Raw genomic sequence first — 144,179 nt, forward strand, 5'->3', positions numbered from 1 at the left:
CTCAGCCAGAAATCACCATGTGTATTATCAGACCCCACTATATATATTGGTCAATTAAAATGCAAATGGAGGCTATTTTTCCTGATGAACATACTTCAGACATGAATAAAACTCATGAATAACTGATTAATGGTGAAAAATGATACATGGGTTTTAAAGGCATGGTTAGATAAGTTAATCAGTCAGATTGGGAGCAGGAAAAGGAATAAATGGCTATATAATTATAAGATGCTGTGTGGACTATACAAGGGCAAAACATCTCCTTAGGGGAATTTGGTCCACAGGGCTATTCCTAGGAAGTATTGAGGCACACATAATCACATTATATGCTTCTTCCTCTTCCTAACTATCAGTTTAGTCCAGCTGAAATCTAGTTAAACAAATTTCAGTCTCCCTTGAGGAAAAACCAAGGCCACAAAAAGGTAGAGTGGGGGGACAGTTTCCTCGCCTGCTTTAGAAATGTGGTGGGAGCGTGCAGAGTAAGTATATATACCAATCAAATAAGCCATAATCAATGAAGAGAAGAGGTGGGAAAAAATGGAATGAACTTCTTTCTTTCCTCCTGCCCATCTCCAACACTGAGCCCCTTGAAGACAGAGGATGGATGGTATCTATGGTCTAGGGAGGGCTCCCAACATGAAGTCAGGATACTGCAAACTGTAGGGGATTCCCTGGTGGTTCAGTGGTTAGGACTCTGCTGCTTTCACTGTCTCGAGACTGATCCCTGGTCAGGCAACTAAGATCCCACAAGCTTCGGGGCGTGGCAAAAAAGAAAGAAAGAAACTGTAAACTGTGGCCAGCTCTCAGTTAAAATTGAGACGTCAGAGTTCTGGAAGTTACAGATTTCAGGGAGGAAGAGATAAGTTATCTGTTATGCAAAAATAATAGACATATTTTGACTATAAACAATGGTGTAAGGGGACTTCCCTGGTGGTTCAATAGTTAAGACATAACTGTCCAATACAGGGGCTGTGGATTCAATCCCTGGTCAGAGAGCTAAGATCCCGTATGCCACATGACCAAAAAAAAAAAAAAAAAAAAATCAAAACACAACACAAACAATATTGTAACAAACTCAATAAAGTATTCTTTTAAAATGGTGAACATCAAAAAAAGACTTAAAAAAATATGATGCAAAAAAATCATCTCCAAGATGTATGCATCCACCAATGTGTGAAATGTACTAGTCCTCTTGGCTTCTCAGTGTTGTCTCCAAATCCGCCTTCTTTTCTCTAGCACTCTGGTGTCAGACGCAGCAGCAGTGAGAGCCCTTATCTGGGGCGGCCACTGTGACCCCAGGCTTACTTCCCCCACTTTCTGTCTCATTCACAGCCCACAGGATTCAGAACCTAGAACCAGTTCCCATTTCCCCAGTACTCTTCTCCATAAGAATTAATTTTGCTCTAACCTGTGACTCTCTGAGACAGAGGTCAAGTCTATTATATGGAAATTTTGTTCTGAATAAAAAACTGGAAGGTAACAATTTGTCTTATAATTTTGACATGGTGGTGGTTCAGTCACTAAGTCATGTCTGACCCTCACAACCCCGTGGACTGTAGCCCACCAGGCTTCTCTGTCCATGGGATTTTCCGGGCAAGAATACTGGAGTGGGTTGCCATTTCCTCCTCCAGGGGAATCTTCCTGTTCCAGACTCAGGTATCGAACCCGTGTCACCTGCATGGCAGGCAGATTTTTTAACTTGCAGGCAGAGTCTTTATGACCTGAGCCACCAGGGAAGCCCCAATTTTTATACACGTGTGTGTTAGTCTCTCAGTCGTATCCGACTCTTTGTGACCCCACAAACTGCGGCCCGCGAGGCTCCTCTGTCCATGGAATTTTCCAGGCAAGAATACTGGAGTGGGTTGCCGTCCCCTTCTCCAGGGACTCTTGTGGAGCCCAGGGATCAAACGCAGGTCTTCCACATTGTGGGCAGATTCTTAACCGTCTGAGCTACCAGGGGATCCCAGAAGTCATAATAAGAGTTAAGAATTGAGAGAGTAGCATCTTCCCGACCTGGATCTTCTCAACCCAGGGACTGAACCTGCATCTCCCACACTGTAGGCAGATTCTTTACCATCTGAGCCACCAGGGAAGCCCCACTTTTGATATACTGATCTCCAATTTTCGGGTTTGGGAAATAAGCTGATATTTAAACAGTCTTAGATTTATGTAAATAAAATTGACTTCCTTCCCGTTGGTAGAGAAAATGTTAAAAGAACAATTCAAAGAAAAGCCAAAGTCTAAAAAAAGCAAAGCTCTGTCAGTGGTGAAGAGCTGTAATAAATCACAGGTGACTACAGTGGGATCACGGTTTATCACACTTGGTTCTAAAACTTGAAGAGTAAAATCAGATTTATATAACATAGGCCACGTAACTGACATTTTCCCCTAATGAGTTTATCTTTTTTACTAGTTGAAAAAGAATCTGTCTTATTAAAAACTTGAGATAGCTTTTACCTGAGATGAACTTCTATGACAGTAGCTTCTCTGATATAGTCTTCTCTAAGCAGTAGGGTGGAGAAGGCAATGGCGCCCCACTCCAGCACTCTTGCCTGGAAAGTCCCACGGACGGAGGAGCCTGGTAGGCTGCAGTCCATGGGGTCGCTGATAGTCAGACACGACTGAGCAACTTCACTTTCACTTTTCACTGTCATGCATTGGAGAAGGAAATGGCAACCCACTCCAGTGTTCTTGCCTGGAGAATCCCAGGGACAGGGGAGCCTGGTGGGCTGCCCTCTATGGGGTCACACAGAGTCGGACACGACGGAAGCGACTTAGCAGCAGTAGCAGCAGCAAGCAGTAGGGCAGACTGACATGTTATGGCCAAGAGAAGATTTGCAGGCACAGAGACCTCACCACGATTCTTTTAGAATCAAGATTTTGTGCCAACATATTAGTAGATTTTGCTTTTGTCCTACTTTAACAAATGGTCCCTAAAGTCTTTGCTTATTTTTTCACACCAATGCTATTATTCCTCAGAATACCCTTCTCATCTCATCATCATAGAAAATGTTAGTCGCTCAGTCATGCCTGACTCTCTGTAACTCCACAAACTGTAGCCCACCAGTCGCCTCTGTCCAGAAATACTCCAGGCTAGAATACTGGAGTGGGTAGCCATCCCCTTTTCTGAGGGATCTTCCCAACCCAAGGATCAAACTCACATCTCCTGTGTTGCAGGAGAATTCATTACTGCCTGAGCCACCAGGGAAGGCTTATCATCACAGGTTTCACACAAATGAACCATTTATTTATTTCATGGCCTTCCAATATAATTCCCTGAAATCCATGATTCAATGAAGGGGGCTGTATTTTTGAATATCAGGCACTAAAATATTGACTTGACAGTAATGACTTTCATTTTTTTCTAGTAAACAAATTTGAATGTATGTAGATATGTCAATGCCACTCTCTCAGTTCATCCCGCCCTCTCCTTCCCCCGCAGTGTCCACAAGTACATTCTCCATGCCTGCACAAGATGTGGCTTTTAAAAAGAAATAAACAAATAAATAAAAAATAAAATAAGTGTGAAAGCAGAAAGCTTTTGATACCATATGAATACCTTGCTTCTCACCAACCTTTCTCTTCCTAGTTTTAGTGTCCATTGATTATCCTGACTGGAGGCAGTGATTTCAATCACAGTTAGTGAAGTGCTGACTTGCTAATTCCATCAATCCTTTTACATCTATGGGCTTCCCTGGGTGGCTCAGACTGTAAAGAATCTGCCTGCAATGCGGGAGATCCGGGTTTGATACCCAAGTCCCTCGGTCAGGAAGATACCCAGGAGAGGGGAATGGCTACCCACTCCTGTATTCCTTGCCTGGAGAATTCCATGGACAGAAGAGCCAGGCGGATAACAGTCCATGGGGTCACAGAGTCGGACATGACTGAGCGACTAACACTTCTTCATGTGTAATAAGCTAATGTTGATCTGCAGGAAGAGCTTTTCCGCTTCTGTAAGGAGAATCATCAGTGTTTTCCCTTTGGACGAGACAGGAGTCTAATCCTTGTTTTCCTGGCCATCCTTCAAATGCTGTAAAGCCACGATTTTATATTCTCTAGCCTTCTTGTCTCCCAATTCAACACCCCTATTTCTTTAGCTGTTTCCCAGATCACATGCTTCTGTAATTCCTTTACCATTTTTGTTGCTTTCTTTTGAAGAGGCTCCAATTTGCACACAGAAATTGTAATTCCCAAGTGGGATCTGATTGAGTGGATTGAAACAATTGTCTTCTTCACTCTGGATATTATAGTGCCAGTAATATAGCCCAAGGTCAAGGTAGCTTTGCCGAGGTCATATCATATGGCTGATTCATGTATTCACTACAATTTCTGAGTTAAATTTCCTCCAACCCACACTTGTTCAAAAAAAACTTTTAAAGACCAAGGATTATGAATTTATTGGATTAAATTCTACTTTTGTAAGTTCAACCCAATTGTCCAGGTCATTCTATTCAGTTTTTTATACAAGCTGTAAATTAAAGGGCTCTTTAGCTAAATCACTAATAAACTCGATCAGCAAAGGGCCAAAGACCAAGTTTGCCCTTGATGATAATCATTAATCTAGAGCTCCTTCCAGCAATATGTCTTTGCCTCCAGCCAGCATTTCTCTGTTGATCCTCAAAGACATTATGTGAGAGAACTTGTCAAATGCTTTGCTCAAGTCCAGAAACCCTGGGTCTATAGCATGCCCCTTAATTTCCCCTTTAGTCACGCTGCCTAAAAAAGAAATAAGGTTGGTGCAGCATGACTTGATTTTAGTGAAACCACGCCATAGCCTTATGATCCTGGCTTTTTTTCCCAAAGAGTTCACAAACTGCTGGATATCAACAACTCATTCATCAGTGTAACAAAAGATCCTTTTAAAAACTAAACACACTTAGAATTATCTTGAAATTCAGATAAAATATTAAGTTGTAATGCTTGATTATTTAGAATTTTCTAAATTTCTACTGTGCTCTAACCACAGAAGAAATTTGCAACAGCATCAAAATATAATAAATGGCAAGAAGTGTATGATTAATGTCAAAAGAAAGCTTTTCACATATGTTTTTGATGCACTATATTAAGTTTAATTTATTTTTAAGAAGTTTTCATTATTTTCAAGGATTTGCAATTTTCCAAGGAAAAAAAATGTTAAAGGTGGTTCTAGACTCTAAATCTGCTTTTAAAATTTTCACATCATACTTTCTAACATGGTCTGTGCAGCCTTGTTGAGGAACATTTCTACATTACTAGCTTTATGTAATATCTAATAGGCCCATAAATCTATCTAAAAGAAAGAGAAGTAATCAGTTAACAGGGTCCAACCAAAGGGATCAATCAGTAATTTCATGACAGACAATTCTGCAAATAGATTGGCCTCTACTAAGGCTTAGCATGGCAGTTATATTCTGGAGTAGAAAGCCATGCAGGAGAGTTGAGGTAACTTACTTCATAACATTAAAATATGGGTGAGAAAAAGTCCAGTGATTCTTTTTGTATAGACTTAGAACACTAAAGACTTGTTTCTGGCAATAAAATTTCCTAGACTTAAACCTCCATCTTTGTCTTTGAACTCATGTAGGAAAATCAATCTGAACAGCATCATCCAAAATTTCTCTTGTAACTTAGTGCTGCGGAAGCCAACAGAGTGAGGGGTCTGGTCAAAATTCCAGACATGTAAATATGCTCACACTGATGCACTGGAATTCTTGTTCTGTTTATCTTAATATGTTAAGAAAGTTAAAGAGCTAGCACCCACGAGTAAGGTGCTGGGGATTGAAAGTGAATATATAACTTTAATGTGAACTAGAATGCTAGGCATCTAATCCAAGAAAAATAATATGCTTAATATTATCACACTATGTGAAAGGATCATTTCAATGTTACAAATTACAAAATATTGAAATCACCTTAAAGTGAAAAGTGAAGTTGCTCAGTCTTGTCCAACTCTTTGCGACCCCATGGACTGTAGCCCACCAGGCTCCGCTATCCATGGAATTTCCTAGGCAAAAGTACTGGAGTGGGTTGCCATTTCCTTCTCCAGGGGATCTTCCCGACTCAGGGATCGAACCCAGGTCTCCCGCATTGCGGGCAGACGCTTTACTGTCTGAGCCACCCTTAGATCAATGTAAAAGGAATTTTTAAAAAATCAATCTTATTTAAAAGAAGATAATTTAATTACTCTGTTTTCCTGAAAAGGAAAGTAGCACTTTAATTTATCTATTGGAATTCCACCAGGAATTCTGGATCTAAGATTACATGGTCATTTTCTTTTGTTGAAATATTAATTTTTTCTTTTTTTCCCAAATGTCCAATAATTGCTCCATTAAGCAAGGAATGAAATGCATAGGGCAAATGTCCCTTCCTTTCTCTAGACATTGAAAACAGAAATTGGCTGCTTCTTTTCCAGTGACTTTTTAAAATCTAGGTAATGACTATTTTGGATATCACTGTTGATCATGCTAGTCTATATTTTAAAGAATTATGGAATATATATCACACAAATAAAATCAATTTGCTAGTGGTAAATTATACAAAATATATTTCACTATGGAAAGTTTAATATTAATTTCAGATGCCATTGCTATGAATTTATTTCTCGCTCCTTCCTTCAGCCCATCCAAACAAACTCCATGTTAATTACAAACTTCGTTCTTGCTCAGAACTGACCATGCTTCTCATCTCTGTAGTGAGTAGCCCAGGAGTATAAAATTAGTGTATTAGAGCACTGGCCAGGTTCTGTGCCAATGACTTTTAAAGCAGACATCTTTTAACTAAAATGAACACTGTGCCAATATATCTATTGGATTTAGAGAATGATTTTCAAAATTAGAAGAAAGTCTTGACTAAGTTTCTGTGATGGTCTGCCATCACTCAAGTGCAGCATCCTCTTCAGACTGATGAGCTCCACTGTGGATGGTATTTAACTAACTACGATAATGCATGTCCTTATTAATATGAATGTTCTTACTTACCTCTCAAGATGGAGTTCACATAGTAACAAAAAAATGGTTACATTAAATAATATTTTTCAGACTGGTGCATATAAAAAGATATTTAAAGTATAACTTTTTCCAAATGATGATTGTGCTATACTTAGGTAACCTCACAAATTAATAAGCTAAGATTCAGGTTTTGCTCACTCACTTTCCTTCATAAAATAAACAAAAAATCTTATGATTCTTAGGTATGTTTATCATATTTATTACACTTATCTTTGAAAAAATGAATTTTTCCCTTTTCTAATATAAAAACATTTGGGTACAATCCACAACATCACATAATCCATAAAAGCAAAGATGTTCATAAAAAAAATACTGACCTAATTTGTTCTGAATATTATTACCTAACATATCACCTTTTTTTAAAATCAGATGTGGATATCGGACAATGAATAAACTATGCATCTGAGTCCTAACTTTGAAGGATAAATTTCAAAGTAAGAAAAAAAATAGGAATGTAGCCACATCTAGGATTTATTTTTAAGTACACTAATTAGCATCCTTTGTTTCTTATGCCCACAAAGGGCATGAGTGACATAATAATGAGTTTCAAATATGCGGAATATGAAAAATGTTTCTGTGATTGCAAAGGATGTCACAATCAGAAATGTGTTCACATGGATGGATTTTTACTGGTCCAATAATAGAAAGTCTTTACCTTCCACTGGTAAAATAATGAATGAAAGGATGCTGCTTACTAGTTTAAGAAAAGAATAAATAACACCCATTTTCTGACCAAATTAGACATCCATGTGGTGCTAGTGGTAAAGAATTCTTCTGCCAAGGCAGGAGACACAAGAGATGCAGATCCAATCCCTGGGTGGGGAAGATCTCTGGAGGAGGAAACCAGTATTCTTGCCTGGAAAATTCCATGAACAGAGGAGCCTGGCGGGCTGCAGCCATGGTGTCGCAAGAATCAGACAAGGCTGAGCGAATAAACCACCACTATGGTGTAATACATTAGTACTTCTGACCAATTAAGGCACCCATAAACAAAAGAGAAACAGGATGAGAAAGAGTGGGATTAACACAGCTAAGTGAAGTGCACAGAACATTTCAAATTTATAAGTTAATGATTTTTAAAATATTTTTTAAAAACCTAATAACTATCATACAACAGTTTGAGAAAAATGAAAAATAGCTAATTTGAATTTTAATGTCCAAATCTTAGCTTCTGTGAGGATGTTAATGGCCTCAAATCAGGCATCCAGACTGATGCTAATTACTTAATTATGTACTCAAAGAGAATACAGTCTCACAGTGCTATTTCTAAGATATCTTAGAAGGTAATGAGTCTCTGAAATGAGTTGAAATGGCATTAATGAAGAAGAGAGATAAAAATATAACAAAAGGATTTGAACAACTAATGTACCTATGGGAAGATAATAGTAGTGTCACTATGTGAGGGATTTAGCAGAGACACAGAACCACTATATATATATATATATATATATATATTCTTTATTATTCAAATATGGTTATGTTATGAAGATTGACCTCCCACAATCCTAGCAACTGGTTAGGCAGTGCTTGACCTTCTGTCTACAGGGCCAGGGGCAGAAAGGGAAGAAGGTGAAGGGTTGGAGGGCAGGAAAGGGAACTAATTGGGTGCATGAACTTGAGCTGGAGCCCACAGAGACACACGGGGACCTGGCACTTTTCATCTTAGAGCTAAACACACACCCCTGGTCCAGGTACCACAAAAGTGAAAAGCAAGATGTGGGGGTGATGGAGCAGCTGCTGACACCCACGAGGTGGGCTGGAAGGTATGCAACACCAGGAGTGGACTGCCCCGTAGGCCTCTCCACCGATCTCCCAGGCATACAAGTAATGTAACTGCGACTTCACTTCCCCTTTTCAAATGTCTTTGTGGGCAGCCCTAACCAGAAATACACAGGGAAGAGAATTCCGGGAACTGCTGGTTAGTCTTAGCCAAGTTAGCATATTGCCAGGCCACCAGAGGATGCTTAGAGATTATCCAGAAATGAAATGACAGCATTTCTAAGATGTATGCTCCAGTAAAACCCCTCCAAACTAGAAAGCTGAACTGCAGCCGCTTGGACACTCTGTCAGTAAGAGGTGCTGTCTCACTCAGAGTTCTGGCAAAACAGAAGGCAGACCCAAAGGGCTTCACCAAAGAAGGCTTAAGGAAGGAAAAGTAGCTCCAATACTGTGGCCACCTGATGCGAAGAGCTGACTCATTGGAAGAGCCCCTGATGCTGAGAAAGATCGAAGGCAAGAGGAGAAGGGGGCGACAGAGGATGAGATGGCTGGATGGCATCACTTACTCAACAGACATGCGTTTGAGCAAGCTCCGGGAGACGGTGACGGACAGGGAAGCCTGGCGTGCTGCAGTCCATGGGGTCACAAAGAATTGGAAACGACTGAGCAACTTGAGCACCACACCAAGGAAGAGTACACAGCGTGGTGAGCATGGGTAAGGACTGATGCCAGAGAGTGACACCTGGGAATTGGCAAGAGTGGGAAGTCCATTACCAATCAAAATGGCGAGGAGAGGCAACAACTCCTGTGAACCAGGGAGAGGTGGCTGAGAGGCGTGTCTAGAAGACCTAGAACCGAGGAAGGCAGCCTTGGCAAGGACAGACCCGGGGAACAAGCTCCCAAATTCCCTCTACTCTGGGTCTCTACTCACATCATCTTTCCTAACGTTGCTGGACCTACTTGGACACCAGTGAGCCCATAGAGGGCAGCCTCCTAGAACACAGCACAGACAGGAGAAGCTGCAGCGTGGATTTTAGCCGAAAACAACCTATACCAAAATAGCCCCCTTACATAAGCAAATGTGTGCGTGCTAAGTCACTTCACTCATGTCTGAGTCTGTGCGACGCCATGGACTGTAGCCTGCCAGGCTCTTCTGTCCGTGGGATTCTCCAGGCAAGAATACTGGAGGTGGTTGCTATTTCCTACTCCAGGGGATCTTCCCAACCCAAGAATTGAACCCATGTCTCTTATATCTACCTGCATTGGCAGGCGGGTTCTTTACCACTAGTGCCACCTGGGAAGCCCCTCATAAGCAACATCTGTACCTGTATAGATAGTTGCTTATCCCTGGCGGCTCAGATGGTAAAGCATATGCCCTTAATGTGGGAGACCCAGGTTCCATCCCTGGGTTGGGAAGATCCCCTGGAGAAGGAAACAGCAACCCACTCCAGTATTCTTGCCTGGAAAATTCCATGGACAGAGGAACCTGGTAGGCTACAGTCCATGGAGTCTCAAAGAGTTGGACGTGACTGAGCAACTTCACTTTCTTTTCATTCTTGTCCCACTGAAGTTACAAATCAGTAACAGAATTGTGTAAATTTTACTAAGGTTGACAAATGTCTCAGAAATACTATTTAGAAGATACTTGTTCCTAAGGGTCTGTCTCTCTGCTATATTGGTGTGTTTTAATTTGCTGTTTGATGCCATGCTCCCTCGGTCCCCAGGACACTCACAGAGCTAGTGCAGACCCTCACAGATGCCCCTACCCCCGACTTGGTGTGTGTGCAGGTCATCAACGGTTGGGTCCCCACTCCCTCTCTGCGCCTCCGGCCCCCTTGCATCAAACCATCATGCCTTGCCTGCATTGCCTGGAAGCAGGGGCAATGTCTCTCCCGCCCCTGGGCCGGCTGCCCCCTCCCAAAGGCCAAGACTGTTACAACTTCCTCTGAGGGATGCTCTAGGGAGCTGGAAGGAAGAGGGCAAGAGCCTACTCCTGTGTGTCATCCACGAAGAACCAAGGGGCAGCCAGCCCTGGGCGAGCCACGCCCCACGCCAGGATGTGCTGCGCATGCGCTTCAGGCCCCAGTTCCCGCCTGCATCGCCGCGCGTGTGGACCTCAGGCAGAGACCAAGCCGGTGAACCAGGGGCCGTGGGGCCAGGCTCACGGAGCAAGTGACTTAGAACCTGACTGGGAGACAGTGGGAGCTGGAGTACGTGTGAGCTGAGACTCCAAGCCCTAGAGCACGCTTCACTCAAAAAACTCAAATGCTAAAGGAAAGTCACTCTAAATTCCACGACAGAGACTTAACCGATAGTTGTGGGACCTTCTGACTTGGATGCCAAGCAGCAGCGCTGGCCCCGAGCCCATGAAGCGAGCCCAGAATGGCCTTTACAGTAGTTTTTTTTTTTTTTAAGAAATTCTCTCAAGGACTTTAACCACAGTGCAAATGAAGCCAGTTTCCTGAACCGATCCCTAGTGGCTGGAACATCTCGCAAATTGTCTTGAAATGAGGCATCTTTGTTGAGTGATTCAGACCTTGAGATAAAGATTTTTTTGTTCTTTTTTTTTCTTAATTTAGTGATGGGGTTTTCTATTTATTAATTATTCATTGATCGATGCTTTCTTAGAATGTGGCTATATTCTCAGTAACAAGACATCTTTAATACTGACATGGATGAGGAAAATTTTATCTTGAGAGAAACTAAGGCTTCAAGGTAGCTTTGATAAACAGCTGAAAGCATTTTACAGAGTTACAGTTTCAATTTTCAGTTAAAAAAAAGCAACAACACTATTCTGCTTCTTTCTGAATGTTAAAAATTTGAATTTTTATTCTGACACTGATAAAGAGCATTACTACTCTTGGACAAACATTTGACTCTTTTTTACAAACACTAAAAATAGGAAATCCTATGCGAACATTTCTGCAACCTACCTGAGTTTCTCAAAACTAAGCTATTGGTATCAATTAATTTTATTAGAACTGAATGTCCATTTCAATGTGTCTATTTCCACTGATTTGATGATCTGAAAGGAATTGTCAAATTTTTTTCTTTCTGTTCTTGGATATGATATTTAATTAAGAAATTAACAAGAAAGCTCTGGCCTTGCCTTATAAAGTATGAATTTGAATAAAATAATTTTAGTTTTTTCCTTCCTTTCTTGTAGTAATTACTTAGGAAACACTTCATTCTTGTAACAGTCTTGAATTACAAGATGGAATTAAATATTATATATATATTAGGTAAATGATTTAAAAGCCTCTGATGCAGGAAACTAAAAGGTATAAATAAGATTAGAGAGGAAATTGCCTTTTGGATTCTTCTATTCAATAGTTTAAAATAAACCAACATTAAAATTCAACCAAAATATTTTGAAACAATGAGTCATTCTAAACGGGCAGCATTCATGTTAAAATGTTTAACCGGAGTATTTCTGAAATTTAGGTGTTATTTAAACCTGCATGGGTATTTCTTCATTTTTACTGTAAGGATTATCAACTCCTCTTTCAAAATAACAAGGGCCACTCAAGGGTGTAAAACCAGCAAGAACCTTAGGAAATACAAAGAGAATTTATGTCATCCCACAGAAAATGTCTGAATTTTGTGTTGCTCTATACACGTTTTAGTTGGTAAAACTTTTTGCCCTGTTAGAGCACGACTTTAAACTCTGGGACTTCCATTGCCTGTCAGAATGACGGAGCAGAGGCAAAATTAAAGGGTGTTTTCGGCCTCCCCTCCGGAAGGCCCTGGGACAACCTGTGGGCAAGTGTAGGAAGAATCTTGAATTCAGATCTATCCTTGTGGGCTTTCTCAAACTTCCCTGTGTGTGTCTGGCCTACCCCCAACCTGTCCAAAAGTTAAGCCGACTTCTCTGCACTGGCCGGAAATAAAGACTTAAATACACTCCAGCCATTTGTCGGGAATCAAGTGTTTATACTTCTGCCTCTCAAGCTTAGCAGTGACTGAGCTGAGGCGTGTTTCTGTGGCGGTGACCTGTCAGGGCTCCAGCGAGTCCTCTGAAAAGGAACAGCTAAGTGCTGGGACTGCTATTGTTTGCTCCCCATCCCAGGAGAATTGTTTTCAAACAAAACTGAACCTGAAAATAGTCAGTGACAGAAGGAAGTCTGAATCACACTGATGTTTCCTTAATAGCTCCCCAGGTCTTCTGCTGCTTTCTCTTTTCAAGTTAAATCCTGGAGGTGCCAGATTTTTCCTGAGTTTACGCACACTCAGCAGTTATTTTAAAGGGCGAATCTGTAAGACTGTTACTGAAGATCTGGGTCCCAATTATTCATCGACTATTTTTAACTGGCGTTAGTTTGTTACTGTACTAAAGTACGCACTATGTGCTAATGAAAATGTAATAGTCAAATCGGTATTTATTGCTAGACATTTCCTTAGTTCCTTGCATAATGAAGAATTCTTTGCAAAGTGCTATTCTTAAGGGAGTGTAAGGCCTTTTCTACTTCTGGGTTTCATTTGAAGTCACACTTTTTCATGAGGACCACCACAGGGTAAGAAAAGGAGAGAGGAAAGAAGTGTCTAGGTGGCTGACTCAGCATTTACCGAGTTGTGATCATTATTAACTCTACTTTCTACTGTGATCAACATTAACTCTACTTTCAAGTTATTCCCAAAGCCGCTGGAGCAAAAGTTTTAGCAATAAGATGACGCTGAAAACTGGTCTGCCTCTCCCCACTTTGTTTCATATAATTATTGCATCATTTCTTCCCTGCAAAACATGGTTACCACAGGCACAGCAAGGGGTTAATCTTGACGTCAAGAGTGAAGAGAAAATAGGGAGAGAGATTAGAAAAGAATGAGGTGAGGGTGTGGGGGTCTTTTTGGTGGTGGTGGGGTGTTGGTTGGTTTTTTAATGGGAACAAGGAAGCAGTTTCTATATTTTGAAATTTCACAAGTGGATGTTGAATGTTATTTTCTTAATATGTTTATATTTCATTGGGTTATTTAAATTAAACATTCAGTCTATCACAAATCAAATTTTATAATCTAGGCTCATATGAATGGAGATGGGAGGTTAATCAGGGTAAAAGAAATATATTCCCTCCTTCCCCCCCACCCCACACACAAAGGTAATGAAAAGAGCATAGAAAAATCTTTATTATAGGAACTTCCCTGGTGGTCCAGTGGTTAAAACTCCACACTTTTAACACAAGGGGTGTGAGTTTGATCTCTGGTCAGAGAACTAAGATCCGACCCCCCCAATCATATCCTTATTATAAAACATTCAATCAAGCATTGTCAGCTTCTGAGTACATTCAAATACTTGCAAAGCCTTGATGATTAAAACAAAAATCAGCTACTTTTCTCTAAAGTTTATTTAAAATTCTGAAAACAATCATATAATACAAAGTGTCATTGGGATACCCAGATAGCTCTTGGCTACTTAGAAATCCTGTTCATCCCCAGACTGCACATCACACTTCTGTTTCAGTGGCAGAGAAGCAGTATGTGATGATTAAGGCGGGGTATGAACCCTAGTATCTGTTTCTTTGGGTCAAGAATTCAGAAACAGCTTAGCTGTGTGATTCTGGTTTAGGGTCTCAGGAAGTTGCAGTCAAGGCGTGGGCTGCCGTCATTCCAAGGCTTGTCTGCGGCTCGGGTTCCCAGTAACCTTCACTGTGTGGTGTGGGTTTTGGGTGTGGGCCTCTGTTCCCGTCCACGTGGGCTTCTTCCTCCCAAGCTGCATGAGTCCCCTCACAAGATGGGGGTGGTTTAGCAAGAACCCCCGTGCCCTTCATGCCTCCTCCTAATAATTTTCCGTGTACTGACTCCCTTCACCCTGCTCACTGGCTATAAATCGCTGACTGTCTTTACTGTTCCCAGAGTTAAGCCCAACCACTTTGCCCTACTGCTGTAGACTTGACACCTATCAAAATAAAGCCCTCCTTACCGTTTTAACAAGTGTCAGAGAACAGTAAGTCCCCTACACACAAACCTTCATGTTTCAAACTTGCAAAGATGCACACGTGTTCACATGTCCAATCACATCAGTTAGTTCAGGTGTCCGGCGCACAAGGTCATATGCGTGTGTTCTCTGTAAGTGGGTGAGCTTCGTGTAACCTACTGTACGGTGCTGTATAGACTACAGTAGTGTACAGGATCTTTATTTCCAGCCCAGGATATCCAGAAGCAAGCATAAAAGCAGCGGCGGTATAGCTGGTATGCTTAGTTGCTCTATTGTGTCTGACTCTTTGTGACACCGTGGACCAGAGCCCGACAGGTTCCTCTGTCTACTGGATTCTCCAGGCAAGATACTGGAGTGGGTAGCCATGCCCTCCTCCAGGGGATCTTCCCAACCCAGAGATCAAGCCCAGTTCTCCCGCACATTGCAGTCTGATTCTTTACTGACTGAGCCACCAGGGAAATAGTACTGATACTACTGTACTTTTCAAGGTACCACACTCTAAGATTAAAAATGTTTTATTTTTGGCATTTTTTATGTACTACTTTCTGTGAAAAGTCTTATAAACTTATTACAGTACAATGCTATATAGCAAATTGTGTTAGTTGGGTACGTAGGCTAACTTTGTTGGACTTATGAACAAAGTGGACTTACAAAGGCACTCTCAGAATGTTTGTACGCAGGGGACTTACTGTATTTCTTCTTTAGCACCCTTTTAGGACAGAAAGAAGTCCTCTGTGCATTTCCTGCCTCCAGCTCGCATCTCTATTTCTCTGTGCTCAGATGCTCAGTCCTGTCCGACTCTTTGCAATTCCATGGACGGTATAGCCTGACAGTCTCCTCTGTCCATTTCCTGCCTCCAGCTCGCATCTCTATTTCTCTGTGCTCAGATGCTCAGTCCTGTCCGACTCTTTGCAATTCCATGGACGGTATAGCCTGCCAGTCTCCTCTGTCCATGGGATTTTTTCAGGCAAGAATCCTGCCTGGAATGCTCCAGGCATTACTGGAGTGGGTTACCATTTCATTTTCCAAGAGATCTTCCCAATCCAGGGATCGAACCCGGGTCTCCTGCATTTCCGGTGGATTCTTTACCAACTGAGCCAGCGGGGATGCCCACAAAGCCCAAGGGCGTCGCTTGCCTTGCTCAGGGGTGTGGGCCGGTCCCCTCTTTCTCTGCTGGGGGAGGGCAGCTCTAGTTGGGCTATCTTCTCAGCATTTTCCTGTCCTACAGCAGGTCCGCCAAGGGCTTAGGTCCAGAGCTCTGGTTTTCTTGAAGCTTTCCCTTACATGGTTTCAAATGGGGAGGGGACAACCCCTTCTCTCCCTCACTGGAGCCTCCTCAGAGGAGCACAGAGCCTCCTCTGCACCCTGAAGCTATGCAGATTGGCTAATTCAGCTAAAACAGGTTTTGAAGTCACTCCTTTTGCGATTAGATTAGCACTTAACATCAATGGTACTTAACACCTATGATTCCCAGTCTCCACCAAAACTCAAGGCCAGGGGGACATTCAAATGAATCCTGTTGGAAAGTCACTCACAGGAAATTCTATGGCAGGTGTTGTTTCAAAGAGAGTGCCTTTTGATCTCAAGTTCTCTGTCAGTCACTAACATGTGACTCAGGATGGAAAATGTATGCATGCCAATTTCAGGTGTGTTCATTATTGTTATATGACAAGACATTTGAATGACCAATATTTCTTCTTGCTCTCGGAGAAATCTCACACCTTTTAAATGTCTGTGGTTCATTAAAAAGAGCAAAATGAATTTCATATAAACTATAGGTGAATGGGGAAACATATCAAAAGTTAAAAATGATGCAAAAATCAAATAACAATGTGATAGTAATATTTAGGTTACAGAATATAAACAACTGATGATAAAAGTGATATTGCTTCTAGGGAGAAATTTGTACTTTAATGACACCAAATATAATGGAACAATGCTCTAATAGAAAATTTTAATCCATCCATAGAAAGTACAGTCTATTTTCTCTTTGTTTACGGATCATTAGGTCTTCCGATGCGTTAAAATTATGAACATTGGTAGCAGTTTACTTTTCTATAAAATGCTGATCCTGCTTTGGATTTCTAGGTTTTGAGTTCAGTGCATTATCTTGCTGTAAAGAAGAGTTCTTTAACAAATGGGATTCTCTTGTACAGAAGTGGCTGGACCTAGAGTCTGTCATACAGAGGGAAGTAGTCAGAAAGAGAAAAATAACACATATACGTGGAATCTAGAAAAATGAAGAATAAATAGGAAACAGGCTATAAGGGACTGTCACCATGTAGGGACGATAATTTGAGGAAGTGCCACCTTTCTGAGCAAACAAATCGGTTCCCACATACCTCTTGCCAGGTCTTAAAAACCCTCAGATCCCATCATTTGGGAGGTAGGCAACATTCCTTTACAGTCAACATATCCCCACTGAGCAGAATCCACGTACTGATTGAAATAGCCCAGGAAAATGATTCAGTTCAGTTCAGTCGCTCAGTTGTGTCCGGCTCTTTGCAACCCCATGGACTGCAGCACTTCCTCTTAATAATTGCCAACTGAAAAAAATTGTACAAGCTAGGAGTTGAGAATTATCTTTTATTCAGTGGCTTTCTGAGGACAATAGCCTGAGCTTCAGCCTCTTGGAGAACTCTGAGGAACTGCTCCAAAGAGTTAAAGGAGTAAGGATATACTGAAGCTTTGCAGGTAAAGGACCCACCTGTCAATGCAGGAGACATATGAGATGCAGGTTTGATTCCCGGGTCAGGAAGATCCCCTGTAGAAGGAATTGGCAACCCCCTCCAGTATTCTTGCCTGGGAAATCCCATGGACAGAGGAGCCTGGCAAGCTATAGTTCATGGAGTCACAAAGAGTTGGGCACGATTGAACACATGTGTGCGCATGCGCGCACACACACACATTCCCCCCCCCACACACACACAAGGATATACAGCAGTTTTTGCTCCAAATATGTAGTTGAACATCAAAAACCTAGTGCTAATCACACCAAAACATCCAGGCATCCCAAGATAATGATTTTAGTGCCTTTCCATGTATGGGAAGATGCATGTGTTTGGCTTCATGGAGATGATTCCTTTGATAAGCATCTTAACTATCTAGTGGCAGTATCTTGTTTTTTCATCTTGAATTCCCCTCAGGGTGCACCTTCAGAGCTGTGCCTGTGGCTGAAGGCTTGACAGTGGGCAACTTGTTGGACGTTTACTGACGTGGCAGGCAATATTTTTGGGGGTCCACATAATTATGCTCTGGATCAGGTACCTGTCACTTCCCGAAGGACAAACTAGCCACTCTTCTATCTTAAAGTGGATCTTTAGAAGGGTTTTGAAAACTCATTTATCATCAGGCTATTCTCAAATAGATGGAGAGAGGAATGAAATATTCAAGTTTATTTATCAAAGATTTCCTGAGTCCCTACTGTGTGAACATTTTTCACTGTAGGTACTAATAGCATAATAGATGAGTAAGACAACATATCTGCACTCAAAAGGAGAAGAGAGAATTGCTACAATTCAGGGCAGAGTATAGGATGTGCTGTAAAATCCCGCGTGGGCTTTCTCGATAGCATGATGTCTTTTCTGATGGGGTGGATCTGAGCCTTGACAGATGATGAGTAAGGTTTTCAATGTATAGAAGTAATCAGAGGGTGTGTTGTTGGCGGGGTGGCGGTGCGCTGAGATGGAAGAACATTCTAGGCGAAGAGAAAAGCCCAGGGCGGGACTGCTTGCAGATGGAGCTACCCGTCTTGGCCGGGCAAAGTGTAATATGAGGAAACAGTGGACGGGGTGGGGGTGGAGGGGGCGCTGGAGAAGTGGGTTGGGTCCAACTCTCTCTTTGAATGCCAAGTAACTGAGTCACTCTTCTGTGCTTTATGGAGAAGGCAGGGTGAACACAGAATTTATTTCCCAAACAGGAACAACTTCGGGATGAAAGGCGCACCATTCACGTTTTTGCCAGACCGATAGTTATAACCTGGTGCCGTCCTGGGCAAACTGGGGCGTTCGGTGACTCTAGTAACTAGGAAGCTCTACAAGGCGAAGCTTTGCCTGGGAGGCGACTGCAGTGATTTCATTCCCGAGAACAGGCCCTCAGGGTGGAAGGGGCAGGGGTGGAGGGGTGGGCAGGCCTAGGACCAGTGCATTGGGTCCCTGCAGCTGTCACAACAAAGCACCACAAACTGCGTTGTTATTATTTAATTGCTCAGTCATGTCCGCCTCTTTTTGCAAACCCATGGACTGTAGCCCGCCAGGCTCCTCTGTCCATGCGATTCTCCAGGCAAGAATACTGGAGTGGGTTGCGATTTTCTTCTCCAGGGGATCTTCCCAGCCTAGGGTTTGAACCTGAGTCTCCTGCATTGCAGGCGGATTCTTTACCACTGAGCCACTGGGTAAGCTCCACAAACCGGGTGCTTCACCACCACAGAAGTACTTCCTCTCCTGGTCCTGGAGGATAGCAGCAGAAAATCAGGCTGCCTGTAGGGTCATGCTCTCCCTGAAGCTGTAGGGGAGGATCCTTCCTTGCCTGTTCCAGCTCCAGGTGTAGGCCACAGTCTTGGTTGTCCTTGGCTTGTGGGCACATCGCTGCCATCTCTGCCTTCTGGGGATTCTTCCTGAGAGTCTCTGCATGTCTCTGTGTCTCTTTTCCTCTTATGAAGTCAATAATCAAATGGGATGAATGGCCCACCTACTCCAGTATGACCACGTACCAACTCAATGACATCTGCGAAGACCCCATTCTCAAACAAGTTCACACTCAGAGGTTCCGAGAAGGACATGAATCTTTGGGGACACTCTTCCATCCCATACCGATCAGGGAACTTTGCATGAGTGGAGGACCTCTCATGATCTTCAAAGACAAGAAGGTGGAGGTAGCAGAATGGCAGTGGGAAGCAAGAGGGATGTAGAAAGTGTGCAGCATTGCTTACTTGGGCCAATTTCCCCCAGGACTTTTAGCACCAAGGATGGACTTGCAATGTCAGGATGAGTTTGTAAGGCTATCCACCATGTCCCATCCTGCTTCTACCCAGTTTTGTCCAGTCCAAGGTCCGTATTTTTCCTCTTCTGGAGGAAAGAAGATCTTTAATACTAGAAATCAAGCCAGAGGTGAAATTGGGAGATGGCAGTTGAAGTCATGACTCAGCTACTTTTAAGTCTGTCACTTGGGCAAGTCGTATGATTTCTCAGAATCTCTTTCCTCCTCCATACTATGAGGATGCTGACCATGGTCTGGAAGGTTCTTTCTGGTTCTCCAAGCTGTGACGTCAGGACGAAGAGGCAGAACTGAGCTCCTTCCAATAGACCCTTTGCCAGGACTGTCTTTTAGCAAGTGTGTCTTTCAGACAGGGGCTTCCTCAACGGATGGCTCAGTGGTAAAGAAACGCCTGCAATTCAGGAAACACAGGAGACACAGGTTCAATCCCTGGGTCAGGAAGATCCCCTGGAGGAGGAAATGACAACCCACTACAGTATTTTAGCCTGAAAAACCCCATGGCAGTCCATGGGGTCTCAAAGAGTTGGACATGACTGAGCACATCTATCAGACAGTGCTGACTAAAGCCAAAATGTTGGAATTCAGCCAAACATGGAGACTTTATTAAAAAAAATTTTTTTTAGTAATTAGTGTGTTATTTCTTATCTACAGCACTATTTCTATTTTTTAATTTTTTTATTGGAGGATAATTGCTGTACAATATTGTGTTAGTATCTGCTATACAATGAAATGAATCAGCTATATGTTTACATATATCCCCTCTCTTGGGCCTCCCTCCCACCCCCTTCCATCCCACCTCTCTCGGTCATCACAAAGCACCAAGCTGAACTCCCTGTGTGACACAACAGCTTGCCATCAGCTATCTATTTAATATATGTCAGTACTATTCTCTCAACTGGTCCTACCTTCTCCTTCCCCTATGGCGTCCTCATGTCGGTTCTCCATGTCTGCATCTCTATTCCTGCCCTGCAAATAGGTTCACCAGTACCATTTTTTTAGATTAGCATGGAGACTTTAGTGTATTTATCCACCGGGGTATCTCTACCCTAAAGTTATTGTTGTATTATTCATGCTGTTACCACTGTTATTTTATTTTAGTGGTTAAAAGCTCATATTTTGGAGTCAGAGAGACCTAAGTCTGGATTCCAACTCTGCCTCCTAGCAGGGTGTGACTTGGAAAAGTTACTTACTACTTATAACCAAGAAGGCACAGTTTTGTCACCTGTAATGTGAGGATGATGATAATACAGATCTTACAAATTGATTGTTAAAATAAAGTAGATAATATATGCCCCCAAATATTTGCATACTTTGCTTGTAAAATACACATTACTTAGTAATAGCAATCATTATGGATCAGGTACTGAGTTAAACATTTTTGAGCACTATCTCAAGCAATCACCACAACTGTTTAATATGAGTCAAGAAGATCCCCTGGAGGAGGAAATGGCAACCCACTCCAACACTCTTGCCTGGAGACTCCCATGGACAGAGGAGCCTGGGCTACAGTCCGTGGGGTCTCAAAGACTCGGAAATGAACTGATTTAATGGAGTTAATACAAAAATATAAAAACTGCCCCCGCCATTCTCACCCCCCTTCTTGTAAGAAATTGAGGTGACAACTGAGAAGCTTGGTTGAGCTCACACATCTGCAGGAATCGTCAAGGCTGAGCTCCACACCAGCTCTGCCAGACTCAGAAGCCAGGGTCTTGATCCTGTCTCCTGGAGGAGCAGCCAGCCCACTGCTAGCTTTGTGCTTATTGGCCCTGCTCCCTGGCCTCCAACTGCTGGCCTTCTTCGGACTGGAAACACCAGTCCAATTTCCAGCCTGTCCCGCGCCTTCTCCTTCTGAACGGGCTTCTGAACCACAAGAGGGGTGGTTGAAAAGTTTGTTTCATCTCTGTTGTTGTTGCTCAGTGGCTTAGTCCTGTCTGAGTCTTTGCGACCCCACGGACTGCAGCACGCCAGGCTTCCTGTCCTTCATTCTCTCTCAGGGTTTGTGCAAACTCATGTCCATTGAGTCAGTGATGCCATCCAACCATCTCAACCTCTGTCTTGTTTCATCTCTAATTACTACTTACTATTTTCACTACTCTGACAGGTCTATTTCAGTCAACATTCACTGTGATTGGATATTTGAGAACAGAGTTGCATTTAAATCAGATTAATAATAGGAGTTTATTTTTACTTATTTTTCCGCCTCCCTCCAGGCATGCGGGCTATTAGTTCGCAGATCAGGGATGGTATCTGCACTTATTGCAATGGAAGCAGGGAGTCTTAACCAGTGGACCACCAGGGAAGATCCTGTAGGAGTTTAATAACAAATTCAAATAAGAACTAAAGATGATAAAGGTCTGGTGAATCACAGGTAACAGATGACATCAGCCTTATATATATACTATTCAGTCATACAAACCAGCTGAATCACCTGACAATGCAATTTTTAAATTATTAATCTAGACTTGGTGTTTAGAATTATATATCCAACATTCATAAGAATTAAGATCAATTACTTGAACTTTTAAAAAACTAACAGCTTTACTGAGGTATAACTCAGATATACATTCACTTTGTTAAAACTTGAAGACTTTTCTCCCCTAGCCTTGTTTCCTTTTTAAAGGCTCCATGCTATTCAAGAAATACAACTTTCAAAGCCAACACTAATTCTCAAGTTAGATTTTAATGATACTTATCTTTAACCACTTTTCTTCGGATGAAAAGAGAAATAAAAAAATGTTTCTGTAGCTTCTCGTTGACAAAAGTCCAATTTGCTGTTAATTCTATATTCAGGTAGCAAAGAATCAAGGGGGTTTGGTTTCCAAAAAGTAAGTCAAGTTACCAACACTCAACTTGACATCACACTGCCTTGGAACTCGGCGGCACAAACAATAAACTATTCCTGCATTAAAAAAAAAAAAAAAAACCATGCATAAAAAAAAAACCCCACTAACAAGGACTAAAGGGAAAAGCAGATGGGCTGAAACAAGGAGTAAGTTTTTCTTTTAATCAGCACATCTCACGGTTAAGCTAGAGAAAGGTGTGGGAAGGGCCCGGCTCGGGCGCGCGCGCTCCGCCACTCCGTCCCGCTGCCCGCGGAGGCCGGGTGGTCCCGGCCACCGCGCCAGGTGAGCGGACCCCGACCTCAGGGCACGAGGCCGGGGCCGGCGCCCGAGGGCCGAGGACATGGTCCTTCCCGCGTCTGCCCGGCCGCCGCGGAGGCGAGGCTGCAAAGGCGGCGGCAGGCGGGCAGGCGCGCAGGGGCCGGGGGCGCCGGAGGGCGGGTGCGGGCTCCCGGACCCCGGCGCGCACCGGCCCCGGCCCCGCCCCGCCCCGCCGGCCCGCCCCCCGCGCCGACGCCCGCCTGCGCCGCGGGCCGAGAGGTGGGCGCGGGGCGGCCCGCTCGGCTCCTCGGCGGCGGCTCCGCTCGGGCCGGCGGCCGGCGCGCCGCTCCTGGAGGAGGCGGCGAGGCGGGAGGAAGAGGAGGAGGAAGGCGGCGGGAGGCGGAGTTGCGGGCGAGCAGGGCCGAGCGCGGCAGTCGCGCCGGCGCGGGGCGAGGACGCGGAGCGGCCGCCGCCGGGTGAGCGTCTGCGGCGCGGGGCCGGGCCGCCCGCCCGCTCCCCTCGGGCGCCGGGGGCGCCGCCGTTCAGCGGGCCGGCGCGGGGCGGCTCCGGCGCGGGCGGGCCGGGGAGCGGCCATGGCCTCGGCGGGTCCGCGGGCGGGCGCCGGGCGGGCGCCGGGCCGGCGAGGAGCGGCGTCCGGGAAGCCGGGCCGGGGCGCCGGGCCGGGGAGGCCCGAGGCCTGCTTCCGCCGCGCGCGCCGGCCCGACCCCGGGGCCTCCGGCCCTTCGCCGCGCGCGCCGGGCCCGGGCCGTCGCCTTTGTTGCCCGCAGCCCGGCGGGGAGAGGCCGGGGCTCGGCGAGGCCTGGGGCGGCGGCGCGGGGCCTGCGTGCTCGGACCCCGGGGCCGGCGGCCGGCGGGCGCGCACGGGAGGCCCGGGCCGCGGCGGGGCCGGGACCCCGGTGGGCTCCGCGCGGGGACGCGCTGTCAGACCCTCGTGGCCGTGGGGACTGGGGGACGTGAGCCCGCCCCTGGGGCCGGGCCGGGCCGCGGCGTTCGGTTCGCTTGGGGACACCTTGGTGCCTCCCTTCTGGGTCGCATCTATTGACATTTCTCCTGGGGCAGGTCCCGGCCCAGAACTTGGAACGTGTGCGGTCGTCTGCAGGCCAACTTCACGTTTAGTCGGCGTGTGGAATTCGGGGTTCCCAGCCCCACTTTTTGGAACTCAGGGCCAGGTGGGAATATGGGGGCAGACCTCAGGCTTTCGGTAGTGAAATATAATAATGCTGGGTTCAGTTCCACGAATGTTTTCTTGAAACGTCTGCCCTGGAAAAGGCGACCTGCCACTTTTCCTGTGGATGAGGATGGAGAACGTAGTAATCATAGTTACGATGTGGATGAGACACAAAACGTTGCCCAAATACGTTCTTCATGGACGGCGGTCCTTGGCCACACACATGTCTGTCATCAAACAAAAGTAAACTGCCCTCTTCTTTAAGATGAAACGTCCGAGGTGTGCCCAGTCGCGGTAGATGTGCAGTGATCTTTATTTTTTTTTTTTTTTTCTGATTATCGCAACAAATATCACAACATGAAATCTACTTAGCTTAGTTGAATGAATGAATGTTCAGTGGAATATGTAGTGCTGTGGGGAATGTTTTATTTAAAAACATGAATGGCGCTGTTTATCAAGTTTCACAGAGAAAACCTGGAAACAGCCTGTGATCTGCTTCCGGTGCTGTCTTATTTCTCAGTATTTCTGCATCAGGTAGCATGGATATGGTTAAGTTTCAGAGGCCACGCCTGCTCCAAGCAGAATATGTGACCAACCCTTTGGTTCCCACAGTGTCCCTCATGGTTTCTTGTTGCCTTTGGGGAAGCTGTCAGACTGACCTTGGACTTAACGAGGATTCTTAGAAGAGCTCACCTGTGACCTGGCAAGTACTTTCTACTGATCTGGATAGGATCCCCCACCTTAATCACTGGAACCTTTACCTTTTTGGGGCCTCCCTTCAGCATCTCTTTTGAAGCACTTTTCCCCCTTACAATCTTTAAACACCTCCTGAATTGGTGGGAAGTGCCTGGCCCTGCCCCTTTCCCTTCTCTTAGTGGGAAGATGGGCAGGCCTCAGACATGGCCTCGGAGGACCCAGGGGCACACCCTTGGGTGTCACCTGACACCCTCCCCTGTAGCACCTTGTAGAGGAGTGGCCAGGCAGGGGTTGGGGTGCCATTGACCTGGGCTACAGCCAGCCTGGGCTGGGCAGTGCCCTGGGAGGAAAACTCAGCAGTGCTGACTGGATTCCTAATCATCTCAGGCTCCTTTTAAGGGCCCTCTTTTTAGGGAGCAGAAGCAAGCATCTTCTTAAGCCTGTCTTGTTAGGTAACCGTCACTCTTTAGAGAAAACTCGGGTAGTTTTCTTCAGTGTGATCAGTTTCCAAGAAGCTGTTTTTTTACTAGTGTTTTCTTTTATTTGGCTCATGGAAGTAATCGTGTGATCTTATTTCAGAGTTACAACATACAATACTCCAAGTCCCTGGCGGCTCAGGTGGTAAAGACTCCGCCTGCGATGCGGGAGACCCAGGTTTGATCCCTGGGTCGGGAAGATCCCCTGGAGAAGGAAATGGCAGCCCACTCCCGTGTTCTTGCCTGGGAAATCCCATGGACAGAGGAGCCTGGTGGGCTACAGTCCATGGGATCGCAGAGTCTGGCACAACTGAGCAACTAATAGAGTACTCCAGAAACAAGGAAACTGTGAGGATCATTTCTGAGTTTGTGGCAGTTACTGTTATTATTCGCTCATAAATATGCAGTCATGCAAAATGGGTCATGCACGCACACAAGATACACACAAATATGTTGAAGTATGAAGTCAGGTATTCAACAAATATGTTGAAGTATGAGGCCTCCCTGGTGGATCAGCTGGTAAAGAATCTGCCCACAAGGCGGGAGACCTAGGTTTAATCCCTGGGTTGGGAAGATTCCCTGGAGAAGGGAATGTCTACCCACTCCAGTATCCTTGACTGCAGAATCCCATGGACAGAGGAGCCTGGCGGGCTGTAATCCATGGAGTTGCAAAGAGCTGGACACAGCTGAGCAACTAACACAACACACATGAGGTCAGATTTCCCATGTTATTTATAATCTGGTATAACTAATGGATGTGTATGCATCTATTTTAATACTTAAAAAGGGCAGGTAGGTAAATGACCTAGAGGTAAAAAGATCACCTTTTGCGGTTTTCTGCTTGTTGCATCTTTTATGGGAAATGAAGATTGTCTATTTCAGTTCTCCGTCCTCATTCCTAACCTTTTCCATTTGTGGACGTGGCACATCTGTGGTGTCCGGGTACTTGCATAAAACTATGAAAGTCATTTTGCAAGAGAGACATTTATAATATTAATGTGTCATGCTAAGGGGAAACTTTCTTGTATGACTAGCCTGATTGAAAGAGTTATCCAAAAAAAAAAGAGTTATCCAGGTAGTAAAAGAGAAACAACAGTGGGACGTGTTCTAAAGTGTACTGAGAGTGAAATTGTCATTAGTGTTTTTATGGTTAATTTATTATGCTGCATAACATGTTGCTTTGTCTGTTAAGTAGGGAAGATGTTTGGACTAAGGGCACATTTCCCTTTAAACCACCGTCGTTGGGGTCGTCTTTGATGATTCATGCAGACTTTACATTTACTTTGTTGTGACGTTTGTGTTGGGTGACTGTTGGCCTTGTTGATGTTTGAAGAATAGACGAATAGTCGGAGATAGATAAGTCATTGAAGATTTCCACACTCCCTTTGCATACAGACGACATTTTGGAGGTGTTAAGTCTTTGGGGGGAAGTGTACATTACTAGCTTGTGACCTTGAACACACTATATATCCTCTTGGAGTTTTATTCCTCATTTGGGGCTAAGATGGGGGTAATAATCCATCTGACAGAGTTACTGTGGGTGCGCAGATGTTTTGTGTGAAGTGAAATCCAAGCTGTTTACCATTGTCACAAGTGAGACTTCTGCCCGACTTCTCGGTTCGTCTTGTAGAGCCTCTCTCTGCCTTCGCGCGGTCGTGGTCCAGCCCTTCTCTCCCTCGGCAATCCGGGCTGCATCTCGGTCCTCACCTTGCCCAGGGCTGCTCTTCACTGGCTCCTCCTGAGGTTGGTTCATCCTCGGATTGTATCGCCAGGGTCACCGTCTCAGGGAAGCCCTCCCTGGCTCTGCTTCCTCACAGCTCCTTTAGGAATCCCACTTATCAGTGCGTGTGTTTCTGATCTCACGTTCCTTACTGAGTTCCTTGTGGAGGGCCTGGGCTGTGGGCTTTCTCCTTTGTCCGCCTCACACTTCTGCTTCCTGTCCTCTGTGGGGACGCGGGTGCAGAAAGCTCTTGTGGTTTCCACGTGGTGTCCACACAACCAGTAAAGGCAGCGGTGTGCTGCCTGGATCGTGGACGCCTGTTGGTTTTTTTGTTTCTCTTCTTCACCCCTGGCTGCGCTGATCTGCTCAGCTGAATAAATCATAGCACTAATGAGGCCTGAGTTCCTGAAACTCCATGGCCCACGTAGCCGCACGTGGGGAGAGTCACCCCTCCCTGTCGGGCCGAGGTGTTTGTCTGAATTCACTCACGCACCCGGCTGGGTGGTTTGTCTCGTCTGGAATCACAGTTGCCTAGAGTGCGAGGGGAAGACCCGCCCCAGGGCACGTTCCCCTTGAAGTTGCCTTACAGAACTTGGTGGGGTGAGACTTAAGCTGTCTGGAACCTCTGGCACCCTCAGGATGCAGCAGGAAGGAAAAACTCATTTGGAATTAGACCAGCCAGAGACCTAGGTGACTCTAAGCATACCTGGTGAAGGTGCGCTCTCATAGGGCTGCAGGTTGAGGCCTGAATTTCAGCCCTTGGATTTTATGGGGCAATGATTTTTAAAATAAAACAAAAATCTTATTTATCTTCTTGTACAATGATAATAATGTGTCTTCTTCCACATTGGTGTAAAAATTAAGTGAGATAATGTATGTAAGGGGCTTCCGTGGTGGCTCAGATGGTGAGCCAGCTGGTGGACACCAGCAATGCAGGAGACCTGGGTTTGATCCCTGGGTCAGGCAGGCCCCCTGGAGGAGGGCATGGCAGCCCGCTCCAGTACTCTTGCCTGGAGAATCCCATGGACGGAGGAGCCTGGTGGGCTCAGTCCATGGGATCAGAGAGTCGGACGCGACTGAGCCACTGAGCATGCGCAACAGTAATAATTAGTTTAAGCTATACCATGACGGGTGGCTTCCCTGCTGGCTCAGATGGTAAAGCGTCTGCCTGCAAGGTGGGAGACCCAGGTTCGATCCCTGGATCGGGAAGATCCCCTGGAGAAGGAAATGTCATCCCACTCCAGTACTCTTGCCTGGAAAATTCCGTGGACGGAAGAGCCTCGTAGGCTACAGGCCATGGGGTCGCAAAGAGTTGGACATGACTGAGCGACTCCACTTCACTTATACCATGATTAGTTAAAAGAAGTATTCTGATTAACCTGTAGTATCTGCATAAGACTTGGTTTTTCTTGCTGAGGAAGCCTTCTGTGGGGAAAAGGGTGTGAAACCAAGAAGATGAGAAGAATGGATATAAAAGAGGAAGGAGAATGGGAGTCTACAGAAGTACTGCTGGTGCAGCTACTAGAGTTTGAGGATTACACATGGCTACAGTGGGGCTTCCCTAGGTGCTCAGGTGGTGAAGAATCCTTCTGCAATGCAGGAGACCTGGGTTTGATCCCTTTGTTGGGAAGATCCCATGGAAACAGGAATGGCAACCACTCCAGTATTCTTTCCTGGAGAATTCCATGGACAGAGGCTACAGTCCATGGGGTCTGCAAAGAGTCAGACAGGACTGAGCGACTGACACTTTGACAGTGTGAGCAGCAGTGGGCTAACTGGCCCTGGGTCATCGTGGTCGGTTGGTGGGAAATCTTGAGTGGAACATACTGCACATGGCTACCTGCAAGGTCCCTGGCGCTTGTTCTCCTATTATGTGTTTTAATGTTGTGTTATCACTCTTAACAGCCATCCCACTGAAATTTTTTCTTAAAATTATTAAAAGGACATCACACTTGGAGACTATGTTTGGGGAGCGGTGGCTATTCCATTGTCCTGGGGAGCCGACTCTCGCGTAGTAGAGAACGAGGAACACAGAGGACGAGACCACAGCTCTGCAGGCCTGGGAGCCGAAGCCGTCCGGCGTCAGAACCCTGCCGGCGTCACCATGCCGTCCTGAAGCCTGCCACCAGGTGAGTCTGGCCATGTGAAGAGACGTCTGTCTGTCTGGAGCGGTTTAGTGGCAGCTCACGCTTGTGTGTAAAGTGTCTCTCCCAAGAAGGCAGTGGAATATAGAGCTGCTCTTAGACAACAGTTCTTGCAAAGACAGTTTAATGTTCCTCTTTCGAACTGTTTGGAAAAGATGTATGCAGCAGGTGCTGCAGATCGTCGCTTGGTGCTGCCTGCTGTTGTCCTTAGTGTGATGGGTGGTATTCTGGCCACATCAGTAACACGCTGGGTGGTGGGAGCAGCAGGGTTAATGAATACTCTTTTTAAAAAAGGAAGATGGATTTTTACTGGTAGACTTGTCACTTCATGTGACTTCCCTTTTGTTTTGATGTTTATAATAATAATGAAAGTGTCTGTTATTATACCCGAGTTTTGGTTTTAAAGAAGGTATTGTCCCTCTGATTAAAGTCATTTCTGTCTATTGACATTGCTTTTAACATAAAAATATACGTATATATATTTAGGGAATAACATTACTACCAAGTATCGCTGACTGTCAGAGTGTATAAACGTATACCAAACAAAGAATTATATTAGGATTTTAGTGCTTTTGTTCATTTGAAGAATTACTGCCTTTCTCGAATTAGAGGGCACCTTCTGATAACTTTATCCTCATGCAGACAATGAAGAGGCAGGTAAGAGTGCTTATGTAACGTGCCTGAGTCGCGTACCATGTCGCTGGCAGATTTCAGAATGCAGCTCCCCTGGCCATCGATGAAGGATGTATTACTTCTGGTAGCCAGGGAACGTGGAGTGTGTCTTCAAGGAGGATGTCACAGTTGAGCTGACTCTGGGGCGGCATTCGGCAGGGCTGTAGGTGCAAGGACAGTATCGAAGACAGGCTGAGCAATGGGAGCCGTCAACCTAGAGGCTGCTTTCTCCTCTCTCTAGGTGACGTGCCCTGTTTTCTGTTTCTTGGTTTACTTCCTTGATTTGATGGAGCTCATCCTCCTCGTAACTTCCTAGAAAGGTGATGGAGTGTGAGATCTTACATGTCAGAAACTGTCTGTGTTCTAAGTATTTGATTTGTTGTCTGGCTGTGTTCAGGCTTCCCAGGTCGCTCAGACAGTAAAGAATCTGCCTGCAGTGCAGGAGACCAGGGTCTCTGGGTCGGGAGGACCCCCGGGACGAGGGCACAGCAACCCACTCCAGTGTTCTTGCCTGGAGAAGTGCAGGGTTGCTGTGTTAGTCGGCACAGGGTAGGTTTTGCGGCAATGGCAGATGAAAGTCTGAAACCTCCGTGTGTAAGTGGTGCTTCTCGCTCGCTGTCACCAAGTCCACTGCCGGGGGCTCCCCTGGCGCCTTCCTGCAGTCCCCCGTCGTGTTGCCTGGTGGCTCCGGGTTGCCCCAGCAGGTGCAGAAGAGAGCTGATGAGCTGGCACGAGCTGTCTCGCCCAGAAGTGACTGTGTCCTCGCAGCTGGAAGTCGGTTGGCCGGAAGCCGTCACGGGGCCCTGCGGGTGCGGTGCGGGGGGGTGTGCTCAGGCAGAGCTGTTGACGTGCACGTGGGCCGCACGGGGAGCGGGCTTCCTCCTGAAATGGAAGGCTGACTTCCAGCTTTCAGTGTTACCGCTGTGTCAGCTGCCATCTCTTTCCCAGTTATTTGTGCGTGACTTTTTTTTCTCTTTCTGGAACTTTATAATATCTTTTCTATTTTTACCTAGATTTTAAAGTCTCCCCATGATGTGCCTGATTATTATTTTTTTTCTTGGGTGTGTGTACTGAGCATTCATTCCATGGAGTTTTTCAGTGTGGAAACTTCATTCTTCAGTTTGGAGAAAAGTTTAAAATTTTCTTTTATAATTTTTTCCCCTCTTCATTTGCTTTCCTTTCCTGATTAAAACTTCTTTGTTGGGTGTTGGGTCTCCTAGACTGATGTATTAATTTTTTTTTTTTTTTTTTTTAGCTTTTTCTCAAATATTTAAGTCGGTTCATTTTGGGAGTTTTTTGGGGGGGAGGATTATCTCAGTTTTTCTTCTATTGAATTTTAATTTTGGCTGTAAGAGTTTTTGTTTTCTAACTGTTTTCTACTCCCACTTTTTAAGGACTAGCATCTGACTCTTGTTTCAGATTTGTGATATTTTTTCTTAGGTTTGTTTTTGTTGCCTGCCCTTGTAGCAGGCTTAAATTTCAGCTTTCTCTCATCTGTCTGAGCTGGTTAACACTGTTGTCATCTGCTGTTATTTGCATTCCAGTTTTCATTGTCTTCGTGGTTTTTTTTTTTTTTTAATTTTTTAATGTTTTGGCTCAGTGGCTGGTGGGATTGAACCGAGGCCCCCTGTAGTGGAAGCGCCCGGTCCTAACCACTGGATTGCCAGGAAATTCCACATTCCTTGTGGGTTTTTTTGTGGTGATAAAAAAGTGTATGTTTCATCAGAAGCTTGTCCAAAGTGTTTGTTTTGCCAGCATCAGTGAATAATAAAGTCTTTTACTTTGGGGGAAACCCGAGTCTGATTTTTCTTTAAATAAAGATTTTCATTGTGTTTTCAGTTAGTGCTGTCATGAAGCCACACCCATGCCACTGAACTTTGTGGAACTTAATTTACGAAATACCTCCTGATCAGCAGTGGGCAACGTGAATTATTTTCACTTGGATCATTTTAAAAGTATTAAAGGTGCCCTGTTTGGCAGCCTTGAATTAGTGATTACTTTTGACAATTAAGTTACCATTTTACATTGTGTATGACCTTTTCCATTTTGTAAGATATTTATATTTGCTAAATAGGGCTGTATCATTCATTTGAATAATTATTGCTCTATGGGATCCTTTATTGCTAATTATCAATGAATGAAGTTTACATTCCTCTTCATATACATTTAATAAATCTTACGTGGATTACTTTTTGTATCTCAAATGTGCTCTTATTTGTGTATACTTACATAAAATGAGGAAAAGATTGTTTTAGCTAAAAACTCTTATTCTCTAATGCAAATCAAATGAAAAACTTAAATGTGCAAAAGCATTTGAGCACATAATTGACAAATTGCCTTTTAAATTGGAGCTTTGTGTTAAGATCGAAAGGCTGAAAACAGTCAAAGCAGTTGCTTTACTTTTCAGTTATTTTTATGTGCATGTTGCCACTAGGAGTTAAAAATTTTTGCTTTAGTAGTTCAGTATATTTCAGAGACCTTGTGTATAAACAAATCTTGAATGAAAAGTAATGAAGGAACTTCATCATTACGCTGTTTAGGACAGCACCCCTGCCCCTGAATGAAAGTAAATAACAGACAGATACTTGGGCCTTGCTTAATTGTCAGCAGTTGGTCAGGAATTCTCAAAGGATCTTACCTAGTTGGTAGTTTAACCAATAGTTTAATACTTTCTTATCGGCAGTGAAAGTGGTGAGATTATTTGGGAATTTGCTGTTTTTTAGCTAAAACATTGGTAAGTGCCTGGAAAGGTGTAAAAATGTATACATTCAGAAGATGCGCAGCCTCCTGTAAAGAATCTGCCTTCTAGTGCAGGGCACAGGCTCGACCCTGGTTTGGGAAGACCCCACATGCTGTGGAGCAGGTCAGCCCACGCGTGCCAGCTCCTCAGCTTGTGCTCTCGGGCAAGAGACACCGCCGCAGCGAGAGGCCCACCTGCCGCAGTGAGAGAGGGGACCCCGTCCTCAGTGGGAGGGGAGGCCCACCCACCGCAGCTAGAGAGGGGACCCCGTCCTCAGCGGGAAGGGAGGCCCACCCACCGCAGCTAGAGAGGTGCCCCCGTCCTCAGCGGGAAGGGAGGCCCACCCACCGCAGCTCGAGAGGGGACCCGGTCCTCAGCAGGAGGGGAGGCCCGCGCAGCAACAGAGACCCCACACAGTAAACAGTGTAACACTAGATAGTATAGCATTAATTTGAAAATAAATGATAAAAATAAAAATTTAAACCTTAGCATGTATACATAGAGATAGTAATGAACTGGTAATAGGTGTCCTACTTCTCAATGGGTAACTGGTGGTGCAGTGATAAATAATCTGCCTGCCGATGCAGGAGATGTGGGTTTGATCCCTGGGTTCTGAAGATCCCCTGAAATAGGAAATGGCAAGCCACTCCAGTATTCTTGCCTGGAAAATGCCATGGACAGAGAAGCTTGGCAGCTACAGCCCATGGGGTTGCGAAGAGTTGGACACGACTGAGCAACTGCGCACACACACACTTTTCAAATCCAACGTGTTAAAATCTCAGTTAAGAAATCGAGGAGTGAGTTTATTTCAGTAATCAAATCTTATAAGCTAGCTCCATTGACGGTTTAAATGAATTTATGAATTTTTCTGTATTCAATTTAATAGGAATGTGTTGGACACAGTAATAGGAAAATGTATTTAGAAGTGCTCACATAAAAGTTCTCTACAGGTTAAATTTCTAAGTCTCTGCACATTTTTGTTCTCATTGAATCAGATAATTTTAGAGCTTCATGTGTTTTAGAGATTAGTGTCTTCATTTTATATGGGAGATTTGAGACTCTGAGAAGCACTGTGTCACACAGAAAACTGAGTGCCACGGTATAGTTTTGTATCTAGCCCACAAGTGGGAGTTGGAACTTGAAAATTTATTAGAGCTTTTGTTGTATTCATAAACATCATTCTTAATTTTAAATTATATGGCAACTTTAAGTCCATTCTTCTTAACTTGATTATCGGATATGACTCTGCGACTTAAGTCAACACAGTGTGTGCGTCCTCAGTTGTGTCTGACTCTGCAACTCCATGGACCATAGCCCACCAGGCTCCTCTGTTCACGGGATTCTCCAGGCAAGAATACTGGAGTGCATTGCCATTTCCTTCTCCAGGGGATCTTCCTGACCCAGGGATTGAACCCCCGTCTCCTGTATTAGCAGGCGATTCTTCCACTGAGCCACCTGGGAAACCCACTTATCTACCTTTATAGCCATGCAAATATTCATATGACTTCTTAAAGCTTATTGTGCAAAGATCAGAGACTCTAAAAGAAGTCAAAGCGATTCTATTATGTTTACTGCATTTCACTTACTTAGTGAAGAGTCAGAGATTTTATGCTACTTGCCGGCTACCAAGTTAGCCAAAAACAGTTTCATTGCTGCTGCCAGAAGACATGAGACTCCTGGGTCAGAGATAAAGGCCTTTCTTACTCAGGATAGTAACAGGCATCTGTTGCCAGTGCCTTGTGGAGGGAAGATATGGGGCCGGGGGGAGATGGAGCAGGAAACCAGTGAGGAGGCTTGCAGCAGTGATGGCCGGTGTGGTGAGTGGACCAAGTGAGCGGGCTCTGCGTATATTTTGACCATAGGGATTGAGATTGGATGTGGAGTGAAAGAGGAGAGCCCTGGATGGTGCTGAAGGTTTTGATCTGAACAGCTGGAAGAACGTGGGAAAGAGTGCAGCTTGAGCAGGTTTAGGGCTGGGATGGGGAAAAAAAATCCAGATTTTCATTTTGAACGTGCTTGAGTCTCAGGTATCCGTAAGACAGCGCAGCGGCAGAGTCCAGAGAAGAGAGGACCTGGCCAGAACTGGACTGAACAGAGGGGCGGTTCGGGAGCGGGCTGCACATCTGTGATCTCGTGAGCGAGGATGACGGACGTGAGTGCAGACGGACGAGAAACGACCCGAGTCAGTGCGGCTGGTCCGCGAGCGCAGGCCTGAGAGCGGGCGCTGGGTTTGCAGCAGAGCCGGCGTTGGTGACCTTGGCAAGAGCGGTCCCTGTAACCGCTGGGGAGAAGGTCTCGGGTGGGAGTTTCAGAAAAATGGGGGCAAGGGGGTCCTCACGTATACGCGTGGTAAGGTGCAGGGGGATTAAAGAGAGAAGCATAGACGGTGGGGCAGGCTGGTGTGTGTCTTTGCGGAGTGGCATCCTGAGGAGTGACCCAGCGAGGGGCCGCTTGGCAGAAGGAGTCGCGCGCACCAGCGGAGCGGCCTGTGGAAAGGCCCCGGGACTTAGGGTAACAGGGCGGGCCTGGGGTGACGCGGGCCGCAGCCTCGCCTTTGCTTCTGAAGGTCTCTGGGAAGTGGGAAGCCGGGCCCTCAGCTGAGATCCAAGGGTGGGGAGGTGTCAGAGGTCTGCGGGAAGAGAGACGTGAGACGTGCTCGGCGAGGAAGGGGAGAGCTGAGTGGCCCAGGGGCTGGAGCCTGACTTCCAGGCGCCTTCAGGCCGCCCTGCGGCTCACGGAGACGGCTGCAGACTGAGCCCAGCCGGACGGCCGGGTTCTCCAGCCACGTTCCCCGGGGAGGCTGCAGGCAGAGCCGGTGTCCCCAGGGTTGTGGTCCCGCCAGGACAGTTTTTCAGAGTGAGAATGGGGGAAGGGAATTGAGGAATGTTCTATGGAATGACGGTGATTAACCGTGGATTACAAGCCATTGAAGAGCTGGTGGGCCTGTTACTCTTAACGTTTAAACTCCGAATGTTTCAGTCCAGACTACTTATACACTGAATAAAATGTAATGTCAGATTGGCAAAAAGTTATTTTAAGTGGGCAAGGAGGAGGCTTTCTAGGTTCTTAACACAGCAAAAATAATAACTGTTTTTACCTGTTGACGTGCATTATTATTTGGTGATCATGCTGTGCCTGAGAACCGAGGAAAGGCTTTGCACTCTGCTCTGACTTGATGGATTTACTCAGCCATCCCCTTCTAAACAGTGCCTTACCAGCAAACAAGCCTACAGACCTTGTTCTGGAAAAAACACTCCATGTTTTTTGTAGAATATTTTGAAAATAAGGTATTGGAAATAATACTTACAAAGTCTTCTGTGATCCAGTTGACAGTTACGCTGTATTTCTTTCTGGTCTGATTTTCCTCCCCATTCTTTCTACATAATCAAGGCCACACTTTACATAAGATTTCATTTCCTGTGTTTTTGCACGTTACAAATGAACAATATGAACTTTTCCCCCATGTTATTTATAACTCTATAAATATCAATTTTAGTGGTTCCCTAAAGTTCCATTGTGTGATGTGCAAGAATTTTGTTTACAGGTCTCATAATGTTGGAAATCAGAATGTTTCTGATTTTTTAAATTTGAATTTATTTTATCTTTTCACCATGTTATAAACACAGGGGATGTTATTATGCTTTGTTTTTATACTCAAGATTTATAAAAATAGCATTATTGGGTCAAAGAGTATGTTTTTAAGAGTTGCATATAGCTTAGGTGATGTTTTACAACTATATTAAGGTGTTTTCAACTAATGAATATCACTGTTTAGAAAAATCTTTGCTGATTTGATTTGTGAAAAATCACTACTATTTTAATTTGTGTTTCTTTGGATTCTTAGAGGGTCAATATTCTCTGAATATGTCAAGCTAATTGGTTACCCCTGTGCAAAAATGCAAATTAATCCCTTACTCACACATGAGTCAGTACTAACCAAGTATTAACCAAGGACTTACCTGTGAGAACTTACCTATGAGAAACAAACCCTGTAATACTTTTCTAGAGAAAATAACAGGAGATAGCAAGATTTCTGTGTTGAAAGTGTTTCTTAAGACAATAGAAGCAGCCGACAATAAAAGAAAACTTACAGATTCGGCTGAAATACATTGAGAAACTTCAGTTCCTCAGGACACCACAAGAAGAGGAAGAAGTCAAGACACAAGTACTATACAGTGTAGAAAAAAGAAAGTAGGTGATCTGTATAACTGACGGGGTGATTCCTAGGGGTCTGAAATGCACCTGCGTTGTCTTAAGCCTTTGTGGTGTGCACATCTAGCTATGCATTTTAATAATTCTCCCTATAATAAGGAAAAAAGGAAGAGTGGTTAAAAGCCAGCCCATTTTACATTGCCACCAGCAGTGTAGAAGGGTTCCACTTTCTCTCCCTCCTTGCTGGCCCTAGGTCTTGCCCTTCTTGGAGTGGGTAGTGGTCCCTCATTGCGGTTTTCATTTACATTTTCCTCACCACCAGTAGTGTCAAGCACCTGTTCATGTCCTTACTAGCCATTTGTATGTCTTTGGTAAAAGGTCTTATTTAAATCTTTTGCCCATTTAAAAACAGGTTGTCTTATCATTCAGTTTTAAGAGTTCTTTATATATTTGTTGTGGGTCCAATTCCTTTATCAGATACATGGTAACCAAATATTTCCTCCCAATCTGTAGCTTGTCTTTTTTCTTAATAATGCATTTTGGAGCATGTACGTTTTTAATTTTCATGAAGTCCCAGTGCTTAGTGGTTTTTATGAATCAGTTCTCAGTTGTATTCTGTTAGTTTATCTTTAAATGGTTGCTGTCAACAGTTTGGCCCAGCTTTATAGTTTTTACAGAGGAAAAAAACTTTATGGTTTTTGCAGAGTTTTTCTCTGCTTTTTGTAGAGAAGATCTATCAGCCTCCCTTTCTATCGTGCCAGAAGTGGATCCCTCTTGGTGCATGCTTTTAAATTCTCATGTTCAGATGAGGAAACTGAGGCGTGGGCCCAGGGTCATTAGACAGTGGTGACTGCAGAGTCTTGCTCAGAACCGCGAGGCTTTGTCCTCCCAGCTCCATATGGTGTTAACGCAGTTAGATGAAACGGCACGTCGTCGGAAACTGCCGACGGTCAGCTCTCGTGTCTGTTGCTTGGCAAATTCCTTGGCAACTTCAGGCCAACTACTAAACATTCTAAGGTTTAGTTTATGCTTTTATAAAACAGAAATAAAGCTGGAACCTTGAAAATAGAGTTCTTGTGAAGATTCAGGAAGATTCGTGTGCATTTTTTTGTGCATGGCAATCCCCCTGGGGTTGGTGGTTGCGGTGGCGTTGGAAGTAGTCTAGCAGCAGAAGTGATCGCAGTGGGTGACAAGAAGCCTCTGCCTCCTGGTGTGAGCGAGGTCTCTCCTCTCAAGGATGAGAGCATCATTTGGGCTGTAAATATGTGTCTTTTACAACCCTTCTGCAAATGTTTGCTTACTTACCTTCTGCACTAGGATCGAAGGCCCTGGAGGGTCAGGACTTTATCTTTCATCCCTGGTTTGCAGCTCTCGCCTCACACTGGTGGAGGAAGTACAGTGTTTTATCAGTGTCAAGACACGTGTGTGAGCTGGAGTGATAAATACTGCAGGAGAGGGAGGCAAAGAGGTGAGCGCGCTTAAGGGAACTTACAGAAACCGTAGTGAGCGGTGAGGACGCCTTGTCCGGGCTGAGCTCAGGTCCTGGGGTTGTCAGGCGCCAGGGCTTTCCTGGGTCAGGTGTTCACAGGAGCGGAGCCCTGGGGGAAGTCTTAGTGGGGAAGTGGAAGACTGAGACAGTGAGGTACCCGGGGTGAGACCAGGCCAGGCCCAGGGTTGAGGGCAGGTGCATCAGGAGTTTGGAAACTGGGAGGACTGGAAGCAATTCAAGAGGATCCACAGAGATGGGCGACTCGGGAAAGCTGTTGAGACCTTCAACCCTGAGGGCATCAGGGTCCTGCTTTTGTGACCCCAGGTGGCGAAAACACACAGACACACACTTGTTTCCCTAGCCTGCAGGGAGGAGGCAGTGGTGGTGCCTCTGTGTAAAGTAAAACCTGCTCCGTGGTCACGGGAAGGTCCTCTGTGATAAAGGTGCGTCTCCTTGCAGCTGTGGCTTCCTGATCCCGTGTCCTCCGCCTGGACGTGCGGTCACTGATACCCGGAGACTTTTACTGTATATATTTAGCCATATAAATACAAACATGGGATCATATTTGCCTTTTCTTTTGTAACTTGCCTTTTTCCAGTGTCTCTTGGACCCCTTTCTTTATGTATACAATACTCCATCATATTGATGGACTATAACTTACTAAACTAGTTCACTACCTTTTGATGTGTATTTTCACTTTTGCTCCCTGATATCCAGATCAGTTCCACGTTTTTACCAGAATGCATTATGCAGCAAAAGTCTCACACAGTTTAGATTAAGCAGATCATCCTGCAGAATCAGGGTGTGATTGCAGGCGAGTGCTGTGATCTCTGCCTCAGCTTCCCCACTCGTACAGAGCAGGCGTTACTCTTGTTCCTGCTACCTTTAGCCGCGAGCACCTGTGTAGCTTAATCTGTGGGCGGCATTTTTAAGGACATCATGTTTATGAGCACATTGAAATCTCACCGCTAACTTGGGTGATGGACCTCTGAGATGACACAGCTGATGAAATTGGAGCTGGGATGCAGGGGACCCGGAGCAGTCTGGCTCCAGGTGAGTGTGTCCCGCTGTGTCAGACTTGATACTCCTTGTGCCTAGAACCAAACTCACTGTGTTATGAGGATTAAATGAGACACAGTATATTCCAAGGCCTGGCACATAGTAGGCCAATATGTGGCCTTATTTGCTAATAGTAGGTCATTACTAGGTAAATGATGAAGTAATATTAGTTTCTGTTTTTTTTTTAATTCTCTGCAGCACATCATTTTCCATATGTCCCCGTTTTTGGCATGTATATATATATCTAAAAGACAAATTCCTAATAGCATAATTACTTCGCTCAAGCATATGTGAATTCTAAAATTTCGATAAATATTTTCAAGTGATCCTCCACAAGTTGTACCAGTTTACACTTGAGCAGTTAGTTAACTGTCAGGGCTAGTTCCCCATACCCTTGCCAGCATTGTTATTGACTTAGTTTTTTCAAACTCACCGGTGAAGGATATTATCTTGTTTTGTTTTGAATTTTCTTGTTAGTGAATTTTTAAAGTTAACATATAGTTTCAGTCAGTCCAACTCTGCGACCCCACGGACTGCAGCACGCCAGGCTTCCCTGTCCATCACCAACTCCCAGAGCTTACTCAAACCATGTCCATCAAGTTGGTGATGCCATTCAACATCTCATCCTTGGTCATCCTCTTCTCCTCCTGCCCTCAGTCTTTCCCAGCATCAGGGTCTTTTTCCAATGAGTCAGTTCTTTGTATCAGGTAACCAAAGTATTGGAGCTTCAGCATCTGTCCTTCCAATGCACATTCAGGACTGATTTCTTTTAGGACTGACTGGGTTTTCTCCTTGCAGTCCAAGGGACTCTCAAGTGTCTTCTCCAGCACCACAGTTCAAAAGCATCATTTCTTCGGCACTTAGCTTTCTTCATAGTCTAACTCTTACATCCATATGTGACTACTGAAAAAACCATAGCTTTGACTAGATGGACCTTTGTTGGCAAAGTAATGTCTTTGCTTTTTAATATGCTGTCTAGGTTGGTGATAGCTTTTCTTTCAAGGAGCCAAGTGTCTTTTAATTTCATGGCTGCAGTCACCATCTGCAGTGATTTTGGAGCCGAAGAAAATAAAGTCTCTTACTGTTTTCCCATCTATGTGCCATGAAGTGATAGGACTGGATGCCATGATCTTCATTTTTTGAATGTTGAGTTTTAAGCCAGCTTTTTCACCCTCCTCTTTAATTTTCATTAAGAGGCTCTTTAGTTGTTTTTTGCTTTCTGCCATAAGGGTGGTGTCATCTGCATATCTGAGGTTATTGATATTTCTCCCAGCAGTCTTGATTTCAGCTTGTGCTTCATCCAGCCCAGTATTTCACATGATGTACTCTGCATTATAAGTTAAATAAGCAGGGTGACAAGATGCAGCCTTGACATACTCCTTTTCCGATTTGGAACCAGTCTGTTGTTCCATGTCCAGTTCTAACTGTTGCTTCTTGACCTGCATACAGATTTCTCAGGAGGCAGGTAAGGTGGTCTGGTATTCCCATCTCTTTAATAGTTTAAATACAGTGAAACTCACCCTGTATAGTGTACAATCTGTTGAGTTTATACAAATGCACTCAGTCATGTAGCTACCACCACAATCTCAGTGTATCAGTAGAGTTCCTATCATGCCCAGATTCCTTTAATTTCTTGGTGGTGGATGAGTTGAGGATCTTCTAGGGTGTTAACTGGCCACTTGAATTTGTCTCCTTCTCTTGATGGCTTAGATTTCATATATTTCATATTTTTCATAGATTTCATATATTTTCATAAATTACATATTTTTCATAGATTTCATAGATTTAATATATTTCATATTTTTCATAGATCCCATAGATTTCATGTATTTTCATAGATTTCATATTTTTCATAGATTTCATGTATTTTCATAGATTTCATAGATTTAATATATTTCATATATTTTCATAAATTTCATATTTTTCATAGATTTCATAGATTTAATATATTTCATATTTTTCATAGATCCCATAGATTTCATGTATTTTCATAGATTTCATATATTTCATATTTTTCATAGATCTCATAGATTTCATATTTTTCATAGATTTCATATTTTTCATAGATTTCATGTATTTTCATAGATTTCATAGATTTAATATATTTCATATATTTTCATAGATTTCATATTTTTCATAGATTTCATAGATTTAATATATTTCATATTTTTCATAGATTCATAGATTTCATGTATTTTCATAGATTTCATATTTTTCATAGATTTCATGTATTTTCATAGATTTAATATATTTCATATTTTTCATATATTTTCATAAATTTCATATTTTTCATAGATTTCATATATTTCATATTTTTCATAGATTTCATGCATTTTCATAGATTTAATATATTTCATATTTTTCATAGATCCCATAGATTTCATGTATTTTCATAGATTTCATGTATTTTCATAGATTTCATAGATTTAATATATTTCATATATTTTCATAAATTTCATATTTTCCATAGATTTCATAGATTTAATATATTTCATATTTTTCATAGATCCCATAGATTTCATGTATTTTCATAGATTTCATATTTTTCATAGATTTTCATATGATTTTCATAGATTTCATATTTTTCATAGATTTCATGTATTTTCATAGATTTCATAAATTTAATATATTTCATATATTTTCATAAATTTCATATTTTTCATAGATTTCATATATTTCATATTTTTCATAGATTTCATATATTTTCATAGATTTCATATATTTCATAGATTTCATATATTTCATAGATTTCATGTATTTTCATAGATTTCATATTTTTCATAGATTTCATGTATTTTCATAGATTTCATAGATTTAATATATTTCATATATTTTCATAAATTTCATATTTTCCATAGATTTCATAGATTTAATATATTTCATATTTTTCATAGATCCCATAGATTTCATGTATTTTCATAGATTTAATATATTTCATATTTTTCATAGATCTCATAGATTTCATATTTTTCATAGATTTCATGTATTTTCATAGATTTCATGTATTTTCATAGATTTAATATATTTCATATATTTTCATAAATTTCATATTTTTCATAGATTTCATAGATTTAATATATTTCATATTTTTCATAGATTTCATAGATTTCATGCATTTTCATAGATTTCATATATTTCATATTTTTCATAGATCTCATAGATTTCATATTTTTCATAGATTTCATAGATTTCATATATTTTCATAGATTTCATATATTTCATATTTTTCATAGATCTCATAGATTTCATATTTTTCATAGATTTCATAGATTTAATATATTTCATATTTTTCATAGATTTCATGTATTTTCATAGATTTCATAGATTTCATATATTTCATATATTTCATATATTTTCATAGATTTCATATATTTCATATTTTTCATAGATTTCATAGATTTAATATATTTCATATTTTTCATAGATTTCATATATTTCATATATTTCATATTTTTCATAGATTTCATATTTTTCATAGATTTCATAGATTTCATATTTTTCATAGATTTCATGTATTTTCATATATTTCATATTTTTCATAGATTTCATATTTTTCATAGATTACATAGATTTCATATTTTTCATAGATTTCATGTATTTTCATAGATTTAAAATATTTCATATGTTTCATAGATCTGGCAGTGGGTGGTGACCCTGTGCAGCTCATCCTTTTCATTTGTCCTGCAGTGTCTTCCTTAGTTCTCTTTTCATCATTTGTATGTCTGAGCTCAACATCATCTTGTCAGGTTTCTTGCAAAAACATCACTGATGTTTTCAAGGGGTCTTGAAACTAGTATTTTGACAGGATTGAACTGTTTTATTGAAGAACATAATGTGTCTTTAGGTCTTTTATGCTCCCTTCTGAGGAGTTTGAGAATTTTTTTTCATAAAGTTTGGGACATTTAAAAAATTAATTTCATCATTTTTTTCCCTATGGGTGTACATGTGTTCCCCATCCTGACCCTCCATCTTTTAAAAACCATTATGAGTAGAATCTAGTCTTTTATTATATTTTATCAGCTTTTTTAAAAATATAGAATTACTAGTGATTTTTATGTATACATTTTGTAAGTAGTTACTTGACTGAATTTTCTTCCCCCTCCAATAGTTTTTCAGCTGCATCTGTTGTGTTTTCAAGTATTCATTCAGTCATGTCATTTGTAAATAATGACAACTTGTTTCCTCCTTTCCAATATTTATGCTTCTTACTCTTGACAGATTAACTGTCTACTCAGTTAAAATAATGCTAATTAATAGTATTGATAATTGGCCTCCTTGTTGCCGCCTGTCGGCATTTATTCATTATGGCTCATAATTTTGTTACAGTTATTGTGTTAAATGTCCATCTGTTTCTATTTTGCAAAGACTACTTTTGAGGGGAATCAAGAATTAATGTTATTTTTTTCAGATCTTTCTTGTTATTTCCAGCTGTGATCATAATATTTCTTCTTGATCTATGGTAAATTATATTAGTAGATTGACAAATACACAGTCATACCAGCAAACCTGGGATGTATCTTATCTAATTTGAGTTGTTTCCCCCTACCACTGTCAATGTGTGCTAATATTTAAGAGTTCTGTTTTGGTATTCATAAGTTAGATTGGTGTTTTGGGTTTTTTTTTTTTTTTTTTTTTAAATTTGTTGTCTTAGTCCAGTTGTGGTATCAATGTTCTTTTGACTTCTAAAATAAATCTGGGAGCCAGTTTTTCCCTGCCTGCCCTGAAGTAGTTTAGTGAGTACTGGACGTAGTTTAGTATGGGAATAGTGGACATGTGTCTTCAGTGATTTGTCATTTTTTCTCCTCAGGGGAAGAGAAAGCCGTGGTAGTTCCTGGGTAACTTTCTCAGGTTCTTTGACAGCTGTCAGCCTGTTTTAGGTTCCTGCCTCCTCTGATAGGATTTTGGTGTAGAAATATATATGAGCCATAAAATTGTCCATTTCATCTGAGTTTCAGCTTAATTTTCATAGCATCTCAATATTTTGATTTCTTATAGATTTATTGTTAAACTGCTCTTTCCATTTCCAATTTTGTATAAATCCATTTCCCCCTTTTTTCTGATTCTCACAGCCAGTTGTCGTTAGCATATGCCTTTTTTCATTCTTTTCTGTTAGAGGATCTTTTCTGAAAATAGTTAGTATTGATATTTACTAGTTCATTGAAAAACTGCATGAAAGTATGTACTGTTGTACTTTTAAACATTTTATTTTAAATTAAAAGAAGTAAATATGCACTGTTTGTTTCCAAGTGTAGGACCAGTGTCTTTCTTTAAATATTCAGTGACTAAACCTGGTTTGAATTATGTCATCTCTGGCTTTACATAATGCGTCATCTATGATTTCCAGTTTGGCACTTAACTTTTAAGTAAAATTAGAAGTTAATCACATTTGCAAAGCAGTCTTCATAAAAAGGCCTAGATTTTTTTTTTCTTTTTTTTTTAAGGTACTGTTTTCATAGTTCTTTAGAGTGCTTTTGCTTACATCTAATTCCACAGAAAAAAATTTTAGCTGTCTGCATTTATTTAGTGATTACAAATCAGTTAACTTTTTTTTAATAGAAAGAACTTAAAAAAAAAAAGAAAATGAATCTTAAGTTTAGCAAAGTTTGCATGAATGTCAGCAGTTCCCAGGAACTCTTTCAGGTATAGGGTCCAACTAGTGACCAAGTGATAGTGCTCCCGACCTAAAGTAGTAAACAAGCAGATATAATTCAGCTGATAAAAAATTATAACATATGACTGGAGTTTTAAAAACCAGCTCTGAAAGTCATTCTCTTCTTACAGTTGGGTGTGCCCCCTTCATATTTACTGTCGCAGCAAGCACTGGGCCATAAATTCCACGGCATCTCATTTACATTGGCCATTACCCTTCTTTTCTTTTTTATTGGTCTGTTCCTTTCTCTCATTTCTGTTTTTCCCTTCATGGAAAGGCTTTAGTATCTGTTTTTTATTTTCCCTTTTTTTAGGTAAAGGTGATGACAGGTAGTGAGCTGACAGATTCAGGAGCAGGGAGTGGGATCCACGGCGCTGACCTGGAAGGGCATGAGCCATAGTGTGCTTGAAGACCGGCTGGACGTTGACCTGCAGAGAGATATTTACAGTGGTGAACCAGCCTCTTGTCTTGTTGACTTTTTATGTGGATGCTTTGCCTACATTAAAAGTCTTTCTCTTTTAAACTGTCTTCACAGATAGTTTTCACTTATCAATCCTCAAAATACGGTCTGTGGATCCCCTTTCATCATAATGCTGAAACATTATTTGCCTTTTCCACCGTTTTTGCCATTTCTGCTGAAGGTGCAAAAGTGCCGTGAATAAAAATGATGGTGCCTGTTCACAAACAAGGCTGGGCACCGACTGTGATTGTATTAAACTTTCATGATGGCCATATGTTCTTCACCTCCAAGCACTGTGGTAGGAAAAAGATTCCTGTTACATTTAAGAATGTCATTGAGGTCCTATAAACATTATTATTTTTTATCAAATTTTGACCCTGAGTACACATCTTTTAAAAATCCTTACAATGAAATGGAAGTGTGTAGGAAGCACTTTTACCACATACTAGAGAAGGTGTCCACAGTAAAGCCTTGTGTGAGCAACTGACCTAACTAGCTGCTTTTTCATGATGCACTACTTTTACCTAAAAGAACAATTGACAGCATATACTTAATCATCTTGAGTGTTCAGTAGATGGTTTCTCATAAATGGTCAAAGTGTACAGCCTTTCACTTCACTGACAGTGTTGTTGCCCATGTTAAATTCAAGCTTTCAAGCAAAAATCAACTGCAAAACTTCTTCTACCTACCACTCTTGGCTTCACAGCTTCGCAATACTTAAAAACTTTGCTTATGAGATCAGTGGTGATAGTAAATGTAATTTTTCCATATTATATGATGAAATAACTAATACATGATGTTAAAAACTCAGGCATGTATAAAAGATTCATTCAAAGTGTAACCTAGACCGATAGATTTAAATGTAATAGAGTAAAAAAAAAAAGTGATATGGTTGTAGATTTCTCAGCAATACTGACTTTTAAGAAACTATTCCTTGACTTTGCTCTGTTATCACAAGAAGACCACCCACAGTTACACGGAAGGTTATTAAAGTATCCTGCCTTTCCAGTTCTTCTTCTGTCAGAGGTTGGGTTTTCTTCTTCCACTTTAAGACAACATATTGTAACACATTCCATACAAACACAGTTGTCTTAATAAATCAGACAGGAAAAGATTTACACTCATGTATAACAGTGCCCCTTCTCTCTGAATTTTAACTTGGGAAAACGTATCTATTTTTCTTAAAAAGTGGTTTATGTTAACGTGTAATGAGTACATTGTCATTTTAAATGAATTAATATTTTTAAATCTCAGTTTTAATTTCTAATAGGAATTGAATGTAATAGGGTTAAAAAAAAAGCTTTCAGATTTCCCAGAGCAGCTGACTTTAGAAATGATTTCTATATAACCTACATAGACAGAGCTTTTTGTAATCTTCAGTGATTTTTAAGAGGACAAAGAGGTCCCGAGACCCGAAAGTTTGGGAACCACTGACTTCAGCACTAGTGTGACCAACAGGGCGACTGTTAGAGGAGAAAGTGTGTGTTTCGGCATTAGCAGCTGGCTTTACCGTCTGGATCTGCTGTATTTCCTAGAGGCAAGTTATCTAATCTATTGGGGCAAATTTTATCTCTCTGAGACTTAGTTTCCTTACTTGTAAAATTGACAGTAATAAAGCTGTTTTGTTTGTTGAAGGTTAAGTAGTTGTTTTGATGTTATCTTTTAAAGTTTTTTCATTAGGTGTTACAATGCCAAGCATGACTACCACCCATCATTTCTTAAAAAAGAGATTGTGAAATTATTTGAAGATGTTATCTTCTGCCTGGGTGCCATATTCACGTCTAAAACTTCCCCTTGAACCTTTATGCACATGTTCAAGTATTGGGTTGGCCAAAAAGTTTGTTCAGGTTTTCTTGTGAGCACTTATGGAAAAACCCGAGTGAACTTTTTGGCCAAGCCAATACATGTGTAAACTTAAAATTTTACAATTAGAAAAGCAGTGAAACTAATTCAGAACATTTACTTAGGCATGATGAGACAGATGGTAGTCCTATAAAAAGATGGCATATATTTTTGGAAGTGCAAACAGAAAAACAGATACTCTTAAAAATTCCAGAGTAATCTTTGCCTAGGAAAGGAAAGGAAGAGATAAAAGACCATATGGCCTGATAGAACTTTTGTAGTTTCTCATGTTTGGGATTGAATTTTGTTTATTGAGTGTTATTATTAAGTTGCATATGGATTTATAGTTGAAAAAAGGAATTATCATCAAGTGGATAGTTACCAAGTAGTTTTAGTGTAGTTACCAGTCCTGTTTTCTGTGAGATGGATGCAACAGTGGGAAGCAGGGACATTTGACCCACAGACCTAGTAGTTAGTTAGTTAGTATTGTCACTCAGTTGTACCTAACTCTCTGCGACCCCATGGACCGCAGCGCACCAGGCTCTTCTGTCCATGGGATTTTCCAAGCAAGGATACTGGAGTGGGTTGCCATTTCCTTCTCCAGGGGAACTTCCCGACCCAGGGATCGGACCCGGGTCTCCTGCATTGCAGGCAGATTCTTTACCATCTGAGCTCCGAGGGAAGCCAGACCTAGGAAGGGTGAGTTAAAACGACACTTGCACATCTGAGTCAGAGAGTGATTGTGCTGTTGAGGCAATTGCATGCATCAGCATTGAGTCGTCTGTCACTGTGGACCTTTCCTTGGAGTGTCTCACTCATTTTACTTTGCTGTTCATTCAACAGATGTCTGTGGCGTGCCTTCTTTGGGCCAGATCAATGATGGGTGCTGGGATAACATGCTGAGAAAAAAATGAACACTAGTCTCTGCTTTTGAGTCAATTATAGCCTTCTGGAGTCATAGGTATTAATCACGTAATCATACAGATAGATGTAAGCATACATCCCAGATGGAAATTCGAAGCTGGAGAGGTGTGCAGTGTCCTCAGATCCCCTAATTGGAGGATTTCACCTAATCAGGAAGAGCAGTTTATGTTCCCTGAGGAGTTGACAGGTGAGCTGAAGTTCAAAGGAATTAGTCAGAGAGGAGAAGGAATACAGAAGCAGTTCAGGTCCAAGGAGCAGTATGTTAAAAAGTTCTGTGTTGAATGAGAATGTGATGAATATGAGTGGAGCAGAAATCACCAAGGACAGCCACACCGTGTAGAACTTTATTGACCGTGTTAAGGAGCTGTGTAACCTTTCCCTATGATGATGAATTACCTCTTGAGGTGAGGTGTGAGGGAAGTGGAGGTGGGCGGGGTGTCCGATCACCGCAACTCCTGGGCCCCTTCCACGGTCCTGGATGCCTGGGACACGTCAGTGAGTGGAAGAGGAGGGGAGCGACGGAGAGCCTGTTACCCAGGACAACCGAAGTGTCTTTCTGTAAGAGGGTTTGTGGTGCAGCCTGAATGGCATGACCAGGGCCGGTCTCATCGAAAAGGTGACCGTTGGGAAGACTTGACCGAAGCTGGGGTGGGGGGTTGTATAATGTTGCAGCCAGCACCCAGGCCCTCGATGGCAGCGAGTTTATAGTGTTCCGAGCACCAGGAGGAGCGGGGTGAGGGTGGGAGCCTCAGGCCCCTGTGTCCTGCACTGAGGGAGCCCAGAAGCTCTCTCAGGTCTTCTGCAGCGGGGCAGGCAGGGTTTGAGGGAGACCAGAGCGGATTCTCTCCTAGTCAGGCCTCCTTTCCGCATCGTGTTCTGGATCTTTCTTCATCTTCTGGACTTGCTTTTCAGGACTTAACCTCCTTATGCATCTCTGAAGCTTGGACTTACAGCATGTGGCACGTGCCGCAGAGGTTTTCCCTCCACCCCTGGCACACGTCTGTCTGTGTTCCTCGCTGCATTAGCTGTGTCTGCACACACACGTTTCTAATGGTCAGTATAGCCGCAGCTGGTGGCCCTAGAAGGATTTGCAACTGCAGCTGTTGCCTGCCAGAACTGAGGCTGTCCCTAAAATTATGTCACAAAATTGGGACCTTATGAAGAATTACTTGCAAATGGAAGTTAGATGTTAGCAATTGACTCACGTTTAAGTCTCTCCAGTGCTTATGTGTTGAACTTGAGCTCTTCCTGCCCATCCATTGTTAGAAAATTTTAGAGGCTACAGGGAGTGCTGGGGAAGCTTGGATAGCCCTCCCTGAGTGCTCCAAATGACTCCAGGCGATTGTTTTAACATTTTAACATCTTGCATTTTATTCAGAAACGTTTATCTGTTTTTCAGATGATGCCGTTTTCCATTAGGGTTTGGCAGAGGATGTTGACTGGTTCCCTGTGCTCTATGCTACACAGTAGGGCCTTGTTTACCCGTTGTGTATGTAATGGTTTACTTCTGCAAACTCCAGCCTCCCAGTCCGTCCCTCCCCACTCTCCACCCTCCTTGGCAACCACAGGTCTGTCCTCTGTGTCCATGAGTCTGTTTCACAGATAGCTTCATTTGTGTCATGTTTTAGATTGCACGTATGCGTGATATCAGACAGTATTTGTCTTTCTCTTTCTGATTTACTTCACTTAGTATGATAATCTCCAGTTCATCCATGTTGCCACAAATGGTATTACTTTGTTTTTTTTAACGGCTGAGTAGTAGTCCATTGTGTGTATAAACCACAGCTTCTTCATCCATTCATCTATTGATGAACATTTAAGTTGTTTTTATGTCTTGGCTGTTGTGAATACTGCTGCTATAAACATAGGGGTGCATGTATCTTTTTGAATTAGAGTTTTCTGATTGCTAAATCATATGGTAATTCTGATTTTAGTTTTCTAAGGAACCTCCATACTCTTTTCCATAGTGGCTGTACCAACTTGCATTCCCATCAGCGGTGTAGGAGAGGGTTCCCTTTTCTTCACATCCTCTCTAGCACCTGTTATTTGTAGAGGTTTTAATGACAGCCATTCTGAGGGATGTGAGCTGGTACCTCATTGTAGTTTTGGTTTGCTTTTTTTTTTTTTTTAAATAATAGAGAGCTGAACTAACATTTTATACCATTCATAGAAAGCCAATGGGGCCTGACCCACTAGGTCAAGTTTTTAAGTACAACAGGTTTACCTGCTTGGGTTTGGGAGATATTGGGGTAACACTCCAGACACACAAGACATAATCCGTTTTGGATACTGAGCCATTGATCTAGTTTATCAAGAATTTGCTGATTTTCGGCTCTTATTATAAATGGTACTTTCTTTACAGCATCCCTGTTGTGGGGGCTAAGCATGTTTGTTTTCTCTTGTATTCACTGCCTCCAGTTTTATGGATATTGGTAATTAAGTTTTCTTAATCTCTGTAAATTGATGGCGATTTTTTTGGTGGACAAAATTGGATTCATTGCTAGTGAGCCAGAAAATGACCACTTAACACGCGGAGGTTTTTATTAGTCTTCACATCACTATTTTCTGCCTGTTAAGACAAATAACGCAGTTTCTCCTACTGTGAAGAACTGTACCTCTTGTTACGGGTGTCCCCTGCAGGGGAAAGCACCTGTCTCGGGAGGTCTGGGCTGGGCGGGCTCTGGGATCGTGCAGGTGGACAGGCTGTTCTCAGTAGACTCCTGGCTATGGAGGACACGTCTAGGCTTTCCCCAGATAATTTGTCACAGATTATGGATTTCCTTTAATTCATTTTTACAGCTGTTTAAACATTTAAAAATACATGTAGGTTGTTGAAGAATCAGTTGGGCTTGTTACGGATGTGGTTCCTCCTTTGCTGAGTGTTGGCTGTCTGCAGGACAGGCTGGAGGCTGGAGCGGCAGGACTGGTGTGGGTCAGTGTGAAAAGGGCGACTGACTCAGTGTTCGGAAGGACAGGCACATGGACCATAATTAGGGTTAAACCAAAGGAGAGGTGCAGGGACAAAAGGTAGATTAGGGTTTGTTCCTGAAGCATTATCAAATGTTGGTCAAATACGCTGCGATCTACTGTGCTGTGTGAAATGGGAAAAAAATCTGCTGCAGTCTTTTTATACTCAGGCATCCTTGTTCAGAAGCTGAAGAATTAAAACCAAGACTTGTTGTGGAGACGTTATTTAATGTGACCTTTTAAATTTTTTTTTTTTTAATTTTAGACAGTGACTCCAGAGGGGAAATGAAGCTAGAAAAACGCATGGATGCAGCCTCGCCTGCAGCCTGCCCAGATGTTCGCGGATAATCTCCCCGAGAGAAATTGAGCCCTCGGATCAGGTAGCTCGTCAGAATGAAGAAGATCAGCCTAAAGACCTTCCGGAAATCTTTCAACTTGAGTAAGAGCAAAGAAGACGCGGAATTCATGGTCGTACAGCAGCCAGCACTAGCCGGTGACTTCGGCAAAGAGGAGTCCTTGTTCGGGGAGCTGCTACGGGAAGGAGATGGCCGGCTGCGAGCTGCACAGCGAGGACGAAAAGGGCGGCGGCGGCAAGAACCGGGCCAAGAGCGAGAGCCTCATGGGCACGCTCAAGAGGCGGCTGAGCGCCAAGCAGAAGGCCAAGGGCAAGGGCGGCGCGGCGGCGGGGGGTGCGGCGGACGAGGACACGTTCTCGTCCTCGTCGGCGCCGCTGGTGTTCAAGGATGCGCGGGCGCCGCGGCCCATGCGGTCCACGTCGCTGCGCAGCCACCACTACAGCCCCACGCCCTGGCCGCTGCGGCCCACCGCCTCGGAGGAGACGTGCATCCGGATGGAGGTGCGGGTCAAGGCGCTGGTGCACTCGCCCGGCGCCGGCCCGGCCCTCAACGGCGTGCGCAAGGACTTCGGCGAGCTCCGCCCGGCGGCCGAGCCCGCCTGCCCGTGCCCGGAGCCGCCCACCGCGCCCGGGAGCCCGGCGCCCGCGGCCGGGGACCTGCGCCTGCGCCTGGGCGAGCACGTGCCTGTGGTCCTGGGCCTGCTGCCTCAGGACTACCTCCCGTACACCGTGCCTTTGGACGGCTCCTCCCCGATGGAGGTCTCCGCCGTCCCGCCGCCCCCGGCCGCCGGGGGCCCCTGCCCCGCCCGCCGCGACGAGGACGCCGGGCGCCAGGCGCCCGAGCTCTTCGGCGACCCGCCGGCGGGAGGCCTGCTGGCGGGCCCCGCGGCGGGGGTGCTGCCGAGCCCGCGGGCGGGCCCCGACGACGGGCCCCCCCTCTCCCCGCTGCTACCTCCGCTGCAGACCGACCCGAGCCAAAGGACATTCTCCGGGCTGGCCGGCCCGGACGCCCACGCGGCCGACAGCGTGCGCTGCCACTTGAATTTCGACCCCACCTCGGCGCCCGGGGTCGCCAGGGTGTACGACTCGGTGCAGAGCAGCGGGCCCCTGGCGGTGACCAGCCTGACGGAGGAGCTCAAGAAGCTGGCCCGGCAGGGCTGGTACTGGGGCCCCATCACGCGCTGGGAGGCGGAGGGCAAGCTGGCCAACGTGCCCGACGGCTCCTTCCTGGTGCGGGACAGCTCGGACGACCGCTACCTGCTCAGCCTGAGCTTCCGCTCGCACGGCAAGACCCTGCACACCCGGATCGAGCACTCGAACGGCCGGTTCAGCTTCTACGAGCAGCCGGACGTGGAGGGGCACACGTCCATCGTGGACCTCATCGAGCACTCCATCAGGGACTCGGAGAACGGCGCCTTCTGCTACTCGCGCTCGCGCCTGCCGGGCTCCGCCACCTACCCCGTGCGGCTCACCAACCCGGTGTCGCGCTTCATGCAGGTGCGCTCGCTGCAGTACCTGTGCCGCTTTGTCATCCGCCAGTACACCCGGATAGACCTGATCCAGAAGCTGCCCCTGCCCAACAAAATGAAGGATTACCTACAGGAGAAGCACTACTGACAGGACCGCAGCCCGGCATCGTGCACTTTGGGAGTGAGAGAGAGAGACTGAGATACAGTTTACAGACTCTTCATCGCCATCAGAATCTTTTGCTGCCATACTCTTTATTTCAGTTTTATGTGTAAAAGAGTGTCCAGTCCGTTTAGGGGTGGGGAACCGTCCGCGAGGTGTCTTGGGTTCATTTTCGTTCTTTACAAAGGGAAGTCTGGAGGTTTGAGGAGGTGTGATGTCTCTTCCATCAGCGCGCAGAATAATCACAATGTGAATGATCAGATTCTCCTTACCCACCCACCCCCAGTCCTTTGCTGCTATCCACTGTGATTTTATGCATTAAAAGCACATTTCATGTGTATCCAATCCTGAGTAAAGTTGAATGAAACTTGCGGAATGAACCTGTTATGTCTCTCTTTCAATGGCCCATCTTCAAAGATAGTGTTGAGTCAGCATAGCCGTGTGATTAATCGCAAGAGTTTACACCTACACCGAAAATGATTTTTCATTTCATGCTCTACAAAGGTTTATTCAGAATTGTGAACTGACATAACCTTGGGTAATAGAATGCAGGTCTGCGACATATCTTTCTGCCACATTCGTTTCTAAATTATGTTTGAGGTTGTGCTGTCTGTTGGTTCTTAGAAGCTGGATTTTTCTGTTGCCTTCATTTTCATCTTGTGGTTCGTCTGTTTTTAATAAATGGCCTTACATTAAAAAATTGTAAAATGTATACCACCAATTTAAAAATTGTTGCCTTTTCTGTCATTAAACTCTGGTACAAATTGGCATAACGTATAAAGACCTATGGAACTAGAACTATTAAAGAAATTATTAGATGATCTTAGTTTCCTGTGATAAGCAATTTTTTGTTATCTATACTTTCCTCTGGTAAAATGTTTTATCTGTGATTTCTTTAGCTTAGACAACATTTTCTTGGGTGAACTTGATGTTGAAATGCTTTTCATAAATGGACTAGATCCTCTTGCAACGTTAAAGTCTATATAAAGTTTTAAATTGATCTGAACAGAAAGAAAATGTTTTAAAGTTGGGTTTATATTTTTCTTTAATGTAGTCACCATTAAAATGTGCTAGATTTAACACTTCCTTCCCCCACCAAAAAAACAAAAGCAACAAAACCAAAAAATCCCAGTGACTTTAGTTGAAAAATTGTGGAAATTGTGGTGCACTGTGTAACAAAAATGTTAACACCGAGTCAGGTGTGTGCATTTACCTACCATATATATTGCCATTTATCAATAGGGTTTCTGTTTTTAATTTAGCTAAGTCTTAAGTAAATTAGCATCGTTAGTTTTTTCATCTCTTTTGATTCAGCCCTTTGTGGGGTGGGGGTAGTATGTCATAGCCAATACTTTTTAGTTATTTTGAAATGCAGTGCCTATTCACTGCAGATTCTTTAGTATTTTGAAATTGTTCCATCCAGAAGATGTTTCTAGCTACATAATTTTAAAGGAAATGTTTCCCCTTCCAATGAAACATGTAATTTAAGACATTTCTTCCTTTTCATATCTCTTATCCCCATTAAAAAAAAAAAAAAGAGTAAAGGTCTTAGGTCAAATTTAATAACTTTGTCTTTCAGACATATCAGTATCCCCGTTTTTTTTTTTTTAAGAGTCAACTGAGGATTACCAAGAAAAGGCCCAGTGTATTAATACCTGTGTTATGGTATTTTGACTTAAAGGGGAAAAGGTACTTAATTTTGGTGGAATGTTTGATTGTACCTTGTTGCAAAGACTCCTCATTCATTTTCTGATATGTTTTCACCTAATAAGATGGAATATGGAGTATACTGTAATAATATAATTTAAGTGTTCATTATAAGCTATTTGGATTAAGAACTATTACAGAGTTGTAAACTTGTTATCAAATTAATGCAAGACATTTAAACTATTTTTTTGCAAAACTATTTATTTTTAAACAATTTAAAGTATATCTAGGGTGAGTTAAAAGTCCCTGTGCATCTATATTAGATGGCAGGCATTGTCACAGAGTCACTGTGTGTTAATAATAAGTGTTAAGATGGCTTCTCCGTGTTTCTAGAAGCATTGACATGTACTCTTTGTGAGACCGTGGTGCACAGAGGTCTTTGGACTGCCCTGAACCCCGTCTTGTGTGGGCGTAGCCTGTTCCCCACACCTTCCTCATGATAACCATGTGTTTAAAATCGAGCCATTTGGTTTCAAGTTAAGATCATCCTGATTTCCATATAAATGTCTTAAAAATTGTATTTTGTGTTTTTATGGAGGGCAAGTCTTGATACTGTTCTAATTCAGAAAGCCAATTCGTAGTATACTTTTGTATGTTCATAATATAAAATACCTTTAAGTAAAATGCCCTATTCTAATCCAATTTCAGATTGCTAGGGTCTGATAGTGTATCAATAAAAATAAAAGTGTTTGCCAAGAAATCATTTACAAACAGGAATATTGCAATTTTTTTTTGCTTTTGTTTAGAGAGAACCATTTGGCTGAGGCAGCACAACATAATGTGAACAATTGGCTTTATAGGCTAGTAAAATGGTCTGGTTAAAAATGGAAAGGGGAAAAAGAGAAGTCTTCTTCCTGTAGTTTTTGTGCAGGTAGCATTTGGGTGAATTTCTGGATTCCGTTGAATGGTGGCTTAGATGACATGGGTGCTGCTTATAAGTGATTTCTTAAATGTTTGCTTCTGAAAATCTGAGCTCAAGGCAAGAGAAACACAGGAAAGCTGTATCCTTCTGTCGTACGAAATGAATCAGAGTTGCTTTTTATCAAATATCTCATCCCAGAAACATGATGGAAGCCAGAAGCTATTTCCAGGCTTACTAGGACACTATTGTGCATTTTTTTTTAAACAAATAATAAGAAAGCATAGAAAGTACTTGAAAAAGTCTCCTTTCTCTTTCTAAGGAAAACTGTGCCCCATTTTGGTGCAATAATTTGAAAATTTTAGAAGGTCAAAAATGTCACAGGAAACAATCATAGAATTTAAAATAGTTTTTAAGGAAACCAGCTACACAGGGCAACCATCTTGCTGTTAAAAGAAATCGTGCCAAAAGGCTAAACCATTGGAATATAGGAAATAAAACCCAAGTACAATATACGTGATAATTTCTGAGCCAGTATTACTAAAACAGGATAAAATTTACTGAAATCTTCAGTAGGTTATATTCAGTGTCCCTGCTAGTGCTACCAGTCTGAATCTCTTTCTTAACAATGCTTTCAGAATGCCAATTTTGATCATTGTACAGTTCACATTGTATATGAGAGAGATTTGCTTTATGAATGATTCAAAATAATCCGTTTTAAATCTTCATGGCTTTTCATCCAATGTGAAGTCTTAATTTGAAATCACACTACCAGCAATAGACAGTTTCGTTGAAAACTCTAATAAGGAACACTTGCCAGTTCCATAAATAACTTTAAAATTCTAAAACAAAGTATTGGTACGCTAGTAATCACAAATTCGGTTTCTTTTAATACTTTTTTAATCCTGTAAAGAAGATTTTTTATAAACATCCTTTTTATTAATCAGTCATAACATGGCGAATGTGTAGTTGCTGTTTCTGAAAAGTGATCCAACCTCTACTTCCAGAGATGATGAAAAATTCTTATAGAATTTTGTAATAAGTATACATGTTGGGTTAAAGAGATTTTATAGTTGTCGGAGTGCCATGGAATTAATACTTGCAATCCAGATTGCTGTAGTTTACACTTTTTCTGTATGTTTCAAATCAGGTGTGTACCATTTGTACTGAGAACACCACAGAATGAATTATCCAAAGTCCATTGATTTTAATACGTGTTTTGGTTTGTAAACAAACTATAGTAATTTCTTGCACATTTTTGGAGATTAATCGTATAAAGAATTTATGTATCTGCTTCTAGATACAATGTGTAAATAAAAATTTCGTTCACAAGATCTGCCTTGTGGTCTATTTAATAATCAGATGCAGAGTTTGACCTGTAATTAGTATAGGGCTAACTAGATAATTTCTGGATGTCCCATAAACTGGGCAGAGACTGGAGGTAGGGACCAAGTTTTAGTAAAACAGGAAGAGTGAAATGATGATAGGGGAGACAGTCAGTGTTGCTAATATCCTAAAGCCTTCAGCACAAAGGCTGGAGAGAGTTGGCAGAACATTTGCAAAACAAAGACTAATTAAAGTGAACACAGTAATAATAAAACCTCTCTAACAGAATGTTAGGTCAAACGATAAAAATGTTTGGATTTTGACATTTAAAAAATATGTCCCTTATTACTTCATGGTATTTAATAGAATCAGGTGATCTTTCTGTAGGAGTTACTTAAAAATCCTTTCATAGAAAATGATTTCTGATAGCCACTGAGTTGCCTTATATGTTATGAAGCTCTTGAAACACCACATCGGGTTGAACGTTCACTTGAAAATTTGTCGTTCAGTTAACGTTTTAACAGGTCTTTTATTCTAGCTAATACAATGATAAATTTTTAAATGACCTGGTTGAGAATATGTCACAAATTTTGACTTTCATAGAATGCAAATAATGTCTTGTTCTAACCACGTTTTCTAGAACTGGTATCAATTGACAGCATTGATTCCAGTATCAGACTGCTGATGGTGGTGCTAATGAAATGGGAAATTAAGGAAAAGAGATGGTCAGGCCTCAAGAACTATGTAGAAGTTTAGGCTTTATAGACTTAACACCCTAGCCAAATCGATTCTTACTCATTCAGACAGAGCAGACCTGTTTCTACAGTAGAGATGACTTACGGAGAACATCTGAGAGTGAGTGAGAGTCGCTCAGTCGTGTCCGACTGCGACCCGGTGGACTGTAGCTGCCGGTCTCTGTCCATGGGATTCTCCAGGCAAAAATACTAGAGTGGGTTGCCATTTCCTTCTCCAGGGGATCTTCCTGAGCCAGGGATCGAACATAGGTCTCTTGCATTGCAGGCAGATTCTTTACCATCTGAACCACCGGGGTAACTTACTATTAAGAGACATTTCTAAGTATAAAGACAGGTCAACTTAAAAAGTATCAGCAGATACATGCTTGACTTTATCTTATAACCTATAGACAATACATTAGGTAATGAATCCGTACACCTTTTCCAAAGGAATACCCGAGACAGAAGTATCTATAAAGTGATAAATGACAGTCATCAATCAGATGAAATAATATAGATGAAGCTCCTCTTAATTGATGGTCATGCAGACAGTACTCACTGCCACCTCATCTTTAAATTCTTTTTTTTTTAACCCCACAGGTTTTGCTTATGCTTTTCAACTTTTCTGAATCAAAAATATTTTAACCTTTATTTCACTTGAATTTAGTCCCTATTTGTCTGCTATTTTAATCTCCAGTCTTTTTTCAACTCTTTAGCGTCACTGAAACTTCATTTAAAAAAAATCCTTTAATTCTTTTTGGTATTCGTATTCCAATTTCCAGTTTTAAGGGCTTCCTAACCTGTAACATCTTAAAAAAAAAAATTGACTTCTGTTTTTCCTGCTGTTTTTGCATGACTTGTCTTGCTAATGGATGTTTTGGCCTCATCCGCCTTCCCCATACCCCTTCCCCAAGCTACCTCCCCAGAATCCAGGGCCTCCTGATAGCACCAAGAGCCTGACACTGACAAAGAGCCCAGTAGCAGCGGCATCGGCATCGACATTAAATATCCATATCTGGGCACAGCTGAAGTTTGTAGTCGTTAGACTCCTGGAGTTTTGTTTTGAATTGCGTTTTCCCTGTTTCATACCAGGTAGCCTCCCACCTCTTCCGGAAGAATTAGAGGAGTCTCCTCTTAGGAGAGGCTCCTTCAGATTGTAAAAGCCTAGGAGAGGCTGACCAGAGCAGGGATTATCAATATTTTTACAGGGTTTATGAACAGGGCCAGTTGCCTTGGCCTAGAGGTCATTTGGGGCCGTCAAATCCTGTCCTTGGTAACTGGCTTGCAAATAAGGGTACATCTCAAGCTGGAAAGAGACTCCGATCACGAGCCATGGATTTCACACCAAGGAAGTTTTTAGGAAGCACAGATTCTTTTAGGAAACTAGCTTTTTCTGGTTTCTGTTCTGTAAGTCTAATGTGTGTGTGAGTGTGTTAAGTCGCTTCAGTTGTGTACAACTCTGCGACCCTATGGAAGTCTAATACACACTGGTTTTTGATAACAGCTTAGGTCATAAGTTGTGTGTGTGTGTGTGTGCGTGTGCTCAGTCATGTCCGACTCTGCGACCCCATGGACTGTAGCCCACCAGGCTCCTCTGTCCGTAGAATTTTCCAGGCAAGGATCCTGGAGTGGGTGGCCATTTCCCAATGCAGAGGCTCTTCCCGACCCAGAGGGCGAACCCTTGCTTCTCCTTCCATTGGCTTGCGTCTCCTTGCTTTGTCTCTTGCATCCCCTGCACTGGCAGGCAGATCTTTTTCTTTACCACTGGTGCCACCTGGGAAGCCCATAAAATGTTCTTTTAAGTATATGGGCTTCCATCTTGGAGTCTCATTAAAGAGAACCTCTCCTCCTTTGTGTAAATAATCTGCCTTCTGTCCCCACCGCACATGTAACAGCTTCAGGATGCGAGTCTCTGGTCCTCTCCACTGAGAAGTGTCACTGTGAAGCCTCCCGCTCACCTAAATGGGCTTCACCGCAGCCCATTTCTTACTGTAGTCTCTGGCACATTTTTTTTCTTGTGGCTGGCAAATCGTTAGCCCCATTTGGCGCTGAGAATTACAAGCCTAACTGTGACCATGGGGTGTGACACTTGCCCAGAAAATCAATAGATGCATTGATATATCTTCAAATGCAGAAGACTCCATTAGTCTGCAAGAAAATGGGAGTTTTCCCAGAATGCAGTTAATGTAATCAGTGGGTAAAACGAGAACTGGATTTGACGCTATTTCTCAATTATGATAGCAAATGAACTGTGCTTCAGTGTTGTTCAGTCACTAAGTCGTGTCCGCTAAGTCATATTTCTAATACCTGATACCTCTAATGCTTAACGTTTATTTTGCATTTCCTAAGCCCCATGCAAGGCAGACACTTGAGGGTTATAAAAAATGAAAGTGATGCACAGAGGTGAACCTTCCCTTAAAAAAAAAAAAAAAAAAGCACACCAGTTTTAAAGTCATACGGTCTGGCTCCAAAAATCTATGTTTGAAGCCAGTAGGATATACTTCCTTCCTTTCTTCAGGGCTTTCTATTATTTGGAGCGTTTCTGTCTGTGATTGGGAAAGAACTGTAGCATAAGTAAATGAATGACCTACTGTCTTCTCTAGGCGATTACTCTGTCGCTTAAGCAAAAAATACTCTTGTCTAAGCAATGGCAGAAAAACACTGACAGAAGCCTGGCTGGTGGTGCATCTGGGGGGCTTTATCTTCTATTACTGAGGGAGGTGACCACTGCTGTACCTTGTATGGTCTCGTCAAGTTTTCTTTTAACTACCTAACATACTAACATAAGAACAAGATTCAGTGAAGCTGAACTCTGGGGAGGACTTCTCCACATGTTTAACATAAGAACAAGATTCAGTGAAGCTGAACTCTTGGGAGGACTTCTCCACATGTTTGGTGCCTAAGGAAAAGCATTAATTCTGGGGTTTTTTTTTGCTAATAAATAATGAAATTGCCCTATTGTACTAGTAGCCGTGATTGTCTACCTTCTCTCTTTCATTTCCTATTCCCGTGCTCAGCCAACTCTCTTTCCACACCCTGAGCAAGAACTTCCTTACAGAAGAAGTTCTAACTATACTTAAACTCTGTCTTTAGCTTCTTTGCCTGCACTTAAATGGGTAGAAAAGTATACCACCTGTTCATATGATAAATGCTGTGATCAATCTAAGGAACATTCCTTTCCACGTATCTGGGAAATACCTGCTTTATGGGCTCCCCCGTGGGTTAGAGGTAAAGAACCTGCCTAGAATGCAGGAGACACAGGTTCAATCCCTGGGTCGGGAAGGTCCCCTGGAGAAGGGAATGGCTACCCACTCCAGTACTCTTGCCTGGAGACTCCCGTGGACAGAGGAGCCTGGTGGGCTACAGTCCATGGGGTCGCAAAGAGTCAGACACGACTGAGCGACTGACACTTTCACACTTTTCATATTCCACTGCTAGTGGATTCCTTTGTCACTGGTTCACTCATTGATTACAAAAGTATTTCTTAAGCTTCTATTATGTGTCCAAACTGTAAAAGTAATTATAAGTGAGATGAGTGTTAAAGAAAGGTAGGGTTCAGTAAGACCTAATGTAATCTTGAGGGAGGTGGTTATCAAGGAACTGAAGATAGTTTATTCCATCTTTAAATAAGCAATGCCTTTACTCCCCCAAATCATAGATTATAAATTCATGGTTTGGTGGGTGGCTCACTCCCAGAGCTCGAACCAGGGATTCCATGCCATCCTGACTTTTTCATTTCACTTGTCATCTCTGGATATCAGCTCTGTTCTCAAGCTTTTCCATGTGATGAGGGACCTGACTGCTAGTAGTCCCTGAGACACATTGTTATAGTTTTGTAATCAGTGGAGTAAAGGTGTTTCTTTCCTCTTAGGTACAGCAGAGCGATCCTGGCCAAGACTCCTAATTGCTTAAACTGGATCATATATTCATTCTTGAACAAATCTCTGTGGCCAGAATAATAAAATTCTCAGATGCATCCAGTGGGGTCACATGGCTACTCCATGGTGGGAAGACAGGAGTCTGTTCCAACTAGACCTGCCCCTTCTTGCTCACAGAGGGGAAGGTGGTACCTAATGTTTCACTATGTTAATGAACCAAAACATGTGCTAATAAAATCAAAATAGTTCAATATGTATAAAAATGTGAGTACTTTCCCATGAATAGCTTGTGTTAAGTATCACTTTTTATGAAGCACATTTAAATATTGCAGTAGATCTTCCACATTGTATTTTATGAGGTAATCAAGTAGGATTAGCTGCTGTAAGATAATTAGATTTATTTATTTTGTAGAATAGTGAGATTACCTGGCTAACTTGTCCCCATCAGATAATAAAGTATCTAGAAGGCATAGATGTGGGACAGTATACCAGTGTTGACCATTTCTTGGAAAATTATGTGAAAACATTTGAAATCTTTTCAGTGCCTTTGTATTATAATTAAAAATAAACTACTTCTAATAGGTTTCACTGGAGAAGGAAATGGCAACCCACTCCAGTATTCTTGCCTGGAGAATTCCATGGACAGAGGAGCCTGGCGGGCTACAGTCCATGGGGTCACAAAGAGTTGGACATGACTGAAACGACTGCTGTTACTGTTAAGTCGCTTCAGTCGTGTCCGACTCTGTGCGACCCCATCCCTGGGATTCTCCAGGCAAGAACACTGGAGTGGGTTGCCATTTCCTTCTCCAAGGCATGAAAGTGAAAAGTGTAAAGTCGCTTAGTCGTGTCCAACTCTTAGCGACCCCATGGACTGCAGCCTACCAGGCTCCTCCGTCCATGGGATTTTCCAGGCAAGAGTACTGGAGTGGGGTGCCATTGCCTTCTCCGCTGAAACGACTAAGTGCACACAATTATTGACCCATTAGTGGCAGGTGATCTTCACTGACTGAAAAGTTTCTGCTCACTCTGAGAGATTCCCTCCGCTAGTCAGAAATTCCTTTGTTAGTTTTCTCCAGCTGCCATTTATGAACCTTGTAAGTCTACTGATTACATCAGTCAGTTTATGTTGAGTTTTTTTTTTTTTTTAAATGTTTATTTATTTGGCTGTGCCGGGTCTCAGCTGTGGCATGTGAACACTTAACTGGGCTACGTGGGATCTAGTTCCCTGACCAGGGATCGAACTTCTGTTCCCAGCACTGGAAGACTGGAGTTCTACCCACCGGACCATGTGATAGAGATCAAAGAAAAGTGAAAATCCTCTTAGAATAAAGTCATCTCATTAAAATGAGGAACAGAGAGGAGGTTATTTGAATTTCACTTCTGATTTTTCTGTATTTTGACTTTAATAAATATTGCCTAAACTAGAACACTTAAAACAATTTGAAGTAACTTAATTAAAAATAATTAATTAAAGACGCTTACTCCTTGGAAGAAAAGTTATGACCAACCTACACAGCATATTAAAAAGCAGAGACATTACTTTGCCAACAAAGGTCCGTCTAGTCAAAGCTATGGTTTTTCCAGTAGTCATGTATAGATGTGAGAGTTGGACTATAAAGAAAGCTGAGCGCCGAAGAACTGATGCTTTTGAACTGTGGTGTTGGAGAAGACTCTTAAGAGCCCCTTGGACTGCAAGGAGATCCAACCAGGCAATCCTAAAGGAAATCAACCCTGAATATTCATTGGAAGGACAGATGCTGAAGCTCCAATACTTTGGCCACCTGATGTGAAGATCTGACTCATTTGAAAAGACCCTTATGCTGGGAAAGATTGAGGGCAGGAGGAGAAGGGGACGACAGAGGATGAGATGGTTGGATGGCATCACTGACTCAATGGACATGTGTGAGTAAACTCCGGGAGCTGGTGATGGACAGGGAGGCCTGGCGTGCTGCAGTCCATGGGGTCGCAAAGAGTTGGACACGGATGAGTGACTGAACTGAACTGAATTAAAAATAATTCTGATTGACAATCATTTGATAACTAATAATTTTTAGGTATATTAGGTGTAGAATAGATACAAGATTCCCTTAGAATGAAATTTTCTATGTTATTTCTATTTTTTGTTTTCTTTTTTCTCCTAAAAGAATTGTCTGCAGGGGTATGAATACTGCTGTGCTCAGAGTGCTTACTCTATATATAGAGTGTTATCAGTTCCTGCATATACCTTTGACCCATTTATGGAAATAAAGAAAAGCCTTTGTTTTACTGAATTATTTAAAGGGACAACTTTCATTATAACAAGGTTAAGAACTTAGCATTGCCTAATGGGCAGAACTTTTTTCCCATTTAGTTAAATGTTTTAGTTGTAACAGTGTTTCTCATGGTGCATATGATTTGTAACAGTGTTTTTGGTTGTTTAAAAGTTCCGAACCCAATCCATAACCAAGAGAATTTTTTCCAACCCTTTCATTGTCAGTAGATGAATTAGCTCTGGATGGAAAACATCCTGTTATTAATTTGCTTTTATTCTGTTCTTGCCACCCCCCATCCAGAAGTCTTCCAACTGTAATGCAGCCTTTTTTTTTTCTTTCCAGAAATAACATTTTAATTCATTCTATATTGATTTGTGCAAGATGAGCAATATCTAACAAAATTCCCTGTTCAAAAACAAGAATTGATTTTTGGGGAGAGGTAGAGGTTCATTTCCAAAATATTTCTTCCACATGAATAGATTAAAGGAAAAAAAGGAGGTCTAAATGATTCCATGAAATGTTAAAATCTACAGCCTCTTTACCTTCTTTTGGTACAACACTGCCTTTCCCTATAGGCCTCCAAATGAAGCTGTTTCAATGAAAATGATAAAGCACAAGGCAAAAATATACTTCAATAATTTTCTCTGCTGTGACCTTGGAACTCTCAATAGAGTGTGTTTGCATACCCCTCAATAATTTACAAAATGACTTTTTCACTACTGTGATTGCTTTCTGAGCTGGTGATTTGATTTACCCGGTGATGGCCTCATTTTTGCATGAGAATGCCACTTCAGGAAGCAACAAGTTTGCTTAAAGAACTCAAATTTTGAACTATATCCTTTGGTTATGGAAAAAATACAAATTTATTTCACTTATTGTTGTTGAGCCGCTAACATAGCTGATTCTTTCGTGACCCCGTGGACTGTAGCCCCCCAGGCTCCTCTGTCCATGGGGTTTTCCAGGCAAGAACACTGGAGAGGGTTGCCATTTCCTTCTCCAAGGGATCTTCCCAACCCAGGGGCTGAACCCGGGTCTCCTGAGTTGCAGGCAGATTCTTTACCGAGCCACCAGGAAAGCCCAATTCACTTGTTAGAAACCATGTGATTTTTGGAGCCTTCAAATGAGAAGCACAGCTCAGGTGTGGTATGAGGAAGTTTATACTCAGGTCTCACTGAAACCCTGACTACTTATTTCCCTAGTAATGATGGTCGGTGGTTGGGTTTCATTGCTTTAAAGGGGATTTCATTTTCTTTCTTTTCTTGGTCTACTTCTGAAGAAGTAGTTTTTCACTGCTTACAGCTTAGAGACAATTGGTGGAATCCAGAGGTGTGGCAAGTGCTGACTGAAAAGGGAAGTCTGAACTTGAGTTTTTAGAAAAATGTGAACCAGATACTAATTTTTTTTCTTTTCTACATACTGAAATAGCTACACACATATCTAATCATTTGTGGCTTTTCAAGCTATTGGCATTTGCCATGTGATGAAAAGATAAGTTTGCCATGGAACAAGAATATTAAATGTTAATTTTGCATTTAACTAAATTAATAATTTAATTAATTTGCATTATTAGCTCAAGGGCATGAAAGAATTCATCTAAGTACATTAAATATGTAACATTTATCAACTACTAAATTGCTAAACTTCATCATTAATTGATAGAATCTTGGATTTTAACCTTTTTGTAAACTGTTTCAGTTGAAAGGATTTCTCTATAGGAACTGGGAGATAAAATTGTAACAGGGTGGGAATATATGTCTATTGTTTTCAGAGGAAGTTAAAATGTAAGAAGTCTGAATGTTCAAGTAGCTTCAAACTCTTCATAAAACTCCGAATAAAAGAAATAAATGTACCATATTGTGCTGTAGTTTTTCAGTTTTTGTTTCTGTGTTGGCATTAGACTAAAATTCAATTTTAGTATCATGTTTGTTTCTATTCAGAACTTGTGGTAGAAATGAATATGCTTAGACCCAGAGGTTGAATATATATTAAGGTAATCTGTGTGAATTTTAGTATCAACTTTTCAGTTGCATTTCTCAGCAATTCACAGCTTAGTAAAATTTATTTTTCATCTAAATAAATGAAAGATAAAGTTCTGGAGCAAATTTCCTAATAGTCTAAGTCTTTAATGATACTGAATCAGATATTTCCTTTTTTTTTAGATATTATATTTTCATAGCTCTCATTTCAGCAATTAATCATACACTGTTTAAGTGATTAACTGTCTGGTCTCCACAAAGAGATGATAAGAACGTGGAAAGTACAGTTATAATGTTTCCATAATATTCAGCATCTAGGATTTGGTGACTTTCTTAAAATTTTACTAAAATTAATAATAATTTTCTTTAGCAGGCACATATGCCAAAATTGTTCACAATAAAGATAAGGGTGATTAGAAAATTATTGAGATCTTTCTTTTCTTCTTTATCTTGACTTCTTAAAATCATCTTTATCTTAAAATCCATAAAAAAAATCCATAAATATCATGAATCTCTTTTTTTTTTGTCTATAGTGTACATATACATCTTAAAATGTTCACATCTTGCCAACAGGACCATAGATATTTCCAGTTAAAATTTTTAAATGAGAAAAAAAGAAAATTGTCATCATTGATGATTGTATTTGCGTATTCTAGACTCTAGAGAATTACAGGTTATTGAACATCGGGATCACATCGAAGCTGCTTTCCCTACCCATTCTGTTAGGTGGAAGGAGTAAGTGTTTCAGAAGAACAAAGTAACTAAAGCTCTTTGGTTCTATTAAAAAAAACAGTAAAGAGAAATAGTAAAAATAGTAAAAAAAAAATAAAGAGAGCATAAGAAAGTTCGTGTTTTTATTTCTTTCTGCCTTTTGAATCCCACGTTACCAGAAAGAGTTAATGCTTTAAAACAGTAGTCCTCAAACTGCGTGAAGCGTGTGGATTAAGTCCAGAGGTAAAGTACATGAAAACTACTCTCAACCATGGAGGCATGGATATTCTAAGAGAATCATGTCCCAGATTGGCAAGTGTCTGCTGCTGTTTTCTAAAAGTGATCTGCTTGAGAACGTGCCACGACGGAGGTGCCGTTCTGGGCTCCGCAGCCGTCCTCTGTTACCCCGCGGCTCCGGGCTGCTGTGGACGCCCGTCTCCACGCCGTGTGCTCCGTCGTGTCCGACACTGCGACGCCACGGACTGCAGCCGCCGGGCTCCTCTGTCCCTGGGATTCTCCAGGCAAGAACGCTGGAGTGGGCTGCCGTTTCCTTCTCCAGGGAGCAGCCTTACCCAGGGATGGAATCTGTGTCTCCTAAGTCTTCTGCATAGAATCATGTGGATTCTTTACCATATGAGCCCGCAGGGAAGCCTAAAAATGTTTACATGCTTCTAATAATGTAAACACCTGGATAATGATTTAACCAAAAATTGGATATAATTTTTGGTTAAATCATTGACAAATTGGTAAATGGGGAAAGGAGGAGTGGGTATGATGTGAATGTGTGGGCACACAGAAGAGTTAAATCTTTGTCTTAATGTTAAGGCTTAAAGGAGAAATACAGAAATAATAGTGTATACTCATAAAATACTTTAAAACAGACTTTGGCATTCGGATGGCGGGTCGTCGCTAAGTCGTGTCTGACTCTTTATGACCCCATGGACTGCAGCTCTCCAGGCTCCCCTGTCCATCACCATCTCCCCGAGTTTGCTCAAACTCCTGTCCACTGAATCAGTGATGCCATCCAACCGTCTCATCCTCTGTCGTCCCCTTCTCCTCCTGCCTTCAATCCTTCCCAGCATCAGGGTCCTTTCAGAGGAGTCAGTTCTTCCCATCAGCTCCCTGACAGGAGATTGAACCTGGGCGCCTTGCTCTGTAAGTGTGGACTCTTAACTATTGGAAGTCCTGGCTATCTTTACGTGGGGCTGAATGTTGACTATGATGTATAAGTGACCACTTAATCTCGTGTTATTCGTATTTTTTTCCCTGTAAAATGGCAGTAATTATTCTTTATCCCACCCCAAATGGGATATTGCAAAGACTGTGTCTGACTCTTGTGAGCCCATGGACTGTAGCCTGCCAGGTTCCTCTGTCCATGGAATTTTTCATGCAAGAAAACTGGAGTGTGTTGCCATTTCCTCCTCCAGGGAATCTTCCCGACCCAGGGATTGAACCCGAGTCTCCTGTCTCCTGCATTGCAGGCAGACTATTTACTTAATGAACCATCAGGGAAGTCCAGTGATTTACTATTTTAAAAAAAAATTGCCAATCTTTCTGGAGGTGTTTCCTATCCAAGAAACACTTCTCATTATTTCCTTGGTCTGTTTTAAAAAGAATATATCTTTATTTTATTTTAAATATTTATTCGGCTGTGCCAGGTGTCATTTGCGGCATGCGAGATGTTTTAGTTGCAGCATGTGGGATCTAGTTCCCCGGCCAGGGATGGAACCTGGGCCCCCTGCCTTGGGAGCCTGGGGTCTTAGCCACTGGACCACCAGGGAAGTCCCTCCTTGGTCTTTATAGCTGTGTCTGTAGGGTAAGTCAGCACGTTCTCAATGAAGAGGGTGTTGTGCAATTCCTTCCAGAGAAGTCTGGCATTTATTCTGAATTGACCTGGAGGCTGAGGAACTCTGAAATTGTTCCAGCAGGTTCTTATTCTTGCCAGGTAAATATTTCCATGAACTACAACAAGCTGTTTAAACTGGTTGGTTGTGGATTTGGCCGTTACTATTGCCAGGTCTTGAGTTTTTTGTGTTGTATTTTTAGAACCCCTATGATTTGGTAGGTCCTAATGCTAAAACTGAGTCAGTATTGTTCTTTTAGGTGTCCTGTTAAGAAAGCACATTTATTGCTAACTTAATAAGATGTTTAGCGGGAGGTGCTTCTGAATTGGTTAATGATTTAGTTTCATGGGAGTCCCATGCTCTTTTCTTTCCTTACATTTCCTTTTTGTAAAAAAATTACTTTTATTTATTTATTTTGGCTGTGCCCAGTCTTAGTTACAGCATGTGGAATCTTTCACTGTGTCATGAGAATGCTTTATCTAGTTCCCTGACTAGAGATTGAACCTGGGCCCCCTGCATTGGCGACACAGAGTCTTAGCCACTGGATCACCAGGGAAGTTACATTTCCTTATGCTTCATCTGTAGCAGGTTCCGGTTTTATCCTTAGGTGGCATGCTTCAAGGTCACCAGGTGGTTGCCACACCCACAGACAGCAGGTCTTCACACGGCCAAGTGTGAATGCGGGAGAGGAGGGCTGTCAGGCTGGAAAAGGCCACCCTTCCCACACGCCTGTCTCCTGTATCTGCGGAGAAATATCTTTCCCGGAGGTCACTCTGCCTACATCTCTCTGGGCAGAAGGGGTCTCATAGCTTCTCTTCCTGAGCCACAAAAGTGGCTGGAAAAGGAAGGATCTCGCTTTTTTGGCATCTGCATTTGGAGGTGGGCGAGAAGGGGTGGGGAACTGCTGACCGAAGCGTTTGTTGCAACTAACCAGCTCCCTTTATTTCTCTCTCTGGCTTCTACTCTGTTTACAGACGGCAGCATCTGACGACAGCCTCCCCGGCTCGGAAACAGACATGGAGAAAGTTACGACGGTGGCTGCTGACACTTCCTACTGAGCTTGGAAGAGTTGGGTTCCCAGCTTGGCTACACAAAAGGTGATCAGCTCCTGTGTGTTGGTGAACGGAGCAGGTTCGTTTAAATCGCTTTGAAATTTACCCAAAGCACCACAAAACTGTGCAAGCTGAAGAATCGAGGGGTAAAGCTCTACCACTGAGGATCTGTTCCTCTTAACTGCCTTGTGAAGGGGGCAGGCAACCGTTGATGCTACTGATTTTATAAATAATGATGAGAGGTTGAACGGGTGTGCTGTGTGTGTCTGTGTGCTTGGTCGCTCAGTCATGTCTGACTCTTTGCGACCCCATGGACTGTAGCCCATCAGGCTCTTTTGTCCATGGAATTTTCCAGACAAGAACACTGGAGTGGGTTGCCATGCCCTTCTCCAGTGGATCTTCCTGATTCATGGATCAAACCCGCCTCTCTTGCATCTCCTGCGTTGGCAGGTGGATTCTTTACCACTCTACCACCTGGGAAGCCCCAATTAAAGGGGTAACAGTTCAGATTCTAGGAATCAGGTGTGGACAGTTTCATTTCTAGGCTCTGAATGACCAAAGGTGCCTGGATGATAAGTTTTCGTCCAAAATGTGTTTGGTATACATTCACGGACAGCTGGAATTCATCTGAAATTCATGGGTCTGTCCCTTTAAATCACTGTTTCTGATTTCCATGCTTTTATAGTGAAGTTTGTATTTTGTTGGCTCTAAATAGTTGAAGAATGGCATAGGATGACCTTGTCATTAGGCAATATACAGCACAATCAATTCTATTTGTTACTTCTAGAATAGTTCCTGCAGATAGGAAAATAGGAAGCATATCCTGGCATCCTCATCCTGGATATTCTCTCTGTTTTTATTGTAGTCAATAAAATATTGACTTCAGCAGCTCACCTTGCAAGAGAAGTGTGATGGAGTTTAGGGGACTTCCCTGGTGCTCCCAAATTGAGGGGCCCAGGGTTTGATCCCCAGTCAGAGAACTAGCTTGCACAAGCCGCAGTTCGGAGCTTGCATGGTGCAACTAAGGATCCCACATGCTGCAATGAAGATCAAAGATCCTGTGTGCCACAACTAAGGCACAGTCAAATGAGAAAGTAAAGTGGAATGAATGAAGAGGATGTGGTGTGTGTGTGTATATATATATATATATATGTATGTATACACACAAACACAATGGAATGTAGCTTGGCCATTAAAAAGAATGACATAATGCCCTTTGCAGCACTGTGGATGAACCTAGAGTGTCATACTGAGTGAAGTAGTTAAGTCAGAGAAGGAGAAATGCAGTATGACATCCCTTATGTGTGGGATCTAAAAAAAAAATGATACAGATGAACTTACTAACAAAGCAGAAAGCAACTTACAGACTTAGCGAATGAACTTATGTTTGTTCAGGGCTGGGGGAGGGATGGCGGAGGGGTAGTTAGGGAGTTTTGGATGGACATGTTCACGCTGCTATATATAAAATGCCTAACCAACAAGAACCTATGAAGGAATAACCAACAAGGACCGATTTGTTTGCGAAGGGTTGTCACAGCTGATTTTAACTGAGCATGAAGATGGTAGCTGAGGACTATCTGAAGGTTGAAGATCACCTGTGGAGCTCTCCCAAATTGAGAGGGAGTCCATTACTATTGCACTCCTATAAGAAATTCAAGGTTCTGCAGTGGCTCAGTGCTAAAGAACCTGCCTTCCAACACAGGAGACTGGGGTTCGATCTCTGAGTTGGGAAGATCCCCTGAAGGGGGAAATGGCAACCCACTCCAGTATTCTTGCTGAGACAATCCCAAGGACAGAGGAGCCTGGCGGGCTACCGTCCATGAAATCCCAAAGAGTCAGACATGACTGAGTGACTAAACAACAATGAGGAGACTCAAAGGGGTTTGAAAGGATGATTTTGTAGAGTAAAAGGAGGACATTTCAGTCTTTGGTCATTGTCATATTTGGGAGGGATTGTTCCCTCAGGTGGGGTTTTTGGAAATGGTTTGGAGGTGGTAGGAATGGGTAGTGGGTGAGGAGTTTTCAGACTGACTTGCAAACTTATTTGACAGTCTTGGATTGGTTCACTGTCCTTAGGCTTATGGTGGGGGGGTCTTCTCACAGATAGGCCATGGGAGTGTTCGTGTCTCAACTGAAAGGATATCTGGTTCTCTGCCTTGGGCTCTAAGTCCAGCCTAAGCCAACGCTGCAGGATCGTTGCATCAAACCCCGAGCTCAGTGTTCAGCATATACCAGCACCTGGCATATAGTAAGGAGTCAAGAAGTATTCATAGAGATGCCTGCTAAGTCTCTTCCTTCGTGTCTGACTCTCTGTGACCCCATGGACTGTAGCCTGCCAGGATTCTCTGTCCATGGGCTTCTCCAGGCAAGAATACTGGAGTGGGTTGCCATGCCCTCCTCCAGGGGATCTTCCTGACTCAGGCATGAAACCCTTGTCTCTGGTATCTATGTGCATTGGCAGGTAGGTTCTTTACTGCTAGCTCCACCTGGGAAGCCCATTCATAGAATATACAATACATATTTTATAAAAGGGGATCTTTCTCCCAACATTTTACTGTAAAAACTTTCAAATATAAAAGTGGAAAGAGCTGTACAGTCAACATCCATGTCACTACCACCTAGATTCTATAATTAAAATGTTACTGTGTTTGCTTCGTCAAATATCTGTCGTGTATTCACTCCACAGCAGGGATTTTCATATGATACATTTGATTAAGCTAATGAAAAAACAAAGTTTATAAACTTACTTACATGAGGAGAGTTCCTAGTTCAACAGAATAATCAGCGATAGCTCCAGAAATGCCTTAATTGCCCTTATAAACCACTGTTGTTTGTCAGACATGGGAGGGACTCAGTTCCCGTATAAGGCTTCTGGTGTACATGGACTTTGGGCAATTAAAGTGCTAAAGGTTCCTGTCTTGATAGCATTACTGAGCCAGAATTTACCTAGTCTTTAAGTGAAAGTGAAAGTTGCTCAGTCATGTCCGACTCTTTGCAACCCCATGGACTGTACAGTCCGTGGAATTCTCTAGGCCAGAATACTAGAGTGGGTAGCCTTTCTCGTCTCCAGTCTTAAAAATGACTTTTATTAAACTTGTAGGGAGAAATGCCAATTAAAAAAAAAACTACATGGGATTTTAAGCTTAGTGGATTGTCATATGATTTGTATTTGTCATATGATTTTTTTTGAAGATTCCATGAAATCCTATGGAGAAGGGGAACCTGGCAGGGTCTCATAGACGGACACGACTGAACATGCATGCCCTTGCACCTTAACTCACAAATGGAAGTCTATTCTGTGGGTTCAGTGAGGCAGGTAAAAGTGGAATATGCCTGCTGCCTCACAGCCCGTTAGGAGGCCGGCCATCAAGATATGTTTGCTTGTTTTTTCTCTGCTGTGTACTTTTCCTTGAGAGTGAATGTGTCTTTGCACTACTCTCTAGTGTTAGATGTCTGTGTGCTATGAAAAGTCTGGCATACGGCCTCTGACCAGGGAGGGCAGGACCTGTGGGTGTGCCCAGGGGTCAGTGCAGTCTTTGATCTAGAGCCAGGTGTCTTGAGTTTGGGTTCAGCCACCATGCTTCATACTTGGGGCGAGTTGGGACTTACCTGGTGGCCCAGTGGTTGAGAGTCCGCCTGCCAATCCAGAGGACATGGGTTCAATCCCTGGTCTGGGAAGATTTCACTTGCCGAGGAGCAACCAAGCTGGTGCCACAGCTGCTGGAGCCTGAGCCTCTGGAGCCTGTGCCCTTCAGGAAGAGAAACCACAGCAGCGAGGAGCCCGCGCACCGCGTGGGAGAGGAGACCCGTCTAGTGCAATGAGAGAAAGCCCGCACGAAGCAATGAAGATCCAGAGTGGCCAGAAATAAATTAAACAAAAAAAATGTTGGGGCAAGTTATTTAGCTGCCCTGAGTTTCAATTCCTGCATTATGGAATTAATTTAATCCATGCTAAATTCACCTCCCCAAGTTGTGATCAAGATGAGTGTAAAATGCCTGGCTCCTATTGACAATAGTGAATGCTAGTTGTCATCAGTTGAAGTGTGGTTAAAAATTAGATACTTAGGAGGAAACTAAAATATATTGGTAGAATAGAATTCTTAGTTTTGAGCTGGAAGGGACTTAAAAAAGCCTCTCCCTCAACTCCTCATCTGACAGATTTGTTGTTATTGTCCAGTTGCTCAGTTGTGTCTGACTGTTTGCGACCCCATGGACTGCAGCACGCCAGGCTTCCTGTCCATCACCATCTCCCCCGAGTTTGCTTAACTCATGTCCATTGAGTCAGTGATGCCATCCAATCATCTCATCCTCTGTTGCCCCCTTCTCCTCCTGCCCTCAATCTTACCCAGCATCAGGGTCAAAAAAGAAAGTGAAGTCCAGAGACATTAGATAATTTCCCCACAATAATCAGTGAACTTATTCTGGAATAGGGTGAAAAGTGAGGGGTTTTTTATTCCCTCAGTTAAAAAACTCTTCCCACTATAACAGGTGAACCTGATTTGAGGATGCTGAAGACAGCCTCCTGCACGTGAAGAACCCAGTCCTAGGAGACACCCAGACTTGAGTCCACATCCAGACGTCAGCTCTTACCATGTGGCCTGGGTAAGTTACACCCTGGTTTCCGCTCTGTAATAGGGTTTTGTAATCCTACCAGAGGAGGCTGTTCTGGGGTTAAATGAGATAACAAAATAAGACACATCGCACAGTGCTTTGGCATATAGTGACAGGTTCCCCATTAGGGCAGCTGCTGTCATTGAAAAGCAGGAAGAGAAGGTGGAGAAAGAGGAGGAGGAGGGGTTTGAAGGGAAGAACCCATTCGCAAATTCTCATAAGGGATCGTGGAAGATGTGGATCCTGAAAAGACTGTGGCACTCTCAGGGGACGTTAAAAGAAAAGCAGAGAGCAAGTAGGAGGATGGGAGATGAGATGGAAAGCAGAGCAGAGAGCAGAGGTGTTGATGGAAAACAGCTGATGGTCGTCAAATGTTTCTGTTCCTTTCTGGGTTCTTGCCTTTGGTTAGAGACAGATGATCCCAGACATGGTGCAGTTTGACTCCGTTGCTAGGTTTGTACCAGCAGCCTTCCACCTCACTCCTGTGCAAGCAATTATTTTTTCTTGATTCCTGTGCACACGTGCATGCTAAGTCGCTTCAGTCCAACTCTTTGCAACTCTATGGACTGTAACCCGCCAGGCCCCCCAGTCCCTGGGATTCTCCAGGCAAGAATACTGGAGTGGATTGCCATGCCCTCCTCCAGGGGATCTTCCCCACCCAGGGATTGAACTCATGTCTCTTACGTCTCCTGCGTTGGCCGGCAGGTTCTTTACCACTAGCGCCACCTGTGAAGCCCTTCTTGACTCCTACCTGAGCTTAACTTTTTTTCAGAACTTTTAATTTTGTATTGGGGTATAGCTGATTAACAATGTTGTGATGATTTCAGATGAATAACGAAGGGACTCAGCCATACACATACATGTACCCTGTTCTCCCCCAAACTCCCCGCCCAATTTCTTTAAATTACATGGATCCAAACCACTGTCTTGCCAGGCTGCTTTGCAACCTGTGTTATGTTGAATAGCTATGTAAAATGTAGGCTCAGAATAAGCTTTTTGCTCAAGAATAGAGTGATGGTAGTCACGGTGGTGGTAAGTTGCTTCAGTCGTGTCTGGCTCTGTGATGGTTATTTTGAATTCAGGTTGTAACCTTTATGATAGCTGGGTGGAGTGGACAGGCTGTTGGAGTCCAAGAGGCAGGGAAGTGTCTTGGTCGGGAGCACCAGGCTGTAGAAGCGTCTGTGATGATGGACATGTTCTCCATCTGCTCTGCCTGGGAGAAGCCATGGGCCATGCATGGCTATTGAGAACTTGAGCCATGGCTACTGCCATGGAAGAATTGAACCTGTAGTATTGTTTGTTCTTAATTAGGTTAATTAATTTATTCTTAAAACTTTATTTTGTTGAAGTATAGTTGATTTACAATGCATTAATTTATGCAGCACAGCACGGTGATTCAGTTATACATGTATAGACATTCTTTTTCATGCTCTTTTCCATTACAGTTTATCACAGGATGTTGACTATAGTCCCCTGTGCCGTACGGTAGGACCTGTTGTGTATCCATCCTAATGTAATAGTTTGCACCTGTTCATCCGAAACTCCCTAACCATCCCTTCCCTACACCCCTCCCCTTTGGCATAATTAGGTTAATTTAAATTTTAAATATGGCCACATGTGGTTAATGGCTACCACATGGGGCTGTGGTGTCAGAGAAGACTCTTGAGAGCCCCTTGGACTGCAAGGAGATCCAACCAGTCCATCCTAAAGGAGATCAGTCCTGGGTGTTCATTGGAAGGACTGATGCTGAAGCTGAAACTCCAGTACTTTGGCCACCTGATGCGAAGAGCTGACTCATTTGAAAAGACCCTGATGCTGGGAAAGATTGAGGGCAGGAGGAGAAGGGGACGACAGAGGATGAGATGGCTGGATGGTATCACTGACTCGATGGACATGGGTTTGGGTAAACTCTGGGAGTTGGTGATGGACAGGGAGGCCTGGTGTGCTGTGGTTCATGGGGTCACGAAGAGTTGGACATGATTGAGTTACTGAACTGAACTGAACATGGGGCTGTGTGCAGGGCATGGTGCAGACACTCAAGCACGAGGCCAGGGTTTGCATCCCAGACTTCTCCTTACTGGTCTCTGCACTGCTCAGTCCCGAGGTGTCTTCATCTGTCAGACCTTTGTGAAGACCATGAATCAGTAGGAGAGGTCAGGATATGGGAAGACATGCCTTGAACCAATATATGGAATAGTCACTATATGGAAACGAATCAATATATGAAAAGTACTTTAGGCAATACTTCCATGGTGGCTCAGTGGTAAAGAATCTGGCAGGAGACATCTGCCAAGAACCCAGTACAGGAGACATGGGTTCCATCCCTGGGTCAGGAAGATCCCCTGAAGAAGGAAATGGCAACCCACTCCAGTTTTCTTGCTTGGACAGAGGAGCCTGACAGGCTGCAGTTGGTGGGGCCACAAAGAGTTGGACACGACTTAGCGACTAAACAACACTTAAAACAATACCTGAAAATATCATATATATATATATGATGCCGACCCAGGGATCAAACCCAAATGTCCTGCAAATGGAGAATCCAGGTGGATTCTTTACCACTGAGCCACCTGGAAAGCCTATGTAACTAACATACAACACTATATTAATTTTAGAAATATATGATGATTTTATATTTGTATATATTATGAAATGATCACTCCCTTAAGTCTAGTTACATTCACCACCATATATACATAATTTTTTTTTCTGAAGAGATCTTTTAAGATTTTTGAACTTAGCAACTTTCACATATGCAATTTATGTGACTGGTGATAGAAGCAAGGTCCGAAGCTGTAAAGAGCAATATTGCATAGGAACCTGAAATGTTAGGTCCATGAATCAAGGCAAATTGGAAGTGGTCAAACAGGAGATGGCAGGAGTGAATGTCGACATTCTAGGAATCAGTGAACTAAGATGGACTGGAATGGGTGAATTTAACTCAGATGACCATTATATCTACTACTGTGGGCAGGAATCCCTTAGAAGAAATGGAGTAGCCATCACAGTCAACAAAAGAGTCCGAAATGCAGTACTTGGATGCAATTTCAAAAATGACAAAATGATCTCTGTTCATTTCCAAGGCAAACCATTCAATATCACGGTAATCCAAGTCCATGCCCCAACCAGTAACGCTGAAGAAGCTGAAGTTGAACGGATTTTTGAAGACCTACAAGACCTTTTAGAACGAACACCCAAAAAAGATGTCCTTCTCATTATAGGGGACTGAAATGCAAAAGTAGGAAGTCAAGAAACACCTGGAGTAACAGCAAATTTGGCCTCGGAGTACAGAGTGAAGCAGGGCAAAAGCTAATAGAGTTTTGCCAAGAGAACGCACTGGTCATAGCAAACACCCTCTTCCAACAACACAAGAGAAGACTCCACACATGGACATCACCAGATGGTCGACACTGAAATCAGATTGATTATATTCTTTGCAGCCAAAGATGGAGAAACTCCATCTTGTCAGCAAAAACAAGACTGGGAGCTGACTGTGGCTCATATCATGAACTCCTTATTGCCAAATTCAGACTGAAATTGAAGAAAGTAGGGAAAACCACTAGACCATTCAGATATGACCTAAATCAAATCCCTTATGACTATACAGTGGAAGTGAAAAATAGATTTAAGGGACTAGATCTGATAGACAGAGAGCCTGATGAACTATGGATGGAGGTTCATGACATTGTACAGGAGACAGGGATCAAGACCATCCCCATGGGAAAGAAATGCAAAAAGGCAAAACGGTTGTCTGAGAAGGCCTTACAAATAGCTGTGAAAAGAAGAGGAAGCGAAAAGAAAAGGAGAAAAGGAAAGATATTCCCATTTGAATGCAGAGTTCCAAAGAATAGCCAGGAGAGATAAGAAAGCCTTCCTCAGCGATCAATGCAAAGAAATAGAGGAAAACAGTAGAATGGGAAAGACTAGAGATCTCTTCAAGAAGATTAGAGATACCAAGGGAACATTTCACGCAAAGATGGGTTCGATAAAGGGCAGAAATGGTATGGACCTAACAGAGGCAGAAGATATTAAGAAGAGATGGCAAGAATACACAGAAGAACTGTACAAAAAAGACCTTCATGACCCAGATAATCACAATGGTGTGATCACTCAGCTAGAGCCAGACATCCTGGAATGTGAAGTCAAGTGGGCCTTAGAAAGCATCACTATGCATAAAGCTAGTGGATGTGATGGAATTCTAGTTGAACTATTTCAAATCCTGAAAGATGATGCTGTGAAAGTGTTGAACTCAATATGCCAGCAAATTTGGAAAACTCAGCAGTGGCCACAGGACTAGAAAAGGTCCGTTTTCATTCCAATCCCTAAGAAAGGCAATGCTAAAGAATGTTCAAACTACCTCACAATTGCACTCATCTCACATGCTAGTAAAGTAATGCTGAAAATTCTCCAAGCCAGGCTTCAGCAATATGTGAACCATGAACTTCCAGATGTTCAAGCTGGTTTTAGAAAAGGCAGAGGAACCAGAGATCAAATTGCCAACATCCGCTGGATCATGGAAAAAGCAAGAGAGTTCCAGAAAAACATATACTTCTGTTTTATTAACTACACCAAAGCCTTCGACTGTGTGGATCACAATAAACTGTGGAAAATTCTGAAAGAGATGGGAATACCAGACCACCTGACCTGCCTCTTGAGAAACCTGTATGCAGGTCAGGAAGCAACAGTTAGAACTGGACATGGAACAACAGACTGGTTCCAAATAAGAAAAGGAGTACGTCAAGGCTGTATATTGTCACCCTGTTCATTTAACTTATACGCAGAGTACATCATGAGAAACGCTGGGCTGGAAGAAGCACAAGCTGGAATGAAGATTGCCAGGAAAAATATCAATAACCTCAGATAGGCAGATGACACCACCCTTATGGCAGAAAGTGAAGAGGAACTAAAAAGCCTCTTGATGAAAGTGAAAGAGGAGAGTGAAAAAGTTGGCTTAAAGCTCAACATTCAGAAAACTAAGATCATGGCATCTGGTTCCATCACTTCATGGGAAGTAGATGGGGAGACAGTTGGAAACAGTGTCAGACTTTATTTTGGGGGGCTCCAAAATCACTGCAAATGGTGACTGCAGCCATGAAATTAAAAGACACTTACTCTTTGGAAGGAAAGTTAGGACCAACCTTGATAGCATATTAAAAAGCAGAGACATTACTTTGCCAACAAAGGTCTGTCTAGTCAAGGCTATGGTTTTTCCAGTGGTCATGTATGCATGTGAGAATTGGACTGTGAGGAAAGCTGAGCACCAAAAAATTGATGATTTTGAACTGTGGTGTTGGAGAAGACTCTTGAGAGTCCCTTGGACTGCAAGGAGATCCAACCAGTCCATCCTAAAGGAGATCAGTCCTGGGTGTTCATTGGAAGGACTGATGCTGAAGCTGAAACTCCAGTACTTTGGCCACCTCATGCGAAGAGTTGACTCATTGGAAAAGTCCCTGATGCTGGGAGGGATTGGGGGCAGAAGGAGAAGGGGACGACAGAGGATGAGATGGCTGGATGGCATCACTGACTCGAAGGGCATGAGTTTGAGTGAACTCTGGGAGTTGGTGATGGACAGGGAGGCCTGGTGTGCGCGATTCATGGGGTCTCAAAGAGTTGGACACCACTGAGTGACTGAACTAAACTGAACTGATAGTCACCATGCTGTACATTTTATTTCCACGACTTTTTAATTTTATAACTGGAAGTTCCTACCTTCTAACTCCTTTCATCCATTTTGCATCCTACTTTTCCATCCCCTTCCTCTAGCAGCCACCAATCTGTTCTCCATATCTCTGAGCTTGCTTTTTTTGTAAACTTTTTTTTTTAGATGCTATGTATTAAGTGAGATCATGTAATATTTGTGTTTCTCTCTTAGACATATTTCATTTAGCATAGTGCCCTCAAGGTCCACCCATGTTGTTGCAAACAGCACAATTCCATTATTTTTATGGCTGAATGACGTTCCAGGGTATATGTGCCACGTTATCCAGTCATCCACTGGTGGACACTGAGGTTGCTGTCATATTTTGGCTGTTGTAAGCAGTCCTTCTAGGAATACAGGGGTGCATATGTGTTTTCAACTTGGTGTTTTCATTTTTGCTGAATAAATACCTAGAAATGGAATTGCTAGATCATATGGTAGTTCTATTTTTAATTTTTGAGGAACCTCCATCCTGTCTTCCACAGTGGCTGCATCAGTTTACTTTGCCACCCATCGTGCACAAGTGTTCTCTTCCCCCGCATCCTTGCCAAAAGTTGTCATTTCTTGCTTTTTGGTAATAGCCATCCCAAGAGGTGTGACATGATATCTCATCGCCTCGTTGTGGCTTGGATCTGCATTTCCCTGACGATTAGTGATGCTAAGCATTTTTGCATGCACCTATTGGCCATCTGTGTGTCTTCTCTGCAAAAATATCTTTTCAGATCCTCTGCCTGTTTTAAACTGATTGTTTATTTATTTTGCTGTTAAGTTGTATGAGCTCTTTGTATACTTTGGATGGTAACCCCTGTCAAATATATAATTTACAAATATTTTCTCCCGCCTAAGTAGGCTGCCTTTTCATTTTTGTTAATGGTTTCTTTTGCCATGCACAAGTACCATGAACAGGCTCCATGTTGGACACCGAACAAGATAAAACACTGAACAGGAAACTATGACTCCTGCTCTCATGAAATTTATAGGTGTGTGTGTGTGTGTGTGTGTGTGTGTGTGTATGTGAGTCATTCATTCGTGTCTGACCTGATGAATGATAGATTGCAGATGTCAACTTTGGGAAAAAAGTCTAGACCAGAAAGAAATCTTACAGCAGCTTGTGTACAGTAGCCTTCAATAAAATAAAAACTTCCTCTAAAATCTTTACTAGAAAATAGAGATTTGCTCCCCTAGTAGCCCCCAGGAAAATAGTGATGTGCAGTGTGTATTTCCCATTATGATACTGCTGCGGCTGCTAAGTTGCGTCAGTCGTGTCCGACTCTGTGCGACCCCATGAACTGTAGCCTGCCAGGCTCCTCTGTCCATGGGACTCTCCAAGAATACTGGAGTGGGTTGCCATTTCCTTCTCCAATGCATGAAAGTGAAAGTGAAGTTGCTCAGTTGTATCCGACTCTTCGAGACCCCATGGACTGTAGCCCACCAGGATCCTCTGTCCATGGGATTTTCCAGGCAAGACTACTGGAGTGGGTCGCCAGTGCCTTCTCTGATTATGACACTAAAAGCTCTTAAACTGGGTGTTTCTGTTCTATCACAGAACTAAGAACGTAGACATTGATGAAGCTTCTCACTGGGGATTTATTATTAAAGTGGAACACCAAGGAGTTATTAGATCAATAAAAATCTCTAAAATGATTTTGAAATGATCAGAGAATGGGGGACAAAAAAATATAGTAGCAACATTATTTGGATAATGGGAACCAGGAAGTGTAATTAGCCATAAGTAGAAGTGAAATCCATGAGATGAATATTATTGCTCAAGGAAAATATAAAACAAAAAGGTACCAAAAAACATATAAAGCACACAGCCCATGTGCTTTGTAAAAATTATTTTATTGCAGTTGCTGAAGTACATTAGTTTATCTGTGGTGCTTTGTAAAAACAATAATAGCAATGCATGTGTGGGAGCTCAGTGGTGTTTGACTGTTTGCAACCCCATGGACTGTAGCCCACCAGGCTCCTCTGTCCATGGGATTTTCCAGGCAAGAGTACTGGAGTGGGCTGCCATTTCCTTCTCCAGGGGATCTTCCCAACCCAGGGATGGAACCCACCTCTCCTGCATTGGCAGGTGGTTTCTTTACCCTGTACCACCTGAAAAAACTAATAATAGAAAGTGAGGGGATAAAAGAATAACAAACAAGACCCAAGCGATCTTCGCTGCCTCATTTTATGATAGCTGTGCCTTTCCTAAAAGATATCTGAAAGCATCTTATAATAGTTACATTGTGGGAGTGAGGAAAGGGCGTGAGGAAAGTGCTGGAGGCTTTGCATGTGATGTAGACTCTTCCCTCCAGCCTTCGTCCCAGGTATAGTTCAGATCCCTAGGGCTATGAACACTGGCCTATCTAAGAGGAGCTAGCAGTTTCCTTAGACAAGCTGCACGTAATGCCATAACAAGTTCAGTCAAACAGTATCAAGTGATACTTTATTTAGGCCAAGCCGGGATCCATCGCTGGGCAGCGATTATCCCGACGGCTTTGTGGAGGGTGGAGGGGGACTTGGGCTGGGACGATGGACCGGTTTTGGAACAGGCACACAGGATCGAAGCGCCAGTCGAAACGATGCCCGGCGTGAACAGGAGTAGGAGGGAGCCGGCCTTGTAGAGATCCTTGCGTTGATTTCCTCTCCTAGGATAGAAGCTATGGGCTGCAAGGCTTCCCTGGTGGCTCAGACGGCACAGAATCTGCCTGCAACGCGGGAGACCTGGGTTCCATCTCTGGGTCAAGAAGAGCCCCTGGAGAAGGAATGGCAACCCACTCTGGTATCTTTTATTTATTTATTTTTTAGTTAATTTATTTTAATTGGAGGCTAATTGCTTTACAATATTGTGGTGGTTTTCGCCATGCATTGACATGAATCAGCCAGGGATCCCCCATCCTGAACCCCTCTCCGACCTCCCTCCCCATCCCATCCCTCAGGGTTGTCCCAGCGCACCAGCGTTGAGTGCCCTGTCTCATGCATCGAACTTGGACTCCAGTATTCTTACCAAGAGAATTCCGTGGACAGAGGAGCCTGGGGTGCTACAGTCCATGGGGTTGCAAAGAGCTGGACTTGACTGAGAGACTTGGAGAGAGAGCAAAATAAACAGGGATAAATACATCAGGTAGTAATGTATTGTGGAGAAATTTGATACACTTGGGAAGGAGCTTGGGTTTTATCTCATAAATCAACCATTCTGCCCCCTGGTAGTGTATCAGGATCTCCAGGGAGCTTTATGGAAATGCAGACTCCTGGGCCTCTAGCTGACTGCCCCGGAAACTTGGTGAGTCCTATAACCTGCAGCTTTTTAAAGTTCTTTAGATGGTCCAATCCATGGACCAAAGTGTACAAACCAGCTGCAGGTAACAGAGAAATATAGAAACTTTTCAAGGCAGAAATTTGAAAGTGGAATTCCAAGAAGCTTAATTTTTTTAGATGTGAATGTTCAGGATGACTGGGGCTTCCCAGGTGGCTCAGTGGTAAAGAATCCGCCTGACAATGCAGGGGACAGAGGTTCGATCCCTGGTACAGGAAGATGCCCTGGAGGAGGAAATGGCAACCCAATTCCCGTATCCTTGCCTGGAGACTCCCATGGACAGAGGAGCCTGCTGGGCTTACAGTCCATGGCGTTGCAAAGAGTCAGACAAGACTGAGTGCCTGAACAACAACTACAAAGCATTCTGTGAGTTTCTGTGGAATCTCACACGCTGAACCTGCCACCCTGCCCTTCTTCGAGCTGTCTGAGCAAATCTAAACCTCCACGTACATCTGTCTGTCTGCCCAGGTAGAGCTGGCCACGGCTGGATGCAAACCCACAGCCGGGTTGACTGGTTTATTTTCAATTTGTGACCACAAAAGTCAAATGGTTTTGCAATGCTGCCCGGAAGTCATCCTTTCAAAACCCAAGTCTGATCCCTGCTCTGCTCAAACAGGCCCAGTTAACTCCGCGCAGAAGCAAAGCTCCCCTAAAGCCTGCAAGGCCACGCCTGTTCCTGGCTCCCCTCCCTTCCAAACCAGGGGCAGAGGAACAAAATCTGCCCTCGGGGTTCCTCCTGGTCTCAGCGGTGACACGACCATTCTCTTAGTTGAAGAGAGCTCAACACCCCAGCCCGGGAGAAGGGCATGGCAACCCACCCCGGTATCCTCTCCTGGAGAAGCCCATGGACAGAGGAGCCTGGTGGGATATGGTCCATGGGGGTCACAGAGAGTCAGCAGGACTGAGCGCCGGAGCGCCCTCCGCACCTCAGGGCCTCTCTCAGCTCTTCCTACTTCTTCCTTCTCTACAGCCTCTCGGCGGAGCCTGTCTGCTATTTCACAACAGGGTTCTTTATTTCCACTGCTCCTCCTACCAGAACGTCTCTAAGTTTATTTTATTTTTCTTTTTCCATTTATTTTTATTAGTTGGAGGCTAATTACATCATTGCAGTGGTTTTTGTCATACATTGAAATGAATTAGCCATGGATTTACATGTATTCCCCATCCCGGTCCACCTCTAAGTTTAAACCCGGTGTGAGAGGTGACTGGCTGGGCCCGAGGCCGCCGCCGGGAGGCAGAATGAGGAAACGGTCACAGAAGACTCCCCTGACTCCCCTTGCCACCCCCATGGCCTGGCTTCATCGTCACTGTGTTTTCCCATGACCTGCATTTTCACTGACTCCTCCAGAAGACAAGGGAAGGAAGAGGAAAGAACACACCTCGGTAAATAAAATCGACTAGGATCTTATCATCCGGGTTCCTTGTTGTTGTTGTATAGTGGCTCAGTCCTGTCTGACTCTTTGACACCATGGACTGTACCCCCACGGGGTTGCAAAGAGTTGGACATGACTGAGTGACTGAGCTGAACTGAACTGTAGCCCCCCCAGGCTCCTCTATCCATGGGATTCTCCAGGCAAGAATACTGGGGTGCATTGCCGTTTCTTCCTCCAGGGCATCTTCCCGACCCAGGGATCGAACCTGTGTCTCTTAAGTCTCCTGCATTGGCAGGTGGGTCCTTTGCCGCTAGCACCCCCTGGGAAGCCATCTGCTATGCTGCATACTTATTTCATGGTATCTTGTAACCTACTCTCCTGTCATCCAGCCCTGGAAGGTTTCTCCACTTATTTCTAAGAGTTCACAGGAAAGGAGCCCCCTGCCCACCCCTCCCTTAGGCCTGTCTCCTGGCTTTGAGAAGGAGCACCTCCCCTTTCATCCTTTCTTTCCTGGGATGGAAGCTGGGGGCCTGCTGGGTAGTCCCTCACTTCAGTCACTCAGTTGTGTCCGACCCTGTGGACCGCAGCACGCCAGGCCTCCCAGTCCATCACCAGCTCCTGGAGTTTACCCAAACTCATGTCCATCGAGTCGGTGATGCCATCCAACCATCTCATCCTCTGTCGTCCCCTTCTCCTCCTGCCCTCAATCTTTCCCAGCGTCAGGGTAGCCCCTGGAGATATATTTGTGATCACAAGAGATGACAATTCCTGCCTTAATAACTTTCATTTAGCAGAGAGATCAGACAATAAGCATTAAAAAAAAAAGTGAATTGCATAGTAATCTAGAAGGAGGAAGGGCTTTAAGGAACAGAAAAATCAGTGTCAGGGGATAGAAATGCGGGTGGGTGGTGGGGATTGCCATTTCAAGTGAGTGGCAAAGGTCACACGCATTTCACTCTGAGAGGATAATGGCAAGTTTGCTTTTAGATATGTTAAATATGAGAGGCAGATGGGTGATACAAATGGCTTGGGGTCAGTATGAGATTAAAAAAATACTAGACTTGAATGGAGAAGACAAAACCAAAGATAATATTCTCTCTCTCTCTCCCCCTCTCTTTTTAATATTTATTTATTTGGCTGAGCTGGGTTTTAGTTGCAGTACTCTTCATTGACTGTGGCATGTGGTTGAGGCATGCGAACCCTTAGTTGGGGGCATGTGGAATCTAGTTCCCTGACCAGGAATTGAACCTGGGTCCCCTGCATGGGAGCTTGGAATCTTAACCACTGGACCACCAGGGAAGTTTTGATAATAGTCTCTTAAAAGTTCTCTGTGCTTCAAATCTCCTGCCTCTACATTATTTTCTGTGTTATTGAGCCTGATCTTTGTAAAACACAAATCAGATCCTGGCACATCCCTGTTTATCTAGATAATTTATTATTCTTTCTGGCTTTATCCCTTTGATGACTACTTTAGTGCCCAGAAGGCAGCATCATAGATGAACACGTTTCCTTCTTTTTCCTTTCTCTTTCCTTCTCCAGATAGAATGCCAGTTTATCTGGGAAGATGAATTCAGTCACTTCCATGACAGGAGTTCGGGTGGATATCACAAAAAGTCAATTAAAAAGCTCCTTAATGGGGTTAATCATGAGGATTAAATGAATCAAAGTAACAGGATATCAGGTATTCTGTAAATTATGTCTTATTTATAGCCTTCCCGGAATAAGGGGATTCCTAGGTGCTTCCCCTGAGAAGGAAATGGCACCCCACTCCAGTACTCTTGCCTGGAAAATCCCATGGACGGAGGAGCCTGGTAGGCCGCAGTCCACGGGGTTACTAAGAGTGGGACACGACTGAGCGATTTCACTTTCACTTTTCACTTTCATGCATTGGAGAAGGAAATGGCAACCCACTCCAGTGTTCTTGCCTGGAGACTCCCAGGGACGGGAGAGCCTGGTGGGCTGCCGTCTATGGGGTCGTGCAGAGTTGGACACGACTGAAGTGACTTAGCAGCAGCAGCAGCAGGTTCTTCCCTCATAGCTCAGTTAAAGAATCTGCCTACAATGCAGGAGACCCAGGTTTGATCCCTGGGTCGGGAAGGTTCCTCTGGAGAAGGAAATGGCAACCTATTCCAGTATTCTTGGAGAATCCCATGGACAGAGGAGCCTGGAAGGCTATAGTCCGTGGGGTCGCAAAGAGTCAGACACGATCGAGCACACACTCACGCAGGCACACAGAATAAGAAACTTGCTCATCAGATCAACAGCAGTGTAGGTATTTGCATCCTAGTGGAGTCGAGCCCAGGACTATTGCAGGAAGGGAGACTCCTTCCAGGGCCTGAGAGCGGGCTCTTGTCTACTCAGAAGTGAATTGTGGGGGGAGACACGTGCACTGACAAAGCAAAGGCCTTTGCTGGGAAGGGGTGCCCGGTGGAGAGCAGGGGGGGAGGGAACCCAGGAGGGTGCTCCGCCACGTGGCTCACAGTCTCGGGTTTTATGGTGGTGGGCTCAGTTTCCGGGTTGTCTGTGGTCAGTAGCTCTGATTCAGAGTCCTTCCAGAGGTGGATTCCAGAGAGGAAGATTCTGGGAGGTTGGTGGGACATCTGTTCAGTGTCTCCTCTCTCCTTTTGACCTTTCCCCAGTTCTTCTGGTTGGTGTTGGTTCCCCGTTTCTTTACCATGACCTCCTGTGGAAGATAACATGTGGAAGGAGGGTCAGGAGGGAGGGGACATATGTATACCTATGGCTGATTCATGTTGATGTTTGGCAGAAACCAGTACAATACTGTAAAGCAATTATCCTTCAATTAAAAATAAATAAGAAAAAAAAAGGTAACTCATGCAAGTGGTTTCTATGGTGCCTGGCCGGCGTGGGTGGTTTCAGTCAGTAGTTCCCCTGACGGTACTGATTGGGTCACACGGAGGCATCATGTTCCAAGGAAGTTTTGCAAATGTGCTCATGTACTTCTGCGCCTTGGCCGAGGTCCCCACGGATCCTGTTTCTCTCTACCTCCGCTTCCTGATCCACGGGGGACAAGTCAGCGAGATGACCTTTTCAATAGTGTCTTGCTTTTCCCAGAGAAAGCGTGAGTCAGGATTGGGCTGTGCAGCTTAGATGGAATTTGGGTGCCGTGAAGGATGGTCTGTCTTAAATGCCTGGTGGAGGCGTTTCACAGTGATGGTTGTAACCGCCCGTGCCCTCACTGACGTCAAGACTCCAAAATCCCTTGGGGCCCTGGTCGGACTGGACAAACCTATTGCAAACATCCTTGGTTTGGACGTTGGTTGTCTGATCAGTGAGACCACTTGTGGTTTTTTCTCATGCTGGAGGGAAGCAGAATTTAAAGATGGCAAGGACATGTTAAACCACTTAACCAAGGAGGCCAGAAGACCCGGGGCACTCATGCCCATGAAGAGTTAGGAAGCAAACCAAAAAAGATAAGCCTGTAAATGCCTCAAGGTTATGAAATCGAAATCTAAGGACAATTGATCATGAACACCCAACTAAGCTGGCCTATAACGTCCTGACTTTCTCGTTCACTTTCTCTCTCAAGTCTCTCCCAGTTCCTAGCCACTTCCAGTTTGGTGCTGCCCAACTGGAATTCATTTTTACTCAATAAACTCTTAACTTTTCTTTGCTTTTTTTTTTTTTTTTAAGAGATATGAACCATTTTAAAAGTCTTTACTGAATTTGTTACAATATAGCTTCTGTTTTATGTTTTTGTTTTTTGGCCCTGAAGCTCCTGGGATCTTAGCTCTTTGACCAGAGATGGAACCTTCACCCTCTGCCTTGGAAGGCAGAGTCTTAACCACTGAACCACCAGGGAAGTCCCAACTGTAGCATTTTAAGTATGCCTCTGTTTATCTTTGAACAGACATTAAAGTGTGTGCACTGTAACGTCCCCTCCCCTGCCACACATGATAACTGATGCCAGCCCTGCCTAAGAGTCATCAGCCTCTGACTGAGTATTCCTGGTCTATAAACATGAAGCTATTAACTGCAGTCCCATCTATAAGAGTCAGTATCTAGTACAGAGAGAAGTCACTATTAGACAGCAAGTAGAAATTATAGCCATGGGCATTTGTGAAAATATGATTTTAAGTGAAAAAGGCAGAATATAAACTTGAATTTATCTTATGCTTAACACTAATTGTGGGAAAGAAGATGGAAAGATACGAAGAATGAAGACAGTTGTTATGCTTGGGCTCTGAGGGTAATTTTTATTTTAAGCATTTATAAATATTCTATAAATTTGCTTAGTCAGTGTTCTTATATAAAGCAAATACAAATATCTGCTTGAAAACAGAGAACGTAAGAAAGGGGCTAGTATTTTGGAGTGGCAATAGTAGCTCACAATGACATTCTCCAGGATTCAGGAAGTGAAAGTGTAAGTCACTCAGTTGTGTCTGACCGACTCTTTGCAACTCTGTGGACTGTAGCCCATGAGGCTCCTCTGTCCCTGGGATTCTCCAGGCAAGAATACTGGAGTGGGTAGCCATTCCCTTCTCCAGGGGATCTTCCCGACCTAGGGATAGAACCCGTGTCCCCGACATTGCAAGCAGATTCTTTACCATCTGAGGCATCAGAGAACCAATGATTAAAAAAAAAAAAAGGTTTTAACTTTATCTGGTGAAACAAGCAAACATTCCGTACCTCTCTCCCACTTTGAACACCTTTGTAGCTGTTTGTTGAATTTACATTTGCAATTTAATGAGATCTGTGGGATCATATTAAAAGGGAACAGGTTTAAGAGAAAACACAGCACAAGAGGAAAATATAAACCAATTCTTACAACAAGTCTAATTACATTTGCACTTATAGCCTGGAAAACAGTATCTCCTGTATTATACTGCTCCAGACATCTGATTGGCAGTTTCCCCATCGGACTGGGCTTGTTTTAATGTTTCTTTATTACTTAGACATTACTTTGCTAGGGTGTGAGATGAGTGCAATTGTTTCTGTAGTTTGAGCATTCTTTGGCATTGCCTTTCTTTGGGATTGGAATGAAAATGGACCTTTTCCAGTCCTGTGGCCACTGCTGAGTTTTCCAAATTTGCTGGCCTATTGAGTACAACACTTTCACAGCATCATCTTTTAGGATTTGAAATAGCTCAACTGGAATTCCATCACCTCTACTAGCTTTGTTCGTAGTGATGCTTTCTAAGGCCCACTTGACTTCATATTCCAGGATGTCTGGCTCTAGGTGAGTGATCACACCATCGTGGTTATCTGGGTCATGAAGATCTTTTTTGAATAGTTGTTCTGTGTATTCTTGCTACCTCTTCTTAACATCTTCTACTTCTGTTAGGTCCATACTATTTCTGTCCTTTATTGTGCCCATCTTTGTGTGAAATGTTCCCTTGGCATCTCTAATCTTCTTGAAGAGATCTCTAGTCTTTCCCATTCTATTGTTTTCCTCTATTTCTTTGCATTGATCACTGAGGAAGACTTTCTTATCTCTCCTTGCTATTCTTTGAAACTCTGCATTCAAATAGGTATATCTTTCCTTTTCAACTTTGCCTTTAGCTTCTCTTCTTTTCTCAGCTATTTGTAGGGCCTCCTCAGACAATCCTTTTGCCTTTTTGCATTTCTTTTTCTTGGGGATGGTCTTGATCACTGCCTCCTTACAATGTCACGAACCTCTGTCTATAGGTCTATAGTTCTTCAGGCACTCTGTCTATGAGATCTAATCCCTTGAATCTATTTCTCACTTCCACTGTATAATTGTAAGGGATTTGATTTAGGTCATATCTGAATGGTCTAGTGGTTTTCCCTACTTTCTTCAATTTCAGTCTGAATTGGCAATAAGGAGTTCATGATCTGAGCCACAGTCAGCTCCCTGTCTTGTTTTTGCTGACTTTATAGAGCTTCTCCATCTTTGGCTGCAAAGAATATAATCAATCTGGTTTTGGTATTGACCATCTGGTGAGGTCCATGTGTAGAGTCTTCTCTTGCGTTGTTGGAAGAGGGTGTTTGCTATGACCAGTGCGTTCTCTTGGCAAAACTCTGTTAGCCTTTGCCCTGCTTCATTTTGTACTCCAAGGCCAAAATTGCCTGTTACTCTGGGTATTACTTGACTTCCTACTTTTGCATTCCATTCCCCTATAATGAAAAGGACATCTTTTTTGGGTGTTAGTTCTAGAAGGTCTTGTAGGTCTTCATAGAACCATTCAACTTCAGCTTCTTCAGCATTACTGGTTGGGGTATAGACTTGGGTTCCCATGATTTTGAATGGTTTACTTTGGAAATGAACAGAGATCATTCTGTCATTTTTGAGACTGCACCCATGTACTGCATTTCAGACTCTGTTGTTGAGTATGAGGGCTACACCATTTCTTCTAAGGGATTATTACCCACAGTAGTCGATATAATGGTCATCTGAATTAAATTCACCCATTCCAGTCCATTTTAGTTCATTGATTCTAAAATGCCAGTGTTCCATCTAGCCATCTCTTGTTTGACCACTTCCAACTTACCTTGATTCATGGACCTAACATTCCAGATTCCTATGCAATATTGCTCTTTACAGCATTGGATTGCACAATTGCAATAATTTCACGTGCTAGCAAAGTAATGCTCAAAATTCTCCAAGTCAGGCTTCAACACTGTGTGAACTGTGAACTTCCAGATGTTCAAGCTGGATTTAGAAAAGACAGAGTAACCAGAGATCAAATTGCCAACATCCATTGGATCATCGAAAAAGCAAGAGAATTCCAGAGAACCATCTACTTCTGCTTTATTGATTACGCCAAAGCCTTTGACTGTGTAGATCGCAACAAACTGTGGAAAATTCTTCAATCAATGGGAATACCAGACCACCTGACCTGCCTCCTAAGAAATCTATATGCAGGTCAAGAAGCAACAGAATCAGACATGGAACAACAGACTGGTTCCAAATTGGGAAAGGAGTATGTCAAGGCTGTATATTGTCACCCTGCTTATTTAACTTAGATGCAGAGTATATCATGAGAAATGCTGGACTGGAAGAAGTACAAGCTGGAATCAAGATTGCTGGGAGAAACATCAATAACCTTAGATACACAGATAACACCACCCTTATGGCAGAAAGTGATGAGGAACTAAAGAGCCTCTTCATGAAAGGGAAAGAGGGAAGTGAAAAAGTTGGCTTACAATTCAATATTCAAAAAATTAAGATCATGGCATCTGATTCCATCACTTCATGGCAAATAGAATGGGAAACAATGGAAACAGTAACAGATTTTATTTTCTTGGGTTCCAAAATCACTGCAGATGGTGACTGCAGACATAAAATTAAAAGACGCTTGCTCCTTGGAAGAAAAGCTATGACCAACCTAGACCGCATGTTAAAAAGCAGAGACATTACTTTGCTGACAAAGGTATGTCTATTCAAGGCTATGGTTTTTCCACTCGTCATGTATGGATGTGAGTGTTGAAGTATAAAGAAAGCTGAGCACCGAAGAATTGATGCTTTTGAACTGTGGGGTTGGAGAAGACTCTTGAGAGTCCCTTGAATTGAAGAAGATCAAACTAGTCAATCCTAAAAGAAATCATTCCTGAATATTCTTTGGAAGGGCGGATGCTGAAGCTGCAATACTTTGTCCATCTGATGAGAAGAATTGACTCCTTGGAAAAGACCCTGATTATGGGAAAGATTGAAGGCAGGAGGAGAAGGGGACGACAGAGGATGAGATGGTTGGATGGCATCACTGACTCAATGGACATGTGTTTGAGTAATCTCCAGAAGTTGGTGATGGACAGGAAACCCTGGGGTGTTGCAGTCCATGGGATAGCAAAGAGTCAGCTACGACTGAGCTGAACTGATTACTTAGATGTGGCAATGTAATGTTCAGATACAGAGACACATGCTTTCTCATTGTTGTGTCTTTTGTTGTCTGGAGACTCCTAAAATCAGACTCTGTTTTATTCTTGTTATTTGCCCACACCATTTAACTGTTTGATCCATGCTGGAGCCCTACAGCAAGCAGTTCATAAAGGATAATGTCTTCTGTCTTAGGATATGTGCTTAGTCAATAAGTTGTGTCCAACTCTTTGCGACCCCATGTAGCCTTCCTGGCTCCTCTAACCATGGGATTTCCCAGGCAAGGATACTGGAGTGGGTTGCCATTTCTTTCTCCAGGGGATCTTCCTGACCCAGGGATCAAGCCCTCATCTCCTACATTGGCAGGTGGATTCTTACCTTGTGCCACCTGAGAAGCTCCAAATAGATGAGTCTTGGGTTTTTGGATAAAAAAGGACAACCACAGCAAACTCAATTTTAAATAAACTTAAAAACAGTATTGCTGTCCTTTGGAATGAGAGTGTTGTGTGTGCTGTGTGCTCAGTCGCTCAGCTGTGTCTGACTCTTGTGAGCCCATGGAGTGTAGCTTGCCAGGCTCCTCTGCCCATGGGGATTCTCCAGACAAGAATACTGGAATGGGTTGGTTGCCATGCCCTCCTCCAGGGGATCTTCCCAAGCCAGGGATCGAATCTAGGTCTTCCGCATTGCAGACAGATTCTTTACCAGCTGAGCTACCTGGGAAGCCCGACTACTGGAGTGGGTAGCCTATCCCTTCATCAGGGGATCTTCCTGACCCAGGAATCGAATGGGGGTCTCCTGCATTGCAGGCGGATTCTTTACCAGCTGAGCTACCTGGGAAGCCCGTGAGAATGTTAAATATATTTAAAATTCGCTTCTTTGACAATTTATGACAATTAGCCTTAGAGTTTTAAAAACTAGATGGAAATTAGCCATTAGTGTAGTGAGCAATAAATAAATATATTCTATTGGTTTTTAGAGAGCAAAATATACATTCTAATTTGGAGGATAAATATTGTTTCTCTCTTTTAATATAGCCTTTGAAATTCATGTGCTCTGGTTATTTAAGTAGTAAATACATAGTCTGGGTGCTGAATCAAGCAAAGGGTAAGTCAAAAATTTTTAGTTTTATTCTAACTTGGTTATAAGTCTTAGAATATAGGAAAATTATACTAGACAGACTGTAATTTCTTACTTTCCCCCCTTATAATATTTTAGCACAATTTTATGAAATCCCTTGTGGCTCTCTGTTAATTAGATAAATGGAAAAAAAGTCCTAATCTTCATCTAAAGAAAGAAAAGAAAGTGAAGTCGCTCAGTCATGTCCGACTCATCTTCATCTAAGGTAATCATCTAAGGTAAACTTGAAACATTTTTTTTTACAGCTTTTTAGAATTAATTTTTATTGGCGTATAGTTGCTTTACAGTGTTGTGTTACTTTCTACAGTAAAGCAAAGTAAATCCGCTATATATACACATATGTATATAAATGCTTCCCGGTGGCTCAGCTGGTAAAGAATCTATCTGCAATGCAGGAGACCCTGGTTCGATTCCTGGGTCGGGAAGATCCCCTGGAGAGGGAAGTGCCAACCCACTCAAGTATTCTTGCCTGGAGAATCCCACGAACAGAGGAGATTGTCAAGCTACAGTCTATGGGTTCGCAAAAAGTTGGACCCAACTAAGCGACTAATTCACTGTTTTTAAGTCCCCCTTTTTTAGATTTCCTTCCCGTTTAGGCCTCCACAGAACAGCAGGTAGAGGTCCCTGTGCTCCGCATTCGGTCCTCATTGGCTCTCTGTTTTCTACATGCCATCGACGGTGTGTATTTGTCCATCCCATCTCCCAACTCATCCTGCGCTTCTTTCCCCCTTGGTGTCCGTAGGTTTGTTCTCTGTGTCTGTATCTCTATTTCTGGTTTGCACGTAAGATCATCAGTACCATTTTTCTAGATTCCACATGCATGCATGAATAGGATGTTTGTTTTCCTCTTTCTGACCTACTAAGGTAGACTTCTGCAAACAGTCATCATGCTCTGCTGTGTGGTTGGACTTCCCCCTCCTCTCGCGCCAGCCGTTGCTCACTCTGCCGAGTTCTCCTGCTTTCCTGTTTCCTTGGTTACCTTTCCTTCCCTGGCCCATGACCAGCTTATTAACGTGGGGGCTCTTCAGTATTTGTCCCAGATCAACAATACCTGAAGGACTTCCCAGGTGGCTCAATGTTAAAGAGTGTGCCTGTCTATGCATAAGACCCAGGTTCCATCCCTGGGTTGGGAAGATCCCCTGGAGAAGGAAATGACAACCCACTCCAGTATTCTTGCCTGGAGAATCCCACGGACAGAGGAGTCTGGTGGGCTACCGTCCAGGGGGTCGCAAGAGTCAGACACGACTGAGCAACTAAACAAGAACGACACAACAGTGCCTGAAAGGACTCTTCCATCTGTGTTTGGCTGGTGGACATGTCTGCCTGAATTTGATTTGCTGTTGAAATTGAAACCATAAAGAGTGATGGGACAGCCCTGGGAACTGAAAAGCAGAGAATGGAATGTTTTGAAATAATTTGAAACTTTGCCAGTCTGTTTTTAATGGAAATATTTTAATCAAGGCTTCTTAATTAAAAAAAATCAAGTAGACAATATGAATTCATTCTCAGTGAGATGATTAGGGAAACACAAATGAAGCCGCCCATCCGGCTACGCAAAAAAGGTGGATGCGTGTAAAGTTATATGAGGTTGGCCAGAATATTCGTTTGGGTGTTCACATGATGTCCTACGGAAAAACCCAAACGAACCTTTTGGCCAACCAAAAACAAAATGACATTGCTTCAAAAGGTCCTGAATGATAATGAGGCAGGATAGTGTACTTCTGACCTTAGCCGGACTCTTCAGAGGTTGTGAGTGTTTGTGCTGAGGCAGTGGTGTTGCTGGATCAACAGGCAAAACGGCAATTCGACAGAAAAAGGCGTCGGCTCCTAGCATTTGGGGAACAGAAAGCCTACATTGGCTGCTAAGGTCTTGACGCGTTTAGGTTTTATTGCAAAAAGGAAGCTCATTTCTTCTCTTTTCAAATACTTAATATTTCCTCCGCATCTCCCCTCTCTCCTTCTCTTTCTTATACACACACATGCACACACACACACACACCCCTCCTTCTTTTGTTTAAGAAGGAAATGGCAACCCATTCTAGTATTCGTGCTGGGAAAATCCCATGGACAGAGGAGCCTGGAGGGCTCTAGTCCATGGGCTCACAAAGAGTCGGACGCGATCGAACAACTAAACAGCCACAAACTTCTAGACTTGACATCCTGAGGCTCACGCCCACAGCTCATATACTCATAGCTGCAGTCAGCATCTGCTCAAACCCCTTCCTGCCCCCAACTTCCCCCTTGACCTCCTCACTACTGGTTTCTGAGCCCCGCCTTGCCTTGTCAGCCTGGAACAAGGTTCTGGTGTCAGAAGGTTTCATCAGAACATCCCTTTGAGAGTGCCGTCATCCCACAGAGTCCGCAGCATCCACCTTCTGATTTGCGGAGAGGAAGCAGGCAAAGTCTGTGGACCTCTGGGCCTGGAGGAGCTCCGCCCCGTGTATTGGGCAATTAGCAGACGCATCCCTCTCCTTCTGCTAGTCTGCTGCTGGCTGTCTTCCTGATCCTCTAGCCTTTCAAGTATGTTTGGGGAGCAGATCTCACACACAGATCCAGACGAATGTGTCTGGCTGATGAAAGCGTGGGGTTTGGGTGACTCTAGTTTTTTTTCAACCTCTAGTCACTGATTTTGGTAGGTAAAATAGATCTGCACTCTCATTTAAGTCACGGACTGGAAGATGCATCATGACACGCATGTGAGTGAGAAAAACCCTGACTGTAAACTGAGAAAACTTGAACCTCAGTCCATATTCACTGTCGGGAAGCAGCAAGCCTGGGCATCTTTGGGCTGATTTCACCCCATGGGTTAGTTTCCTGGGGCTGTTGTCGTAAAGTGCCCCATGCGGGGAGTCTTAAAATCCGCGAGGTTGATTTTCTCCCGAGGTCAGAAGTCCAGAATGGAAGGGTTGGCCAGATTGGTTCTCTTTGGAGGCCCCAAAGGAGATCGCTTCATGCCCCTTCCCTGGGGTCTGCCTGTGGCTGGCAGTCCTCAGGGTCCCTTGGCTCGGAGACACGTCACCCCGGTTTCTGCTGTTGTCATGTGGCTTTCTCTTCTCTGTAGGTCTGTGTCCACACTTCCCTCTTTTTATAAGGACACTAGGCACTGCATTAGGGCTCATTCTACTCCAGTGTGACCACCTCTTAACCTGATCACATCTGCAATGGCCCTGGGATTCGGGGTTGGGACTAAAACACAGCTCCTGACTTGGGTTGGACCACTCAGCCCAGTTCGTGACATCCCCGCGCTTCCTGGACCGGCAGCTCCGCTCGGCCCATCCCCCTTCTCGGTCGGTCCTCTGGTGCCCCGTGCAGACCGCACACCCCGCAGCTTTCCTGCCTGCCTCCCCTCTTTCCTCCCAGGTCCGCCTCGCTGAGTGTTTCCACCAGCATCCTTCCATGGGGGTCCTGACCTCCACTGAAGGGATCATCCTGGTTCGTAGTTGGCTTTTGATGTGTGCCCTTCATGGACCAAAGCTCTGTAGACTCTTGACATTCTTAAATTTGACGTTTGTGACTTCAGCTGTTAGCGAGTAAATTGGATGCATGTACAGGAAGCAATGTGGATGATAACTTGGGGGCATCCTTCTGCATTGGGCGCTTCTGCCATGTGTGTGGAGCTGCCCAGAGCTGTGAGCAAGCTCAGAAGCCCCCCACATGCACCCCCAAGCCTGGCTCACTGCTTCTCTACCCAATATCTCTCTTTTTTAAGAACACTGTCCACTGAGAAAGAAAATATATGTCCATGAAATGCTGCCAGAGACTTAGAACTAGGGAGGAAGAACAGCAGCCCAGATAAATATTTTTGGATGTGTATAAATTTGGAGATTCTTGAAGGTCTTGTGTATTCCTCATGAATACCAGGGATTGATCATATTTGCATGTTGGACCACAGTCATTTTTAAGTCGTTATTTTTTATTTTCAAGTTTTGATTCTTTTTTAGGAGCAGCAATTATTTTTCTAAAAATATTATTAACTGGAACTTTAATGTAAAATGATAAATGTAATGTAAAATGATAAAAATGAATCGGCAGGTTCCTCAAAGACAAGAGATTTTTATTGTTTTTGGCTTGGTGAGATAGAATCTTCGAACTTAACATTCAAAAGAGGAAGAGGCCTGTTTAACAAGAGGGCCTCAGGAATCCAGCTCCTCTCTCCTGCCTAGCCCCCCAGCCCCCGGCCCAGGTGTCTCTGGGCATGGCACTCTTTGGCAGGGCTCCGCCAAGAGTGAACTTCAGTGGCACCTTCACGGCTGGGGAACAGCCACTGGGGTCCCGTCTGTCTGGTCCTGAGGAGAACAGGTAACCATTTGGCAGGTATCCCTCTATGTGATACAGTTACCCCTGTAGGTGACACCATTACCCCTGTGTGTGACACAGTTACACCTGTACGTGATACAGGTACCCCGTATGTGACACAGTTACCCCTGTGTGTGACACAGTCACCCCTGTATGTAATACAGTTACCCCTGTACGTAATACAGTTACCCCGTATGTGACACCATTACCTGTATGTGTCACTGTTACCACTGTGTGTGACACAGTCACCCTGTGTGTGACACAGTCACCCCTGTGTGTGACAGTCACCCTGTGTGTGACACAGTCACCCCTGTGACACAGTCACCCTGTCTGTGACACAGTCACCCCTGTCTGTGACAGTCACCCTGTTTGTGACAGTTACCCCTGTGTGTGACAGTCACCCTGTGTGTGACACAGTCACCCCTGTGTGTGACAGTCACCCTGTGTGTGACACAGTCACCCCTGTCTGTGACAGTCACCCCTGTGTGTGACACAGTCACCCCTGTCTGTGACAGTCACCCTGTCTGTGACACAGTCACCCCTGTGTATTACACAGTCACCCTGTGTGTGACAGTCACCCTGTGTGTGACACGGTCAGCCCTGTCTGTGACAGTCACCCTGTCTGTGACACAGTCACCCCTGTGTATTGCACAGTCACCCCTCTCTGTGACAGTCACCCTGTGTGTGACACAGTCACCCCTGTGTGTGACAGTCACCCCTGTGTGTGACAGTCACCCCTGTGTGTGACAGTCATCCTGTCTGTGACAGAGTCACCCCTGTGTGTGACAGTTACCCCTGTGTGTGACAGTCACCTCTGTGTGTGACACAGTCACCCCTGTCTGTGACAGTCACCCTGTCTGTGACAGAGTCACCCCTGTGTGTGACAGTTACCCCTGTGTGTGACAGTCACCTCTGTGTGTGACACAGTCACCCGTGTCTGTGACACAGTCACCCCTGTGTGTGACACAGTCACCCCTGTCTGTGACAGTCACCCCTGTCTGTGACACAGTCACCCCTGTCTGTGACACAGTCACCCCTGTGTGTGACAGTCACCCTGTGTGTGACACAGTCACCCCTGTCTGTGACAGTCACCCCTGTCTGTGACACAGTCACCCGTGTCTGTGACACAGTCACCCCTGTGTGTGACAGTCACCCTGTGTGTGACACAGTCACCCCTGTCTGTGACAGTCACCCCTGTCTGTGACACAGTCACCCGTGTCTGTGACACAGTCACCCCTGTCTGTGACAGTCACCCTGTGTGTGACACAGTCACCCCTGTGTATTACACAGTCACCCTGTGTGTGACAGTCACCCTGTGTGTAACACAGTCACCCCTGTCTGTGACAGTCACCCCTGTGTGTGACACAGTCACCCCTGTCTGTGACAGTCACCCTGTGTGTGACACAGTCACCCCTGTGTATTACACAGTCACCCTGTGTGTGACAGTCACCCTGTGTGTAACACAGTCACCCCTGTCTGTGACAGTCACCCCTGTGTGTGACACAGTCACCCCTGTCTGTGACAGTCACCCTGTGTGTGACACAGTCACCCCTGTGTATTACACAGTCACCCTGTGTGTGACAGTCACCCTGTGTGTAACACAGTCACCCCTGTCTGTGACAGTCACCCCTGTGTGTGACACAGTCACCCCTGTCTGTGACAGTCACCCTGTGTGTGACACAGTCACCCCTGTGTATTACACAGTCACCCTGTGTGTGACAGTCACCCTGTGTGTGACACCGTTACCCCTGTGTGTGACACAGTCACCCCTGTCTGTGACAGTCACCCTGTCTGTGACACAGTCACCCCTGTATGGCAGCCACCTCCTTCCTGGGGTCCCCCCGACCAGGACTCCTGCCTGTGGTACTTCCTCCAGCTTCTTTTTGTCATTTCTGACAGATCCCAGCTCCCCAGTTCTCTCACAGGCTTTTATCTTTTAGATGTCTAAATGGGCATTTTTTTCTTTCCTAGGGAGATCAAATTTGGTTATATTCAAGAAATTTTAAAAGTATTTTCAGCCAATCTGTGCCAACCAGTCTAAACTCAAGTTGGATTGGCAATAAATTTGGTTGTAATCTTAAGTTGATTTCAAATCAATCAAGTTGATTTCAGCTATGTATTCAAATATTTAAGTTTACTTTAAGAATTTTATAAAACATGAATTCAACCTTAACATTAAACAAGGCATAAAATTATAGGGAAATATGTGAGGTGATGGACGTATTAATGATCTCAAAGGCGGGTATTCCTTTCACGATGTCTATGTAATATATCAAATGATCACATTGTACAGTTTAAATGTCTTATGATTTTGTCAAATAATACCTCAACTTAGAATTTTTAATAGTCTGATTTGAATAGCAAAAGAATAAATGTTGAGGAAGAATGGATACATGTATATGTATGGCTGAGTCCCCTCTCTGTTCACCTGAAACTATCACAATGTTGTTTGTTAACTGGCTGTGTGGTTTAGTTGCTAAATCATGTCTGACTCTTTGCAACTCCATGAACTGCAACATGCCAGGCTTCCTGTCCTTCACTTTCTCCCAGAGTTTATTCAAACTCATGTCCACTGAGTCAGTGATGCCATCCAACCATCTCATCGTCTGTCACCCACTTCTCCTGCCCTCAATCTTTTCCATATATATATATATATATGCAAGACCATATATATATAATAAACTATACCCCAATAAAAATGAAAAGTTTAAAAAATGAATCAAAATGTGCTATCTAGCTTAAACATCATCATAGCAGTTTTATAGATGTGAGAGAGAAAATATATTTTCCATATATGTGTGTGTATATATATATATATATATATATATTCCTCCCTCCCCCATTGGGCCTGTCCATTGGATGCATCCTGCATATTATACAAGCTCAGCCTGGCTGACATTTTGCACCATTAACTCTGTGCTGTGGGGTGTCCTGATCATGGCAGGTACCTGCTAGATGCCTGTTCCCCTCCCCTACCCGGCTGCCATGACCACGGATGTCTCCAGACACTGCCCAGTATCCCATGGGAGACAAAACTGCCTTTGGTCAAGAACCGCTGCTCATTTTTCAGTTAGGTTGCTTTTTGTTTTTTGATATTGAGCTGCATGAGCTGTCTGTATATTTTGGAGATGAATCCCTTGTCAGTTGCTTCATTTGCACGTTTTCTCCCAGCCTGAGGGTTGTCTTTGTGTCTCATTTATGGTTTTTTGTTTTTTGGTTTTTTTTGCTGTACAAAAGCTTTTAAGTTTAATTAGGCCCATATTTTTGTTTTTATTTTCAAATCTAGAAGGTGGGTCAGAAAAGATCTTGCTGTGATTTATGTCAAAGAGTGTTCTGCCTGTGTTTTCCTGTAAGCATTTTATATTGCCCGAACTGATGAATCTGTTTACAGGGCGGGAATAGAGAACAAATGTGTGGATGTGGTGGGAGGAAGTGGGGGACGTACTGGGAGGCTGGGATTGACAGATATACACAACCCTGTGCGAGACAGAGAGCTAGTGGGGAGCTGCGGGCTAGCGCAGGGAGCTCAGCTCGGGGCTCTGATGACCCGGAGGGGTGGGAGGAATGTCCAAGAGGGAGGCGATGTGTGTATCCAGAGAGCTGATTTACTTCATTGTACAGTGGAAAGTAACACAACACTGTAAAGCAACTGTACCCAATAATGTGTGTGTGCTAAATTGCTTCAGTCCTGTCCGGCTCTTCTCAACACTGGACTGTAATCTGCCAGGCTTCTCCATCCCTGGGATCCTCCAGGCAAGAATACTGGAGTGGGTTGCCATGCCCGCCTCCAGGGGATCTTCTTGACCCAGGGATCGAACCCACGTCTCTTAGGCCTTCTGTATCGGCAGGCGGGTTCTTTACCACTAGCGCCACCTGGGAAGCCCATACCCAACAACAAAAATGACAAAAAGAACTGCTCTACAGTGATTGCAGTTTTACCAAATTATCTGTCTACATTCCGAGAGGTTTAATCATATATATTTACTACATTGTGTTTTAGTACCTAAAGATTCATCACTGCAGTATCTTTGTCATGGCTTTTTATCTTTACCAGATTGCCCTCTGACTATTTAAAACATTAAATTGCCTGTTAATCTTTTATGAACCTCTTTTATTTCTACATCTTTTGTTTGTGTTTCCCTGGTAAATTCCTGCCCAGCCCTTTATTTTCAACCCATTTGTATAGTTTCCATTTCACCATTTCCATGGCTCCCACCAGGCATAACTTAAGCTCCACCAAACCAGTAAAGCTGACCCCACCTGGCTTGTATTTCTGTCAGCAAAGGAGGTATCAGGCTGTCTGCCTCCCCTTCTCCATGGACTAATGCTGAGCTGTTAAGGGAAAAACAGAAGCCTGTGTTCCATGATGTTCTGTGCTCCCGTGATGCCCTTGTGAGATGGTAAGGACGTGGAAGGGTCGCATTCTTTCCAGCTGAAGCCTGTGCAAAAGCTGGCACTGCTTGCGACAAGGAAGAGTCTTCTTTTCTATCCCCATGACCCGGACACTTGGATTCCGAGTCCGTTTGTCAGGGGAACCACGTGGGTCTGGGCTTCCCAGGTGGTGCTCGTGGTTAAGAACCCGCCTGCCCATGCAGGAATCACAGGTGATGTGGGCTGGATCCCTGGGTCAGAGAGAGTCCTCCCTGGAGAAGGAAATGGCAACCCACTGCAGTGTTCTTGCCTGGGAAATCCCATGGACAGAAGAGCCTGGTGGGGTACAGTCCAGGGGGTTGCAAAGTCAGACACAATTGAGTACTCACACACACACATACACACACGCGCGCGCACACACACACACGCACACATACACACACGCGCGCGCACACACATACACACATACACACACACATGCACACACATACACACACACGCACCAGGTGGGTCCAGTTGTGTCCACACCAGCCCTCCCTGCTTCTGATTTTGTGGTTATAACACAAACACAGCCTCCAGAAATGAGCAGAGCTACCGCAGATACTTCTGAAAGTATCTTTGGAGAGCTCCTTTTGTTTCTGGAACGCACCAGGTAGGGAGTGCTCTGTAAACATTCAGACTCCTTGAGAAGAGGGCTGTGAATTATCATCTAACATTCAGTATCTCTAACAGGATAATGTAGAGACAATGGCAAAACGTTTGGTTAATGCAATTTGGGGTCACGAATTGGAGGTGCCTGTCTTGGTCCCAGCTGCCCGGGAGGGTCTACCTCATCTGTCAGGACTGGCTGCTACCCACCCATTGGTCACTTTGCTCAAATCTCTCCCACGCGAAGCCTTTCTTTCTTCTTCCCCAGCAGCACTAACGGTTTCCTCCTCTGGGCCCCCAGAGGAGGCACTGTGTTTAGAACTCAGCTAATTGTGCTGTAATGATTTGGTTATCTGTCTTGCCCAGGAGGTGATGAGCATTTTGAACCCAGGGGACTGTGTCCTTATCATTTTTATACACCATCTCCTTTTGTTGAATAAATCTTTGAGTCTATTTTCGCATCCTTCTGAACTCCTTTTTGGTGATTCCTGCTGTCACCCACAGAGACTCCAAACTTCGCTTCTTTTTCTTCTCCCATGTATTTACTTATTTGGCTGTGCCTGGTCTCAGAGGTGGCATGTGAGATCCAGGGATCGAGTCTGGGCCCCCAGCATCGGGAGCCCAGAGTTTCAGCCCCTGGACCACCAGGGAAGTCCCTAAACTTCACTTCTGTCAAATGTCTCAACCTGTCAGGATGAGCAAACATTTACAGCTTTCCGTTGATCCCTCTTTACTGTTTGGAACACACTGCCTCAAACATCGAACTGCTGTCTTTTCCGGCTCTGTGTTAACCTATCTTCATTCTCAAGATTGGTCAGAAGCACACCTTGGGTGTCCCCATCGAATTCTGTGCTTTCCCAGAACCTCATTTAACACACAATGTTACAGCCGATCATCAGCTCATACGTCTGCTTTACCTACTCGACTGAAAGATCCTTGAGCACGGAGCTTGGTGCTCAATAAATAAATATTCGCTGATTGTTTCTTACAAAATCCATGTAATTTTTCCAGAAACTTTGGAGTAGATGAGAAAGAGTTTGTAATCTGAAATCAGAAAACTTGCATTCTCCTCCAGGTCCTGCTGTTTGTGCTGCTGCTTCTAGGCCGATTCAGTCGTGTCCGACTCTGTGCGCCTCCATAGAGGGCAGCCCACCAGGCTCCCCTGTCCCTGGGATTCTCCAGGCAAGAACACTGCAGTAGGTGCTGTTTGTGCAGGGGGAAAAAAATAAAATACAGAAATTTGCCCAACTATAAGAATGTGTTAGTAAAAGTAGATCTAAGCAAAGAAAAACAGGCCCCTGCCAGGAAGCAAAAGCCCCAGTACAAGGACAGTGAACAAAACCAGACAAGTCAGCTCAGCAGCAACCGGGGAGGGTGACGGCGCAGTGGGAAGGGTCTCCATCTCCAGGTCCCCGTGGCCCCAGGGCGATGCAGGCCAGAGGACAGGTACTGTCGGGCCGGCGCAGCCCCACCAAGGTTGCTCCCCAAGGGGGCTTCCCAGGTGACTCAGCGGAAAAGAATCCACCTACCAGGCAGGAGATGTGGGTTTGATCCCTGGGTCAGGAAGATCCCTTGAAGGAGGACGTGGCAACCCACTCCAGGATTCTTGCCTGGAAAACCCCATGGACAGAGGAGCCTGGTGGGCCACAAAACAGGCAAAGAAACAAATGAAAAATCATCACAAGATTGCCCCAGGGACAAAAGGACAATAGGTCTTTGGCTTTGGATAGAAATAAGACATCAAGCCTGAGGTTTATTTATTCATGCAAACGTCTGCCCTTTGTCCCTGGTGAAGCCATTGGAACAAATCGTGTTGGCCCATAGCCTTGCTGCATGGGAGGGGCAGGCCCGACTCAGGCTTTGGCAATGCGTATGACATGAACGCAACGTGACAGCCTCCTGGACCGCTCGCCGCGGGCCTTCTCAGCACAGGCCCCCTGTGCGGGAGGTGACAGATCACCCAAGACCTTTGAGTCTCATCTGTAAAAGTGAGGATATATATATATATATATATATATATATATAAGTATATATCATCTACATATTCCCGTTTATTTTTTGAACAAAAAAGATTTTCAGTCCTTTCTTTATACGTGTTTTCCCCCGTAAAATGAAGATATATATTTACATATGTATCTCTAGCCTTGAGAGCTGTGTATGTGTGTGACTCGTTTGCGTGTCTGCCCACAGCCCGTCACGACTTGCACGTGGCTCTCGGAGGCAGGGTGTGTCCTGTGTGCTCAGGGCCACCACTGCGCTGTCCGACCTGGCTGTCACACGCAGGTTTTTTGGGGGGTTTTTTTGGTGTCCTGCACAGTGTTTGGGATCTTAGTTCCCTGACCAGGGATCGAACCTGAGCCCCCCTGCAGTGGAAACGCAAAGTCTTAACCACAGGACTGCCAGGGAACTCCCCAGAGTGGATGTTTTAAACTGGACTTCGTTATTTGACAAACATAGAGCCGTTTCTCATTAAATCTCTCCTTCCCTGTCTCACGGGTGAGACCCTGAAAGCCTGTATTCTGCCCACCTCCCTTGTTACTTTATTTCCCTAACAGACACTTGCTGCGCGCCTCTCCTCCGGGTCAGGACTGAGGGTGTGCAGACAGAGTGGACTGGTCCCCGGACACAGGCTGTGTCATCGCTGCTTTGCTCACGGTGGCGGCGGCGACTCAGGGCGATGCCTCGTAGGTGAGACGGAGCCGAGTATTTTGAGGGTCAGGATTCAAAAGGCTGAGGGGGCAGCTGCTCTAAACCTGAGTGTACTCTGGGCTGGACAAAGATAATAAGATCCCGCCTCATGAAGTTGACTCTGGGAGTCTGTGGCGCCTGGTACCCTGCAGACGGTGAACCCAGGTACCGCTTGGTCCTTATTGAGTTCTGACGTCATCCCTGTGGTCCACGTGAAGAGGATGGATCTTAGCTCACTTAAATAAGTGAAGATGACAGCTCTCGTTAAGTGGCTGATGGGGGTTTTGAATTCAGTTCTGTCTGACACCCAGAGAGGGGCTCCGTTCACAGTGCCATACTGATTTAGAGGTGGTCTTTAAGCTTAGGAAACTTTCTTTTCATCTGCATGGGGCCCACTGTCCTCCTTCTCTTGTTCCTTGCTTTCAAATCAGCACGCACTCTGCCTGCCCCCTTCCTCCTGGAGTCTTTCCACCTGTCTGGAGAGGGGCAAGTTTAAGTCTCTATTTTCTGTGACCACAGTATTCTCAAATGGTTCATACTGGGATTGTGATCCTCAAGGTTCTTGCTGGCTAAAAGTCTCTATATTCTGCAATACTGTCTATACTCTTCTAGAGTTACTACGGTTTCATAATGTTCTTCTTTAACAGGTAATTACAACAGAAAATGTGTTCTTAGCAATACATGATACAATGAGATACACAAACTCTTTAAAAAATTAGCTATGACTTAGAGAGCTCATCTCTCTATCTATCACCTGCTTAGTCCTGTCTGACTCTTTGCGACCCCCTGGACTGTAGCCCACCAGGCTCCTCTGTCCATGGCATTCTCCGGCAAGAATACTGGAGTGAGCTGCCATTCCCTTCTCTAGGGGATCTTCCTGATCCAGGGATTGAATTCGTCTTTCATGTCTCCTGCACTGACAGGTGGGATCTTTACCGTCAGGGCCACCTGGGAAGCCCTTGGTTTCAAGATGATTCAAGCGCATTACATGTATGTGCACTTTATTTCTACTGTTATTACACCAGCTCCAGCTCAGACGTCAGATCCTGGAGGTTGGGGACCCCTGCTCTCGAGTTTTTAGGGAGGAATCCTTCCTTGCTTCTTCCCAGCTTTTGGAGACTCCTGGTCATCCTTGGGGTGCCTTGGCTTGTAGCTGCATTACCCCAGCCTCTGTCTCTGTCTTCACGTGACCTTCTGTGTGCCTCCTCTGGGTCTGAGTATTCAAATCACTCTTTACTTTTTTTTGGGTATAAAGTCATTGGATGTAAGGACCACTCTAATCAAGGATGAAAAGTGAAAGTATCAGTTACTCAGTCGTGTCTGACTCTTTGTGACCCCTTGGAGTATAGCCCACCGGGCTCCTCTGTCCATGGGATTCTCCAGGCAAGAATACTGGAGTGGGTTGCCCTTCCTTTCTCCAAGGGATCTTCCTGACCCGGGGATCAAACCTGTGTCTCCTGCATTGCAGGCAAACTCTTGACTACTGAGCCATATGGGAAACATCCCAACCTCTGCCTCCATCCTGACATGGCCTTCTTCTGTGTTTCTCCTCTGAGTCCGGGTATTCAGATCGCTCTCTACTTATTTTTTTTTTTGTAATAAAGACACCAGCCATTAGATGTAAGGCCCCCTCTTATCAAGGATGACCTCATTTTAACTTGCTCACACCTGCAAAGACTCTATTTCCAAATGGGGGATGCGGTGTTAGGACTTGAACATGGCTCTTGGGGGGATCAACTGGATCCACTACACTAGCTTACTTGATGCAAAAGTATTTCTACATCAGCTTTTAAAAAGTATTAATTTGTTTTGTTTCTGGCTGCGTATGGTCTTCGTTGCTCTGTGCAGGCTTCTCTCTAGTTGTGGGGCATGGGCTTAGCTGCCCTGTGACATGTGGAATCTTAGTTCCCCGACCAGGGATCGAACCCATGTCCCCTGTGTTGGAAAGCAGATTCCTAACCTCCAGACCACCAGGGAAGTCTCTACATAAAAGCTTTTGAAAAGCTTAATGAACGAAGCTTAATGATGAGACTGTATTGAAAACAAAACTAAAACAAGTTGCTCCGCAGTCTCTGTGACAATTAGGTCCTTAATTATGTGTTATCTTACCTGTATCCCAGTTGGTTTTCTCTGGGTCTTTTTGGGGGCAGAAGCCTCATCTTCTACTTCATTTGTGTCCTTCCAAGCTTCCTAGCCCACTGCTTAGCACAAAGAGCTGAAAAGAAAAAAGAGAGATGACCATTCTCTTTTAACAGCCAAGCCAGGCAGGGACTTCAGCTGTAGCCTGAGAGATTTAGGTTGCATATAAGACATATTTCCTGATGTTGAAAAAAACAACCATTGGCATGGGTTCCTGAGGAAGGGTGGAGAATTTCTGCCTCTGGCCTCAGAGTCCACTGTGTGGCTCAGGGAACATGTCCTGCTCACTCATTCTAGGAACACTCCATTCTAAGACACACCGTTCTTTACATCACTGGGAAAGGCACAAATGCTGTCACGTGTAATTGTAAACCTTTGTGAATATAAAGTGTTAGTCGCTCAGTCGTGTCCGCCTCTTTGCCATCTCGTGCTCTGTAGCCCTCCAGGCTCCTCCGTCCATGGGATTCTCCAGGCAAGAATACTGGAGTGCATTGCCATTTCCTTCTCCAGGGGATCTTCCCGACCCAGGGATTGAATCCGCATTGCAGTCAGATTATTTACCCTCTGAGACACCAGGGAAGCCCTTGTGAATATAAGATGCATTAATTTCAGAGATGTTAAAAATGAAAGAAAAAATGGTGAATCTTAGAACTGGTGAGATAGGATATTGAAACAGAAAATAGTCTGTGGACTATAGACTGTGGAGAAAAGCCGGCCTTTGGGCAGGTCGCCCGCCTTCCAAGCCAGGCTGGCGGAGTGGAGGAGCCTGTGTCTGGTGTGCGAAAGTGCAGCGTGGTGACTGAGAGTGGGTTTGCAGTCTGGCAGATGTGCGTTAGCGTTTTACCTTCAGTTCTCAGAGTCTCAGTTCCCTTCTCTGCAAACGTAGAATAACATCACCCTTATCAGGCTTTCTGTGAATCCAGTGGAATAATGTAAGTGAACACACCCATCTCAGAGCTGACACCATGCTGGTGAATTTCTTCTTCCCGGTTCCATGCCTGTCCTCCGGCCTCCCCCAGAAGCTCTCCCTGAGAAAGTAAAAATAATAACTGAACAGAGTATATGATGACCATAGACCATAAAGAGCCTCTTGATGAAGGTGAAAGAGAAGAGTGAAAAAGCTGTCTTAAAACTCAACATTTAAAAAACTAAGATTATGGCACCTGGTTCCATCACTTCATGGCAAATAGGGAAAAAGTTAAAACAGTAACAGGCTTTATTATCTTGGGCTTCAAAATCACTGTGGATAGTGACAGTGTTACAGTGTGAGTTGTTCAGTCGTGTCCGACTCTTTGTGAACTCATGAGCTGTAGCCCCTGCCAAGCTCTCCAGCCATGGGATTTCCCAGGCAAGAATACTGGAATGGGTTGCCATTTCCTTCTCCAGGGGATCTTCCCAACCCAGGGATCAAACTCACGTCTCCTGCGTTGCAGGCAGATTCTTTACTGTCTGAGCCACCGGAGAAACCCATAGCATAGCTTCTAGATATAACCCATAGCATCTAGCTATATAGAGATAATTATATTGATTAATTATGACATAATAATATTGATTTTTCTCAATCCAGTAAATTAAAATCCTAATAGTAAACTGTTTCCTGATTCTAGCTATCAATTTTACTTAATCAAGATGCATTGTTCTTTCTGTGTATTTCTAGATTCTGTTTGATAAATCTATCAGCTTCATGGTTGAGATATTGACCTATGTACGAATCTCAGTTTTCTTTTGCTTCTGGTGATTTATCTGCATTTACAATTCCTCGATCCTGGATGACTTCACCCTTTAAACATTTGTGTCTACTGCAAATGCATACCCTACCAAGTTAATGTTTACCTAGCTTAAACCTGTTTAAGTCTTTAAGCTAAGTTAGCCTTTGATCCTAGGTATGCATTTTGATATTCCTCTTCATTTCTTCCCCCTGGACTTTTAGTCATTGGAGAAAATTGCTGTTAAAAAATATGAGGAAAACGAGTTTTCTCTGAGGTCAGTGAAGTGACAGATTTGTCATTGATTTTTCAATGTCAGTGAAATGGTTGATTTAACTACTGTGTTTACTAAGTCCCTGTGAGTAAGGACGGAGGGTCTATGACTGATGGACTCCCTTACATTGTGAGGAGTGTGGGAGGGGTCCCAGCCCACGCTCAGAAAGGGTCTTATTTATAAGGAACGGGAAACTTTGGGTGAGAAAGCAACCCAAAGCACCTTACTCAATACCACCGAATTCAGTAAAAATCAATAGGACAGATTAGGATTCATGATCATTTAAAATATACTGTGACAAACTTAGTGTATTAAAAAGCAGAGACATCACCTTGCTGACAAAGGTCTGTCTAGTCAAAAGCAGAGACATCACCTTGCTGACAACGGTCTGTCTAGTCAAAGCTATGGTTTTTCTAGCAGTCATGTATGGATGTGACGGTTGGATCATAAAGAGGGCTTGTTGCAGAAGAGGGAGCCCTTCCAGGGCCCAAACAATCATCCTTGTCTAACACTGGGGAACTAATTATCTGAGGAAACACCCAGCCGACAAAGCAAGAAACTTCACTGGGAAGGGGCGCCCGGTGGAGAGCAGGGGTGAGGGAACGCAGAAGGGCTGCTCCACCACGTGGCTGGCAGTCTCGGGCTTTATGGTGATGGGATTGGCTTCCGGGTTGTCTCTCACCAGTCACTCTGACTCAGGGTCCTTCCTGGTGGTGCACGCCTTGTTCAGCCAAGATGGATGCCAGAGAGAAGGATTCTGGGAGGTGGTCGGACATGTGGTGTCTCCTTTTGACCTTTCCCAAACTCTTCCTGGTTGGTGGTGGCTCATTAGTTCCGTGTTCCTTACCAGGACCTCCTGTCCTAAAACAGCTCACACAGTGGTTACTGTGGTGCTGGGCCAGGGTGGGCGGTTTCAGTCAATGTGCTTCTGCTGACAGGCTGAGCATCAAAGAACTGATGCTTTTGAACTGTGGTGTTGGAGAAGACTCTTGAGAGTCCCTTGGACTGCAAGGAGATCACACCAGCCAATCCTAAAGGAGATCAGTCCTGAATATTCACTGGAAGGACTGATGCTGAAGCCCCAATACTTCAGGAAGCTCCAATACTGATGGGAAGAGGCGACTCATAGGAAAAGACTCTGATGCTGGGAAGATTGGAGGCAAGAGGAGAAGGGGACGACAGAGGATGAGATGGATAGATAGGATCACAGACTCAATGGACATGAATCTGAGCAAACTCTGGGAGATGGTGAAGGACAGGGAAGCCTGCCATGCTGTAGTCCACGGGGTCGCAAAAAGTCAGACAAGACTTACCAACTGAACAGAAACAACAACAAAATCAAATTTTAAATGTCATGAATTATGTTTCTTGTTAGTTATCACTAGGGAGAAGTACAAGAAACATCCCCGTTTAGTTAACTATGCAGAAGGTTGCTCCTGGTATCATCAGATTGACGAGACTCGGATAGACAGGCAGGGACCCGTGGAGGCTAAGAGCAGCGCAGACCTCTGGAGCCGTCCCTGTTTCCTGGAGCAGGGAAGAGGGTTCTAGGTAGCATTTGAAAGCAGTGAAGACATGGGCCCTCCTGCTGAAACAACAAAGCATAAATACTGAGCAGTCCACACCAGTGTAGTCAAGCAACCTGAGAGGCTCAACCACTGTCCACGCAGTCGTGTTCTGACCTGGCCCATCGTGACCTAGAGAGTGTCAGATGAGTGAGGTAGGTCCACAGAGAAGGAGAAACACCGTGTGACGTCCCTTGTTTGTGGGATCTAAAAAGAAATGGCACAGATGAACTTACTAACAAAACAGAGACTCACAGACTTAGAAAACAAACTTATGGTTGCTGGGGTAGGGGGTTGGGAGTGGGGAAGGGATCGTTAGGGAGTTTGGGAAGGTCACGTACACACTGCTCTATTTGAAATGGATAACCTGCGAGGACCCTACTGTATCGCACAGGGAACTCTGCTCAGAGTTGTGTGCCAGCCTGGATAGGAGGGGGGTTTGAGGAAGAATGAAAGTGAAAGTGAAGTCGCTCAGTCATTTCTGACTCTGTGACCCCATGGACTGTAGCCCGCCAGGCTTCTCCATCCATGGGATTCTCCAGGCAAGAATACTGGAGTGGGTTGCCATTCCCTTCTCCAGGGGATCTTCCCGACCCAGGGACAGAACCCAGGTCTCCCCCACTGCCGGTGGACTCTTTACCGTCTGAGCCACCAGGAAATCCCCTTGAGGAAGAATGTATGTGAATGACTGAGTCCCCTCGACGTTCACCTGAAACTACCACAGCATTTGCTCATTGGCTATACCCCAGTACAAAATAAAAAGTTTCAAGTTTTGGGAAAAAGAGTAAATTGGCCCATCACGAGTGGTGGTTAGGAATACAAGACTAGTGGCTCCCATCAGGACGGCTGGAGTCTGAGAGGCAGGCAGGGTGATGCTCAGGTGTAGGCAGGTGAGGCCTATGAGCTGACCTTCACCCGGGTCACAGTTGGTTTCACAGGCATGCCAGGAGCTGACCTGTGCCCTGGGAACAGCACAGATTAAAAACGAGCAGGTGCAGCATCATGCAGTATCGATGGCCTGGCATATCTTCTGTCTGAGACTGTGAGTTGATTAATCTCACAAAATGATTAGACACAAAAGTGCATGGGGTCAGGGACATATAATTAACTCACTTAATCCTTATAAAACTGTCCATGAACTGGAGGCGCAGAGAGGTTAGGAACTTTTCCAATGTCACACAGCTAGCATGAAGAGCTAAGAAGAGCTAAGGCAGCTCTGACTTCTGCCTCCAATCTTATGTCCTCACACCCTTTTTGAAATATAATATATATATATTTGGGCTTCCCTTGTGGCTCAGCTGACAAAGAATCTGCCTGCAATGTGGGAGAGCTGGGTTCTATTCCTGGGTTGGGAAGATCCCCTGGAGAAGGGAAGGGCTACCCACTCCTGTATCTGGCCTGGAGAATTCCATAGACTGTATAGTCCATGGGGTTGCAAAGAGTCAGACATGACTGAGTGACTTTCATATATATAAAAGTGTTAGTCGCTCAGTCATGTCCGACTCTGTGATGCCTTGGAGCCCAGATATATATATATATATATATATATATATATATATATTATATATTATATTTCAAAAAGAGTGTGAAGGGGTAAGATTGGAAGCAGGAGTAGTTAGAGGCTGCCTCAGTAATCCTGGGCAGACGCAACAGCAGCCTGAACTCCCGCCAGGCTCCCCTGTCCATACATATCTCTGCTAGGTCTTAGTTGCAGCATGTGGGATCTAGTTCCCTGGCCAGGGATCAAATCTGGACCCCCTGATTTGGGAGCACAGAGTCTCAGCCCCGGGACCACCAGGGAAGTCCCCTACCCTCTTTCTTCAGGGCAACCGGTCATCTTGCTGAAATGCCAACCTGATCTCATTTGTCTAATTCACCATTCAGTAACCACGGAATGAACGGATGAGTGGATGAGTGTGACTGCCTCGGTCACCATCCCCTCTCCATTTTGTGGTATTTAGATGAACCCCACCGCTTCAGACTCTGTGTCATTTTTTCCCCTAGCTTCCTCTGCTAACAGTGCCGTCGTCCAAGGAATTCATTCTTCCAGTATTTCGTTTAATCCATCAAGTGATCTCATGGAATTTAAAAAGTAAAATAAAGTGTATGTTAGTATATGTTAATAGGATAAGGGCTCTTTACCCTTCATTTTCAAATTGCTCTCAAATTTTAGGTGACTGATTATAATTAATACTGATCTTAATCTCATTTGGCTAGATTTAGACTATACTTTTTTCTCTTAATTTTGTGGCTCATCTAATACAGATATTCATCAACTCCAATGGTGGTGATGGTGTTCATTTTCGAAGTTGTGTCTGACTCTTTGTGACCCCATGGACTGCAGCACGCCAGGCTTCCCTGTCTTTCACTATCTCCTGAAATTTGCTCATATTCAAATCCACTGAGTCAGTGATGCCATCCAAGCATCTCAGCATCTGTTGCCCTATTCTCTTCCTGCCCTCAATCTTTCCCAGCACCAGGGTCTTTTCTATGAGTCAGCTCTTCATATCAGCTGGCAAAAGTATTGGAGCTTTAGCTTCAGCATCAGTCCTTCCAATGAATATTCAGGGTTGATTTCCTTTAGGTTTGACTAGTTTGACCTCCTTGCAGGCCAAGGGACTCCCAAGAGTCTTCTCCAGCACCATATTTCAAAAGCATCAATTCCTCAGTGCTCAACCTTCTTTATGGTCCAACTCTCACATCTGTACATGGCTACTGGAAAAACCATAGCTTTGACGCTACGGACCTTTGTTGGCAAAGTGATGTCTCTGCTTCTTAACTTGCTGCCTAGATTTGTCACAGCTTTTCTTCCAAAGAGCAAGCATCTTTTAATTTTGTGGCTACAGTCACCAACTGCAGTGATTTTGGAGCCCAAGAAAATAAAGTCCGTCCTTAAGTCAAAAATACTTTTAGTACCTGCCAAACCTCCCAGATCTGTGCCCGAGGGACTTGACTCACAAGACTCAGGCTTCGGGGACCATCCACAAACCAAGGGCGCTGTCTGGATGCATGCGGAAGCTCTGGTTTCGATCCTGTGTTTCAGGATCACCATCGTCACACCCATTCCCAATTCCCTTTAACCTCCATCTTAATTTTAGGCCATCTCTTGGCTCAATTTTAAAACTTTGATCCACCACCTACAGAGTTACAAACACCAACTAGATCCTGGATCTCAGTTTTTAAAAATATTTTTATTTTATATTGGAGTATAGCCGATTAGCAGGGTTGTGATAGTCTCAGGTGGACAGCAGGGTGACTCAGCCATACATACACATGTATCCATTCTCCCCCAGTTCCCCTCCCATCCAGGCTCACATAACATTGAGCAGAGTTCCTGGTACTCTACAGCAGGGCCTTGGTGGTGATCCATTTTCAGTATAGCAGTGTGTACATGTCCATCCCCAACTCCCTAACTATCCCTTCCCCCACATCCTTCTGCCCTGGCAACCGTAAGTCTAGATCTATGTTCTGATATACTAAGAGGCAGTGAGGCTTGTTGGGAAAGGTGGTGAAGGAAGCTCTGTGGGCACTGCTAAATTCTATTGTTAAAGAATTCCTGGCTTTTCATGCTCTTCCTGGCTTTTCAAACCCCAACACCAGGACATCATGGTTGGTGATTGGGAGTCAAGGGCTGTTGCAGAGTCACTGACACTGACATGTTGTTATTGTTGCTTAGTGGCTCAGTCCTGTCTGACTCTTTGTGAACAGCCAAGAGTACCAGGTAGCCCTCCAGGCTCCTCTGTCCATCCGACTCTCCAGGCGAGAATGCTAGAGTGGGTTGCCATGCCCTCCTCCAGGGGATCTTCCCGACCCAGGGATGGAACCCAATGGTTCCAGGCGGATTCTTTCCCGCTGAGCCACTGGGAAACCCTGATGCTGACGTGAGTTGGCTTCATGCTCTGCTTTGGATGCTCTTCAGTTTGACCACTCTGGGCCCCAGCATTGGATGTGGCAAGGATGCGCCCCTGTCTACATAAGGGGCATGTGGGTTGCATCCTGTGGCTTGATTTCTCCCCCAGGAACACGAACAAGGCTCTGCTGATTGACTCAAGTGCTGCCCTCGGAACAACAGCAGGACTGCAAGAGCGTTTCACTTTAGACTTTCCAGAAAGCACATTCAGCATCTCTTTTCCTCTCGGCCATAATTTTATCTTCGAGCCCGAGTTTTGAATAAAAATAGCTCACTTGCTGGTGCTCAGCCAACTCTTTAATAAAGCAGCCCGCCTTAGGAGGTGAGGTTTCTGAGGGTCTAGTGACTCAGCCCTGCTGAGCCCGTGCCCAGGTAAATATCTCGCCTGGGGGCAGGGCCGGGCACTGCATGCCTGGGGAGGATGTGGTGCTGGGGAGGATGTGGTGCTGGTGAGTCCTCAGACAACATGCTTCATTCCACTCCAGGTGAGGCCACAGTACATGCAGCGAACACAGGTACAGCGGATTCACACTCAGGGCTGCTAGGGCGCTAAACACTGCTGCAGATATGGTAAGGGGTTGGACGGGGCCTCTGAAGAGTCTGGCAGTGCAAACAGACAGGAAGGCACAGGTTTATACCAAGATTGGTTAAAAAACAACCAAGAGGCAATCACGGGCACAGCCTTCCAGAATTCCTTAGCGTGAGGAGGATCTGTGAAGGATGTAGCCCCTCACATATCTCTGAGGTTCCCATTTTGTTGTTCCTCCTTCCCTCGTTTTCCATTCATTCATTTTAGGATGAACTGAATGGATAGATGTTCAGAATTCAGTCTGTAACAATGGTTAAGACAGCGATGGACTGTGTTCTCAATGCTAAGAGACAGGGTTTGTATCCTTCTTGATAATTCTATTCAACTAATATTTATTGAGCATTAATAAGGGCATGGCATTACACTGTAGGCAAAAACATACCTGTAATATGGGTGTGTGCTAAGTGGCCTCAGTCACGGCCAACTCTGCCATCCTGTGGACTGTAATTCGCCAGGCTCCTCTGTCCATGGGATTCTCCAGGCAAGAATACTGGAGTGGGTTGCCATTTCTTTTCCAGGGGACCGTCCTGACCCAAGGATTGAACCTGAGTCTCTTACATCTCCAGCGTTGGTCACTGGGTTCTTCTACACTAGCACCACCTGGGAAGCCCCACGTGTAATATACATTCATCGATAGATACTCAAAGGGCTGGCTTGACATGGAACAATAATCCAGGAAGTTCTCAACCTGTGAAGATTACTTTTCCAATTGCAAAGTATATATCTGAAAACTTCAAAACATATATTTGCCCTGTAAGAAGTTCAAACAATTAAAACGTAGAAAACTAAAAAGTGAAACTGCTCCACAATCTCTCCATCCAGATACAGCCACACTTCACAAAGTATATCTTTAAAACTTATTTAATAGACAAACAACCATCTGGGAGTTTCTCTAAACATTGAAAATATTAAAGATTCAGAGGATGTAAAGATATTGGCATTCCAGTAAAAGAAAGTAATTGCAGGAAGTTCTCCCTGATTTTATTTTAATATTTTACTGGAAATGATCGTGTTTTCCTTGGAAGATGTTGTTGGTTAATTTGTGTCTGAGATTTGTATCCAGAACAGCTCCTGAGAGGTCAGTCACGTGGCCCAAAGCGCTTCTGGGATGGAGTCTGCTGGCCTGGGTGAGGCCACGCTGTCTGTCTGTCTTCTCAAACACAGCTCTGCCCAGGCCCCTCAAGCTTGAAATCAAAGAACCAATTTCCCTTGACCAATACAGTGACCACTCACCATGATGGCATCTGGTTTCCTGAAGGTCGGAGAGATGGGTTGAGATGCTGGAAGCTAAGAAGGATGTGCTGAAACTGAAGCTCCAATGCTCTGGCCACCTGGTGTGAAGAGATGACTCATTGGAGAAGACCCTGATGCTGGGAAAGATTGAGGGCAGGAGGAGAAGGGGGTGGCAGAGGATGAGATGGTTAGATCGCATGATGGACTCAATAGACGTGAACTGAGCAAACTCTGGGAGATAGTGAAGGACAGGGAAGCCTGGGGGTGCTGCAATATACAGGGTCGCAGAGTCAGACACGACTTAATGACTGAACAATAGCAACAGCGAGATGCAATGTGTACTCAAGGATGTGCCCCCATAAAAGACGCCATCTAATGAGCTGGAGAAGGAAACGACAACCCTCTCCAGTGTTCCTGCTGGGAAATCCCACAGATGGAGGAGCCTGGTGTGCTCCAGTCCATGGGGTCGCAAAGACTTGGATATGACTGAGCGGCTAAACAACAACAGCAATAACAAGAACAACATAATTCTTAGGTAGCTTCGTGACATCCGGGGATCTGTTTTCCTTATGGACAACAGTCATGGTCAAGAGGTTCAGCGTTGAGCTCTGTATTTCATGACTGAAGAACATATTAATTTGAAATATCACCTGTTTCAAATCTGACTTTTGACAAATGGCCCTGACATTCCACCTGAGATGAAAGCAGTCCAACAAAGCACCTTCCATCAGGTTGCAACATTCTCCCTTCTGAAGATATGAGGCTCATTATCTCTGCTTTGCTCCAACTTTCTCATCAGGCAGCCATCAGTTTTATCCTTCACGTGGAGACAGAACTAGTAAGTCTTGATCAAGCCCTGTGATTCATTTCCTTACCTTCAAGCAAAGGTCACCGCAGTTCCTATTCAGGGTCCTGCCAAGGGCTCCCTTGAGGGGAGGGGCTGCAGCCAGTGTGCACTTGACCTCAAATGGCTCTGGTGGGGCCATGACTCATTCATTCCCTAATGTCTTTTCCAAGCGCAGATAAAGCTCATTGTTGACTCAGTGATGGGGCACGGTATGGAATGAAGGTTGGCATCATGCTAGGAAAAAAAAAATACATTTCCTTTGCCAGAGTCAAATATTTATTTTATTTGGCTCACGATAAATAGTAAGGGCCCTCGTAATTAACAAAAGTGTACTCTGGAGAACTGGCATAGTGTAGAAAAGAAAAAAAAAAGCATATAGAGGTAGAAGATTTTTGTACCAATATCATTTGTGATTTAAAGCCATTATAGAGGATTATAAAATTATCTGGAATTAGTAGCTCTGGGGAGTAATTGAGAACCACAGAATTTCAGAGCTGGGAGTTACTTTATAAGGTAACTGATTTAACTCCTTTAATATCACAGATGAAAAAAAAGATGAGGTCAAAGTGTCTAGAAACAAGGACCAGTTTCCCAATTCTTGTGTGCCTCCAATGTAAAAGTTTAAGTGAATCCCAGATCTTTATTGCCAAGTGTGTGTGTATTTGTTACTCAGTCGTGTCTGACTCTTTGTGACTTATGGACTGTAGCCTGCCAGGATTCTCTGTCCACGGGATTTCCCAGGCAAGAATTCTGGAGTGGGTTGTCATTCCCTTCCTCAGGGGATCTTCCTAATCCAGAATAGAACCTGGGTCTTCTGCATTGCAGGCAGATTCTTTTCCGTCTGAACCACCAGGGAAGCCCTTCAATTGCCAAAGACATCTAGAATTCTCTGAATACTGGGAAAAAGCTGAAGCTGACTGACTTGTCATCACCTTTCCTGAAACTGTGATGTGGTCCATATTGCTATGTATCCAGGTTGGGGTAAAGGGATGGACTTCCTTGAGATGCTCTGAGCTCCCAAAGACTCAGCAAGTATATTAGGACTTTGAGATAGGTGGGGGTTCAGGCCCCTTGAACCCCTCTGTGTCCCTCGGTGAGGCGTTCAGGTTAGTTTTGGGCTTCCTGAGGCTGTAAGGATGCTCCGGGAATTTGGAATGTGGTATAGAGGTGATGGTTAAGATGGCTAAGATGGGCTTCCCTGGTGGCTCAGATGGTAAAGAATCCACCTGAAATTCAGGAGACCTGAGTTCAATCCCTGGGTTAGGAAGATCCCTTCGAGGAGGGCATGGCAACCCACTCCAGTATTCCTGCCTGGAGAATCCCCACGGACAGAGTAGGCTGGCGGGCTTGAGTCCGTGGGGTCACAAAGAGTCGACTCGACTGACTAAGCACAGCACATAGGGGTGATGGTTAAGACGAATACTTCTAAAACATGTGTGTGTCTTAGTCGCTCAGTTGTGTGACTCTGCAATGTCATTCACTTATTCGTTGTTGCTTAGCCTCTAAGTAGTGTCTGACTCTTTTGTGAAACCGTGAACTATAGCCCACCAGGCACCTCTGTCCATGGGTTTCTCCAGGCAAGGATGCTGGAGTGGGTGTGTGCTCACTTGTGTCTGACTCTTTGTGACCCCATGGGCTGTAGCCCACCCGGCTCCTCTGTCCCTGAGATTTCCCCGGCAGGAATGCTGGAGTGGGTTGCCATTTCCTTCTCCAGGAGATCTTCCCAACTCAGGGATCGAACCGGAGTCTCTTACATCTCCTACATTGGCAAGTGGATTCTTTACCACTAGAGTCCCCTGGGAAGATTGGAGTGGGCTGCCATTTCCTTCTCCAAGGAATCTTCCCATCCCAGGGATCGAACCTGGGTCTCCTGACTTGCGGGCAGATTCTCTACAATCTGAGCCATCAGAGAAGCCCTTCTAAGACATAAATAGGCTTAGATGTCTCTAAAAGCCCTTCACTGGCAACATGGATGTTTTAAAATGTAGATTTTATTGTAATTCAGGCGTGGTAAAACTAGCAGATTGGCAGTAGCTACAGAAAGCACCGTTTGTTCCTTACAGGTCTGGAGAGGAGGGGCAAGCCGGGCCACTCAGGGCCACCTGGAGAAGCCCAGGGCGGGTCTGGGAGCAGAAGGAGCCAGGAGAACATGGTGGCAGCCTGGACTGTGGCTTCCTTGGGAAGGGAAGTCAGGGAAAGCAGACTTTGGACTGGCTCGTGAGATGGTTTCGGTGGGCTCTGGAGTGCAGAGTCTGACCTTGGGCTGACCAGGGCAAGGAGCCACGCAGTCGGTGGGCGACCTGTGGGCCCTGACTTGGTCAGTCTGTGCGGGGAAGCTGAGTCCAGGCGCTGTCTTTGAGAACTGCCTGGGCCTGCGAGGGGCGGTGTCTCTCTCTGGTCAGCGAGGTCCCTGATGCCAGAATTCAGAAAACCCAGGTGATACAGGTGCATTTGCAGCGGTGTGCATCTCAGAACGGTTTTCCTGGGAGATGCTCTGGAGGGAGGAGGGTCTGTCACCCCATGCTGGGAGCTATTGCATACGGTGCCCTGTTGACTGCAGGGGCCTGTATCTTGTGCGTGTGTGTGTGTGTGCGTGTCTGTCTGTGTGTGTGTGCGTGTCTCTGTGTGTGTGTGCATGTGTGTGTGTGCGTGTCTCTCTGTGTGTGCGTGTCTGTGTGTGTGCGTGTCTGTGTGTGTGCGTGTCTGTGTGTGTGTGCGTGTCTGTGTGTGTGCGTGTCTGTGTGTGTGTGCGCGTGTGTGTCTGTGTGTGTGCGTGTCTGTGTGTGTCTGCGTGTGTGTCTGTCTGTGTGTGTGTGTGTGTGTGCGCGTGTCTGTGTGTGTGTGTGCGTGTCTGTGTGTGCGCGCGCGTGTCTGTGTGTGTGTGTGTGTGCGTGTCTGTGTGTGTGCGTGTCTGTGTGTGTGTCTGTGTGTGTGTGTGTGTGTCTGTGTGTGTGTGTGTGTGTGTGTGTGTGTGCACGCATGCGCTCAGTCCCTCAGTCATATCTGACTCTTTTTCAACCTCATGATCAGCAGCCGATCAGGCGCCTCTGTCCATGGGGTTTTCCAGGCCAGAATACTGGAGGTGAGTTGCCATTCCCTACTCCAGGGGATCTTTCCAACCCAAGGAATCGAACCTGTGTCTCCTGCATCTCCTGTATTGCAGGCGGATTCTTTACCACCAAGCCACCTGGGAAGCTGTTGGCTGCACACTAGTAGGTTATAGTTGTTGGGGAATCCTGCCCTAAAGAAAACTGTTCTGTTGTTCATTTGCTGAGTTGCGTCTGAATTTTTGCGACCCCAGGGACCGCAGCACACCAGGCTTTTTTGTCCTTCCCTATCTCCCGGAGTCTGCTCAAACTCATGTCCATTGAGTCAGTGATGGCTAACCTGTTAGTCTGGAGTTAATACTGCTTTCCAAGCTTGTTTAACATGAACTCGTTTTGAGATACGTGGCATGCAGTTTTCAAGGTGTCTTGCAGTGGAGTTTTAGACACAGAATCTAGGTTTGTTTTGCCCGTAGCCTGGCATTCATGCTCTCTCCCAGGGTTTCTAGGGGAGGAGTTTCAGGGCAGGCAGGAAGATTTAATAACGGGCTCTCCTCACTCCCACCTCTAAGCTGTGCTCAAACCTGTCTCCTCCATTATTCAAAATTGTACCTGGGGCTCTGCACTTAATTAAAAGTCCATTCTTTCTAGTGCCAGCTCCTCTGTGAAGTTTTTGCCAGCTTCCCAAACCCACAAATACATGATGTGTGCCATGTGCCGGACCTTCTCATTTAAAATTATCAACTAACTTTATTGTCATTATAGTCCTGCGAGACAGGCGGTATTTTGTCCCTATTTTATAGATAAGCAACTTGAGAGACAGAGTTGTTGAGTGATTTATCCAAGGTCACAAAGCTGAAAGGTGTTCAGGATGTCACTGGCATTCCATTCATGCTATTGGAATAGATGCAAGTGTCTGTGGAGGTACTGTCTCTCTTTTTTATTTAAACTTTTTATTTTCTGTTGGAATATATATGATTAACAATCTTGTGATAGTTTCTGGGACACAGCAAAGGGACTCAGCTATACTTACACATGCATCCATTCTCCTCCAAACTCCCCTAGGGGAAGTACTTTCTGATAGATGTGTGTGTGTGTGTGTGTGTGTGTGTGTGTGTGTGTGTGTGTGTGAATATGTTCTTTAAATCAGAGGGAAGAAGTCTCTCTTTTTTAACACTTTGGAACTTTGTTAAGACTCTACCCATTCAGAATTTGTTCAGAATAATTCAGATGGAATTTTAACTTAATGTTTACTTTGGCTTCATGAGAGATTTTCCGAGTCCATCTCCGAGAGTGTGAGTTCATTACTAATCAGAATGCAGGGCAGACTGTAACCCCCTTAAACATACACTCTGCAGTACTAGCTTTTGTGTGAATACAATAGGCGACTGCTAGTTCCTTCTTTTTAAAATAACTGTATTTACTGTGCGTTTTTGGCTGTGCTGGGTGTTTGGCTGCCCCGGCTCTCTCCCTCGTTGCGGCGCGGGGCTCCTCCTGACCTGCTGTGTGGGCGTCCCCCTGCGGTGCCTCCTCTGTGGGTCATGGGCTCTAGAGCACAGGCTTAGTAGCTGTGGTGCTCCTAGGTACGTGGGATCTGCCAGATCAGGGGTCAAACCCGTGTCTCCTGCTTTAGCAGATGGATTGTTTACCCCTGAGCCACCAGGGAAGCCCTCAGTTCAGTTCAGTTCAGTCGCTCAGTCGTGTCTGACTCTTTGGGACCCCATGGACTGCAGCACTCCAGGCCTCCCTGTCCATCACCGACTCCTGGGAAGCCCTAATTCATTCTTATACATTCACGACAAGGAACACTTTCAGAACTGTGTCAGCCAGGGTTCAGGAGAAGTCTTAAGAGCTTTACTGCAAGGGGTGTTCGGTTACGTGACCGTGGGCTGACTAGTCAAGTCTGAAATCCACAGGGTAAGCTGGGAATTCTAGAAGAGGCTGAAGCTCTTATCCCCACACAGTCTCTTCTTCAGGGAAGCCTCCGTTCTGCTTTCAAGGTCTTCCCGCTGACTAAATCCGGCTCCCCCAGATGAACAAGGATCATCTCCCTTAACTAAAGTCAACCGACTGTGGACTTGATTCACATCTACAAAGTTCCTTCACAGCAACTCCTGGGAGAGAGTCTGGTTGAATAACTGGAGGCTGTAACCTTGCCAAGTTCATGCATCAAAAGATCGTCATGAGATTTGCTAATGGTAATTATGTTCGTCTCTTTTATGTCCCTATTCATCTATGAGAAGAAAAAGCTAATTTCTTTAGAAATATTCTATTGGATAAGCAAGATATTTTAATCATTTAAGTGGGCTTTGTTTCCACTGGTGTGAAGCCACGTGACCCCAGATTTTGGTGCTTACTTGCTTTGTGGTCATCTTCTGATCCCTTTCTGTTTATGCCTGCCTTTCTCTCTCTTCATGGTCCTGGCGAAAGTATCACAGTTTATATTAACCCTGAGCTCAGCTGCCTTATCTGAAAGCAAGGATAATTATCCTACTGACCTCTGATCCTGACTGAAGGATTAACTGACCGAGTTCACTCACGTAGCGCGATGGCGTGTCTGGAATGCAAGGAGCAATATCCTTCTGTATTAATAGAAGTACTTGTCGTTGTTTCTCACTGTGAAGTTTTTTTTCTGGCCATGAACATGCTGTTGAATGACAGGTCCTCTGCAGCAGACACCCAGAGGTTTTCTGATGTTACATTTGGGAGAATTAAAAAACTGGCATTTGTCCACCCCCTTCTAATGCAAAATGTATCATTTTTTAAAGACCTGTCTCCCATCCTCTTTTTGAAGCACTGCAGATTCAGTTTCCAGGGTGGTCAGCGTCGCTGGAAGAGCTCTAGAAAGTTCATGATGGCTTTGCTGCTAGGTCAGGTGGTTTTGACTTTCCACCGCTCCTGATGTGGTCACCCTGCTCACAAACACTTGAGTAGGTTTGAGGATATTTCTAGGCCTTGAGCCAGTTTTCTAGGCAGCTTCCTTCTGACATAAGTAAATGTTTTATTATCATCTTGTTATGGAGGAAGATACTAAGATGTAGAGAAAGGGCATTTTTCCCTTCTCAGCGCTGTAATCAATTCCAGGTGTCCAGGCCCCCACCTGACGGTGTATCCTGCCTTCTTTCTTGCTGGGAACCAACACCGATCCTAGGTGAGGGGGTCAGGAACAATCTCCCATCTTCTTTCCCAGTTCTTCTTTCCTGGCTGGAAAATGAACCTCCTTTGCCAGCAGAGATCTTTTCCTCCTTTGCTTTCAGAAGGGGCTGGCAAGGTTTCTTCTGGGGAGAGAGTAGGCGTCCCTGCTGTGCAGGCAAGAGGCAAGCACCCTCCCGTCCCCGGAGTGACTGCTTTGCAGAAACGCCCCGAGTGGTTCTGGGGTGCGAGGCGGGAGAGGCCGTGGTGAGGGGGAGGAGGATGTTTTCTCTGCTCGTCCACCTCTGTCCACTGTCCGCGACCATCTGGTGTGGATGGTTTAGGCGGGGTCCCCTGCCCAGGAAGACAGAATCCTGTCTTCTGCTATGAAGTCTCCATGATGAGCTGTCATTTCACAGATGTATGTGGAGCCAGCCTGTCAGGGCCCCTCTTGGGACCCGAGTCCTTCTCGCCAGCCCCTATTCCCGCCTCACCTGTGACCCTGTGAAGTCCGCGGGGCGTAAGAATTAGGCCAAATCCACCTGCATCTTCTTGCAGGGCTCCAGGCCAAGCCTTGGCTCAGCCAACACTGCCTGAATGAATGAATGAACCAACGAATCCACTAAAGTGCTCCTCGGTTCGCTTAACGGAAGAGATGGTCCAGACATTTCTCAGGACCCACAGTTACCAAAGACAAGAAGTCTCCGTAAAGTGCCCAATAATAAAAAAGCATTTCTTTCTTTCTTTTAAGGTTTTTTTTTTTTTTTGATGTGGATTATTTTATAATCTTTATTGAATTTGGTGGCTCAGACAGTAAAGAATCAGCCTGCAATACGGGAGACCCAGGTTTGATCCCTGAGTCGGGAAGATGCCCTGGAGAAGGGAATGGCAATCCACTTCAGTATTCTGGCCTGGAAAATCCCATGGACAGAGGAGCCTGGTGGGCTACAGCCCACGGGGTCACAGAGTTGGACATGACTGAGCAACTAGCACTTTTACTTTCATTCTTTCTCAACTCAAACTTCATAAAAATTATTGAATCATTAGTTACTGAATTAGTCAATAATTCAATGTGGGCTACAGTTGATAGGGTCTCAAAGAGTCAGAAACATGGAGTGACTAAACACATTGAATTTGTTACAATTATTGCTTCTGTTTTATCTTTCTTTTTTGGGGGTCAGGCATATGGGATCTTAGTTCCTCAACAAGGGAACAAGCCGCTTTCACTGGAAGGCAGGAAAGTCCCAGGAAGAGCGTTTCTGACTTGGTGGTGGTTTAGTCGCTCAGTCATATCTGACTCTTGCTACCCCATGGACTGTCCATGGAGTTTTCCAGGCAAGAACACTGGAGTGGGTTGCTATTCCCTCCTTCAGGGGATCTTCCTGACCCAGGGATCGAACCTGGGTCTCCTGCATGGCAGGTGGGCTCTTTACTGTCTGAGATGCCAGGGGAGCTCCGAGCTTCCATAAAGGATTCAGATGGGGACCAAATACCTCAAGATGGCATCCATGCTGTAAAAGGATGCCTTTCTCCTCTAATGAGTAGGTGCTTTTTGGGTTTTGGTCTGATGACCACAGAATGATTCTGCATTGAGATTATGAAAATATGATAATGGTCATGAGATACTGAGATGATGAAAATGAAATATGATCATGAAAATATGCTGTTGTTGTTCAGTCACTAAGTCACATCTGACACTTTGACCCCCATGGACTGCAGCACGCCAGGTTTCCCTACCATTGACTGTCTCCTAGAGTTTGCTCAAACTCATGTCCATTGAGTTGGTGATGCCATCCACCCATCTCATCCTCTGTCACCCTCTTCTTCTGCCCTCAGTCTTTCCCAGCACCCAAGACCCCAGTCTTGCCCAGGGTCTTTTCACATCAGTGAATCGTCTCTTCACATCAGGTGGCCAAAGTATTGAAGCTTCAGCATCAGTTCTTCCAATGAATATTCGGGGTTGATTTCCCTTAGGATTGACTGGTTTGACCCCCTTGCTGTCCAAGGGACTTATAGGATGTCCCATAGGTTAACAGCCATCTCAGTCTACTGGGCAGGACTAAGGATGTGGATTCAGTATTGAGTAAATGTCGAGAAGGAGTTGATGGGAGATGCTATGAGGAATAATTGTGAGACTGAATAAAAAAAAGCCACTCAGTTTAATTCTAATCTGAACAATCAAGGTGTGAACGCATCTCAATAATTTATTCAAATCAACCATCTTACAAGTCACGTTGAGTTCACAGATTTGAGTTCACAGGTTGAGTTCCCTGGTGGCTCAGTTGGTAAAGAATCCACCCACAATGCAGGAGACCTGGGTTCGATTCCTGGGTTGGGAAGATCCCCTCGAGAAGGGAACAGCTACCCACTCCAGTATTCTGGTCTGGAGAAGTCCACGGGCTGTATAGTCCATGGGGTCGCAAAGAGTGGGACGCGACCGAGCGACTTTGGGCTTCCCTCGTAGCTCAGTTGGTAAAGACTCTGCTTGCAATGCCGGAGACCCCTGTTAGATTCCTGGGTCTGGAAGACCCCTGGAAAAGGGAACAGCTACCCACTCCAGTATTCTGGCCTGGAGAATTTTACGGACAGAGGAGCCTGGCAGGCAGTCCCTGGGGTCACCAAGAGTCGGACCTGGCTGAGAGACTTTCACTTCACAGATTTAGACCATTTCCTGAATCCTGATTCAGAAGGTTTGACCTGTGTGCTTATGGCCAGAGGGAAGTAGCTAGATGTAATATTTCACCTCCTTCGGAACCTTTATCTTGACGGTACCGCAGGTATATGAGTGATCCGAAAGTAAAATGAAACTCTTTTCTGTGGTCATTTAGCTCCTCGATATTCATTCTCATCGTGGCTTTTTTTTTTCAGACTGAGAGATCAAACACCCAATAGGCTTTATACCCATGATTTAATCACTCCCATGATTAGCTAAACTAATATTTACTGCTCACGCTTCTAGTGCTGCATGTCTACTGACTTATTTAATTCCGGAAACACCGATAGGAGTCCGTCTCAGTCTCTCCTTGTGAGATGAGGATGCAGGAGTGTGTGGGGAGTGGTGACACGTCTCTGAGCTCTGCGCCTGCGACGCACAGAGGGGGCTGTCAGCATTCACATCTGAGCCATGCATTCTTTCGGGCTTCCCAGGTGGTGCTAGTGGTCAAGAACCCGCCTGCCACTGCAGGAGATGTAAGAGATGCAAGTTCGATCCCTGGGCCTGGAAGATCCCCTGGAGGAGGGCATGGCAATCCACTCCAGTATTCTTGCCTGGAGAATCCCATGGACAGAGGAGTCTGGTGGGCTATAGTCCATGGGGTCACGAACAGTCGGACACAACTGAGCAACAAGGCCCGGATAACTTTTTCAACTTTGAAATGAGCATCTTTCAGAACATGCTGATCTGGGTCAGAAATAGAATTTGAATGTGTGCAAACATGCTAAGTCGCTTCAGTCCTGGCTGACTCTTTTCAACCCTGTGGACCGTAGCCCGATATTTACAATATAAAAGTACTTAGTTGGTCTATTTTAGACATGTAAATATTAACAAAGTTTCCTTCTAACTCCAGCGCTTCGGCAGTCAGTGACAGTGTCATCAGAACGATGTTTGTCCAGGATCCAGTGTCTTGCTGAAGCATCCGTTCCTTAGAAGATGCAAATGTAAACAAACAACATCTCTTTACGTCAGAAATAGAGACGTTTCTCCACCCAGACCGCTTCCCAAGCAACTGCGATGTGTGGCTTGACCAACAGGCAGCAGGCCAGCACGTCCGGACTCTGTGCTTCTGTCCACACTTAGCAGACTAGACCCCCTGGGACAGAGATCCATCGAAGAAGGGCTCCCGGCCCTGCCTCACCCTCTTTAGCTTTAAATGGGCTAATCTTCCTCCTGCAGAAAGAAATCCAAAAGAGCTTCGCAGTGAGAAGAAGGCTTGCCAACTGCTGATTCCAGGGGAGAACTCTCCCTGCCTAATGGTGTGAGTTATATCTTCCCAGCTTCAGCTGTGCCTGGGACGCCCCGAGGGCAGCCTTGAATTCTTAAGAAACTGGGTTTCCTTTGTTCTGTCAGGAGAACCTGGTCTGGCCATTTTGCTGCTTCACAGCGTGGGACCTCGCCCACAGCTATCTCAAGCCTCAGCCTGGACTGCTTTTTCATCTTTATCCTCAAAATCTTCTCTGCTCGGCAGTCTGTCCTTGAGGCCCCAGGAGGCTTCCTCCCCTCCACTGATTTCATTCTCTCATTCCTTCTCTCTCCCTTCCCCTCCCGCTGCTCCACACCATCTGCTTCCACCTCGTTTTCCCATCCAAGTACTAACCAGGCCCGACCCTGCTTAGCTTCCGAGATCAGACGAGATCGGGCGTGTTCAAGGTGGTATGACCATAGACTACCTCATTTTCGAGGAGCAGACAAGGGCTTCGGAAATCAGTCCTGAATAATCACTGGAAGGACTGATGCTGAAGCTGAAGCTCCAATACTTTGGCCACCTGATGTGGAGAACTGACTCATTGAAAAAGACCTTGATGCTGGGAAAGATTGAGGGCAGGAAGAGAAGAGGATGACAGAGGATGAGATGGTTGGATGGCATCACTGACTTTATGGACACAGGTCTGAGTAAGCTCCGGGAGTTGGTGATGGGACAGGGAAGCCTGGCGTGCTGCAGTCCATGGGGTCGCAAAGAGTTGGACATTGTGGGGCTGCTGGGGCTGGCAGGCGGCCCGGACATGGGTTGCGGTTTCCCCTGAAATGGTGGGATTCCCCGCCCCCATCAGGTAACCTGGAGCCAGCCAATCAATATGCGCCCAGTAAGAAACAAAGGGAGAGCTGAAAAGTTTGAACAAAAGCCCGGGAAAGTTTGTACCAATAAAATTGCTTTGCAAACATGTAACCAATCCGCTTAAGCCAGCTACTAACCGCTTATGCATACCTTATAAATTTGGGTAACCGCCTCTGCTCAGGGCTTTCTGACCCTGCAACACTGAGATGGTTGCGGCAGAAGGCCCTGGCTCGAGTCAGTAATACACTTCCCTTTTTTTGCGAGTTGCATTGTCTTGGAAGCCTTCTCTCTTCCCGCTCGGGGATTTGGACATCGGGCTTAACAGACACGACTGAGCAACTGAACTGAACTAAACTGAATGGCTTCGGAGACAGATCTCTAAGTCTCACTGCATGGACCTGCCAGGCAGAGTTCTTGATTTTATGAGCCTTGATTTCCACATCCATGAAACAAGGAAAATCATGCCAATGTCACCATATTTGTGAAAAACGTTATATGCATATGATCACTTGATAAAGCATCTACCAAACAGTAGGGACCCAATAATCTATTCTACCCCTCTCCCTTTTTTTTAAAAAATTAAAGTATAGTTGATTTACAACATTGTGTTAATTTCTGCCACACAGCAGAGTGATTCAGTTACACACACACACACACACACACACACACACACACGTATACATTCATTTTCATTTTCTTTTCCATTATGAATTTTCACAGGATATAGACGATAGTACCCTGTGCTGTATAATAGAACCCTGTGGTATCCATTCTTTTTTTGTATTTTTAAATTTTTAATTGAAGTATAGTTGATTTACAGTGTGGTGTTAATTTCTGCTGTATGGCAAAATGATTCAGTTATACACACACACATATATACATTGATATTCTTATAGTAGGATACTGAATATAGAAAAAACTGCTATACAGTTTTTTACTACATTTTTACTACTGTTTTTTATTTCCACTAAGCTACTGTTTGCTTAATAACATTTTGATTCATGGGGTGTTGAGACTGCATCTTCAAAAACTTTGTATCCCCCTGAACCAAAGATAGTGTCTTGGGTATATCAGGCAGTCAGTAAGGAATTGTGGAATTAAATTAAGTTGCTCAGAAGAGAAACAGAGAAGAAATAAAGAAGATAAGAAGAAATAAAAGGAGATAAACTCAAGATGGACTAAAGACCTAAATGTAAAATCTGAAACCATAAGTCTTAGAAGAGAACATAGGCAGAGCTGTCTTTGACATAAATCTTAGCGATAGTTTTTGGATCTGTCTCCTAAGGCAACAGAAATGAAAGCAAAAGTAAACAAGTGGGGCCTAATTAAACTTAAAAGCTTTTGCACAGCAAAGGAAACCATCAACGAGACAAGAGAACCCCCGACTGAATGGGAGAAGATATTTGCAAATGATGTGGCCAATAGGGGTTAATAGCCAACATACTGAACAGCTCTTGCGACTCAACATCATAAAAACAAACAATCCAGTTAGGAGATGAGCAGAAGAACTGATAGGCAGTTTTCCAAAGAGAAAACGCAGATGGCCAGCAGGTACCTGGTGGGATGCTCAGCATCACAGTGTCGGGGAAATGCAAATCAAAACTGCAAGGAGCTGTCGCCTCCCACCTGTCAGAATGGCTGTCCTCAAGGAGAACTCAACGACAAGTTGGTGAGGATGTGGAAAAAAGGGAACACTGTACACTGTTGGTGAGAAGGTAAATTGGTGTAGTCACTGTGGAAAATGGTAGGAAGGTTTCTAAAACTAGGACTAGAACTAGCATGAGAAGTGAAAGTGGCTCAGTCGTGTCTGACTCTTTGTAACCCCATGGACTGTGCAGTCCATAGAATTCTCCAGGACAGAATACTGGAGTGGGGAGCCTTTCTCTTCTCCAGGGGATCTTTCCACCCCAGGGACTGAACCCAGGTCCTCTGCATTGCAGGCAGATTCTTTACCAGCTGAGCCACCAGAGAAGACTCAGAATACTGGAGTGGGTAGCCATTCCCATCTCCAGTGGATCTTCCTGACCCAGGAATCAAACTGGGGTCTCCTGCATTGCAGGGGGATTCTTTACCAGCTGAGCTACTAGGGAAGCCCTAGAACTACCATAGGATTCAGCAGTTCTACTCCTGTGTATATATCTGAAATAAAAAAGACACTAATTTGAGGACTTCTCTGGTGGTCTAGTGACTAAGACTCTGAGTTTCCAATGTAGGGGAACTACGTTCAATAACCTGGTCAGGGAATTAGATCCTATATGTCACAAATAAGAGCCTAAGCAGCCTAAATAAATAAATAAAAATTTAAGAAGACACTAATTTGAAAAGATATTTGCACCCCAGTGTTCACAATTGCTAACGTGTGGAATCAACCTAAGTGTCCATCAGCAGATGATGATAAAGAAGGTGTGATATACATGCATGTGTGCACGCTTAGTTGCTAAGTCATGTCCTACTGTTTACAATCCCATGGACTGTAGCCCGCCAGGCGCTCTGTCCATGGGATTCTCCAGGCAAGAATACTGGAGTGGGTTGCCATTTCCTTCTCTAGGGGATCTTCCCAACCCAGGGGTTGAACCTGTGTCTCCTGCATTGGCAGGCGGATTCTTTAGCACTGAGCCACCTGGGAAGCCCCATGACATGTATGTGCACACACACACACACACACACACACAGCCACACAATGGAATACTGTTCAGACGTAAACTAGAGTAAAATCTTGCCATTCGCAGCAACGTGGATGGACTTGGAGGACATTATGATGGGTGCAGTGGGTCAGACAGAGGAGGACAGACACTGTGTGACGTCACTTGTATGTAGCGTCTAAAGAGGACCACAAACTAGTGACTATGACAGAGGACAGACTCACGATATAGAGAAAGGGCTGCTGGTTACCAGTGGGGACAGAGAAGGGGAAGATAGGGGGTTAAGAGATTCAAACCATGATGTATAAAATAAGCTACAAGGATATACAGTGCAACAGGGGGCATATAGGCACTATTTTATAATAACGCTGAACGGAGTACATCCTTTAAAAATTGCGAATCACTGTATTGTGCGCCTGTAACTTACATAATATTGTACAGCTGCGACACTTCAGTTTTGAAAAAGGCACATGATCAACGTTCTGGATGGTTACTTCCTACCCTTCACTTGAGAAGACAGCAGCGGGTTTCAGGGTCTAAATATTAGGGAGTATTTTAGGACCAGGACTATGCTGTACTGAACCCTAAGAGTTATTATGCTACCAGTTACCTGAATCTCAGAGCAACTGTGACTTGATAAACCATAAAATTCTGTTTCTTTCTTTCTTTCTTTTGTGGCATAGGACGTTAGTAATACAACTGGCAAAATTGTTGTAAGATCTATAGGATAGATACTGGTAGTATATCAATGTCAATTTCCTGCTTTTGTTAATTGCAATGTGGTTAATAAGGCAGGTTTTGGGAGGAGGGGATCTTTATGTCCACCACTCACTTTCCAACTTTTCAGAAAATAACATACTGTGCTTGAGACAGGGAGAATAATGGAGACAATGTGATTAACATGTCAATAGTTGGGAATCTCCTTGAGGGCTATGTGGGTATTCTTTGTATTATTTTTGCAGCTTTTGTGTAAGGCTGAAATTATCTCAAAAGGAAGAATAGAAAGAAAAAAAAAAGCTATTTGAAATCATGCGTTTGCATCTTACTTGACTGGTAGCCAGATGAATGAGTTACCAGACCAAAATAAAGTTCTCTCTCCTGTCCCTCAAGGAAGTGCTAATTGTATCATCAGCTAAGCCTGATTCCAAACTCTCGAGAGTTTCTGATCTACAAGGTCAGGGGTGTTTCTGCTGCTCACTTGCAGCTGGAGATTCCCCCCTGCTCCGCAACACCCCTGATCCCTTCGTCCTGCATGGTTGGAGCATCATCCTGGAGTTTGTTGTACATCAGCCAGGGACAAGGACACACTTTGCTTGACCAGCAAGGTCTGAAGTGGGTGCATTCGAGGAGCCGGGGCGCAGTCACCTTGGGAAAGATCAGCTTTGACAAACAAGGTTTTAATGGCACATTAGCTTGATGGACCAGTGTCGGGGCTGGGTCCTGTTCCAAGGACTGATCAGAACTTTTTGACTCTGTAACAACCTTGTACTTGGGTGAAGGAAGGAGGGGGAGGAGTACCACTATTGATTATTATATTTTTATGAAGAGTGAAAGATATTGGAACAGCTCTCTGCAAACGTGGACTATATGATATGTTCAGTTGTCAACAAAACTGGCTTTGCCATCATTTGCCTTACACTACTACTGGTCTGCCAGATGTTCGTTCCATTGCAAATGGAGGACTCTGGGAATGACTTTAGGAGGTCCCAGCCTGCCCCTAAGCTGTAGTCCAGCTAGAATTCAAGCATTTCTGCCAGACCCAGGGGAGCAGCCTTTCTGATGAACAGCACCAGAAAATAAGGGAGAGGAGATTAGAGCTAAAACTGGTGTGATGGAAACACCCCAGATTCGAATGTAGAAGAGGGAACTGCTCTTGGAGCTGCTGGGGTCATTTAACCTGGTTCTCATCCCACTAACCTTGGGTGCTCTCCTGTCTCTTGCGCACACACCCTCCATCAGGTGGGGTCCTCAAGTCTGGGGACTAAAGACAGAAATGGCTAATTTTACAAACCTGGGGGTGGCATCGGGAGCACAAGGAAGCTCTTTGGGGAGCCGACAGGGAAGCGTGACCTGGAGGGGCATGTGTGTGTTCTGTGCATGCACTTCCCGTGTCATGAGATAGCACCGCACATCAGCCTGTGTGCAGCGGGGGCCCAGTCCTCTGAGCCCCAGTGGTGCTGCTGAGACCCCAGGCAGGCAGTGACTTAGGCTCGGGAAGGACCCCGCACAATGGCGCTGGCGCCCTGGGGTTCCGCCTGGCGCCTGTGGAAGAGGGGACCGATGGCAGCAAGGAGTTTCACGCAGCTCAGGGTGACGGAGGCAGCCAGGGTCTGCTCCTGACCACCTGCGAGACAGGCGCCATCTGGGGACTTCTAGGTTTGAGAGTGACAGATACTGTGGTGAGCGGCAGGAAGAGCAGAGAAACTACCGCTTAAAAAAGCCCCACATAAAATCGAGTTAACCTAAAAAAATAAAAAAATCGAGTTAACCTGCGTCATCCGCATGTGGGTTGATTGATAGACTATTTGCATTTCTTACCTTGTTAATCCATAAGGACTATTTTTTTATAAAAATCTCAAATATGTACATGAAAATAAATTACATTTATTTATTACCACAATCTTACCTAATGGCAACCCACTCCAGTACCTTGCCTGGAAAATCCCATGGACAGAGCAGCCAGGCAGGCTACAGTCCATGGGGTCGCAAAGAGTCGAACCTGACTGAGCAACTTCACTTCACTTTACCTAATATTTATTAAAACAGTGCAGAGATTCAGAAGCTGGCGTGCCCATCAGAATCACCTAGAGAATTGTGAAAATACATATGCCTTGATTCTGTCCTAAGTCAGATTTCAGGACTTGGGATGAGATCAAAATAAGTATGGGGCTTCTTTGGTAGTTCATATGGTAAAGAAAATGCCTGCAATGCAGGATAGCTGGGTTCAATATTTGGGTTAGGAAGATTCCCCTAGAGAAAGGAATGGCTACCCACTCCAGTATTCTTGTCTGGAAACTCCCAGGGACAGAGGAGTCTGGCGGGACTATAGTCCACAGGGTTACAGAGAGTCAGACACGACTGAGCAAAAAAAAAAAAATTTTTTTTAAGGAGATTTAGCATTCATTTTGTTATTGATTATTCACAATAAGCCATGTAATACTATTACACAATATAAAATGTATAATTATAATTGTATGATACTTCTATCTACTTGAAGCCTATAGTTGTGGTAAAATGTAACAGATGAATCATGAAAGGAAATTATAACAGATTATAACATCATCTTGCATTGTGTTGCACTTTTTATTTTTGCAGAGCCCTTTCGGTTTCCCTTGTGTCTCAGCTGGTAAAGAATCTGTCTGCAACGCAAGAGACCACAGTTCGATTCCTGGGTCGGAAAGATCTGCTGGAAAAGTGATAGGCTACCCACTCCAGTATTCCTGGGCTTCCCTTGTGACTCAGCTGGTAGAGAATCTGCCTGCCATGTGGGAGACCTGGATTTGACCCCTGGGTTGGAAAGATCCCCTGGAGAAGGGAAAGGCTCCACACTCCAGTATTCTGGCCTGGAGAATTCCATGGACTATATAGCCCGTGGGGTGGAAAAGAGTCAGATGACTGAGCGACTTTCACTTTCACTTCACAACCATCATCCTGATTTGTTCCTACAACAGTGAGAGTCATGAAGAGTTCTCGGGCTGCTCCTTGGAAAAGAGACATTGGCAGGGAGGAGTTCCCGGAGAGAGTCTCACGGGAACAGATCCAGGTAATTTGTGCCACGCTTGAACATGGGCATCTAGACATACCTCTGGTATTTGGCCCAGTTACTACTTGTCTGTTTGTGTTAAACTCTTTTCCTCTTTTACGGGAAAATTGCAGCTGTTACAGTCAACTGCCTTTTTTGGCATTATGTTCTATAATTTAAAAATATCTCCCAGCCCCCCACACCTGTAGTCGGAGGCAGTCTCCGCCTGGCACCTAACGTCTTTTGAAATCTGTTCCCTTAGGAACACAGGCGTGGCTCATCCAGTTCTGCCAGAAGGAAACCAACTTGCCCCGGTAACCTCCATCTCATGAGAATGTCCAGAACTCATCTGGGGTAAAGCTTTGCCTGTTTAGTTTATGTTAGTCCTTGTTCTCGTAATCAGATGCATCCACAGGCCCATCTCTTCTCCTGTTAGTTGCCTGGCTGGCACAGATACTCTTGTCACAGTGCTTGTGTATTATTGAAAATGTTCCCTTAGAGTAGAAATGAAATTTGACTATAATTTATAGATTTGGAGACGAATATTTTTGGATTCAATATATCCATTTCCTATGACTATTTCTAGGAGAAGAAAAAGCAACAGAGACTTTGAACAATGGATATAAAATCAGAATGGCATGGGAATAATCACCTTCTCATTTTTTCTTTATTAAATTTAAAAGCATGTGGCTGAATGCAGTTTTGCTTCCATTCCCATTAAAAAGCCGTGGCACTTCGTTGGTATTATTTTATATACATACATCAAAACAATCAAGGATACATGATTGTTTGATTCTTCTTTGTATAAGTGGTGAAAATTTAATAATTCTACTTTTAAGAGGAAATGCAAATGCTTCCCTGGTAGCTCAGGCAGTAAAGCATCTGCCTACAATGAGGGAGACCCAGGCTCAGTCCTTGGTTTGGGAAGATCTCCTGGAGAAGGAAATGGCAACCCACTCCAGTACTCTTGCCTAGAAAATCCCATGGAAGGAGGAGCCTGGTAGGCTATAGTCCATGGGGTCGCAAAGAGCTGGACATGACTGAGCGACTTCACTTTCTTTAAGAGGAAAGGTTGGTATTTCTCTGTAGAAACAATTAAGTTTCAGCAGTAGAGACTTAAGCATACAGGTCCACCCAGAGTAAAGAGAAATACTGTCCCCCTGCCCCTGTCTGATCCCCTGATAAGACTGGCTAATTCTCCCTCCAAATGTCTACAACCCGTTTCCTTTTCTCCATCTCAGACGCGGTCTCCCTGGATACCACACGCACGCCTAACCACCCCTGGGTCTCGCTCCTTTCACTCTTGCTGAATCGTCAGACCATCCGTTGTTTATACAGCAGCCGAAACGGTTCTTTAGCCTTTAAGTGCAAGCTGGTTTCCCATTGCCCTTGGGATACATCCGCACTTCTTTCCTTTTCACTCACTGCGGACTGTCTGCACTGGCTTTGGCGTCTTTGACCCGAAATACTGATTCACAACTCATGACCCAAATGGTCCTCTCAAATGGTCCTCTCTGCTCAAATGTCACTTTCCTCCAAGAGGTCTTGTCTGGTCATTCCCTTCTCCAGGGGATCTTCCCGACCCAGGGCTCAAACCTGGGTCTCCCGCATGGCAGGCAGATTCTTTGCCATCTGAGCCACCAGGGAAACCGCTAGTCTGGCCACACTGCTCTTTTCTTTCTGAGCCCTTCTTACCATAAATAACCATATATTCAAACATTTGTTTGCTCATTTAACACAGCTCCATGAGGGCTGGGAATTTCTCTGTTTTTGCCCATTTCTTTGCCCAGAGCAGTGGATGAATGAATATCCAAATGTCTCAGGTAAGTGCGGAACTTGGGCAACACGGATGCATCAGAATCATACAATGTGTCCCAAAAACCAGCCCCAGTTACCCCAATGTGGTTTCCCCACAGGTTCATTGTCAGTTTTCACCCCTGCGTTCAAGATCGTCTCTTCTCTCCTTCCCTCAACTCTCCCAATCTTAGAGCAAAGACATTGCAAATGATGCTACCAGTAATAATCTCTGCCTTTATTGTTTGCAGTAGAGCATTTTTTTTTAATTTTAAAAAATATTTATAATTTTTATTTTTTAATTTAAGAGATGCTATGTGTTACTGACCTCTTCAGTTACAGAGTAAGTGTTATAAGACATAGTTTTTACTTTTCCCTGGCACTGAGCTCTGGGTAAGATTGCAAATATATCTATGTACCTATAGATATAATATGGGCTTCCCAGGTGGCTCACTGGTAAAGAATCTGCCTGCAATGCAGAAGCGCTGATTTGATCCCTGGGTTGGGATGATCCCCTGGAATAGGAAATGGCAACCCACTCCAGTATTCTTGCCTGGAGAATCCCATGGACAGAGGAGCCTGGTGGGCTACAGTCCATGGGGTCGCAGACATTCGGACACGACTAAGTGGCTGAAGACCAGAAATATACATTTGAGTAGGTACATGTTTTTTTATGCATATGTTTCTCCCCTCCCTTAATTTCTCTTATTACTTTTGAATGAGGAGGATCCAAGCTCATTTTTGCACAAAATATATATCTTTAACAAGTTGACTTTTTTTAACAAGTTTATTTTTTTTAACAGACTGTAACCATCTGTCACTCAGTAAGTCTAAAAATCAGATATATTGAAGTTAACATTTTTTAGAAGAAAATGTAGTCATTTCTTGTAAGACCTTTACACCCCCAGAGGGACTTAATGGGGATTTTGCTTCGAAGCAACACTGACCTCCGGTGGCCACGGAGTCTTATTAAACAATTTTACTTTGCTTTTTCTTTTTCAGTTAAGTTTACCTTTTTTAAAAACCAAACTTTGCTTCTGATAATTTCCCTATCACGGTAATTTTTATTTTCAATCCACAAAATTTAACATAACTGTGTTGATGTGGTCGATCACACCACATCCTGTAATCTTCACACCAGCCATCAGGGTAGTTGCTATTTTCATCCCCTTTGTGTGGATGTCCCTTGGACAGCAAGGAGATTAAACCAGTCCATCCTAAAGGAGATCCATAGTGGATATTCATTGGAAGGACCGGTGCTGATGCTGAAGCTTCAATACTTCGGCCACCTGATGCAAAGGAATGACTCATTGGAAAAGACCCTGATGCTGGGAAAGATTGAAGGCGGGAGGAGAAGAGGGTGACAGAGGATCAGATGGTTGGATGGCATCATGGACTTGATGAACATGAGTTTGAGTAAGCTCAGGGAGATAGTGAAAGACAAGGAAGCCTGGTGTGCTGCAGTCCATGAGGCCCCAAAGAGTCGGACATGACTGAGCACACACACCCACACAGGTACCCAGAGTTGGGATGTGAACAGGTCTTTTCACAGGACATGATTCAACCCACTCCAGGGTGTGTCTAACTACACAACCCCCATCCTTCCCGAGCCATCTGCCTGTGTCCATCGCTTTAGTATCTGATGGCACTCTCCAGACTTGCAGCTGGATGCTCCTCAAGGCTTGCTGTTCAGTCGCTCAGTCGTGTCTGTCTCTTTGGGACCCCACGGACTGCAGCATGCAGGCCTCCCTGTCCTTCACCATCTCCCGGAGCCTGCTCAAACTCATGTCCATTGTGTCGGTGATGCCATCCAACCATCTCATCCTCTGTCGTCCCCTTCTCCTCTTGCCCTCAATCTTTCCCAGCATCAGGGTCTTTTCCAATGAGTCGGCTCTTCGTATCAGGTGGCCAGAGCCACTGAAGCTTCAGCTTCAGCATCAGTCCTCCCAATGAATATTAAAAAATCAATCAATCAATCAATATTCAATTGATTTCCTTTAGGACTGACTGGTTTGGTCTCCTTGTTGTCCTGTCCATCTTAGTTCACAGTAGCAGTGGAAAAAAGCCCCCAAACGGAAGCAGTTAAAATAGCTAAATTGCAGTTGATTTGGGGATAGTAGGTTAAGGCTAACAAGAGTGAAGAAAACAACTTTTGTGGCCCATTTTGAAAATAATTCTTGAAAAATAATCAAATCAAGGCATCACAGGTCTTATCAATCAAGTAAATGCTTTTATTAAAAAGAGAAAACCTTAGCCCTGTGAGAGGAGCTTCGTTTTTGTACTGTCACTTCTGGGAAAGCTTTTAAGCTAAATCATCATGAGCTTTATAGCTTCTAGTCCTCAAGTTTCAGCAAATTCTTTGGCAACTTCACTTCAGGGCAAGTTAGAAATAGTGGAATTAATTCTGAGCACAACAAAGCCTGACTCAGACTTTCAGAATTCGATTTGCATTTTAAACCTTTGGTTTTTGTTTGTTTGCTTTTTTTTGTTTTTTTTTACTTAGCCCTTGAGAATGTGACGAGGACGGAGGACGGCTCTTTGAACTGAAATGATGCGCGGGCGGGTGGGGGTCACTGGAGGCTGGCTGGGCGGGGGTGGGCGTCCCCATGGAAGGCTCCCCCCAGGACACTGAGCTTTGGAGCTGCTTTTAAAGTGGATAGTTCCCCAAAGAGAATCAAGAGTAAACATATCTCAAGTTTAATGCTCCGTTGAAGAGAAGCAGAGATTGCTTTTTTCTTCAAATGACTAAATCTGTGATGAGAAAATAAGGGAAGGAAAGACCTGACATCCCCTGTTTGCCTTTCCACGCCTATCTTTACGGCGTGGTGCTCTGTTTCTGGAATAATGTTCTGGAACGTACTCCTGTCTTAAGATCTCCCCTCTCCGTTGTGGACTGTCCGAGTTCGTCTTGACATCCCAGGAGGGTTATTTCCTTGCTGCAGTGGGCAGGGAAGGGCTCTTGTCGGTTTACCAGCAGCACCCCCTTGTGGCGCTTCTGTGCATTTCATCATTCTAAATTGAAAAATGGCAAAGAGGAGAGGCTCAATTTCATTTCTAAACAATATTTTATTTTGTTTTTCAAGTTGTTAATTTAATTACTATTTCCGCCTCTTGCTGTCTCTGATGTTCTGCCTGTGTAACGCTGGGGAACATTATTTAGGGCTGAAGTCTGTGGATTGGAATGACCAGACCTCAGTGTCCTGAATGGTTCGAAGACATTTTTATTAACAGTGACCGCTTAGTCAGCGGCAACAGTCTATGCCAAATCCTTGCACCCGGCGTGTTTTTAGACATTTGAATAATTTAATTCTAAAATACACTTTTCTCAAGACTAAAGTATTTTTAATTGTGTTATTATTTCAAGGTATAGTGTTCATCTTTATATGAATGCAGACTTTTTACTAACTACTAAAATGTGTATCTTGTGCAACACCTTATATGCTCATACTCCACTTAAATTCTGTGTGATGTTATTTGGAAATTAAGTTTTCTGAATGCAAATTTCATACGTGAGAGCTGTAGACTCAGCAAATTAGGGCCACCCTAATTTTAACATTTCTTAAAAAAAGAAAACTGTCCATGTTTTAAGTCGGAAAAAAAAATCAAAATTAATGTATTTTACATGATAGTAACATCTCGTTTTGAGCTTTGTTCTAACTCTAGGTATTTTGGTGTTCATAAGACCCTCACACAAAAAATGCTGCCTGGCCATTAAGATTCCTGGCTTCCACTGCAGGGAGCACGAGTTTGATCCCTACTCAGGGAACTAAGATACCACATGTCTCATGGTGAAGCCAAGGAAAAAAAAGTGCTGCCTGACAGCTTTTTATTTTGGGCATCATTTTACTTTCCTGTCACTATGACCACTTTTCCATCTGTCCCTCAAGTGTTTGCCTTATTTGAATGCTTTCAGCGATCATTTAAAAATACAGTTTTGCTCAGACAGTAGTACATATTGCTTAGCTGTGGAAATAATCAGATCTAGGGCAATTAATTTAGAGGCCCAAGACTTGCTCCTGTGTGTGTGTGTAGCGTGAATAAGCATGCTTGGGTGGTCAGTTGCTTTAGTCGTGTCTGACTCTTTGCGACCCTATGGACTGTAGCCTACCAGGCTCCTCTGTCCTTGGGATTCTCCAGGCAAGAATACTGGAGTGGGTTGCCATTTCCTCCTCCATAAGCATGCTTATATGCATTTAAAATCATGTTGTGCTTACATGTGTTTTGAATGAATATTCTGGAGAAATGACCATTTCTAGAAGCAGTAGGTGTCATGTTCCTTTTCGTAAACTTCTGTCTTCAGTTTCTTTGTCTCTCACCTGGCCACAGCTTTTTCTATTTTTTGGTAGTACCACTTGGCAAGCCGAACTTCCCTGACTAGGGATCGAACCCATGCCCCCTGCAGTGGAAGCACAGAGCTTCAACCACTGGACCATAGTGTTTAAATGATAATTCAACATATTATTATTTAACTCCAGTTACTCTAAGAAGTGCTTTCGACTTGCCCCGTGAACACTGTTTTGGTATAATTAACTGGAACTGCTACAGTAACCTGTAACTTCAATAGAACATTTAGTATACTATCTGTGACCTTCTGGATTTTGAACTATAGGATTATGCATCCCTGATTTATAGTCTGTGATGACTATATTCACTTATGAGGAAACATCTTTCAAAGAAATTTCTAGAACTTTTTGAAAACTTTGGATCTTCTAATTAATATAAACTTGCCTTTGCTTGCTTGCTTATTTATTTACTTAAATTGTGGTAAGATTCACATAATATAAAATTACCATATAAGCCATTTTTAAGTGTATTCACATCTTTGTTCAACAGATGGTTAGGATTTTGGCGTATTATAACACTGAAACTCTGTACCCACAACTGCCTCTCCCCACACACACATGGGGGTTTTATTCTTTATGGACCTCAGATGCTGTGAGGACCAGGGATGGAGGGGAAGGGCCATGACTCAGTAAGATAGCTGCTGGGACAAAGGAGGGTGTCAGGTGATGCTAAAAAAGAAGCCAGTTTACATGATCATCAATCTCTTACACCCAGTTACTCTCCTTGGAAAGTAAATTAATCTTATCCTCATGTGTGCTAAGTCGCTCAGTTGGGTCCAACTCTTTCGGACCCTATGGACTGTATCCTGCCAGGCTCCTCTGTCGTGGGATTCTCCAGGCAACGGTACTGCAGTGGGTTGCCATTTCCTCCTGCAGGGGATCTTCCTGACCCAGGGATCGAACCCCCGTCTCTTGCATCTCCTGCATCAGCAGGTAGATTCTTCATCGCTGTGCCACCTGGGAAGCCCTATAGCTCTTAGTATCTTCTCATATTTTACTCATTTTCCCTATTTCTATAGTTCACTCATTTTTACTCTTTCCTCTCTCCTTGCCCTCTAGAATATAAGCTCCATGAGGGCAGGGATATTTTTTTTCCTGTTTTGAGTGATACTGAATCAATATGTAAGTACTTGAATATGGCTGAACGTATAGCAGCAGCCACTAAATATCTGTTAAATGATGAAAGGAATAAATGCAGAGGATGAGGGAATTCCTTGGCAACCTAGTGATTAGCAATTTGTGCTCCCACTGCCAGGGGCCTGGGTTCAATCCCTGGATGGGGAACTAAGATTCCGAAAGTGCAACCAAAAAATAAAAATAAAAATAAAAAAGAAAGGGTGAGCTGTGTGACATGAGCTAAGTGCTACAGGGAAAGAGTAAAGAATAGGAATCTGTTCTTGCTTTGGGTACGTAACTGGGCCCCTCTCACCCCACTTGGAAGCAATCACCCTAAACAATCTGCTCAAATGCCACTGAAGACATGCGGGAAGATGGTGTGTGCAGAGGAGCACCCCAGGGCCCCGTGCAAACAGCAGCGAGTGCAAGGCACACCAGTCACTTCCAGAAACAGCGGGCATCTGTCAGAGGAGCCGAGGAAGGAAGCCCATCTTCGAGGGAGAGGTGATAAGAAAGCGAGAAACAGATTGGTTTTTATTGATCAAAGAACTGGAATGATTGAATAAATGCACAGGACAACACGAAAAAGGGGCTGCTGGGTATTGCTCATTTAAAAAGAAGAGTAAATTACTTCATTCAAAAGAAGAGCTTTAAATATAGACAAAATTCCAGCAAATTGAATGGAGCCTTTTTCCCCTGCTCATTGTGAAAGGTCACAGTGGCTCTAATTCCAATGTCCAATTACCAGGCGCCCTCAGCACAGCAAAGCAGAATCAACTCAATTTCAATCTCAGGCATTTGCCTCACCTTTAACTAGCTTTGGTATGACTCACTGCAATTTTCTCATCAAAAAGCTAATTTTAGGAGCAAAATGTCAAGAAAAGATGAAAAAGAGCCTGGATTTGTGGAGGCTGGGTCTTTTTTTTTTTTTTTGCATTTGGGCTGCACTTCTAAGCTACCTTCAAATCAGTCACCCACGGAAGCCTGTCTGCTGTTTTCACTGGGCTCCAAGGGGAGAGCAAACAAGGCAGTCAGTCATATTTGTCCATTCCCTGATCTCAAATGTAGGGTGACTTTCTGTTCCAGTCTCTGAATTTTCACCTGACGGTCTTTCAAAGAAAATGTTCATTTGCAGACTTGCCATAATGCAGACATGCCATAAGCATGAAGTCTGGTGGCGCCTGAAGCAGTTGTCCTGTAAGAAATGAAATACTCTTGGTCTGTGAAATCTAGGGAAGGAGGGAAAAAACAGTTTCATCCTCTGGCCAGGTATTTCTGCTTTTTGCTATGAAAGAGGGACTTCATGTTCATATGTTTAGTCCTCTGAATGATTATAACAAAACCATCAGCAAATCCTGTGATCAGGCCACAAAAACCAGTGTCGGTTGCAGGGTGATTTCCCGAAGTGTCTTTGAATAAGTGTTCTGGTGTTTCAGGAACGTTCAGATCCTAGAACACACTCTGTAGGCCCAACTAGATCCCTCCTGTCTAAGTCCTGGAAAACCTTATTGAATCAACATGAGAATGACAGAATTGTTATCGATTACCTTTTCATTCTTGAAAAGCCAGACTTCTCATCTAGAAGTCACAGGCCTTTAACCACATTTAGGAAATGGCAACCCACTCCAGTATTCTTGCCCGGAGAATCCCACGGACAGAGGAGCCTGGCAGGTTGCAGTTCATGGGGTCACAAGAGTCGGACACGACTTAGCAACTAAACCACACCACACCACACTCTTCTGTTTGATCCTGTTTGATCCCAAATGCAAAGGCCACCCTTTGCATTGTTTGTGCGCCTTGGTTTGTGAGCCAAGATAGGAGCTGGGATAACAGTCCCCTCTTTGCCCTGTCACTTCAAGAAATTATTCTGTATTTACTACTGAGCTATTCTACCAATGGACCCAAGGATGGCAATTTAAATAAATTACAAACGCTTGATTTTTTTCCCCCCTCAATGTAGACTGTCATTATCAGCAGGCATCGAGAGTGCAAAATAGTAATAAATCCAGAGAGATGTGATCTGGAGGCAGGGGGGTCTCCCTGCAGCCAGGCCCAAAAGGCTGGCGGGCAGGGCAGCACTTGACTTGACTGTGGTCACTTTGGGCCCAGTACCGCTGCCAACAAGCTTCCAGGTAGGAGGGCTGCACAGAGCCTGGGGTTCTGGGGTGGGGGGGAGG

General features: G+C 44.2%; 1 protein-coding gene and 2 long non-coding RNA genes across 3 annotated transcripts; 2 read left to right on the forward strand and 1 right to left on the reverse strand.

Moving 5' to 3' along the window:
• Positions 1-18,820: 18,820 nt before the first annotated feature.
• LOC139030405 (uncharacterized) lies at positions 18,821-22,940 on the reverse strand. Its single transcript, XR_011482777.1, has 2 exons — positions 20,535-22,940; positions 18,821-20,020 (listed from the first exon to the last, which is right to left on the reverse strand). It is a non-coding gene; the product is annotated as an uncharacterized lncRNA (long non-coding RNA).
• Positions 22,941-22,981: 41 nt separating this feature from the next.
• Positions 22,982-56,792, forward strand: SOCS6 (suppressor of cytokine signaling 6). Its single transcript, XM_070452955.1, is given in 4 exon segments — positions 22,982-23,206; positions 28,754-28,940; positions 51,176-51,432; positions 51,434-56,792. Coding segments are annotated over 2 exon segments (1,578 nt in total). The 5' UTR covers positions 22,982-23,206; positions 28,754-28,940; positions 51,176-51,303; the 3' UTR covers positions 52,883-56,792.
• Positions 56,793-122,455: 65,663 nt separating this feature from the next.
• LOC139030404 (uncharacterized) lies at positions 122,456-135,485 on the forward strand. The gene is made up of 3 exons (XR_011482776.1): positions 122,456-122,659; positions 134,323-134,770; positions 135,012-135,485. It is a non-coding gene; the product is annotated as an uncharacterized lncRNA (long non-coding RNA).
• The last annotated feature ends 8,694 nt before the right edge of the window (positions 135,486-144,179 follow it).

The sequence above is a fragment of the Odocoileus virginianus genome, chromosome 22, assembly GCF_023699985.2.
Source record: "Odocoileus virginianus isolate 20LAN1187 ecotype Illinois chromosome 22, Ovbor_1.2, whole genome shotgun sequence".
In the NCBI taxonomy this organism is placed as follows: Eukaryota; Metazoa; Chordata; class Mammalia; order Artiodactyla; family Cervidae; genus Odocoileus; species Odocoileus virginianus.